Raw genomic sequence first — 144,179 nt, 5'->3', positions numbered from 1 at the left:
ATGCAGATTCGGCAGGAATCTGATGAGCCACCCAGAGAGTTCTGGTCGAGGCTATTGGAGGGGGCCCAAATGTTCACTCAGATGGATCCTGAGAGAGAAGCAGATCACCCTACTCTTATTTCGTTTTTTGTGAATCAGTCAGTGCCCCCTGTAAGGGATTATTTCTTAAAGTTTCGCCCTGGTTGGGGAGGTGAGTCAGTCACTTCAGTGTTGGACATAGCTGATTTTGCATGGGAGAAAGAAAGGGAAAGTAGTAAAAAGAAAGAGAAAAAGGAAGAATATAAGTTGATGGCTTTAGCTTTTTGCAGCGGTGTTCGAGGCAGAGGCCGTGGCCGTGGCAGGGGATTTCAGGGTGCTCGGGGAAGAGGGTCCTGGCAACCCCAGCCACCAGGAAATTGTTTTCAGTGCGGACAGCCAGGTCACTTTAAACGTGAATGCCCCTGGGGACGCCCAGAGGGTCCGGTCGCATCCGCAGATACTTACACCAGGGACGAATACACCCCTGCACCACCAGCTCAGCCCGTTCCCCAGGCCTGGATCAACTACGGGCAACAGCAGCAGCTGCAGCAAACTCAGCCTCCTCAATGACGGTACCCCGGGGGCGAAGGCAAACAATGTGATGGTCTTATTTCCTTAATGTCTTTAGCCGGCTCCTTCCTCACTTTCTCCCCTCCCAGCAAAGAGCCTCGTCTAACCCTTTCAGTCCTAGGACTGCCTGTCTCCTTCCTCATTGATACTGGAGCTACTTTCTCTCTTTTAAATCATGCCCCCTCTCCCTGGCTATCCTCTGAGGTTAAAACTGCAACTGGGGTGGAGGGCAACCCACAGTGTCTGGGACTCACTTTGCCTTTAAATGTTATTTATGCTGATAAATGTTTTTCTCGCCGTTTTCTTTTTTCCCCAGCTTGTCCGATCCCTTTGATGGGCCGGGATTTACTCTGTAAGCTTGAGGCTACTTTAACCTGCACTCCTGAAGGGGTAGGATTATTGATGACAGTGTTAGGAGATTCGGCCCCAACTCAGGGTAATTGGGAACCCCCCCCCCCTCTCTCTCCCCTGACCTCACTGACTTGCCTTTAACCCTCTGGGGAATTTCTGACACTGATGTTGGCCTGCTCCTTTCGGCAGAGCCAGTAAGGATTCAAGTGAAGCCCTCCTTAACCCCCCCGTCAGTCCCTCAATACCCCTGTCGCTGGAAGCCCGGGAGGGCATCCGCCCCATTATCGAGGGATTCATTGCACAAAAGCTAGTCCGCCCTCAGCGCACTCCCTGTAATACCCCTATACTGCCTGTCAAAAAGCCTCCTAAAAAGGACGGAGACCCTATTCGTTGGCGCTTTGTACAGGATCTACGGGTTGTTAATCAGTATGTGGTCCCTCTTCATGCAGTAGTTCCTGATCCAGCTACTATCATCAGCCAAATCCCCTGGGATGCTGAGTGGTTCACTGTTATTGACTTAAAATCAGCCTTTTTCGGCATTCGTGTGCACCCAGACTCTCAGTATCTCTTTGGTTTCACCTGGGAGGGACAAAGTTATGTCTGGCAACGACTTCCTCAAGGCTACAGAGACAGCCCCACGATTTTCAGCCAATGCCTCCGCCACGACTTGGAAGGCTTCACCAGTCCGCAGGGATCCATGTTAGTCCTATACATAGATGACATCCTATTAGGTAGCCGCGAAGAAGCTGCCCTCCGCATCGATGGTAAGGCACTTTTATTATACTTACACAACAGAGGCCACGAGGTAGACCTTAACAAGATTCAGTGGGTCTCACAGAAGGTCCGATATCTGGGCTTCCTGTTAACCCCAGAGGGGAGACAAATGGACCCAGTCTGCATAAAGACTATCCAAAACTGCCCTCTGCCAAACACCAAGAAACAACTTTGAGGTTTCTTAGGATTAATTGGCTTCTGTCGCCCCTGGTTGCCGTCCTGCGGGGAGTTAAGCAAACCGCTCCACCGACTCACTGCTAACCTTGCTCCTGACCCTTTGCAGTGGTCCCCGGACACAATCCAAGCCTTTCAGTTACTCAAGGACAGTGTGGCCTCCTCCATGTCTCTCTGCCCCCCCCCCCAATTACAGCAAACCCTTTCACCTTTTTGTCCATGAGAGGGGCGGAATTGCTAGTGGCGTCCTTACCCAGCTGAGCGGGCCCCACCATTTCCCGCTTGCTTTTTACTCTCAGCAGATCGACCCTGTCGCTCAGGGAACCCCATCCTGCACCCGGACTCTGGCAGCAGCTGTCCTGCTGATCACAAAGGCAAAGAGCCTGACCCTAGGTCATTTTACCACGGTTTGGACCTCTCATGCCTTGTCAGCCCTTCTGCGTAGGGGCACAACCCAAGTCTTTTCGGCTCATCGTCAGCAACAGCTAGAGGCCGAACTCTTAGAAGACACTAACCTAATTTTTGAAAGGTGTGGGCCCCTTAATCCAGCTACCTTGCTTCCTGACCTGCCAGTCCTCCAGGATCAGCACGACTGTGTGGAAGTAGTTTATAGCATCTTACAGATAAGGGACAACCTGTTTGACGTGCCACTGGACAACCCTGATTGCATCCTCTTCTCGGACGGAAGCTCCTTCTATGTTGATGGCAAGCGTTTCACCGGTTATGCAGTCACCTCTGAATGGGACATTCAAGAGGCCACCTCACTGCCAGGCAACTGGGGAGCCCAAGCTGCCGAACTCTATGCCCTGGCCCGAGCTTGCCAGTTTGCCGCTGGTAAGACCGTTACCATTTTTACTGATAGCAAGTATGCTTTTGGAGTTGTGCATTGTCACATCCACCTGGAAGTTTTGAGGTTTCCAAACAGCTGCCAGTAAACCCATTCAGCACCTCCCCCTCATCCACAAGCTTTTGGATGCCCTCCAAGAACCCTCAGTCCTGGCTGTAGTTCACTGCTGGGCCCATACTAAAGATGATAGCCCCGTCACCCGTGGGAATGCCCTGGCTGACGCCTCCGCCAAGACGGCTGCCGTCTTACCCTTAGCCATGCCCACGTTGGCTATTGCAGCCTCCTCCTTTACTCCACCGCACCCCGTACCAGTACCCGCTGCTGAACTACAGTCGTGGGAGAGCCTCGGAGCCACTCTGGTCAAAGGTACCTGGCTTATGCCGGATGGCCGAGCCTGCCTCCCTCGCCCCACATACCCCGTGGCAGTTTGCTGGCACCATGATAAGGGGGGTCACTACGGCACGCACGCCCTTGTGGACACCATCGCTCGCTTTTGGTATGCTCCAGGCATTCAACCCTACTGCCTGTCAATAGTGAAAGCATGCAGCACATGTCAGCGTAATGGACCTGCTCCGCCTCTTAACAAAATTAAGGGTGGAAGACCTCCGCCTGCTGCTCCATTTCAACATCTTCAAATTGACTTTGCAGATATGCCAAAGGCTTTTGGGAAAAAGCACCTCCTTGTTTTGGTTTGCCCTCTGACTTCCTGGGTCGAAGCTTTTCCTACTGCTAATTGTACTGCTGCCACAGTGGCGAAGATTCTCCTTAGAGACATTGTACCCCGTTTTGGCATCCCTCTCGTGCTTGACTCAGATCGCGGACCTCACTTTACTGGTCATGTCCTTGGCCGTTTAGAACAAGGACTGGGCATTTCACACTCCTTTCATACACCCTACCACCCCCAGTCTAGCGGGAAAGTTGAGCGTATGAATAGGGAGCTTAAGTTTACATTGGCTAAATACTGTCAGGAAACAGGGTTAAAGTGGCCTCAGGTACTTCCCTTGGTCCTGTTTCACCTTCATACTCGCCCAACCCGTGTATTGGGATTATCCCCCTTTGAACTGCTCTATGGACACCCCCCTTTCAAAGGCGGGGCGCTACCACGTGCTGATGTTTCACTATTGGGAGGGGATCATATGACCGTGTGCCAGTTTCTCTCCCTACAGGCTCGCCTCCGTACCCTTTGGAAAGCCTCGCAGTTTTCCCAGACCATGCCGCTGGAAGAACAGATCCACCCATTCCAACCAGGGGACTTCGTCTGGGCCAAAAAGTTCATTCATGGCGACACCCTCCAGCCGAGGTTTACTGGACCCCACCAGGTTCTTTTAACCACCCAGACTGCAGTGTTCCTGGAAGGACGCAAATCCTGGATCCACCACTCCCACGTCAAGCCAGCCGTAGTGGACCACAGTGATGGACCAGCAGCTTTTGCCACCACTGAGGACACTGCCTCCGACCAGTGGACCAGCTTACCTCTTTCAGACATCAGACTTAAATTGACTCGGCAAAAATTAGAGGACCTTTTATTCTGACAACTGTATGTTTTTTATTATGCCTTTTTAGTTTATTTTCTGCCTATGAAGATAATGCTTTTATTAGATATTCCCACGAGGTTAAAACTCGTATTTTAGGAAATAGAAGTAATTGCTGGGTATGTACTCAATTTCCAGTAAATGCAGAACAGGGACTCCCCTTCACACCCATTCCCCTGACCACTGCTAATATGACTTGGATGCCACCGGCTAGAGTAAAAGATCCAGTCCAACACAATCTTACATGGAACAAAACAGGAGTGCCAATTAACAGATATCTCAGGGTAACCAGTCAGACAGGATCACTGTGTTTTGTTAAAGAAAAGGGGTCAACTTTTGTGGGAACAAGTAAATGCAACATGTATTTTAATGGCACCGCCTTTAGTAAAAATCTTGGCTTCAAGCCTTGCGCATCCCACTTATCCCATATGTGGATCCCTCACCCCGATCCAACTTTTTCATGGGTGGGCAAGCCTTCAGAGTCAGCTTTTAAGAAGCCCTGCTCAGATCACGAGGGTGTCCAACTAATTGCTAAGGGACATACGATTGCCTTCTACAACTGCTCAAGCAGTACTACACTGCCCTTTGAAAACACCACTACCAAATTGTGCCTCTGCAGTTCGCACAATGACCCCTCTGCGTTACCAGGGGAACAGTGGTCCAACGGGTGGTGGGTTACCTCCTACTTTGAGAAATGGAATACCCAAAACGCATTGTATGGAACATACTGGGTGTGCGGGCCCAAAGCTTATTACTTTCTCTCCCCTGATTGGGCAGGGTCATGTTATTTAGCGTGGCTAGCACTGCCTTCTCGCATCTCCCTCACTCCCCCTCATTTTCCCCACGTTCGTAACATCCGTGAAACCTTCAGAGATATTAATATCCGTGATGGTTTGTCGTGGCAGCGGTGGGCTGGTCTGATTAGCTTGAGGGGTGGTGTCATCCGTCTACAGGGACTACTAGAATCTTTAACCAATGAAACTGTGACCCTATTTGAGAATCAGGCCGGGGAAATGTCCCAGCTGCGCCAGTTAGCTTTGCAAAACCGAATGGCTTTAGACATAATGTTAGCAGCCCAGGGAGGAACTTGCGCCCTTATAAATGAAGAATGCTGTGTTTTTGTAAATGACACCTACTCTGACACTTTTCAACGTACCAAACATCTAAGGGAAATGGCTAAGAACTACTCCTCTGGCCAGCCATCTTATGATTGGTGGGGAGCCTTATGGAATTAGCTGCCTGGATTTGGGTGGGTTAAAAAACTCTTGGTGGGTATTGTTGGGGCCATAGTAATCCTTATAATACTGTGTTGCTGTATTCAGTGTGTCCCCTCCCTCATAGACTCATGTGGGTCAGTTTATTCTTTTCCTACTTCAGCCAAGGGCCTTACTCTCTTCGAGTTGGCCCAGGCTGAAATTCCCAAGCAGCCCTTGGCTCCTTAAAATGGGGTGCAGCTTTTGGTAAATAGTTATCCCAAAGCTACAAATGGAGGAATGTTGAGTCTGAACTTTTGATGAGCTTAAACTTAACCCAGACTTGATGTCTCTGTCTGAACTTTTAATCAAAGCTCTGACCTGCGAACTACTCATGACACCCCCATCCCCTTAAGTAGCCATCTCCCCTTTTCACTTTTTGAATTTACATTCTAACTTGTTTTATCCTGTAGAATCTTGATTGATTATGCATGACCATTATGATCTGTTAATCACTTTGTTTACTTCTGTGTATAAATATTGATGCTCACCCCTAATAAACTTGCCACACTTACTCTGAAGCCTTTCAAGCTAAAGATAGTGTGAGCCCGTTGATCAACAAATTGGTGTCTGATCTCTGACAGATTGTGAGCCCCATACCAACTCTGCACGAACTCAGGTGCTGGAGAGGTGAGTGAGGGCTTGCTTTTTTACCTAACACTTTGACAAGGTCCCTCACCAAAGGCTCTTACATAAATTAAGTTGTCATGGGATAAAAAGGAAGGCCTTTCATGGGTTGAGAACTGGTTAAAAGACAGGGAACAAAGGGTAGGAATAAATGTTAAATTATCGGAATGGATAGAGGTAACTAGTGGTGTTCCGCAAGGGTCAGTCCTAGGACCAATCTTATTCAACTTATTCATAAATGATCTGGAGAAAGGGGTAAAAAGTGAGGTGGCAAAGTTTCCAGATGATACTAAACTGCTCAAGATAGTTAAGACCAAAGGAGACTGTGAAGAACTTCAAAAGGATCTCACAAAACTAAATGATTGGGCAACAAAATGGCAAATGAAATTGAATGTGGATAAATGTAAAGTAATGCACATTGGAAAAAATAACCCCAACTATACATACAATATGATGGGGGCTAATTTAGCTACAACTAATCAGGAGAAAGATCTTGGAGTCATCATGGATAGTTCTCTGAAGACGTCCACACATTATGCAGCGGCAGTCAAAAAAGCAAACAGGATATTAGGAATCATTAAAAAGGGGATAGAGAATAAGACGGAGAGTATCTTACTGCCCTTATATAAATCGATGGTACGCCCACATCTTGAATACTGCGTACAGATGTGGTCTCCTCATCTCAAAAAAGATATACTGGCATTAGAAAAGGTTCAGAGAAGGGAACCTAAAATGCTTAGGGGTTTGGAAGGGGTCCCATATGAGGAGAGATTAAAGAGACTGGGACTTTTCATCTTGGAAAAGAGTAGACTAAGGGGGGATATGATAGAGGTATATAAAATCATGAGTGATGTGGAGAAAGTAAATAAGGAAAAGTTATTTACTTGTTCCCATAATACAAGAACTAGGGGCCACCAAATGAAATTAATGGGCAACAGGTTTAAAACAAATAAAAGGAAGTTCTTCTTCACACAGCACACTGTCAACTTGTGGAACTCCTTGCCTGAGGAGGTTGTGAAGGCTAGGACTATAACAGCGTTTAAAAGAGAACTGTATAAATTCACAAAAAGAAGAACAGGAGTACTTGTGGCACCTTAGAGACTAACAAATTTATTAGAGCATAAGCTTTCGTGGACTACAGCCCACTTCTTCGGATGCATATATCAGAAGTGGGCTGTAGTCCACGAAAGCTTATGCTCTAATAAATTTGTTAGTCTCTAAGGTGCCACAAGTACTCCTGTTCTTCTTTTTGCGGATACAGACTAACACGGCTGTTACTCTGAAACTTGTATAAATTCATGGAGGTTAAGTCCATTAATGGCTATTAGCCAGGATGGGTAAGGAATGGTGTCCCTAGCCTGTTTGTCAGAGGGTGGAGATGGATGGTAGGAGAGATATCACTTGTTCATTACGTCTTAGGTTCATTCCCTCTGGGGCACCTGGCATTGGCCACTGTCGGTAGACAGGATACTGGGCTAGATGGACCTTTGATCTGACCCAGTACCGCCGTTCTTATGTTCTTATGACCATATAAAGGTTAGTACAATTTAACCACTGAAATCTTGGAGGTAGCTCATTATTGATACATAAGTTGTTTCAAACATCAGCTTTAGCTTTTGCTTTGGTTCCTCCCCTTTGGCTGGTACACCAGCTTAGATCCAGTTGGCATAAAGTCCCAATGTTACTGAGTATGTCTACACTTCAGTGTAAGCCTGGGTTCAGACTCAGGCTTGAGCCAAAACCCTTCTGTCTACACACAAATCTCTCTGACTTTGGCCAGTAAGTCCTCAAGATCTGGGCCCTAGGACTGTATGAGAGGGTGGAGGTCTGAACTAGAGACCGACTGGGACTCTCATCCAAACTCCATCATTTGGTAGTGAGTCTGCAGCTCGATCCCAGATCCCCAGACTTATGTTCTGAGAGTCCACCAGTTTTATGACATAATCCCATGAGCTAGTGTTCCTTGTCCTCTCTATCCCACGGATAGAAATTGACTCCAAGGAAATGGAAGAAATCCTCCTAGTTCAAGTGCAGCTGCTTGGTGTTTAACTCTTCCACTTTATTCTAATAGCTGATCTTTAATCAGAGTGAACTGGCTCCTGTATTATCTAGTCTTTTTTAATTGGGTGAATTGATAATTCTGTGGTAAATTATAGTGAGTCCAGCTCCTATGGCTACACCATAAAGATCAACAGGGTGAGTGGTACCTTGAGCAATTTTCTTAGTTTGGGAGACTCTAGGAGTACACAAAGAATGAGGACAGTGAGCACAAACACAGTTACAAGTAAAAAAAAATCTTGTATATGTTGCACAACCCTACAGAGACCAAACAATAGCCAATGTCACATTCATACTCACCTGAATATATTATAGACTCTGGTGGATCTCTCAACAAGTGGTCAGCGACAGAGGGGTAATTCCTGCTGGTATCTTCCCAATGAGAACTTGCCCTGGGGTCCTCCCACCCCCTCCATACCAAAAAACCTCTTTAATCTTGTTGTTCTGACCACACCTAATACCCTATGCATATGCATGAGAGTTCCAACTTCCTTTTCCTAACTGTACTTCTACACCCAATAAATGTTTTGATACCACTTTTCATAGCTTGTTCTCTTCTTTCCCCTTTTTCTTATTAATATTTTATTAACATTGACCTAAACATGTTCCCATGGTAACCTGCAGTCAGAACAGAACTTTCTGTAATGTTACAATCTGGTGTCTTACTTTCTGGATAGGTACATGTTGACATTTTCTTAGAACATCACCTATTAGCATATCCTTTACAGTATTCTTATGGCTTTATGACATAGGATCAGTCTGAAGTTATCTGCTCATCTCAAGTTCCCTTAAGCCTGAGGCCTAGTGTGGCTAAACTGAAATCTTACAGGCCAGCATTATGGCTTTAGTTTAGTTATATACCTAATATACATTCATCACTCCTAAATACTTGTCAGTTTTGTATTCCTATAATCATAGAATGTCAGGGTTAGAAGGTCATCTAGTCCAACTCCTTGCTCAAAGGAGGACCAATCCCCAGACAGATTTTTGCCTCAGATCCCTAAATGGCCCTCTCAAGAATTGAACTTATAACCCTGGGTTTAGCAGGCCAATACTCAAACCACTGAGCTATCCTGCCCCCACAAAAAATTAAATATATGGAGATATACCTAACTCATAGAGCTGGAAGGGACCCCAAAAGGTCATTGAGTCCATCCCCCTGCCTTCACTAGCAGGATCAAGTACTGATTTTGCTCCAGATCCCTAAGTGGCCCCCTCAAGGATTGAACTCACAATCCTGGGTTTAGCAGGCCAATGCTCAAACGACTGAGTCATCCCTCCTCCCCTGCTGAGTCATCCCTCCTACAACTTATACTATTAATCACACATTGATTATATATGAAACACCATATGAGTTAACAATGACAATAGATGACACAATTAAATGATAAAATGAGTTAATTGGTTACAGTTAGCTATGGCCAGCAACAAGAAAAGGTCCTTTGCCAAACATGCTGCTACTAGGACCTGGCACCACAGTCAGATTCTGGCATAGCCACCCTATTTGAGGAGCCCCTGAATCTTTCCAGATGTACTGTGATTAGATGGAGATCTATGTACTGTATGCTGGCTTTGAAAGACTACCAGGCCCATGATGCAGTGGTGGGCACCCTCTGGGACAGGACTGGATCTCCTGTGTCAGAAACTGCTGCAGGGGGTTGGCTGCCACCAATTGTGGGCAAGGACCTGGAACAGAGAGCTGTTGTTCCCTTTGGGGTCTGGGATGAGAAGAAGCTGTGACACAGTCCTTTTGTTAAGTTGCTGGGGTTGAAGACAAAAAATCAGGGTTAAGACTACACAACAGTTGGTTCTGAGCCCTAGCTCAATAACTCCTTCTCCACGGTTAAGCATTGAGAGTGCAAGCTGGAGACTATCCATTGTGCAGCAGATCTGAATTTAGCTGGTAAACAATTGAGGAAGGAGTGAGTTCTTCTTTGACTGGTTGCATAGGTGCATTCCACTCTTGGTGTCTGCATACCCAGAACACGGCAATTTGAATTTTTTTCCCCTCAGTGGTACAGGTCTGGACAGCTCAAGTGGCTTCTGCTGCTGAGTGCCACTGCGCCCAGGTATACAGGGCAGAGGTGCTCCTATCCCTTTTTAGTTCCTTCTTACCATCTTTGATGCTTGCTAGAACTGCTTTCGATTGCTTTGGCAATATCTCTCAGCCTTTCTGTCTATAGTTCTGTACTTAGCTGTACATAGTGTAAAAGTTTAATGCATCTATCAGCAGCTGTTAGTAAAACAAACAAATCAACCTCTGCCCCCTATATTTCCTGTTTTTCCCACTCAGTGTGTTGCTCCTGGTATCAAAATATGCTTGGCTCACCAGGCTTCAAAGCCTGTGCATCTTATAAGAAGCCCATACCCCTGAGTGACCCACACAATTTGCATCTCAAGTGCTTGGGAGAGACTCATGTAAAGTACAGCGGCAAAATTTCTGGGGACTTTAAGGCTAAGACTCAGAAGGACAGGGAACCTTAAGCAAAGTTCCTGTTAATTGAGGTGTCAATAAGACATTATTGGAGCTGTTCCAGTCTGAATTGGTACCTAGTTCTGCAGCTTCAGCCAGAAGCATGCTGTGACAGAGTGCACGCCGTGCCCCTGAATATTCACCCCCTTGGCCCCGCTCCTTGCAGACTCAGTGGGGCTCCAAGCTGCTGCAACACCCATGCTCTTTATTTGTGTCTGTTTCCCACCACCAGTTTCCTACTATATTCAGGTTATTTATAATGGCTTGGCCTAACACAGGTCTGGTCATCAACAGAGTAGCAGGCTCCTAACTCCCAGAGCCAGCCAGCCTGCCTGCCTGCACGCTTGCTCACCTTCCTGCCCACCCGCCCTTTCCTCCTAGTCGCCACCCCTCTTTCACTCACTTTCCCCCAGCCTTATAGCTTCTATGGCAGGTGCAATCAGTGATTAGGCAAACTTAGGCTATTTACCCAGCCCCAATACATTTCCCCTCATTGGGGCTGGAGTGGCAGGAGCTGACTGGGGCTTCCCCAGCAACACCCTGCTACACATGCCTCCAAGACTGTCTGCATCCTAGTACCAGTCTCCTTCACCAGTGCCTAAGAAGAGACATAAGCCTTCTAACACAGCTTCAGCTCAAGGGAGATCATCACACTCCAGGGCAGCTAAACACAGAGGAAAGGAGTCAAGTAGAGTGCATACCAGATCAAAGCTTTCCTCCTCCATGCCATTGGCTATATTGGCACCATCAAATCTGGTGCTGGTAGAGGCTCCATTGAGTTCAGAGACAAAATGGCACCCTCAACTTTATTGGCACCACAACCACCAGAGACAACCTGGGTGCCAACTACACCAGAGATATTAGTACCAATGAAAGACCTTCTAAGCCTGTCAGTAGCAGTGTCTCCAGCATTATAGGGAACCGCTGTTCTGGTGTTAACAAATCACCTGGCACCAGGTCCTGCAGTCAGCATTTGGTACCTCACTATTCTTTGACTTTGAGGACTGTCTGCCTGTTGATTCAGGGAAGGAGGAAGCCTGCAGTGGTGTCATGACTTCAGCAGTCTCCCGAATCCTGGCTGGCCTCTCCATGGTCAGCAGATGGAGAGCCTTCTTCTGGCTCTGAAGTGGGATCACATATCTCCCACCCTTGGAGCAGGGCTTGACATTTCCCTGCTAAATTCTATCACCCAGCATACACTGGAGTCCAATAATAGGGCAAGCTATGGAACTGTGACTGTCAGGCCTTGGGGTCTGGTCCCTTATCAGTGGTCTTTCTGGAGCCTCTGGGGTTTTCCTCATACTCTACATCTTCCCCATACCCCTTCTTCTGTGTCCTCATACAGGCAACATGGATCATCACACTGGGTCAAACCAGCTACTCTGTCTGGGTAGCAAGTACCTGGAAGAGCCTAAAGACCCTGCAGAGCAGCCTGCATAAAACATTCAGCTGCATGCTGACCTGACTGACTCCTGATTCTCTCTGAATGAGGTGGTCCCTAGTTGGACAACATCAGAGTCAATACAGAGAAATTCCTCTTCTCCAAAGTCTAGAAAATAGAGTTTATAGGAATAATATAGGAGTCATCTCAAGCCACAGCATCCCTCCTAGAGTTATGATTTCTGACAATCCACACCATCATTATAGATTGCAAATTTCACCTCACAGAACAAAACTGTTTGAGGCTCCTGGGGTATATGGCTCTTGCACATATGTGGTTCAATATGCCAGGCTGCATACAGAGTGCTACAAAGTTGGCTGGCTTCATTTTCCTCACTGAGCTGTCACCATCTAAACTTGTATGAAGTGCTGTTGTAGCTACATCAATCCCAGGATATTAGTAAGACAAGGTGGGTGAGGTAATATATTTTATTGGACCAACATTGGTCAGTGAGAAGGACAAGCTCACAAGCTTAGGTAGAGCTCTTCTTCAAGTCACCACCTAAACTTGCTGGTGAGGGTGCACCCTCATGTCCTTGCCTGCCTGGACTGTTGAACAAGTCTGGCCAATGTAGGCACGGATGACTCCTTTGCCCACCCTCAACCAACACCCATGTTAGTGATGGCCTCATCTGCTGTCAGCTGGAGGGCCCATTTGTGTTCTCTAAAGACTCATGGACTATGGTCCTCGAGCATATTTGTATTACAGTAGACAGCTTTCAGTTCCCCAATGTTTATATCAGTCTGGTGCAGAGGTTTTCAAAGTGTGGGGTGCATCCCCCCAGTGGTGTGTGGAGGAATGTTTGGGATGTGTGGGAGCCCCAGCTGCCAGTCACCCAGGGCTCAAAGAGAGAACCCCTGCCACCATGGAGCTGAGAGCAGGAACCTCCAGCACCCCAGGTCTGAGAACAGGAGCTCCACAGTTAGTTGCCTGAGGCTGACAGTGGGAGCACCGTTGCCACACATCTGGGAAGGACAATGGGAGCTCTGCCAACATCCCATCATGTCTTCAGAAACAACTACTTTTCCCACCTTCCAATTTAGTATCATGTGCTGTGTGACGGTGCACCCCATAATGCTTTATGGAAATATGCTTATGAATATATATATGACATAACTGGAATATGTTTTATGCTACATATACCATGTAACATATCTCTGTAAACGTTATGATCTACCGAATCTATTCATCCTATTTGTATGCATGTATCATTTCTGTATTCAAAGTTATGAATATTGGCAGTGTACTTGCTTGATTTTTAAGTAGCCTTAGTAAAGCATTTGGTCAGCTTCTTGAGAAAGGAATTTGCAAATTGAGTGCCCAGTCAAGAAGCACTTAATGGACAATGAATCTTGGAAGGCTCCAATTCACATAAGAAGTCTACATGAGGGTGTTCGCGGTAGCTTGTGAACCATGGCTGCTACCTGTAAGTTCTGAGTCATGCATGGACATATGACTTGCCCATGTGACTCCAAAACTCCATCTTGTGGCTGGAATTCTACACAGGGAGAGGAGGGGTTCTCCACCCACAAGAGAAAGTCTATTTAAGCCCGTGAGAGACACCTCCATTTTGTCTTCAGCTGGCTCAAGAGGTAGCCTGTCCACCACAAAGGATACCTGAAAGAAACTGGGACAAAGGAGAGTAACTACAGGGGGTGTGAGTGATTGCTGGACCCAGACTAGAAGGAGACTAGTCTTTTTAAAGGAAGCTTACTAGAACACCTCTGAGGGTGAGGTTTTATCAATATTCAGTTTTCTTATTGTATTAGGCTTAGACTTGTGGGTTTTATTTTATTTTGCTTGGTAATTCACTTTGTCTGTCTGATACTACTTGGAACTACTTAAATCCTACTTTCTGTATTTAATAAAATCACTTTTTACTTATTAATTAACCCAGAGTATGTATTAATACCTGGGGGGGGGGAGGCAAGCAGCTGTTCCTATCCTCTATCAGTGTTATAGAGGACGAACAATTTGATTTATTTGGGGTTTGGACCCCATTGGGAGTTGGGTAACTGAGTGTTAAAGACAGGAACACTTCTTATGCTGCTTTCAGATTAAGCATACAGCTGTTAGGGGATGTGGTTCAGACCTGGGTCTGGGTTTGCAGCAGGCTAGTGGGTCTGTCTCAAACCAGGCAGGGCACTGAAGTCCCAAGCTGGCGGGGGAAGAAAGCAGGGGCAGAAGCAGTCATGGCACATCAGTTGGTAGCCCCCAGGGGTTTCCTTGATTCAACCCATCACATGCTGTCCTTACAACAAGCAGTTGTGCCGTGCTCATTCTGCTGGTGTGTTTAATATTTTTTCATGCCATTGTGTGGTGAAAAATGGATGAGTACTTATTGCCAAAAGATGGTAGTGTTCCAGAACAAAAGCCAGAAGCTTGCAATGGCTAAAGTTGACACAGAGAAAAAATCTGCTAAAACACGAAAATATGATGAAGCATATTTGGATTTTGGTTTCACTTCCATTGAAGTTAATGAAGAAATTAGGCCTCAATGTTTAGCAAATGATAGCCTGAAGCCAACAAAATTAAGATGCCATTTAGAAACAAAACATGGTGATCTGGTAGGAAAGAAGAGTTTTTTTTCCAAACAAAAGCTACAATAAATTAATAAACAAAAATGAAAAATGTGGTATCCCTCTGCCCTGAAACTGCTTTAAAAGCATCATGTCAAGTTGTATACCATGTTGCCAAGAATCAAAAACTTTACACAACTGGGGAAAAACTGATTCTGCCAGCTGCAATTGACATTTACGTCATGTTTCTTGGTCACAAATCTTTTGATTGAAATGGAGTTTATTTGCAATCCAGTTCAATGAAATAACTGATATATTAAAAGAAGCTCATTTAATTGCTTACATTTGTTACTCTCATGAAACATCAATATTGGAGGATGGAAATTCAATTTAAAAACAGTCTTTGGGGGATTTTTGGTTGAAAGTTGGCTCAGAATATCCAGCTTTGTCAAAGTGCAATCAAAATGCTTTTACCATTAGGTTAATCATATTTGTGTGAGATCAGATTCTTTGTGCTGGCTGTGCTAAAGACAGAGAGCTGTTTGAGATGGGAAGTGAAGAACAACCTCAGAGTGTCGGTTTCAAAAATCTCCCAACAAATTGATAAACTGTCCAAAGAGAAACACACACACCTTTCACATTAATATCTGTTTCAGAGTGGTAGCCCTGTTAGTCTGTATTAGCAAAAAGAACAAGGAGTTCTTTGGTACCTTAGAGACTAACAAATTTATCTGAGCATAAGCTTTCATGGGTTAAAACCCACTTCATCGGATGCATGCAGTGGAAAATACAGTAGGAAGATATATGTACACAGAGAACATGAAAAAATGGGTGTTGCCATACCAACTGTAACAAGAGTGATCAATTAAGGTGAGCAATTATCAGCAGGAGGGAAAAAAAACTTTTGTAGTGATAATCAGGATGGCCCATTTCCAACAGTTGGCAAGAAAGTGTGAGTATTTTAAACTTACGTGGGTAGGCAATTTAATATAAATTGTATTGAGGTCTCTCTTAGATTTCTGAGTAGGCTAACAAGCAGACTTTTTCATGTGTCTATTTTTGTCTGGTTTGGTGTGCGACCACAAATTGTAATTCAAAGGGGGGGAGAGCTCTTCTCAAAAAGTTTGAAAACCACAACCAGGGATCATGACCAAAATTCAAAGCACGATAGAAACAGATATTGAAAGTTCTGTCTCTGTCACAAAGAGTTTTACAATCTTAGGTTGATCACTTGTCATGTTTTACTGCTTTACTAGAAACCCATAAGATTTATTGCATACATTGCACATTGCTTGTGAGATATCTAGATTAGAAAAAATGAAAATGTGACCCCGATGGAACACATTCCTGCAATACATCAATATAGCAATGCACAAAGCAAGCTGTTACAATGCATCATTTGGCAAAATTGAATGGTGTTTCTATTTAAAATACATGATGTAAATATATAATATTTCAAACCCATTATTTCTTTTTTTCCATGTAGATTCTAGTTCCTTTAGCTGAAGAGGTTAAATTTGTTAAATAAGTACTGATAGCAGGCAAGGGTGGTGTCTTTTAAGAAAAAAATCTGTCTTTTTCATCTTTAAAAATGCTTATTAGGACGAGCTGTGAGTGGGTGGTGCAAAGTATTGCTGCTTCATGCTCAAACTTTACATCATTTTACTATTATTAGCAATAATTTTGGGGGGAGGTCTCACCGATGATATTTGAACATTTGAATTTGCTGATTTTGAAGGCAGGACATACTGATGAGGCAACAGCTTCACTCAGCATGGCATCACTACAGGATATTTTCACACTAACCAGGGCAAGGACAATGTTGACACTGATATCCGATAGACCACTGTGACACCAGAGAAAAAGTAGAGAGGAGACAGGTTCCTACTGGGGAATAGAATAATATTGATGCCGTTAGCCAGGGCTGGAAATAATGGATGACATCACATGACTTGGCTGGTTCCTTCTACCTACCCGGAAGAGGACAAGATTCAGTTACTCCATTTCTGTGGCAGGAGAATTATACTGAGGGCCTGCATGAGCCACTGATTTTGCAGCAGCAGAACAAGAGCAAGGTTATACCCTGGAGATGATGTGCATCCAGAGTCTCCTCATCACATCCTCCCCACACAGCACATTCAGTGCTAGAGTAGGGACCATCGGTGGGTACTCAATGCACACAGGCTATGTGACAAATATTTTACTCTGCACATGATGGGGTGATTGAGCATCTGCTGCTTACCACAATGGAACAGACAATTCTTCCTTAAAGGCCCTATCCAATGTCTATTGAAATCAATGGGATTCCTTTCATGGGCTAATGCATGATGGATTGGGCCTTAAATGCAGTACATATGTATAGGCTCACATTTTCAATTCAAAATCAGTTGCAGTGTCTTAGGGAAGAATGAAAGAGTCTCGGGAACTTCTTTACTATATGCATGTAACAGAATCAGAAATGGACCATAATGTGAAATAGATAGCATGACATCAGAGATCTCTGCATGACTGAGGTGAGAGCACACCAATTTTAAATCCAATAATTCTCAAATGCAGTCAAAGCTCTTGTACACAAATGCTCAGCAGAACTACACCCACGGACACTTTCCTCTTTCATTTACCATTCCCCCACCAGCTCTTTGACCCCACCTAACTGCGTCTCAGCAAGTGGAGGAGGGGAAACCCATTATAGTCCACTGCATAAAACCTGATGCCTAACTGCCACTGCTTTTTTAACTTTGGCAACATATCTTCATGTCAAAAAGTTATTGAAACTAGAAATTAACTGCCTCTCTCTCTGTCTCTCATACACACACACACACACGCACTAAACTTTGGGTTTCAGTCTCCAGTTAACAGATAACTTTGAGAAATTGATGTAAACTCATATTGACAGAAAGTGATGCGTGGAAAAATTCAAAGTTTTAAGTACTATAATAATTGTACTCTTGCCAATTAAGCTTGTAATATTCTGGCTTTAGCATATCAAATGATTATTAGAAATAAAATTACTATTTTTTTACTTGTAAATAAATCTGTGTTAGAATTCTTCATTGGCTAAAGAGTTGACTTAATTTTGAAATTTCATTTCCTGAACTAAAATAATAAGAAGGGTATTTTTTCATATCATCTTCAATGTGCCTTGAACATTTCTGCATGGACAAGTGACTAAGGTACCCACCATCTTTCCTGAGGATAGCCTGTTTCATCCCTATTAGAAACAATATTGGGTGGGGATCATCGTTTTGGGACAAAGCCTCATTTCCACTTGCGCAGGTCAAATGGGCATAGTGGCCATATTGTGGGCAACCTGAGGCTTTGGTGTCTTGACAATAAAGAGAGCTAGTGCAGGATTTCCATCTCTCAGGATTTATTACAAGTCCCCTGATATTTCCTGTTCTTCTTGAAGTTCCAGCTCCTGGAATCATGAGAATTTCAACTTCATTATAAAATAAGTTTCTACCATCATGGTTTCAGAGAAAAACTGAAACATGTGGCCCATTGGGACCCTGAAGATTCTGACACCAGGAGGCAAATAAAACGATCTGTCCAGCAACATCCATTATCAATTATTCAAAATTCTTGTTGGTCAGTGCAGTATGACACCCATTACAAAGATATTTCATATTCATAAAATACTTGTATCATGTCAGTACATAAAATACTTGTATCACGCAGTTAGACTTCATTGTGTCCCTTGGCTTTGTCCTTAATGACATGCCAACTTTTGACCACAAAGTGAGCATAAAGCCATAATATCTTGCACCCACCCACTCACAGCTGGTCCTAATGAGTATTTTTAAAGATGAAAATGGTAGATTTCTTTTTAAAGAAACCACCCTTCTTCGCTATCAAGACTAATTTAACAAATTTAACCTATTTAGCTAAAGGAACTAAAATCTACATAGAAAAAAAGAAAGAATGGATTTGAGGTATTATATAATTATATCATGTAAATAAAATAGAAATGCAAGACTTGCCAAATAAGGCATTATAACAGCTTCCTTTGTGCATTGCTATATTGATTTATTGCAAGAATGTGTCACGTCAGGGTCATAGTTTTCAATTTTTTTTTTATCTAGATATCTCACAAGCAATGGGCAATGTACCCAATACAATCTTATGTAATATCCCTTTCAGTCACCTCCCAGCTGTGTATAACTTAGAACACCCTCAGCTGTTCAGAAAAGTCTGTTTTCATTCCATGCTGTTGTGCCAATAAATCAATATCAGAGTTCACTGAATCCAGTTATCTCACTCCTTAGGAGAAGGCTTTGAAACAATGTTCGGGTAGATACCAACAATGGTTCAGAAAGCAGTCACTAGGAACTCAGCAGCCACCCATCACTTGTGTTGGCCCACCTCATTTTGCTCAGTACAATTGAGCAGGTTTCACTGGAAAAGCAATGTGGAATTGATTCAGGGCCAGAACGGGCCTGGCCACTCTGTGGATGCACAATGTCAAAAGCGTTGGGGGCTACAGTGCCATGAGCCTCTCTGCCTTGCCCCACACTCCCTCTTCTGTGAAGCAAACACGGATCACACACTGAAGTGCAAGTGCTCATGTGGCTCTGATCTGTAGGGGACGTGAAGAGACAGGTCCATGACCCTGTTGTTTTTCTTTTACAACATGCCCAATACACCTCAGGTGAGGGAGATGGGAAAAGAAGTGTTCTGTGCCCTCTGATGGGACATAGAAAGGGATCATTCCCACTGTCTAGCAGGGAGCTCTGCACCATCCCCCCCAAGAATGGGAGTGTCCTGGAAGCACAGATCAGCCCTTATCAACAGTAACTTGAATAAAGTCCACAGATAGAGTGCACTGGCTGTACTGTACATGATTTACTGTGGGAAGGTGAAACATACCACTCTGCAGCACAACTAACGCAGAGAGGTGATACCTTACAAGGTAGGATTGTTGGTCTCTGTTTCAGTATTTTCATGTTTTTTTTTCAAGGTTTGTTGCTTTATGAAATATTTGAGTCTGTGTAGGTTTTTAGGGCCATTATTTAAAATAATATATTATCCATGTTCTGAGGCAAAAGCTAATAATGGAACTGTCTTGATTTAGGGGACAATAGGACAATCCTTGCTTTATTTAATCAGTCTATGTGAATTTTATATAAAGGAGATCAGAATATAGTGCAAAAAATCTTGGTCTTGAAAGAATAAATTACAAGCTTATGTTGAGGAATTTTCTCTGATTTCAGGTTTAGCCAGAAGGTGGGTGGGGAACAAAGAGAAACAGCTCACTGAATGCATCTGATACATTTTGTCAGCAATTCCTGCCTAATTAAGACAAAGAAGGAAGTATCAACTCCCAGTTTGACTTTAACCATTTTCTCTATCTTTTTACCAAATAATACATTGGCTACAGCTCATGCAGATGGTTACTTAATTTCCTGTTTTAAGCAGCATTTTCCCATCCATGGGAAAGTTTGGACCTATGTGTCCATTTCAAATGCTGTACATTCTGAGATAAGACTCTATCTGTTTATAAACTTTCATGCACACATACCTGTATCTCCTTTTTTTCTTTCCTCACTTCTCCCCTTCCTTGGTCTGTTATAGCCGAGAGACTAACAGAGGGAGTTTGCCTGGGATCTGTCCAATAGGAGCTAAGCTAAGTGCCTCATTGGGGGGCTGTGTTAGGAGCTGGGGGGAAGGAGTATCTTAGTGTCTATTGTGGAGACAGTTTGTCAGTTTGACCGTGTGCTTGATTGTTTGAAAAATGTGAATTGGGAGTGCTTTGTTCCAGATGGGCCTTGAGTGGGCCTGATTGTTATAAAAAGGCCCACTGGTTGCGAACCAGCAGAGCAGCTAACAAAGGGAGTTTGCTTGGTAGTTTGCCTGGGGAGAGCCCACTGGGTCTTTCATCTTACAGGCTTCTCTGAGTGGTAACTGCAGCAGCTGAGGAAGCTCTTAGAAGGAAGGTTTCAGAGTAGCAGCCATGTTAGTCTGTATCTGCAAAAAGAACAGGAGTACTTGTGGCACCTTAGAGACTAACAAATTTATTAGAGCATACACTTTTGTGGACTACAGCCCACTTCTTCGGATGCATATAGAGTGAAACNAAAATTAATAGTGGTTTCTTGTGTGTTCTCTTTTGTGAACTATTTCTCCAAAACCATTCTCCTCTCCTACCATCATACAACTTCACCGGATTTCATGAATTAAAGAGCCGGGTCTTTAATCAGGTCACCTAAGAGCAATAGCCCCGATCAACAGATAAAATGAGCAGCGGCCCAATGACATTTGAAAGTTGGGTTTTTTTTGTAAATTCTTTTAGATGGGTCTGTGACAGAGTGAGCCATCACATGCAAAGGGGCGGGGGCAAACAAACAAGCACTTGTCTCAAATTAACTGACCCTACCAGGTGCTGATAGATTTGGGTGGGGTCTGACGTCTCTGTAAGTCAAACTCAGTTCATTCTAGAACAAAAGGTAACAGCTAAGGGGACTGGGAAACTGACAAGTGAGCCAGATCCTTCCCAAAAGTAGGGGGGGCTGAGGGCCCCCAACCACACCTCCAAGCCCGCCTCTGCCTTCCTCTTCCCCCAGAGGCCTTCAGCCCCTGTCCGCAGCCAAGCTGGAAGCTGGAGCAGGTCTGGGGAGCCCACCTCCCTCACCCGGCATGGGGCAAAGCAGCCCCCTGCCAGTGTCCCTGCCTCCCAATGGAGGGACCTAGGATCCCCACAACTGTCCTCTTGGCTCTCCCCAACCTGGTTCTGGCTGGGGTGGGAGGCCTCGGAGGCACAGCCACAACTTGTCCATGATAAGAGCCACGTGGACAGCTGTGGGGAACCATGGTGGACCCTTAACCTGCCTGTGGCACTGGGGCCCACCGAGAGCAGACCCTGGCCCATGTCCCCTCCTACGCAGGGCAGGTGGAGGGTCCATGGCAGCTTCCCCCAACTGCCCATGTGGCTCTTATCATGGCCGGGCTGTGCCTCTGATCCCTTCTATCCCCCATCCCCCCAGAGCCAGGTGGGGGGAGCCATGCAGACAGTTGTGGGGAACTGCCGCGGAGTCACAGACCCTCCACCTCAACCTGCCCTGGACTGGGCATGTACACAGGCCAGGGGGTGCTTTCAGCCCCCCCAACCCCACCACACACACCGCGGGCAGGTGGAGGGTCCAACATGGTTCCCAGTCACAACTGCCCGGGCTCCCCGGCTGGGCTCCACAATGGCCTGGTGCGGGGGAGGGTTGAGCGGGGAGTAAGGGAAGGTGTCCGCCCAGGTGAAAAGTGGGCAGGTCAGGCCCGGCCATTTTCAAAAAGTGGGAAGGCTATGGTGCCCCTTCCTCTCCCCCAGTTCTGGCACCACTGGATACTGAAAGATTTACAAGTAGAAACAGCTTCACGAGGAGAAGGAGGAGAGGGAATCACCTGGGGAAAAGGTTGGGTAAAGTTGTTCCCAGGCTGGAGTCTGCCTCCTTAGGAAACACTGGACTTACCTGAGAGGTCAGAGAACTTACAGGAAGGTGATACTACTGGCTTTTGATGTAAAGATGATGGTGATAATCAATCATAGAATCATAGGACTGGAAGGGACCTCAAAAGGCCATCAGGTCCAGCCCCTGCACTCATGGCAGTACCAAGCACCATTTACACCACCCCTAACAGGTGTCTGTCCAACCTGCTCTTAAAAATCTCCAATGATGGAGATTTCACAACCTCCCTAGGCAATTTATTCCAATGCCTAACCACCCTGACAGCTAGGAAGTTTTTTTTTCCTAATGTCCAACCTAAACCTCCCTTGGTGCAATTTAAGCCCATTGCTTCTTGTCCTGTCATCAGAGGTTAAGGAGAATAATGTTTCTCCCTGCTCCTTGTAACAACCTATTAGGTACGTGAAAACTGTTATCATGTCCCCTCTCAGTCTTCTCTTCTCCAGACTAAACAAACCCAGTTCTTTCAATCTTCCCTCCTCATGTTTTCTAGACCTTTAATCATTTTTGTTGCTCTTCTCTGGACTTTCTCCAATTTGTCCACATCTGTCCTGAAAACGGGCACACAGAACTGGACACAGTACTGCAATTAAGGCCTAATCAGCATGGAGTAGAGCGGAAGAATTAAATTGCAGGTCTTGCTTTCAACAATCCTACTAATACTTCCCAGAATGATGTTTGCTTTTTTTTTTTGCAACAGTGTTACACTGTAGACTCATATTTAGCTTGTGGTCCACTATGACCCCTAGATTCCTTTCCACAGTACTCCTTCCTAGGCAGTCATTTCCCATTCTGTACGTTTGCAACTGATTGTTCCTTCCTAAGTGGAGTACTTTTCTTTTGTCTTTATTGAATTTCATCCTATTTACCTCAGACCATTTCTCCAGTTTGTCCAGATCACTTTGAATTATAATCTTTTCCTCCAAAGCACTTGCAACCCTTCCAAACTTGGTATCATGTGACGTTGCCGTCTATATGGTTTTATAAAAATATGATAAGTGAATATAATGCAACTGGGATATGCTTCATGCAAAAGGTCTCTTGTAAGGTATCATTACAAAGCTTATAATCTACTGAGTGTGATCATCCTATTTGTATAAATGTACCACTCTTGTATCTAAAACTAGAAATATAAAATATAACTCTGAGGGCCTATTGTAATTATGCAAAGTGTGGGCCATTAATGGTGGTTTGGAAACTTGATGACTCCCATTAACAAGGACCATTGACTCCAGATGGCTGTGTTTTACCTGTGAGTCTTCCTGTATACCTGTGTACTGGCAAGTGGGTAATGAAGTCTTACAGTGACATGTGATCATGTCATCTGAACTGGAATCCATCTTTAACCTGGTGCTTTTCCAGTAAGGGGGGTGGAAATCCAGAGAGAGACAAAGGATTCCCGACTTATGCAAAAGATATATAAAGGGGTGGAATAGAACAGAGAGGGAGGAGAGCCATCATAAAGAATCCCCTAGCTACCACCTAAACTGGAACAACAGCTGTACCAGGGGAAATAATTGTGCCCAGGCCTGGAAGGTCTTACTGAAGCATCTCTGAGGGTGAGATTATCTGTATTCAGTTTGATTAGACATAGATTTGCACATTTTATTTTATTTCACTTGGTGACTTACTTTGTTCTGTCTGTTACTACTTGGAACCACTTAAATCCTACCTTCTGTATTTAGTAAATTCACTTTTTACTTATTAATTAACTTAGAGTATGTGTTAATACCTGGGGGAGCAAACAACTGTGCATATCTTTCTATCAGTGTTATAGAGGGCGAACAATTTATGAGTTTACCCTGTATAAGCTTTATACAGGGTAAAAAGGATTTATTTGGGTTTAGACCCTATTGGGAGTTGGGCATATGAGTGCTAAAGACAAGCACACTTCTGTGAGCTGTTTTCAGGTAAACCTGCAGCTTTGGGGCAAGTAATTCAGACCCTGGGTGTGTGTTGGAGCAAATGGGAGTGTCTGGCTCAGCAAGACAGGGGCTGGAGTCCTGAGCTGGCAGGGAAGACAGGAATAGAAGTAGTCTTGGCACATTATTTGGCAGCTCCCAAGGGGGTTTCTGTGATCCAACCCATCACAGATGTTTGCTTTTTTTTTTTTTTCAACAGTGTTACACTGTTGACTCATATTTAGCTTGTGGTCCACTATGACCCCTAGATTCCTTTCTGCAGAACTCCTTCCTAGGCAGTCATTTCCCATTCTGTACGTGTGCAACTGATTGTTCCTTCCTAAGTGGATTATTTTTCATTTGCCTTTACTGAATTTCATCCTATTTACCTCAGATCATTTCTCCAGTTTGTCCAGATCACATTGCATTATAATCCTCTCCTCCAAAGCACTTGCAACCCCTCTGAACTTGGTATCATCTGCAAACTTTACAAGTTCACTCTCTATGCCATGATCTAAATCATTGCTGATCCACTCCTTTAAGAATGACTACGTGTCTTCTCCCCTCCCCCTCTTTTCTGTGGTGGTCATGTCAACCTGGCCCATAAGGCAACAGTTTGGTAAGTGCCTCAACCATTTTCACCTGTGCCCTCTGACCTTCCTCCAGTCCATCTGCTGAGTCTCTCCTCCCCAGGGGTGTGGTGCTGGAGTTGTGAGGAGTGGAGAGAATGGGCTAGTAGTGTAATTGTGCTTGATGCAGGAATGGTCTGGCCTAGTTCTCTCTTCCTCTTGAGCTGTAGGTGCTTCAACAGCAGGCAGAACTGAACTGATTTCAGTGGGGGCAGATTTAAGCCTCTTATGACTAAGAACTCCTTCACACTGCACTATATTTTCGTGGAAGCATTTGTCTGACATTACCTTTGTGCTTTTCTACATTAACAGTTAGCTTGTGGCAAGCTGGGGTATAAATCTACCTTGAACTAGTATGCGTTGCACTAACCGTCCATGTAGATGCTATTACCATGCTTTAAAGTTCTTCAGTGTACTTTTATTTATTCCCATTTCAAAGTGATCATTAATTTGTACATACCTTTATCTAACAAAGCACCTAAACCTTAAACATGTGCAAAAGTCCACTTTGAAAAAAGCACTGACGTGCATGCTTATCTTTAAGCATATATTAAAAGTTAAGCAAATTCTTCTATACAAATATAAAATAGGATAGACAGGATTATTATGTGAAAATAAATTGCAAGACCTTAAGGACGAGCCCCACAGACCCACAGGCAGCCCACAGACCCACCAGTTATCTAAATACAGGATAAAGGCTATGTTAAAATATGTAATTATATCGGGGCACAAAGAATATCCATATAATACTGTACATTTATATCAAACATCCAGTAAGATCACTGGTGTACATCAACTGTACTGGTTGTACTGACATCAAACACATCAGCTGGGATGTGGGGAACACATCTGGGACTTTACACAATTCAGCGATATCTGTTACTGCAAGAGCAGCTCCTTCACATCAACCTTCTAGAGTTGAGTGGTCAGAAATGCTGGTCTTCACTTTTTCTCTCTAATCAGAACCTACTGAATCAAATTACTGATAGACAACATAGCCTGTATGTGTCACATCAGTCATCAGGGAGGTACTTCTTCCTCCTCTCTCTGTGCTGAAATGATAAAACTTAGGAATTGGTGAATAGCCAACCAGATAATCATCTCAGCTTCTTACCTCCCCAGGATCCAAAACACCATGACAGACAACCTCATCAGACATTTCTCCCTAAATTACAAATGGGAGCTGGACTCTCAGGTCCTCAGTAGAATAGTCTTAGGTTGAGGATTCCCAGAGGTTGATCTTCTTGCCATACCAGGCAATAAAAAGTGAAACAAGGACTGTTCCAGGAAAGGTCTAGGAGATATGTTTGTCATTTCACAGATGGGGCCTTCTTTATGCATATGCACCAATGTCATTGTTTTTAAGAGTTCTCAACAAGATCAAGCAAGATTTTGCCAGAATCATTTTGATTGCTTCAATTTGCCAAGATAGGTTTTGTATTCTTACACATCCAACTCTCCTCTCATCCACTATGGCGGCTTTCAATGCACTCCAGTCTGTTGTCTCAGGATGTTGATCAAATACTTCGTTTATACTTGTAGGTTCTGCAGCTGTAAGCATGGCTCCTTAATAGTTCTCAAGGTTAGAGACTTCTTATTAATCAGAAGTGCAATAGGTATTATTAAAGAGTAGAAAGAAATCTATAAGCCACACTTACCTCTAGAAATGGAAATAGTATAATCTTTGATGTAATCATTGACAGATTTCACATGTGTGTTCTTCTCTTTCCACTGTCTTGGGTTACCTGTTGGAATGGAAAAGATCAGGACTTTCTATGGGTTCACTTAGCAGCAATATCAGCTTTCCACTTTCCAGTAGAGTGTCTTTCATTCCTTGATCATCCTAAAATGGTGAGATTTCTAAGATAGTAATAAATTTCCATTCCTTTTTAATCTTTGGTTTCCCAATTTTAATACTGTATTAACACTGAATATTCCAAGGAATATATATTTAAATATATACAAAGGACTGTTCTGCAGAAGGTCATGCTGACTGAGGAAATGAAAGGAGAAAATAACTTATACATGAGAAGCAGAAAAAAGTGTGAGATAACAATGGAATGGAAAGAGTGTTAATCATAGGATATGACTACATAATCAGATTTTTCTCCAAATACAGGACAGAAATATTTTTGAACACTTCTCCTTTTTTTGCAGTGTTATTGATAATTTTACCATTTCCATCTAGTAATAGACCAATACCACTGTCCGGATTTTTTGTTGTTATTCCTAATATATATATTTTAAAAATCCTGTTCATTGTTAGTCAGAAGGAAGGACCTGAGCAGCACCTGTTCAATTCGCCTGACATCCTAATAAGCCAGCCTCATGATTAGGGTGCAACCAAATCCACAACCCATTTTAGTCAATTTCATGGTCATAGGATTTAAAAAATCATAAATTTAATTATTTTAGCTATTTAAATCTGAAATGTCATGGTATTGTAATTGCACTGCTGGTGGTGGCAGTTCTCCCTTCAGAGCTGGGCTCCCAGGAAGCAGCTGTTGCTCTCCAGCTGCCCAGCTCTGAAGGCAGCGCAGAAGTAAGGGTGGCAGTACTGCAACACCCCTAAAATAACCTTGTGTCCCCCTCCCCAGCAACTCACTTTTGGGTCAGAACCTCCAGTCTGAGAAACGTTGGCCTCCTCCATGAAATCAGTATAGTACAGGGTAAAAGCACACAAAAGACCAGATTTCATGGAGGGAGATCAGATTTCACAGTCTGTGATGTGTTTTTAATTTTGGTAGGGCCCTACTCATGATGTGCCACTGTGCCTGAGTGGTGGAGGAAGCCAACAGGACAGTTCATAAATGCAGAAGCAGTAACTAGCTGGCTGCTCAGCACATATGCCCACAGACTTTGCCTCCATGTGTTCACCTCTGCAAGCCTGGCTTCCGCTGTGCTCCTCCACAGTGCCAGCCAAGACCCTGACCTGCACCCAGCCATGTTCCCAGGCTGTTCCAGAAATCCTGATAATCTGGTTTTCACCCTTTGGCTCTGACATTCAGATTCTGAAAACTGAACAGTCCTTCTCCCACCACTAGGCCTGACCATATAAGACCCAGTGTGACATTATCCAGGGTACATAAACAGTGGTGTCCCCTGACTCTTCCAACCTGGGGTGTCTTTTACACTGCTTCACTGTGAAAGCTACCACTCCTGGTCTGCTCACACACAGCTGCCAGTGTGTAAATGACTCCCGGCTACACTGCATGAGTGCTATAGCCAGCCACTCATGAATTACACTGCAGAGTAACACCAACAAATTCCTAGTCCCACACTTTACCTCCAACAATGTGCATCTTGTGTTGCTCAGCACTCTCCTGGACAATGCAAGCTCATATAAAATCCATGAAAAAGGCTTTGACAAGAACCCTCACCAAAGGCTCTTAAACAAAGTAAGCAGTCATGGGATAAGAGGGGAAGGTTCTTGCATGGACTGGTAACTGGTTAAAAGATAGGAAACAAAGGTTAAATGGTCAGTTTTCAGAAAGAAGAGAAGTAAATAGGGTGTTCCCCAAGGTTCTGTACTGAGCCCAGTCCTATTTAACATATTCATAAATGATCTGGAAAAAGGGGTAAACAGGTAGGTGGCAAAATTTGTAGATGATACAAAACTACTCAAGATAGTTAAGTCCCAGGCAGACTGCGAAGAGCTGCAAAAGGATCTCTCAAAAACTGGGTGACTGGGCAACAAAATGGCAGATGAAAATCAATGTTGATAAATGCAAAGTAATGCACATTGGAAAACATAATCCCAAGTATACATATAAAATGAAGGGATCTAAACTAGCTGTTACTACTCAAGAAAGAGATCTTGGAGTCATTGTGGATAGTTCTCTGAGAACATCCACTCAATGTTCAGTGGCAGTAAAAAAAAAAACAAAAAAAAACAGAATGTTGTGAATCACTAAGAAAGGAAAGATAAGAAGACAGAAAATATCACATGGCCTCTATATAAATATATGATACACCCATATCTTGAATACTGCATGCAGATGTATACCCCAGCTCAAGAAAGATATACTGGATTTGGAAAAGGTTCAGAAAAGGGCAAGAGAAATCATTAGGGGTATGGAACAGCTGCAGTATAAGGAGAGATTAATAACACTGGGACTTTTCACCTTGGAAAAGAGATGACTAAGGAGGGATATGAGAGAGGTCTATAAAATCATGACTGGTGTGGAGAAAGTAAATAAGGAAGTGTTATTCACTCCTTCTCATAATACAAGAGCTAGGGGCCACCAAATGAAATTAATAGGTAGCAGGTTTAAAACAAACAAAAGGAAGTATTTCAACCTGTGGATCTTTTTGCCAGAAGATGTTGTGAAGGCCAAGACTATAACGGGGTTCAAAAAGGACTAGATAAATTCATGGAGGATAGGCCATTTATGGCTATTAGCCAGGATGGGCAGCGATGGTGTCCCTAGCCTCTGTTTGCCAGAAGCTGGGAATGGGCAGCAAGGGATGGATCACTTGATGATTACCTGTTCTGTTCATTCTCTCTGGGGCACCTGGTTTTGGACATTGTTGGAAGACAGGATACGGGACTAGATTGACCTTTGGTCTGACCCAGTATGGCCGTTTATATGTTCTTATATATGTGATATGCACATGCTTTGTAATCCTCAATTGAGTTTCCCAAACACTTCAACACAAACACACTGGTTTAGATAAAACACTAAAAAAAATTATTAACTACAGAAAGATAGATTTTAAGTGATTACAAGTAATGAGGCAGAAGAGTCAGAACTGGTTACAAGGAAATAAAAATAAAACACAACTACCACCTAATTTAACAAGCTGAGTGTATTCAAAGCAAAGTCTCTCTTACCACATGGTCCAACAATCTTAGTGGCTGAACCTCTCCTAGAAACTGCCATCCCCACTAAACCTCTTTTCCCCTTAGATACCTTTCCCATGAGATCGTACTTGTCAATTCTCTGAATTTATTGAAGACTACTTTCTTATCTTTAGTCAACCTCTCTTGTGCCTTCTCTTCTGCAGAATCATTATCTCTGTGTATTCACAGTCACTTTCACCCATGTTGTCTTCCACCTTCAGATTCACAACCATTTCCTTGCTTATGCCCAAATAAATCTTAGTCTTTAAGGTGTCACTGGACTCCTAATCACTTCCTAGTTATTTTTCAGCATCATAGCTAAAATAGCTGCCCCTCTAGAAAAGTAAAACTCTAAGTGCTAATAAAGAGTTGACAGAGATTTTTTTTTTAATTTTAAGAATAGTCACTCTCTCCTTACCTAAAAAGCAGGAAAACAACAGAGACTCGGACAACCAAGAATGTATCTGTTCAGTATTCTTATACACATTTTTATCTGCTTCTTTTCCCTCTTTACTCATCCCCTAAATTGGTCTGTCATCATATTACATTGTAATCTACCTAATTCACACTGCAAGTTTCTCAGGGATAGTGTTTGTTTTCTTATATATCTATGTATAGGTGTGGAAACCTGCAGTGCTCTATAAAAGATTAGTAACAATACTTAATAATATTTAAGAGTGGCCCTGAAGCTACTATTATTTTATTATGCCTAAAGTCCCTAATCTGGAATTGGGATCACACTGTGCTAGGCACTGTACAAACAGAGAGTATGAGATACTCCCTTACAGTTTAAATAGACAAGACAGAATAACAATAATCCACAGCTAACAAACAAGCAAAACATTAAAAGGTACAAATGTTCTTGTGTGTTTTTGTTTACTATTTTTCTCAACCCTTCTCATATCCCCAACACTTCATACAGGTGCCCCAAACAGCCTGCACCACCATTGTTAGCCCAAAGAACTCTCACTCTACTCAGCCCTTCCCCTTAGAGATAGCTCTCTTCCCCAGACAAAATGAGCAAAGATCAAATGACATTGAGACTGGTTTGTTGGTTTGTTTGTTTGATAAGTTTGCCATGATGGCCCCACGTCTGGGAAGTTGTAAGATGCGTGCTCTCTCTGCCACCTCCTCCACATGTTCATTAACAACAGCCATGTCAAGTCTCTGCTCCTAGAGGTTACCACATCACCTCTTAGGAAGGTGGGTTGGGCCCCATGCTGTACCCCAAGAGAGCAGTGGGCTGCTGAGGTACATGTGCTGGGTGCCAAGGGAACCTGGTCTGACTTCTGCTATTGCTACAGCAGTTTCAACAGCAGTCAGACGGTCATTAATTCACCCACAAAACTCAAATTTAATGGGATCAGGATCCAGCCTCTTGTCACTATCAGCTATTTCACACTGGAACATGTTCTCTTTCAAGCATCGATTTGTCTCTGGCATTATCTTAATTTGGATATTGGCTGATGTGGAACAGGGATTTAAACTCCCATCTCCAACCAGGGTGCCCTAACCACTGGACTATAACCACTGGACTATGGGATATTCTGATGTAGTTCTGTCTCAGTCTCTCCAGTTAAAACTGTTCCACTGTGTAAAAATAATTAAGTATTCATGAGGCCAAAGTCGGGGTAATACTCTATAGCGCAGTGGTTAGGGCATTCACTTGGTATAGCCAAGTCCCTGCTCCAGTGACTATTTAAATATATAGAGGAACAGCATCAACAGAAGAGAGTTAGTGTGCCATAGAATATCTCATAGACCAGTGATTAGTGCTCTCACCTCAGACGTAGGATATGTGTCTTCAAATCCCTATGGGGAGCTGAGCCTGTAACTCCCGCTTCCTGGATGAGTACTTCTAACAGATTGATTGGGTCTGCCCAGTGAGCTGGCCTTTGAACAGTCTCCTGGGAGTAGCCCCTTTTGTGTGCCCAACCCCAAGCGTACATACTTTTCAGAGGGTGAGCCCTGCACCTCTGCACCTCTGAGAGTGTGTCTTCAAGCTCCAGCACCCCTGTTTCTCATCATGATTCTCTCCAGCAAGTCCAAGAAACTTTACCTTCTTAGGGAGTAATGCAATCGAGCAAGTGTCTGAAGAGACACAGCGCAGCCTTTTCACAACAAGGCAGCATTTATTAGTCAAATGGAATACAGCACTGGAGAGTCCTTAGTTCAGCATGGGAAAGCCAAGCTCAGTTACCATCCGTGTTGGTAAAAGCCTTGACCCAAAATACCCTGATCTCTTTACACTCCATCTTGACTCTCAATCTCTCTGTGTCTTTGTCTCTGTGGTCGTGTGTTCTTAGCAGCAATTTTAAAAGACTGTCCATTCACATTTCGTGCCTTTGTTTTCCACTGTAGACACACTGTTTTCACAAGTCCAGCCAGTTCTTGTTAATGTGTCTCGTTCAAATCCAGACAGCTTACATATTTACCCACCCTAGCCCTTATCTACCTTGTCACATGTATGAAACTTTTCCCATTAAATGTGTAATAATGCAAAGTGGATAGGTACACTGAGTCATACATATAGTTCACAAAAAAATTACAAAAAAATTCTCAGACATCATATCCCTCTAACCACTGGGTTAAAGGTTATACTGGATTCACCACTGCCTCCATCTCTGTTGTTTTGTATGGGGTCTGATCTGTTAGGCTCCACAGACTAAACGTGAGGAGCAATGCCTAGTTTGAAGATTGTACTGGGACTTAAGCCCCTGGTGCCTAGATGGAGGAGGCTGCAGACATGCTCAGTGGCAGATTTTTAGATGCCTGAGAGGTTTTGTCATGGCAACTTGGGCACCATAGAGTTAGGTTGAAGCTAAATGTGCATTTGTTGGATCTAAATTTTGCATTTGGATACTTAAATCGCAGCTATAGACTCAAATCCCTGTGTGCAGCTGGCACTGGACAATATTGTGTTCAGGTTAGTAAATTGTATAGGTCCTGATCCCAGAAAGCACTTAAAATTTAAACATATTTAAACTTTCCTATAGCGAAGCAAATAAGCACTGGCTTAACTTTATATATATCCATGTGTGCTTTGTTTAATTTGGAATCATAGAGAATAAAAATATTGTAATGAGTAACCAAAATTATTTTTTTTTAATGCAAAGGAATCCCAAACACTACAAGACATCGTGGAGCAACCAGCAGATACATCAGCCATCAGTATATTGAAGAATCATTACCCTAAAATAAGTAAGTATATTGGAATACATAAAATATCACCATGTATTATTGTACGTTTGTAACAAACATGCATCAACTCTTAAACTATTTAAAATACATAGTTTCTACATTTGGTAAGGAGGTCGCTGGTGTGTATCAGTTGTGATCAATAGTAATAATAATATGCAGAATTTCCTAATTTCATGATAAATAAATAATGGAGCTTGAAGAAATAATCATTCAGAGTGCAAAATCCAATGGCTCAGCTAGACATGAGTTTAAATATTAGCTGTGCAGCCTTTAAGATCTATGTATGTTGTGGTGGTGTCACTGTGTCAGTCCCATGATATTAGAGAGACAAGGTGAATGAATCAATATCTGTTATTGGACCACATTCTGTTGGTGAGAGAGACAAGCTTTCAAGCCTCATAGAGCTCTGTGTATTACCTCACCCACCTTGTCTCTCTAATTAAAAGTCTAGGGGTTTTTAAATAGTTAGACATGCAATTGTTCACATAAAATTAGCCATCAACACTTAATTTGCCTATGCAGTTACCCTACTTCACACTATGAACTGTACAATTTCTAAACATATTTGAGTCTCAGTAATAAAAAGAAGCCTCACAACAATTTTGCAGATACGTGAATATATATATAATACAGCATCTTTCCCCCCCCCGGACTTTTAATGCGAGTTTTGTAATTCACAGCATGTGCTTTCAAACACATTTAGTTCAGATCAGATATTTGAATGCTTATTGATGTTTCATAGCATGAAATTTGCCCTCTCCCTCAATGTGGAGGAGATATGCAACAATTTTATGTCCCCAGTTATGATTTCCACTACTGGTTTTAGCCAAAGTTTATTAACTATAAACAATAGTTGTAAAGTGTTTATAAGACCCAGAAAACAGATCAAAGCAGATTACCTAACAAATAAACAAAACACAATCTAAATATAATATACTAAAGAGATTGTATATGAGTAGTAAATTCTCAGCCTAACTGTTGTCTTAGAAAGTTTGTAGAGATTCTTGAGGGCAAGCTGCACTTGCCTGCAGCTTAAACCCCCAGGTATTCCTTATACAGGTTAGAAATCCCTCTAGCCTGGGTTCAGCTCATCTTCCCCAGTCAAGTCCTTGTTCCTTAGGTGTTTGCAGCAATCTTCTTGGATGGGGAGTCAGTGAAGAACTCAGATGATGCCACTCACCTGCCTTAAATAGCTTTGGCATATGGCAGGAACTATTTGTCTCCCAGATTGATTCCCAAACCTGGTCAGTGGAAAAACAGCTGTCTTTAGCTGACAACTGCCTGGCTGGGGCAAACAACATTGAATAGTCTGGGGCAGGGGGAGAGGATTTCTGGCCCTCTGGGTGACGCAGAGCCACAAACAATCTTTAGCCCAGAGTATTCTGGCTGGGGCAGACAGTAAATAACAGTCTATAAGGGAACTCAGGCCCTCTTGGCAGGGCAGAAACATGAGTAGTCTTTAGTCCACAACCACCTGATCTCTGGAAAACAGTAATTAACTCTCAATATGGACCTCAGGCCTTTGAGGAGGGGTAGATAACGAACAGGCTATAGCTTCACAGTGAGTGGAGTCAGTGGCAAGGGGGGAGGATAGGGGGAGCCAGGCCCACCACGTAATAGCCCAGTGCCTGAAATGTGGCCGATGTGTCTGCCACCGGGTCAGCGGGGATGCTCTGGAAACACTCTGACTCATTTTCCAGCACCAGAATCAGACTAAAGTCTGGTTCCCTGGGCTATATCCTACCACAATTTGGGTGTAGGGCTCTGTAGACCAAAGCTCATCTATTCTTCCGCCTCCTCTGACTGCAGAGTGTGGCTCCACTCGAGGGCCAGTCCAGGATCCTCCAAAGATCTTCACTCCTTCTAAGAGATGATTGTTCCCTCCAGTGGTCCAGCCCTAATTGAGCTCCAGAGCTCTCCTTTTATGTTTCCAGATTGGAGGGATGCCACTCCACTTCATATATGGGGCAATTACATTATGACACCGGATGAGCACTGGGGGAAGAGCCAGGAGAAATAGAGACAAATGTTATAGAACTGATACAGGGATCAGTGCGTGGCCTCGGTTTGCAGGAGATCAGACTGGATAAATGCAATGGTTTATAGTTTCTCACTTTGAATCTATAATTTTGGTGTTTCCTAATAATTGGAGTTCTTTTCTACTCATACAGATCCTAAAGATGGAAAAAGGTAGCTAATACCACGAGATCAGGAAGGGATGTCAGGGAGTCCTGATAAGTGCTGGGGATCTGAGTGGTTTGTGGCTGATTGAAGGAGTGGGGGGTGGATTCAGATTTTACCTCTTTGCCAATGGGGAACATTAGGGTTTTTTTTTCTTTTTTTTTAATTTGAATTAATGATTAATTATCCCAGATCTACAGCCACTGAAATTAGGGGACAAACTCACCTTAATTAGGGGCAGATAAGAGAGTCACAGTCACACTACTGAGACATATTTCAAATGGCCATGTTTTCCCATGAGCAGAAAATTACCTCTCAAATTCTTGTAGTTTCCGTGCAGGTGACATATTTTCAAGCACAGCACTATTCAGAATTTTAGCATCTTATGTCCTGATGCTGAACATACTGAGAAGCTGCTGCTTCCTTTGGTTTCAATGGAAAACAGATAAAATAAGCCAGTCTGCAAATCAGGCCACTGTTGATGCCGATTTATTTTCCTTTTTTATGTAAAAAAAAAAAATTACTAGATGCAGATGAGCAGAGAGTTCCATCCAAAGAAATGATGAATCTTTGAGAAAATATGTATCCTGGAACATATTACCATCTGTTCTATTTCCCATTTCAATTGCTAGTTCACATGGGTGAGAGTGGGACGTTTCAATGTACTCATTTGTAATACCATTCTTGTTAGAGTTCTAGTCTCCTATTGGCAGCTCCTGTCCCAGTGTTGAGTTAATATTATTCTTTGAACATTTCTTACAGCGATAATCTTAAAAAAAATATTCCCAACATCAGGAGAGAGGAAAAGCCCTGGTAAGTGCCAGCAATCTTCCACCAGGTGTTAGGTGGGAAAGGACATATGGGGGCAGGGATTGGAGTGATTCATTTAAGGTAAGTTGCAAGGGTAGCATTGAGTCCTCCCCATACTTCTTTCCCTGTTGCTCATCACTACAGCATCTCCCCTCTTTCCCCCCCCAAGTTTCAGCAGCAGCATTTCCCCCACCCCATAGGGCTGAGGTGTGCCTTCTTCTCTCTGTCATGCTGTCTGGAGTGGCTCACAACTATGAGTACCTACCTCAGAGTAGACTGTCAGAAAACAAGACCAGCACCATAAGCTGGTTATGTATTCTATTAGATTTTACCAAGCCAGTATCAAATGTGAATTCCTAGATCATTATACGAGTCTTACCAAGGAGTCCTTGGACTCTCCAGTCTACCTTGTGACCCAGTCAAGTTGTACTTTGTGATACACTTATAAAGTTAGTGGATTATACCATGCTTGGAGGGATTGCAAGTGCTTTGGAGGATAGGATGAAAATTCAAAATGATTTGGACAAATTGGAGAAATGGTCTGAGGTAAAGAGGATGAAATTCAGTAAGGACAAATGCAAAGTACTCCACTTAGGAAGGAACAATCTGATGCACACATACAGAATGGGAAATGACTTCCTAGGAAGGAGTAATGCAGAAAGGGATCTAGGGGTCATAGTGGACCACAAGCTAAATATGAGTCAACAGTGTTACATTGTTGCAAAAAAAGCAAACATCAGGAAGTATTAGTAGGATTGTTGAAAGCAAGACCTGCAATTTAATTCTTCCACTTCCATGCTGATTAGGCCTCAATTGGAGTATTGTGTCCAGTTCTGGGTTCCACATTTCAGGAAAGTTGTGGACAAATTGGAGAAAGTCCAGAGAAGATCAACAAAAATGATTAAAGGTCCAGAAAACATGATGTATGAGGGAAGATTTAAAGGACTGGGTTTATTTAGCCTGGAAAAGAGAAGACTGAGAGGGGACGTGTCAGGGTTCCTTCCCCACTCTGAACTCTAGAGTACAGATGTGGGGACCCACAGGAAAGCCCCCTAAGCTTATTTACCAGCTTACATCAATATGCTGCCACCACCCAAATAGTTTGAATCATTTGGGAAACTCTGTCTAACCCCCAAAAAATCTTTCCCTCCAAAGTACTATAATCCTTCCCTGGGTAGCCCTGAGGGACTCCTCCACCAATTCCCTGGTGAACACCGATCCAAACCCTTGGATCTTAAAACAAGGAGAAGTTAACCATCCTCCCTCCTTTCCCCCAACAATTCCTGGTGAGTCCACATCCAATTCCCTTGGATCTTAAAACAAGGAAAAATCAATCAGGTTCTTAAAAGAAGAATTTTAATTAAAGAAAAAAGTAAAAATCATCTCTGTAAAATCACGATGGAAAATAACTTTACAGGGTAATCAGATTCAAAGAGCCCAGAGGAACCCCATCTAGCCTTAGTTTCAAAGTTACAGCAAACAGGGATAAACCTTCCTCTAGCAAAGTAACATTTACAAGTTGAGAAAATAAAGATAAAACTAACACACCTTGCCTGGCTGTTACTTAAAAATCTGAAATATGAGAGACTTGTTCAGAAAGATTTGGAGAGCATGGATTGATGTTCAGTCCCTCTTAGTCCCAAGAGCGAACACCCACCAAAACAAAGAGCACAAACAAAAGCCTTCCCCCTCCCCAAGATTTGAAAGTATCTTGTTCCCTTATTGGTCCTTTGGGTCAGGTGTCAGCCAGGATACCTGAGCTTCTTAACCCTTTACAGGTAAAAGGATTTTGGTGTCTCTGGCCAGGAGGGATTTTATAGTACTGTACACAGGAGGGTTGTTACCCTTCCCTTTATAGTTATGACAGGACATGATAACAGTTTTCAAGTACCTAAAAGGATGTTACAAAGAGGAGGGAGAAAAATTATTCTCTTTAACCTCTGATGATAGGACAAGAAGCAATTGTCTTAAATTACAGCAAGGGAAGTTTACGTTGGACATTAAAAAAATGTTCTAACAGTCAGGGTGGGTAAGCACTGGAATAAATTGCCTAGGGAGGTTGAGGAATCTCCATCTTTGGAGATTTTTAAGAGCAGGTTAGACAAACACCTGTCAGGGATGTTATAGATGATGCTGGTCCTGGCATGAGTGCAGGGGAGTGGACTTGATGACCTTTAAGTCCCTTCCAGTCCTATGATTCTATGAAAGGTGAGTCCCAGTTTGTAATTTCAAATAGTGGCAGTGATGTGCTAAACTGCTAGTTTCCTAAAAGTCTTTTTAAGGTTCCCAAATGGTTTCTTGGGTTTTCAAATGTTTTCTGAGTATCACATTGCATCTGATACTCTTCCATGTAAGGCTCCAAATAGTCAAGATATGGGATCCTTCCTTGAATTCATACTTATAGCTTCTTCTCTCAGAAAACCACCTGAAAGTGTCACTACTTATATGTGCTTTTCCTTTGATCATGGTGAGTGAGGAATCAAGTGCAGTGCACCAGAGGTGTAGAACAGGAGAGATCAAAGTCACACCAATGCCTGAGAATCATTATACAGGGGAAATCTTTAATGAGCCATGCCTAAATGATTCCAGCTGGTGAACCATGATGCTTGCTGCACTGGAAGATACACATACACCAACCCCCTGGCAATATGATCTGGGGGGAAATAATTTACCAACTCCAAATCTGGGAATCAGTAAGACACTTAGCATCTAAACAAAATCTACTATCCAGACTTCTAAGAAAGAGGCTCTGTAGCACCTAACAGCATGAGACACCTCAACTGGTATCCCATCTCTGACTGCTGCAGATCTCCAATGCTAGAGGGGCAAGTGAAACTGCCCCTTTCACTCTCCTCAGAGATTACAACTGTGAATCAGGTGGTAAAATTCTTTCCAATACCCGCATGTGACAGTCTGAAGTCCCAAAGCATGAGATGTTAAAAAAAGTAAATTGCTGATTAAAGAAAGAATAGATTGGGCACTTTTGAATAAAGTTTAATCTGGAAATGTGCTCAAATATAGATAGAGGGCAAATGAATCATTTTATATTTTCTCTGTGAATTCCTTCCTTTTCCAGCCAAAATCAATCTCTCTTCTTGAGTCATTGTTTACAGGATCCAATGGGGCAAATATTTTCACCCATTGAAAAAAAAATTGTAGTACTGGGATATTGATAGAAGTGCGGCGCTACAGTCATCCTTGCACACCCTGCAGGAAATTCACTGACTCTGACCCCATCCATTTGTAGCAGAGGTAGCTGCCTCATTAATAGTATTCTATTTTTTAATACTAGACTGGAAAATGGAAGAACTTTCCAAAAGGGGAAAGACTCTGAAAGCCGACATCAGCCCCAGTCAGGTAAAAAGAAGATCCTTGTTTCATCTGAAGTTAAAAGGAGTCCAAAGCCAGCGACAGGATCCCCTCTCTTGGCTGGCTAAACAGATTGAAGTGGTGAGCATCAGCTTGACTTCCAGAGATGATCAGATTGTCCTAACAATGGGAAGGAATCAGAAAGCTTTAGTCAGCATGGAACTTGCTACCAGAAATGAACCAAAGCAGCTGGAAATCTGCCTAGTGGAGAAAATGCCAGGGCCAATGTCCGTCCTGAGAGGCAACAGCTGGAATGAGAAGCTGGGGCAACTAGAGGCTTTGGGTAAGAGAGGACACTGAAAATGCCTTTCTGATTTGTTTCTACATCCCTGATCTCCCGAAAAGCAAGACCACATTATACTAGCTGCAGTAATACAAAGCCTGCAACAAAACTGTGAGGGACCACCTTCTTTGGAGGCTTCTTTGGCTCAATTGATAGATCACCTGAACAGGGAGAAGGGTGTGGAGTTGTGCCATTTCATTGCCTTCTACTTTATATTTTATTTGTGTTTGTTTTTATATCCGAAGGAGGCTTGAAAGGTCCCTCCACCCTTTGTAGCTATATGTTTGAAATTCAGATCCTGTCTGCTTGAAAAGTTTCTCTGGTGACTAGAAAACCAGACTAATGAAATGGTGATATCACAAAACCTAGAGGGAAAATTTTCAAGTGGGAAGAGAAGAGATGTTCATTCAAATCCACGTGTCATTGTCCTGCTTCACTTTCTGTTGTTTCCTTCTCCAAAGCTTCAAGAGCAAAATTAATACCACTGTGGAGATGACATTCTTCCTAACAATTCTTCACATCCAACCATTGTGGGAAAGAGAGACACCTAAGAATGAACAGTCTCAGAGATTCCCAACATATCCTGCAGTAATTCCACTCCTGACATATATAAGTTGGAATCAGTCAGGGAGGTATATAACTTTCCACCCTTCCTTAGGCATCATAAAGACACTGAGAAGGGAACACCTGTTCATATTTGCAGGGTGAAAGGCCAGAAAGAATTGCACAATGAAGCTTGACCTCCTGCACAGCACAGCCCATATATTTCACCCAAATGTTGTGACCAATGGCTTCAGTTAAACTAAAGTACTTTAGTCTGCAGGATAGTAAACTGCTGTGTGCCAGAGGCAGATAACAGGAGACACCAAAGGGCCAAAATGTTGTGTGCAGTGGCGGATTACTGCACAGGCCCACAAGGCCTATGCCTAGAGGCCTTGGCTAATTTGGGGGCCCCTGAAGGAGCGCCTGCTGCTCCTCCTCTTCCCCCTGAGGCCCCACTCCCTGGTCAGGCTGGAAGCCAGGGCCTGGTGAGCACATTCCCAGTGGCCCCCCTACTCAGAGCTCGCCCGAGCCCCTCTTCCCCCTTCCACGTAAACTGGCCCCTTGCCCCTCTCCTCCGCTCTTTGCGAAGCTAGCATGAGACATTCCACTGATCCCCCTCTTCCTCTGCAGGGGACTTATCCAAGTCCTGCTGCTCTCCCATCCCAAGACCCACTGGTCACCCCCCCCCAAGTGCATTTTTGGCAAAACTGATCGTCAGTTGGCAAGAGCAAATGGGACAAATTCCCAGTTTTGCCAAAAAAGTCAGCACATCTTGTGCAGGTCTTAAAAAGGGTACTGTCCCAGCCAAATGGAAAGAGCCACCCAGAGAGCCCAAGCAGCTGTGAGTAGCTCTGTACCCTCCACTTGCTCTGGGTTGGGTAACGGAGTGCATGAGAGAAGCCCTCAGCCCATGTCCCTGTCCCCCAACAGTGCATGCCACCTAGGGCAGGTGGAGGATACAAGGTTCTCCAGAGCTGTCCAGGATGGAAGTAGGGTCTTGGGAGGAGGGGAAGGGGAGGACCAGGGGCAGGATCTCACAGGGGCAAATATTTGTTTCTTTGTGCCTAGTACCCCAAAAAATCTTAATCCTCCTCTGACTGTGTGCCAGAGGCAGTTAGCAGGAGACATCAAAGGCTCACAAACACTTGAGTCCCCTGCTAAAGGAGAGAACAATTGGAAAGGACACACTGACATGATCCCAGCAGGCAAACAAGGCCACATGCAAAGGAACGCAACCTCCTCCCCCTGCCAATAATGCCTGTCAATATGATCTAGCAGAAGACTGCTTTCTCACCCTGAATCTCGGAATCAGTGGGAGCCTCAGCATGTAATCAAAATATACCTTCCATATTTTTAAAATACAGCCTCAATAGCACCTCACTACACCAGCCACTCAACCACTAGCCTATCTCTAGCAGCATCTTATTTCTGATACTTCAGAGGAATCCAAAACTGTTCCCACCCCTTCCCCAGTTTACTATGGTGAATCAGGTGAAAAATTCCCTTCTGACCCCTGTAGGTGACTGACTGAAGCACAAAAAGTTTTTGAACATCGTTGATTAAATAGAGACTAAATTATTTTCTTGTAAACTGAGTTTTGAACAGAATTAGTCTCAAATCCTGGCTGATTGCAAATTAATGGTTTAAAGTTACTGTGTGAATTCCTTTCTTTGCCAGCCATAATTAATCTCTCTTTTTTGACTCACTTGTATCCAAGATCCAATGGGGAACATGTTTTTTTATCCATTAAAAATATTTTAATACTGGGATATTGGTAGAAGTGTGCTACTGCAGTTCTCCTTCCACACTCTAGAGGAAATGCAGTGATTCCCACCCCATCCATTTATAGTAGAGATAGCTGCCTTATTAATAGTATTGTCCTTTTAAATACTAGACCAGAAGCTGGAAGAAATTTCCTCATAGAGAGAGAATCTGAAGGCAAATATCAGGTCGAGTCAGCTAGAAGTAATCTCTTTATTGGGACAGAATTTAGAAGGAGTCCAAAGGGGAATCCAAAGGAGTCCAGAGAGGACGTGATCATTCCCCTCTATTCGGCATTGGTGAGGCCTCATCTGGAATATTGTGTCCAGTTTTTGGTCCCACACTAGAAGAAGGATATGGAAAAACTGGAAAGAATCCAGCAGAGAGAAACAAAAATGATTAGGGGGCTGGAGCACATGACTTATGAGGAGAGACTGAGGGAACTGGGATTATTTAGTCTGCAGAAGAGAAGAAAGAGGGGGGATTTGATAGCTTCTTTCAACTATCTGAAAGTGGGTTCCAAATAGGATGGCTCTAGACTGTTCTCAGTGGTACCAGATGACAGAACAAGGAGTAATGGTCTCAAGTTGCAGTGTGGGAGGTTTTGGTTGGATATTAGGAAAAAAAATTTCACTAGGAGGGTGGTGAAGCACTGGAATGGGTTACCTAGGGAGCCAGAATTTACCAATGTGCATCGCCAAAGAGCCACAGTAATACATCAGCAGTGCTCCGTCAGCTCCCCCCGACCCCCAGTGTCTCTCATCCACCAGCAGCACCACCAATCAGCACCTAATTCTCCATCCCTGTGCCTCCCATCTGCCACGATCAGCTGTTTTGTGGTGTGCAGGAGGCTTGGGGTTGGGGGGAGGAGGAGGAGGAGGAGCAAGGGCACAGCAGACTCAGGGGAAGGTGTGGGGACCTTGGGGGAAGGAGTGGAGTGGGGCTAGGGCCTGGAGTAGAGCCAGAGGTTGAGCAGTGAGCACCCTGTAGCACACTGGAAAGTTGGCACCTGTAGCTCCAGCCCCAGAGTTGGCGCCTATGCAAGGATCTGCATATTAACCTCTGAAGAGCCACATGAGGCTCAAAAACCAGAGGTTGGCCACCCCGATCTAGCCCATCATCCTGTCTTCCAAATGTGGCCAATACCAGGTGCTTAAGAGGGAATGAACAGAACAGGCTATCTAGCATCAAGTGATCCAACCCATCACCAGTTCCCAGTTTATGGGAAAACCGAGGCTAGGGATTCACAGAACATAATGTTTCATCCCTGCCCATACTGGATAATAGCCATTGCTGGACCTATCCTCCATGAACTTATCTAGTTCTTATTGGACCCCTTTACAGTTTGGATTTCACAACATCCCTTGGGAAAGTGTTCCACAGGTTGACTATGAAGTCATACTTTTTTTTGTTTGTTTTAAATCTGCTGCCTCTTAATTTCATTGGGTGACCCCTTATTCTTTTGTTATAAGAATGAGTAAATCACATTTCCTTATTCAATTTTTTCACACCATTCATGATTTTATACACCTGTCGGATCCCTTCTTAGCCATCTCTTTTCTGGCGTTGTCTGGGCAACCACACAGATCTTGGTCTTATACGATGCCAGATGGGGGAAAACAGGAAAGAAACAGAAAGAAGGGAGAGGAACAGAAGCCCCAAGGGCAGAGGTCCACAGGCAAAGGTATAAAAATAGTCCTAGGGAACCCCATAAAAGGGTCAGGAGTGGTCTTACAGGCCCAGCACATCCTGCTCCCGTGCCAGCTGATGTAAAGGCAGATCACAGTCTCTTCCTTAGTGGTGATTCAAACTTCCCTCTGATCTATCAATATAGGTAGGGCCCTACCAATTTCACGGATGTGTAAAACATGTCATGGACCAAGAAAATAACCCTACCCCATGAAATCTGATCTCCCCAAAATCAGCTGGGCTGGGGAGGGACAGGACGTGTCCTTCCCCTGCTCAGCTGTTACTGGAGGGAGATTAGACCCACCTCCACAAGCAGTGCAGAAGTGAGGAAAAAGTGAGGGTATACCACCCTCACTTCTGCAATGCAGCAGCCCCAAAGCTGGGCTCTGAGCTTCTGCCTCCCACAGTTCCTGCCCAGGCACAGGGCACCCGAGCTGTGGGTTGCTACAGATGCCTGCAGCTCCTGCCGCAGACCCACACTGCTGCTTCACCACACTGCGAATGCTGCTGGGGCTGGGGTTCACCCAAGCTCCAGCCATGGGCTTGGGGCTGCCACCCCCTGCAGCTCCTGCCCAACTCAGGATGCCCAAGCTCCAGGGCTGCCGCCACTCTGCCTCCCCCGCCCCCATGCGGTTCCTGCCCTGGCTCTGGGATCTAGAGCTCGGGGGATTCTGTACCCCGTGGCTCCTTCACAGGCTCTGGGCGCCCAGGCTCAGGGCTGCTGCCTCCCCCCAGAGGCTCCTGCGGGGGCTGGGAGCACCCAGGGCTTTGCCCCTCACAGCTCCTGCCTGAGCTCCATGCTTCTGCCCCACCTCCCCATGGCTCATGCTGGGTTCAGGGCTGCCCCCCCCCCATGACTCCAATGGGGGCCCAGGGCTTTCAAATTGTCTAGGGCCCCTTGGCATGGGCCCTATGGGCCTATGTTTTAATCCACCACTGGCCCTGACTAGCAGCTAGGAGCCCCTGTTTGGGGTCCTCCCAGCAGCAATGGGGAGGTCAGAATTCCTCCACCTCTGGGAGCCTCGTCCAGCTGCAGGAAACTTCACAGCTCTTGCCCTCAGAGCTGGGCTATGAAGGAAGTACAGTAGTGAATATGGCAATGCTGAAATCCCCCTACAACATCTTTGGGACCCGCCTCCCCACACACAATTTCCTTTTGGATCAGGATACTCACCATTACACCACCATGAAATTTTAGATGCAAATATCTGAAATCATGAAATTGACCAATTTTAAGAAGGGGCTGTGAGGCTGTGAAATTGACTAGAGTGAACTGTGAAATTGGTAGGGCCCTAAATATAGGTTTTAATTAATAAAGGGGGGCATCCATGATGGAGAATCCACCATGATCCTCAGTAAATTGTTCCAATGGTTAATTAATCTCACTATTACATAATTATGCCTTAATTGAACAGTGGCAACAGTTATACAAAAATATGCCTGTTTGCAAAGGTGTCTTATGCTTTTATTGCCCTACCCTCCCTCATAGATAACACCACATGTGAGGGTGCAGAGTACCTTTCTGTGTTTCAGAAGCATCCATGCCTCAATTTCTCTCCTTTGGAGACAGTCTTTCCTGACCTAGTAAAGTGAGTTTGTCCTCCAGCCAAATTATAAATCCTTCCCTTCCAGGGCAAAACAAGAAGTCAAAGCACTAAAATCCTTTTCCTCACACTCTGGCAGAGCTAAGAGTGTTTCGGCCTCCTCAAGCTGAACAGTCTTTCAACCCTAAGTGCAGGGCTTCCCTTCTCCCTTTGTATCAGGGGCTAATCACAGTTCCTATTGCAGGACGCTATATTCATAAGAACAAAAGAATGACCATACTGGGTCAAACCAAAAGTCCATCTAGCCCAGTATCCTGTCTTCTGACAGTGGCCAGTGCCAGGTGCCCCAGAGGGAGTGAACAGAACAGGTAATCATAAAGTGATCCACCCCCTGTCGCCCATTCCTTTACTCTCACTGCAAAGGTTTCTATGTAACTTCATGAAGTGAAATCATTGGTCGTGCTGTGCCCTTCCTTGTGAACATTTACCAGCTGTGGGATCTAAACTGTGAGGCAGCAGAGTGACTTGAACTCAAGGCTATCCTTATCCACTATTTTCCAGGGCCACTTCCTAGAATGCCTCTCTCAGGTCAGGGCTTCTACCTTTCCCAGTCCTCTGCCAAGCTTTGCCCAGGCATTTTTTCTGGCTCCCTCATTACAGGGAGGACCAACTTCAATCCTGAGTGCCTCCTGTTTCAGAAGACCACTGGCAGGTTGGTGTTCTCCCTGGCTCTGTCCTCATGTTATGCATTTGTCTTGCACAACTCCATAGCTGTACTCAGATTTTTAGCTTGAGTTATGAGGTAGAGCTCTGTATTATCACATGTACATGTCTCCCCTAGACGGGAGGGATGAAGCCCTAAGCAATAAGCTCATTGCCTTTTCAAGAACTCCAGTGGCCATCTTTTTGTTGAGTCATTGGATAAGGTCATGGCTGAAACCAACCATCCAAGAAGTTTCTCACTCTTGTCAAGAGGTACAGGAAGGGCCTATAGGAAGTCCAGGTGCTGCTTTCATGGCTCTATGTAGAGTAAATAGCAGATTTTCCCAGTGTTCCAGGGAAAGGTTGAACAGAGAGTCCCGTGGCGCTCACCACTCCTTCAAAAGTAAGCAGCATGCCTATCCCTTTGACTGGTCCAAGGGGAACACCAAGACTGGGCCATCTGGCACCTTCAGCAGATTAGGGCAACAGAACTCTCTTATTTGTAGAAGGATCTCTAATTGATTCTTGTCTTTTTGGCCAAACCTTACAAATGAATGGGGTGAAATTGGACTTTAAAAAAAACCCACCTCTATAGAAATGGATCCAAAACATGCTATATGGGGTGCAGAAAATTTCCTTTAATCACTGTGATCTCTTTGCATCAGTGACAAGATCAGATGCAATAGAATTTCCACCCAGAGGAGATCTGTGAGCTGATCTCTCCTTTTGGTACTCCCCTGATAAGCATGAATGCTAAGCATCCCCAGTCCTTTTCCAGGAGCAGGGATCTGAAAGCAGCAGCCACAAATACATTCCCTCAGCCTTAGCTATCTGGTTTATTGTACACCTTTCTGTCACTTCTAATTATGTATAAACCTATACAAAAATTGAAGAGGTAGAATGCAGAGGTGCTTCTGAACTTATTGACATAGATTTAAACATTAGGACCAAAATGAATCCTAGCTATATTATTTGCCCATTGCTAGATGCAAAGGGAAGAATTGTCAATAATAATGCAGAAGGGCAGATATGTTCAAACAACATTTCTGTTCTGTTTCTGGGAAAAGACAGGATATGTTCATGATGAAACATTTCCCATTCCATTAGTACATCAGGATGATGTTCAACAGCAGATATGGTAGAAAGAGAGAGCCTACAGTTCAGGCTAACTGGCCAGTCACAGAGCAGCATGCAAAGAGAACACACACACACAGCCAACATCTGGCGACACTCGAACTGCCCAAAAAACACAGACACGTTTCAGTAGCGAAGGCACCCATCCAAGTTTATTATCAACAAAGCATGGTACTAGTATCCTCCAGACTCTACTGGATTACTAATACATGTAACAATGTAACAATGGAGCAGCTCAGTCAGTGGCAGGACTTTCCACTGCCCTGAGGCCAGCCAAAGACAGTCCCTCTGAGACTCCTCTTTATACACCAACTAGTTACCAACTGTGTGGTTTTGCAATACCAGTCTTGTTCTTGCCAGGTTCTGTGAAGTGGAAGCAGGCACATTTTATAACAGGGACTGATTTCTGCTCACAGCCTATCTTTTGCTAACTTTGCTTTATGTTAGCAAGACTTGACCATTACTTTAGTTCAGGCCTCATACCAGGCCTCTAATACAAGGCCACGTTTCTCAGGCTCTCCGTTTCTACAACAGCAAATACTAAAGTTAGACAAATTCAGCAGGTACTGAAAACCTGCATTGTGTCCATAAAAGTGCAGGGCTATTTTCCTTCCCCCATAAAGGGGAACATTAACCTCTAACAGACATCTGAAATTAATTGAAAGAAATTCAAGTTCTTATATTTCTTTTCCTAATTATTGGAAAAGAAGATGGAAGAGCATTTCAAGTTAGAAATCAAAACCAGTCGGAGGGCAATTGAGACATTATTGGATGAAAAATTAGGAAGTGTCCAAACACACCTAGAAACCTGTATACAAAATCCCCTTTTAGATCTGGAAAAACATATTTTAAAACTAAATATTCAGTTGTCCTCCATTTTTTCTGGAAATACAAAAGAAGCACAAAACTTGAAACAGCATGCAGTTTGCCAACAGAGATGAGCTGCAGCTATGGAGAGATATCCTAGAAAAGAAACTTTTAATGTCATATCCCACTCTGGAAATTAGTCATTTGGAGCAGAAATCAGAACAGCAAGAGATGAAAAAAAAAATGAAGAAAAAAAAAGTTTTCACCCGAGAATAGCATAAAGGGGACATATCAGGCTGTACTTGCATCAGTCATACAAAAGCCCTCTCTTGTAATCAGTTTTGACAGCTTTTGAAGTATAAAGACAACCTGAATGCCCCTTTCTTGCATTAAGTTGTATCAAGAGCATAAGAGTGGTGAAATACACAAATAGAGAAGGACTAAACGGGTTAATATGAACTAACAGGTACTAATGCAAATATCCTCCTTCAAGTGGCTCTGCATATTCCCACATGCGGGTACTTTGCTGCCGTGTGGTGCTTTAAGGTAGAACCTTCTCAGTTTTGTGCCTACTACAGTGCATTCATGCCTCTCAATACCAGAAGGTCATAGTCTCTTTGGATTCATGGGGTTGATTGGAGCTACCACTTATGTAACCCCTTCCGCTCTACTGAGAATGCAAACAATGCCGCATTGTATCTTGCCAGTTTACACACCCAATTGAGACAATCTTCATATGTTTATCACCATTCCCCTTGACATTCTGTATTCGTTGAAGTGGTGGATGAACAGATTGAATGTTCTCCAAGGTGTACTATTCATTCCCTATGCCCCATCTGAGACAATTGCATCAGACACATCCAACACAGGATGGGGAGCGCATTTGTCTCCATTTACAATTCAGGGTCACTGGGTTTTCCAAGAAAAGAGCTCACAGCACAGTGTGTTGGAATAAGGAGCAACCTGGCTCTGAGATCATTCCTCCCTCATGTACAAGGGAACATTCTGCAGGTTGTAACGGTCAATATAACCACTACAATTTAGCTGAACATACAAGGTGAAGCTCACTCGTTCCACTTCTGTGCCAAAGGGGTCAGACTATGGGATTGGTGTATTCTTCATTATATCTATCCGGTTTCCGCCACATAACCAGTACATAATTTGGAATGTATTGCATGATTGTCTTCTCCTTCCACCTCCCGTGGTCAAGGGATGTGATGAGCTACCTTTTTTCACAAATGAAAAGACACTGCCTTCAATAGTATGCTGTTCATAAAAGTGCTGGGTTATTCTCTTTCCCAGCTCAATGAAAAAATTAACTTCTAACACACATCTGTAATTATTTGAAAGAAACTCATGTTTTTAATTATTCTCTTCCTTATTATTAGAAAAGAAGATGGAAGCCCAGTTCAATTTATTGAATGAGAAATTAGGAAGTGTCCAAAAGCACTTAGAAGTCCAGCTTCAAAATCCGCTCCTCGTTCTGGAAGCACAGATTATACAACTGAGAAATCAGTTGTCCTCCATTGATGAAAAAGTTTCCCAGGAAGGAGAAAAAAAGCTCAAAACTATAGAGTGCATGCGGTTTGCCAACAGAGATGAGCTGAAGGTGCAGGAATGGAGATATCTCCCGGAGAAGAAGGAAATCAGTCATTTGGAAAAGAAATTAGAACAGCTAATGAATACAGGTAAGAGAGGACAAATCAGGCTGCACTTGCATCAGTCATACACAAGCCCTCTCTGTCTATGAGAAGAAAACCTTCCTGGAATCTTAGTGGAATTCAATTTAATTAGGGGTGGATTGAAAAAAAAAGAAGCTTCTAGCCAGTTTTGACAGTTTTCCAAGTATAAAGACAACCTGAATGTTCCTTCCTTCCTTTGTGTATAACTCAGTGGCACAAACATTGTTAATGCAGAGGTACGGTTACTCAGCGGTATGTCATTCCCTTGCAAAATGTTGAATTGTGCAAAACCCAAATTTCTTCAAACCAGAAATGCACAACTAAGGTAGCCCATGCAAACTTCCTTCTGTCCTCTTTCAGCAATGACCCAATATGCCCATGTGTTTATCGCTAAGTGTTTGAGAATACACCAGGTTCTGGCATCTCCAGCATCTGGTAATGATGACAGTCAGTATAAGTATGTTGAGGTATTTCTGTCCTTTCTGTCCTTTAACAGATTTAAGTGGAATCATATGGGAATGGGTTGAAAAGAGAAGTGAATTGTTTTCTATTTCAGCAACTGTGGGTTTGACAGACGAAAAATATGTTTGTATGTATAATAGAGCATATTGAGGCATTGCTAAAAGAGATCAGCGTCATTGCTGTATGTGAAATTTAAATTGTGTATTTCTGGTTTTCAGAAGTTTGAGTTCATAGCTGAACTAAATTCCAAAACTTCTGTCATTATGCAAACAAAGACACACATCTTTGCCAAGAATATTCTGAAAGACACATATATTCTGATGTCATTTCACTTAATATAAATACTTTCTCAATTTACTTAATTGATTAATGAAGTCATGATTGTTTACAGCTGAGAGCACCAACAATTTTTAATGATAAAATTGTTCAGTGGGTCCTTCTTCCCCCATAAGTCATTCTTCTCTCTTGATTCCCCAATAAGAAACATCTGCCATAACAAATATCCTTCATCAATCTCCTAGTTTACATATGCCTATGTAAGCATTATATACATGCATATTTCTAAAGGGGGGGGGGGCGTTCCATGAATATAGGGAGTTCTATAGATGTGGAGGTGCCAAGGATCATTAAATATAGCCTAATGAACAGAATTCCTGAATGGGGTTACATATAGGCTAAGGGCCAGTGTTCTGGGCCTTAGAATCCACCATACTCTTTGTTAATATCATAAAGAGTCTAAAGAATAGTTAATATATATAAAAGAATTAAATATAGAAAAAGAGAAGGACTAAAAGGGTTAATATGTACTAATAGGAACTAATGCAAAAGTTCTCCTTTACGTTGCTCTGCCTGTAACCACATGTGGGATATGTGCTGTCTTGTGGTGCTTTCTGGTAGAACCTTCTCCAAGAGGTGCCTACTGGAGTGCACGTGCGCCCACTCCTAGAAGTCCCCTTAGATTCTCTGACTGCTTGAAGGCTGGGTCTGCCTGCAGAGGAGGATAGAGGAAGAATTGGGAGGCCTGCTTCATCTTGGGTTATGCCAACCAATGCCTTCACCACTTATGATCCTGGATACCACCTAGTGGAAAGAGTGGCAGCAATTGACTTTTGGGGCCCTACGAGATCCAACCACAACTGTTCTTTTTTTTTTTTTTTGGTGGGGGTTTTTTATTATCCGTCTTATAGATGAAAGGGTAAAGTTTCCTCTGATGCGTACACAGGGGGTAATAAGTCCTCAGATCCATCTCCTCCTGATCTGATGGTGCTGACTGTGGTACAATATACCCTCTTTGAGGAAGACAATGAAGAATTGGCTTCTGCTTTGTAGCAGGGGGACCTGGACACATATGTTGACCTAGACTTGTTAATTGATGAACAAGCGGGAATGGCTTCAGCCTTTTTCTCTGGTCATCTCTACTGGCTTCAGATATGTGCTGGATTAATTTCAATCTCAGCAGAAAGAAGATATCTTTCAGGTCTAGTCCTAGGATGAGGGAACCAGCTTCCTGTTCTTCATCTTCAGCAGAAACCAGGCCAGAGATTTGATGTGATGCTCAAAGGGACCAATCAGTGAGGTTCATTCTCCTTTCTTATTTGCAGACATGCTGGCCCAATTTATCAAGCAGAGGAGGCTAATTACATCAGATACATAGATAGAGGCAATTATAGGCCAGGGTTATGCCACTCAATGTGAAAACTCACCCCCACCCTCTAATTTCTCATACCCTTCCCTTTTCAGGGACCTTTCCAAGAAGGTGATTTTACAAATGTAAGTTCAGAAGCTGATCCTGAGAAGAGCTGTTGAAGAGGTACACAAACAATTTTGGTGTCAGGGGTTCTATTCAACATATTTTCTGATACAGAAAAAAGATTGGGGTTTACATCTGATCTTAGACTTCAGATATTTAAAGAAGGACATCAGAAAATTCCGGCTTCAAAAGTCAACGTTGCCCTCCATATTATCCTCACGTACAATTCTAGATTGGTCATCATTCTCAACTTAAAACACGGGAGTTTTCATATTGCTATCCAGTACAGTCATCAAAAGTACCTGAAGTTCTTGGTGGTGAGATGCCATTTCTGATACAAAGTGTTCCTATTTGAGTTGGGAGAAGCAGTGAGATGGGTTGTGTGTGTCTGTGTGTGTGTGTTTGCCCAAAGTGCCTTTCTGTGGAAATGTAACTTCTCAGAAAGGAAGGTATTTGCAGCAGCTAAATTTCCATTGCATCACATGGAAGTTGCAATCTCCCCCTTCTCAGATCAGGGGCTCCTTTTAAATATGAGAAAGTCCAGTCTCTGCCCAAGTCAGTGGATTCCTTTTACACGTTCCATAGTGGACTCAGTGGAAGGGAGAACCTTTCTTCTGGAAAACAGGATTTTAAGACTACAGGAAGTGATTTCCCAAATTCAAGCCTCTCGACACCAGAAGGTCATCATCACTTTGGGACTCGTGGAGTTGTTCAGAGCTACCACTTATGTAATCGGCTCTGCTCTTCTGAGAATGCGAACAATGCAGCATTGTATGTTGACAGTTTACACACCCAGTCCAGACAGTATTCATATATTTATCACCATATCCCAGGACATTCTGCATTGGAGAGGTAGTGGACGAACGGATTTAATGTTCTCCAAGTTGTGCTATTCATTCCCCCTGACCATCCTTGACAACAACATCAGATGCACTCCACACAGGACTGGGAGGCCATTTGTCTCAATTTACAATTCAGGGTCACCAGGTTTTCAAGAAAAGAGCTCACAGTCCAATGTGTTGGAATTAGGAGCCATCTGGCTCTGAGATCATAGAATCATAGAATATAAGGGTTGGAAGAGACCTCAGGAGGTCATCTAGTCCAATCCCATGCTCAAAGCAGGACCAACACAATTAAATCATCCCAGCCAGGGCTTTGCAAGCTGGGCCTTAAAAACCTCTAAGGATAGAGATTCCACCACCTCCCTAGGTAACCCATTCCAGTGCTTCACCATCTTCCTAGTGTGTCTTAATATCCAACCTAGACCTCCCCAACTGCAACTTGAGACCATTGCTCCTTGTTCTGTCATCTGCCACCACTGAGGACAGCCGAGCACCATCCTCTTTGGAACCCCCATTCAGATAGTTGAAGGCTGCTATCAAATCCCCCCCTCACTCTTCTCTTCTGCAGACTAAATAACCCCAGTTCCCTCAGCCTCTCCTCGTAAATTATGTGCCTAAGACCCCTAATCATTTTTGTTGCTCTCCGCTGGACTCTCTCCAATTTGTCCACATCCCTTCTGTAGTGGGGGGACCAAAACTGGATGCAATACTCCAGATGTGCCCTCACCAGTGAGGGATAGAGGGGAATAATCACTTCCCTTGATCTGCTGGCCATGATCCTACTTATACAGCCCAATATGCCATTGGCCTTTTTGGCAACAAGGGCACATTGCTGACTTATATCCAATTTCTTGTCTACTCTAACCCCCAGGTCCTTTTCTGCCGAACGGCTGCTTAGCGTGTCAGTCCCCAGCCTGTAGCAGTACACAATATTATTCTGTCCTAAGTACAGGACTTTGCACTTGTCCTTGCTAAACCTCATCAGATTTATTTTGGCACAATCCTCCAATTTTTCTAGGTTACTCTGGACCCTATCCCTACCCTCCAATGTATCTACCTCTCCCCACAGCTTAGTGTTATCTGTGAACTTGCTGAGGGTGCAATCCATCCCATCATCTAGATCATTAAGAAAGATGTTGAACAAAACCAGCCCCAGGACTGACTCCTGGAGCACTCTGCTTGATACTGGCTGCCAACTAGACATCAAGTCATTGATTACTACCCATTGAGCCCGATGATCTAGCCAACTTTCTATCCACCTTATAGTCCATTCATCCAATCCATACTTTCTTTAATTTGTTGGCAAGAATACTATGGGAGACAATATCAAAATCTTTGCTAAAGTCAAGATATATCATGTCCACCACTTTCCCCATATCCACAGAGCCAGTTATCTCATCATAGAAGGCAATCAGGTTGGTCCCCTTGATGAATTCATGTTGACTGTTCCTGATCACTTTCCTCCCCTCCAAGTGCTTCAAAATGGATTTCTTGAGGACCTGCTCCATGATTTTGCCAGGGACTAAAGTGAGGCTGACCAGTCTGTAGTTCCCTGGGTTCTCCTTCTTCCCTTTTTCAAAAATGGGCACTATATTTGCCTTTTTCCAATAATCTGGGGCCTCCCCCGATCGCCACAAGTTTTCAAAGATAATGGCCAATGTCTCTGAAATCACATCAGCCAACTCCCTTGGTATCCTCGGATGTATTAGATCTGGACGCATGGACTTGTGCATGTCCAGCTTTTCTAAATGGTCCTTAACCTTTCATTTCACCACTGAGGACTGCTCACCTCCTCCCCATACTGTGTTTCCCATAATAGCAGTCTGGGAGCTGACCTTGTCTGTGAAGACTGAGGCAAAAAAAAGCATTGAGTACTTCAGCTTTCTCCACATCATCTGTCACTTGGTTGCCTCCCCTATTCAGTAAGGGTCCCAGACTTTCCCTGACCTTCTTCTTGTTGCCAACATACCTGTAGAAACCCTTCTTGTTACCCTTCACATCCCTTGCTGGCAGCAACTGCAATTGTGCTTTGGCCTTCCTGATTACACCCCTATATGGTCAAGCAATAATTTTATACTCCTCCTGGTCATCTGTTTGTTCCTGTGCCCTCAATAAGGCTTTTTTTAAAAATACAGTCAGCTCTCCTGGACTCCTTGCCCCCTCATATTACCTTCCCAGGGGATCCTGACCATCAGTTCCCTCAGGGAGTCAAAGTCTGCTTTTCTGAAGTCCAGGGTCTGTATTTTGCTACTCTCCTTTCTTCCTTTTGTCAGGATCCTGAACTCAATCATCTCATGGTCATGCTGACTACTTCCCCTACCAATTCTTCCCTGTTTGTAAGCAGCAGGTCAAGATGAGCATGGCCCCTAGTTGGTTCCTCCAGCACTTGTACCGGGAAGTTATCCCCAACACCCTCCAAAAACTTCCTGGATTGTTCATGGCTGTATTGCTCTCCCAGCAGATGTCAGGGTTATTGAAGTCCCCTATTAGAACCAGGGCCTGTGATCTAGAAACTTCAGTTAGTTGTCCAAAGAAATCCTCATCTACCTCATCCTTCTGAGATGGTCGTCTATAGCACATTCCCACCACGATATCACCCTTGTTGGTCTTGCCTCTAAACTTAACCCAAAAGACTCTCAACAGGCTTTTCTCCAGTTTCATACTGGAATGCTGAGCAATCATACCACTCTCTTACATAATGCAACTCCTCCACCTTTCCTCACGTGCCTGTCCTTTCTGAACAACTTATACCCATCCATGACATTGCTCCAGTCATATGAACATCCCCACCAAATTTCTGTTATTCCAATCATATCATAGTTCCTTGACTGTGCCAGGACTTCCTGCTAGTTTCCCAGGCTTCTTGCGTTCATATAAATACATCTAAGATAACTAGCCCAGTGGCCTACTTTCTCAGTATGTATCAGGAGGCTTCCCCTTTTGCACCTTCCTCCTTGTGTGTCCTCCTGGTATCCCACTTCCTCAGTTATCTCTGAGCTTAGGTCACCGTCCCCCGGTGAACCTAGTTTAAAGCCCACCTCATTAGGTTAGCAAGACTGCCTGCGAAGTTCATAGAATCATAGAATCAAAGGACTGGAAGGGACCTTAAGAGGTCATCAAGTCCAGTTCCCTTCACTCATGGCAGGGCCAGCACCATCTATAATATCCCTGACAGGTTTTTGTCTAACCTGCTCTTAAATATCTCCAATGATGGAGATTCCACAACCTCCCTAGGCAATTTATTCCAGTGCCTAACCTCCCTGACAGTTAGGAAGTTTTTTTTTCCTAATGTCCAAACTAAACCTCCCTTGCTGCAATTTAAGCCCACTGCTTCTTGTCCTATCATCAGAGGTTAAGGAGAACAATTTTTCTCCATCCTCCTTGTAACAACCATTTAGGTATTTCTAAATGGTTATCATGTCCCTTCTCTGTCTTCACTTTTCCAGACTAAATAAACCCATTTTTTTTTCAATCATCCCTCACAGGTCATCTTTTCCAGATGCCTAATCATCCTTGTTGCTCTTCTCTGTATTCTCTCCAATTTGTCCATATCTTTCCCAAAATGTAGTGACCAGAACTGGACACAATACTCCAGTTGAGGCATAATCAATGCAGAGTATAGTGGAAGAATTACTTTTCATGTCTTGCTTACTCGTTCCTCTCTCATGTACAAGGGAACATTGTGCAGATGGTAATGGACAATATAAGTACTACAAATTACATGAACATACTCACTCGTTCCATTTATCTGCCAAAGGGGTCAGACAATGGGATTGGTGTCTTGTTCATTATATCTATCTTGTGGCCCCTAATGATTTCCCCCACATAACTAGTAAATCATTTGGAATGTCTTGCATGAATTGTTTTCTCTTTCCATGTCACATGGGCATTAGATGTGATGAACTTCATCTTTCACAAATGAAAAAATATTGCCTTCAATATTATCCTGTTCATAAAAGCGCTGGGTTATTTTCCTTCCCATCTCAGTGAAAAAAATGACCTCTAACAGACATCTGTAAATATTTGAAAAAAACCATTATTTTTATTATTCTCTTTATTATTATTAGAAAGGAAGATGGAAGAGCAGTTCAGGGTGGAGATGAAAACCAGACTGAGGGAAACTAAGATGTTACTGCATGAGAAATTAGGAAGTGCCCAAACACACTTAGAAGCACAACAACAGAATCCCCTCTTGGGTCTGGAAATACAGATTAAACAGTTGACTAATCGGTTGTCCTCCATTGATCAAAAAGTTTCCCAGGAAATAGAAAAAAAGCTCTAAACTATACATAGCATGCAGTTTACCAACAGAGATGAGATGAAGCAATGGAAATTTCTCCTAGAGAAGAAACTCTCAAGTTCACAGCCCACTCTGGAAATCAGTCATTTGGAAAAGAAATTAGAACAGATAGAGAAATCAGGTAAGAGAAGACAATTTCAAAAATGCATACACACATACATACATATATTCAATGTAATTTGGGGAGGACTAAAAAAAGAGTCTTTTAGCCAGTTTTGACAGTTTTTGATGTAGAAAGACAACCTGAATGTCCCTTCCTCCCTTTGTGTATTACTCAATGGCACAAAAACTGTTAATGCAGAGGTAAGGTTGTTTAATGGTATGTCATTCCCTTGCAGAATGTTGAATTGTGCAAAACTCATTTTTTTTTCAAACCAGAAATGCATAACTCAGGCAGCCCATGCAAATTGCCCTCTGTCCTCTTTCAGTAATGCCCCAATATACCTATGTGTTTATGGCTAAGTATTTGAGAATACACCAGGATCTGGCATCTCCTGCATCTTATAATGCTGAAAGTCAGTGTAAGTATGCTGAGGTATTGTTTGAAGATCCTTGAGAGCGGGTGACATGGGAAACCCTCCCCTTTCCTTTAAAAGATTTAGGTGGAATCATATGGGTAAGAACGGGTGGGTTGAAGAAATAGTTGAAGTGCTTTATGTTTCAGCAACTGTGGGTTTGACAGACTAAAGGTATGTATGTATGTATAACAGAGCATATTGGGGCATTGCTAAAAGAGATCAGCGTCATAGTTGTATATGAAATTTCAATTGTTCATTTCTGGTTTTCAGAAGTTTCAGTTTTGTTCAACTCCAATGTTATGCAAGGGGACAATATTCCTCCAAGGCCTCTTAATTCTGCTTTAACATAGTTTTGTGGTATTCAATCCCCCAGTTCCTTGAACCGGAATAGAGATGTTGGTAGGAATCATGTGTCATTTAGGCAGTTGTACATACAATGTACACCTATTTCCATACTCAGCCATTTAGTCCCTTCCCGGCCCCCACCCACAGAGAATGCCCCAGCCCACACACACACATATTCTGTATTTGACATTTTGGGAGCCATCTCCAGGAATAGGGGGTTGCTTCCTATTTTGGATGGAGTTTTGCAGTCTACAAAGGCTATTTGATCCTCTCCTCCCTCCTATCACCCTGTGTCCAAGAAATCCAACAAACTTTATCAGGTGCCACAGGAAGGAAATTTTGTATTTTCATTCCCAACCTATAAAAAACGTGCTTCTCATAGCTGCAGCTAGTAAGAAGTTTAGATCTGGCCAGTCTCACTCTACCATGATAGATAGAGAGGGAAGGAAGATTTATGCATCAAGGATAAAGTTTTCTGCTGCTGCTGCTGCTGTTGCTTCACTGATTATCAGTCAGTAATGGCCTGTTATCATTTCAACCTGAAGGAAAAGATGACTCTATTTGTCCAGCGCTTGTGAGAGGAGGAATGAAGATTGGCTAATGTCCTTCTCACAAAAGCACAGAAAGTGCCCAAGCATGTACTTGGGGGATCATTCAAAGCCTTAGACTCTTCTGCCAGAGTTTGGTCATCTGCAGTTTGTTTGAGGACACATACTTGTCTCTGGTTAGCTCTACTGGCTTCAGATATGAGATTTAGTGCACAGGCCCAGCCCTCTGAGGTATTATTAGTTCCAAGATAGAAGAGCACTTGGAAAATTTAAAGGAGATTACATAGACGGGTTGTTTTCTGGGACTTTATCCATTACCAAGAAGAGGCCTTCTACTCCATCATTTATCTATCAGAGAGAGCATTCCTCACAGCGGTCATTCATCTTATTTCTCCTCTAGCCAAAGGTGTCTCAACCAGCACCAGCAAAAGAACACTTCATTTCAGTCTCAACGGAAGAACAGATCTTTCAGGTCTAGCCCTAGGATGAGGGAACTAGCTCCTTGTTCTTCATCTTCAGCAGACACAAGGCTGAACATTTGATGTGATGCTTATGAGTCATGGACCAAACAGACAAGTTTAGTCTCCTTTGTTATAAGGAGTAAGGCTGGTCCAATTTATCAACCAGTGGAGGCTAATTACATCAGACACATGGATAAAGGCAATTATAGACCAGGGTTACACCATAGAATATGAAAAACTCCTCCTATCAAATTCCCCCAACTCTTCCCTTATAAGGGACTTTTCCAAGAAAGTGATTCACAAATATAAGTTCAAAAGCTGCTCCTGACAATAGCGGTGGAGGACATACCCAAACAACTTTGGAGTCAGGGGTTCTATTCAAAGTATTTTCCGATACAGAAAAAAGATTGTGCTTTGCATCTGATCTTAGACTTCAAAAAATTCTGGTTTCAAAAGTTAACGTTGCCCTCCATATTTTCTTCACACAAAATTATAGATTAGTCAAAACCCTCAGCTGAAAAGCTGGGAGTTTTCTTATTGCTAAACAGTGCAGTCATTAAAAGAACCTGAAGTACTTGGTGTTGAGATGCCATTCTTGAAACAAGGTGTTCCTATTTGGGTTGGGAGCAACAGTGAGCTGGGTTTTGGGTGCGCGTGAATGTGTGTGTGATTGTGCCGAGAAAGCAAAGTATTTGCATGCAGCCACTTTCAGCATCTAAAGTTCCCTTGCATCACATCGAAGTTGCAATCTCCCCCTTCTCAGATCAGAGGCTGCTTTTCAGGGTTACAAAGTCTAATCTCTGCCCAAGTCAGTGGATTCTTTTGATGTGTTTTATACCTTACTCAGTGAAGGGAGAGCCTTTCTTCTGGAAAAAGGACTTTAAGATTATAAGCAGTGATTTACCAAATTCAAGCCTGTCGATAGCAGAGGCTCATTATCTCTTTGGGACTGATGGGATTGATAGGAGCTATCACGTATGTAACCCCCTCTGCTCTTCTGTGAATGCGAACAATGCAACATTCTATGTTGCCAGTTTATACACCCCATAGAGACCGTCTTCTTAGGTTTATAATGATTCTCCAGAACACTGCATTTGATGAGGTGGCGGATGAAGAGATTAAATATTCACCAAGGTGTGCTGTTCATTCCCCCTTCTCCATCCGAGACAATAACATCAGATGAATACAGCTCAGGGCAGGGAGCTGGTTTCCCAATTCAGAGTCACTGGGTTTTCCAAGAAAAGAGCTCCCAGCACAATGTGTTGGAATTTGGAGCCATCTGGCTCTAAACTCATTACTCCCTCATATAGAAGAGAATATGTGAAGGTGGTAATGGGCAATAGAGTCGCTACAAATTAGCTGAACATATGAGGGGAAGCTCATTCGTTCCAATACTATGCCAAAGGGGTCAAGACTATGGGATGGGTGTATTCTTCATTACATCTATCTGGTGGGCCATAATGATTATCCCCAACATAACCAATAAATAATTGGAATGTATTGCACAATTGTTTCCTCTTTCCAGCTCACATTGGAGGGAGATGCGATGAGCTACATCTTTCACAAATGAAAAGATACTGCCTTCCAAATAATGCTTTTCATAAAAACACTGGATTATTCTCCTTCCCGTCTCAATGAAAAAAAAAATCTTTTAAGAAATATCTGTAATTAACTGAAAGGAACCCTTGTTTATTATTTTTATTATTATTCCCTTCCTTATTATTAGAAAAGAAGATGGGAGAGCAGTTGAAAGCGGAGATAAAAAACAGTCTGGGGGCAACTGAGATGCTATTGGATGAGAAGTTAGGAAGTGTCCAAACACAGTTAGAAGCCTGGCTACAAAATCCCCTCTCAGATCTGGAAACACAGATTAAACAGCTGACTAATCAGTTGTCCGCCACTGATCAAAAAGTTTCCCAGGAAATCGAAAATAAGCTCCAAACTCTGCACAGCATGCTGTTTGCCAGCACAGATGAGTTGAAGCAATGGAAAGATCTCCTAGAGAAGAAACTTTCAACGTCACAGCCCACTGTGGAAATCGGTCATTCGGAAGAGAAATTAGAACAGCTAGAGAAATCAGGTAAGAGAAGACAATTTTTAAAATACATACATACATACATACAAATATTTATATAAAATATCGCTTTTTACCCCAGAGTAGCATGGACGGGTCAGATCAGGCTGTACTTCAATCAGTCATACACAAGCCCACTCTGTCGTTAAGAAGAACATCTTCCGGGACTCTTAGGCTAGGCCTACGCTACCCGCCTGAATCGGCAGGTAGAAATCGACCTCTCGGGGATCGATTTATCGCGTCCCATTGGGACGTGACAATCGATCCCTGAATCGACACTCTTACTCCACCAGCGGAGGTGGGAGTAAGCGCCATCGACAGGAAGAGGCAGAGGTCGATTTTGCCGCCGTCCTCAAAGCGGGGTAAGTCGGATGCGATACGTCGAATTCAGCTACGCTATTCACGTAGCTGAATTTGCGTATCTTAAATCGACTCCCCCTGGGAGTGTAGATGAAGCCTTACTGGAGCCACTTTAATTAGGGAAAGAATAACAAAAGAGGCTTCNTCCCCTCAGCCTCTCCTCATAAGTCATGTGCTCCAGCCCCCTACTCATTTTTGTTACCCTCCGCTGGACTCTTCCTATTTATTAGAAAAGAAGATGGGAGAGCATTTGAAAGCGGAGATCAAACACAGTCTGGGGGCAACTGAGATATTATGGGAAAAGAAGATGGGAGAGCAGTTGAAAGCGGAGATCAAAAACAGTCTGGGGGCAACTGAGATTCTATTGGATGAGAAGTTAGGAAGTGTCCAAACACAGTTAGAAGCCCGGCTACAAAATCCCATCTTGGGTCTGGAAACACAGATTAAACAGCTGACTAATCAGTTGTCCGCCACTGATCAAAAAGTTTCCCAGGAAATCGAAAATAAGCTCAAAACTCTGCACAGCATGCTGTTTGCCAGCTCAGATGAGTCTGAACATAGAATTTGATCCAGACTTGTCACTTGATGAGAAAATGGGTGTGGCTTCATTTTCCTTCTTTTCTGAGGATTCGTTACAGTTCCATGACCTTGAAGATCATTTTATAACCACATTGGATATATTTTCGTTGGCCATTTAGAATTCCCTATCCTGCACACATGTATATTTTGTATTTGACACATTGGGAGCTATATCCAGGATTAGGGGATTTCTTCCCATTTTGGAAGGAATTTTGCAGTCTGCAAAGGCTTTTTGATCATCTCCTGCCTCCTATCTCCCTGTCTCCCAGAAAGCAAACAAACTTTATCAGGTGCCACAGGAAGGATTTTTTGTATTTTTATTCCCATGCTATAACAAATGTGATACTCATGGCTGCAGCTAGTAACAAGGAACAAGTTTAGATCTGGCCAGACTCACTCTTCCCTGATGCATAGAGATGGAAGGAAGATTTATACACCAAGGGGAAAGGTGTTTTTCTGCTCCTGCTGCTGCATCTTCACTGATTATCAGGCAGTAATGGCTCATTATCATTTCCACCTGAGTGAAAAGATTAATGTATTTGTTCAATATTTGCTACAGGAGAAATGAAGATTGTCTAATCCCCTTCTGTACTGATTCAGTGCGGGGGCCCTCACACTGCTGGTCCTCAGCAGGCTGCACCACCTCACTATGTCAACCGTATGCTGGCCGCCGTGAGGAATGAAGAGGAGTCTGCTCGCAGCTGGGGCCCAGGCCTGTGCTTAGTCTGGATGGTAAACAAACTGTCAATTGTTCCAGGCCCTGGATCAGGGCGGGGAAACAATGAGTCTAAATCTCAGTCCTGTATGTAGGTTGAGAGGCAAAGGGTCAATTATTCCAGGCCCCGGGATCAGGGCGGGGCAGCAAAAAGTCTAGGGCTCAGGCCTATGCGGCAAACAAACAGTCAGGAGGTGGTCCGTCATGCGATTAAAGTTAGCCCGAGTCCCATGGAAGCCAAAGGGCATCCGGACAAATTGATACATTCTTTTTGGAGTATTGTGATGAACTGCCCGGGACACTGAACAAAGGCTGGAGAGAGAGTTCAGAGCTGGCTGGGGGAATGGCTGGGAGGCAGACAGGGCTCTGACTTCCCAAGGGGCCTGGGGTGCCCTGGGACCCCAAGATGGACCTAACTGAGGGGGTCCTGTTGTCTGTGCCTGCAAGACCTGTCTTGGACTGTGTTCCTGTTGTCTAATTAAAAAAAAAAAAAAAGCCCAGTGAATATCTAGGGCACCCTGACCCTGGCGGCCAGCAGGGGATCATCCCGGCGGAGCTCCCTGTCCCTGGATTGGAGGCGGCTGGGATGTGAATGGGAGATGAGACGGTAAGAGCTTGAGTTAAGGAAGCAAGAACTGAAGCAGGAGCAGGAAGAGGAGAAACAACGTCAGCATGACGAGAAACAGCGTCACCATGAGAGGGAAGAGAAGGAGAACCAATGTCAGCATGAGCAGGAAGAACGGGAAAAGTAGCGGGAGGAGAAGGAGAAACAGCGTCAGCATGAGCTGGAACTGGCCCGGCTGAGGAGCAGTGGGACCCCTGCTGCAGTGAGTGAGGGGGGACCCAAGATTGCAAAGAGCTGTGATAAGTGCTTCCTGGCCCAGCGTAATGAGGGGGAGGACATGGATACCTTCCTGATGGCCTTTGAGAATATCTGCGAGCTGCACCAGGTTGACCCTGCAGACAGGCTCCAGTTTCTCATCCCCTCACTGGACTCCACAGCCAGGGAGGTGTACAGCCGACTGAAAGGGGCAGAGACAGGGGACTACGAATGGTTCAAAAGGGCCCTGCTCCGCAAGTTGGGGTTGACTCCTGAGATGTACCGGAAAAGGTTCCAGAGTCAGCGTAAAACCCGTGAGGTCACATACCTACAACTGGCCAACTGGGCCCAGGGGTATGCCTGTAAGTGGACAGCTGGGACCCAAACGAAAGAAGACCTGCTTGACCTATTCATACTGGAGCATGTGTATGAGCAGTGCCCATCTGACCTGAGGCGATGGACCAAAAACCAGAGAACCCGCAGCACGCAGGCCAGCTGGCTGACGAGTTTGTGAACAGTCGGGCAGGGGATAATAGGGAGGAATCCCAAAGGAACAGTCCCACCACAACACAGAGAGAGAGTCACCATGGGACCTCCCAGAGGGGAAATACGGAGAACCCCCACAAAAGGGGAACATCCAATGTCAGGTCCCCCCGCTCGAGGGGACCCACGAGACATGGGCTGCTATCACTGTGGCCAAAGAGGCCACATCAGGGCCCAGTGCCTCAGGCTCAGGGACAGACTGAGCGGACCCAACCCACAGAGGATTGACTGGGTAGAGACCCAGCCAGGCGAGAGGCAGCATTCCCAGGGAAGGGGGGCTGGCAGCGTACCACCTACTAAGGAGGGAGGAGAGCTCTAGGCCAGCTCCTCTGGGGGGCTGGATGCTCCAGACTCAGGGTTTTTGGTTTACAGGGTAGGTGCGGGGCGGTCCCTGCGGAGCGAGTACCTTTTTCCCCTGGAGGTGGATGGGAGGAAGGTCAATGGATACTGGGATACGGGCGCAGAGGTAACACTGTCCCGGCCCGAGGTGGTGGCCCCAGATTGGGTGGTGCCCAACACCTACCTGACCCTGACGGGGGTGGGCAGGACCCCAGTTAAAGTGCCCATGGCGAGGGTACACCTGAAGTGGGGGGCCAATGAGGTCCCCAAGGACGTGGGGGTACACCCGTTTTTGACCACTGAGATGTTGATGGGGGAGAACCTGTAGGACTGGCCAAGCAACCCCCAGAGTGCCCTGGTCATGACCCGTAGTCAGAGCCGGCAAGGGGTACTGCGCCCTGACCTTGGGGAGGGTGCCTTGCCCGAGGTGCAGGGCCCTAACCTGGTGGGGAGGGAACACCGGGGGACACGGATCAGGGAGGCTGCGGCTTCAGACCCAGATGGCGAGAGAGAGCAGGTGCCCATCCCTGTTCCAGCTGCTGAGTTCCAGGCTGAATTGCAGAAAGATCCCTCCTTGCAGAAGATAAGGGGCCTGGCTGACCTCAGTGCAGTACAGACCATGGGGAGAGGTGGCTGGAAAAGTTTCCTGTGGGAGAAGGGGTTCCTGTACTGAGAATGGGATCTCCCAGGAAAAATGGAGTCAGGGGGAATCAGGAGGCAGCTGGTGGTACCCCAGAAGTATCACTGCCAGCTGGTGTACCTGGCCCATGACATTCCCCTCTCAGGGCACCAGGGAACCTGGTGTACCCAGCAAAGGCTGCTACAAAACTTTTACTGGCCTGGGGTCTTTATTACTGTCCGACAGTACTGCCGATCCTGTGACCCCTGTCAGAGAGTTAGGAAGGCCTGGGACAAGGGGAAAACGGCTTTAGGACCCTTGCCCAGCATAGAGGGTCCTTTCCAGAGGGCGGCCAGGGTAAAAAGGGGGGCTCTGAACCAAGAGAGCCCGAATCACAGCCCTCTGTACTGGAATGCTGGGAGAAGACCCCAGCCCAGTTGGAACCCCAGGGGTATTGGGGTAGGAAAAAGGCACGGGCTGCATAAACGCTCCCACATGCGAACTATGAGTGTCATCGAGCACACCCAACCTAAGGGGGGGCTTGAAACTGGAAGGGCCTACTGTAATTCTCACCAAGGAATAGGAGGGATGTTGGGGCATCCATGGGAACTTGGGTAGGTTCGAACTTCCCCGGGTCACTGGCTGAAGTGATCCCACTCAGTTTGGCCTCGAAGAAGGGAGAGATGTCATGAACTGGGACTGTTCTTAATGTGGTCTTTGAATGCTGAGAGGGGAGTGTGGCTAGGATGGTCTGCATTTGGGGATGGGAGACTGGCTGTGAGGTAGAATACCTGAGCATATAACATGAGAACCCAGGAAGGGGTTAGAGGCCAGGTGACACCTTTGCCAAGGACACTGAACAAAGGCTGGAGAGAGAGTTCAGAGCTGGCTGGGGGAAGGGCTAGGAGGCAGACGGGGCTCTGATCTCCCAAGGGGTCTGGGGTGCCCTGGGACCCCAAGATGGACCTAACTGAGGGTGACCTGTTGTCTGTGCCTGCAAGACCTGTCTTGGACTGTGTTCCTGTTGTCTAAATAAACCTTCCGCTTTACTGGCTGGCTGAGAGTCATGGTGAATCACAGGGGGTGCAGGGCTTTGTGTCCCCCCACACCCCGTGACAAGTAGCGATCGCCATCTTCTCTATGGAACATGGGTGCAGGGCTATCTGCCAATACCCTTTTGTGAGATCAAGTTTGGTGATATAATTGGCGGTTCCGAGACAGTCAAGGAGCTCATCAATCCGGGGAATCTGATAGGCGTCAAACTTTTAGATTGTATTTACCTTCCAATAGTCAATACAGAAGCGATGGCTCCCATTGGGTTTTGGGACCAATACAATGGGGCTGTTCTATTTTCTTCATGACCGCTCGATGACTACCAATGCTACCATCGTTTGGACCTCCATCTCCACAATCTCCCACATGTGCCACGGGAGTGGGCAGGTCTCTTCACGGACCACCTGTCCAGGGTTTGTTTGGATCATGTGCCATACGACGGTGGTCTGGCCAGGGAGTGTGGTTAAGGTCTTCCAGAAGGTTTCCAACAGGCACCAAGCTTGTTTCTGCTGATCAGCCGACAGCATGTCACCCAATTGGGGCTCCTCCGTCTTGTCCAGCTCAGACACTTGGGTCCATAGGGCTGGTTTGGGAGGGTAGGGGGCAATTATCAATCCTTCCCGGGCATGCCAGTGTTTCAGGAGGTTCACATGGTACACCTGTTTCTTCTTCCTCCAGTCAAGCTGGTGAACCTCATATGTGACAGGCCCAGGCTGAGGGATGATTTTGTAAGGGCCTTGCCACTGGTCCAGGAGCTTCAACTGCTCTGACAAGAGGAGTAGAAGTACTCGATCCCCAGGCACAAAAGTTCTCGTTCGGTCCCCGTGGTTATAGCACCACTCCTGGATCCCTTGGGCCACCTGAAGATTCTCTCGGGCATGGGTCCCGGCACGGTTAAGCCAGTCTCACAATTGTAGCACAAATCGGAGAAGTCCCATGGAAGTTGAGGGGTATGTGCTCCCAGGCCTCTCTCATCAGATCCAGTACCCCGCGGGGCTGGTGTCTATACAAGAGTTCAAAGGGGGACAACCTGGCTGTAATGTCCAAGGCATCCAGGATCAGCTAACAGCCCTGGTGGCCCAGGCCAGTCATCTGTTCCGTTGGCACCCTCCGCCATTTCCAAAGTTGGGAGGCCATGGGAGATGCCTGGCATCTCCAGTGGTTGCCTCCCTACTGAGCTTTCTGGACCACCCTTTATATTTCCTGCCCTCCGACCCACTTCCTGTGAGAGGGGCAACTATGCCCTGGTGCTGCCCACCAGGGCTCAGTGCGGGGGTCCTCCTCACAAAACTTTCTCACAAAAGCACAGAAAGTCCCCAAGCATGCACTTGGGGCATCATTCAAAGCCTTAGACTCTTCTGCCAGAGTTTGGTCATGTTTCCCAGCACTGCTCTGCTTCAGGTACCCTATTCCCAGGCAGCTAGGTCCTTCTCCCTCCAAAACTGGAGAGAGACTGCTCTAGCTCTGCCTCAGCCTGCACTTCTACCAGACCAGCTGTGCCCTGATTGAGCTAGTCACACCTCTGGCCAGCTACCCAGCCAGCCTCTCAATGTTTTAACTCAGGAACGGGGTAACTACAAATGTTGCCTGACTGAAGTTAATGATGATTCTAGATTGCCGAATAACATGCTCAACCATAATTGCTTAATCAAGCATTATCCATCAGAGATTAGTAGAGTATTATACAGAAAGCTACATTATCACTTTTGATGTAAGGTAAAGTGCTGGCTTTGTGTCTCTTCTTCACTGTAACGGGTGGGATGCACACTTTCAGGCCACAACTAAGTTCCAAATCTTCTGTCCTTATATAGAAAAATGCACCCAACTTTGCCAAGAATATTATCTGAGAAGGATATGTTCTGATGCCATTTCTTTTAATATGCATAGCTTCCAAGTTTACCTGATTGATCAATGAAGGCATGATTATTTACAGTTGAGAGCACCAACAATTTTTCTAGATAATACCGTTCAATGGGTCCTTCTTCCATCCATAATCATTCTTCCCTGTTGATTCCCCAATAGGAAATATCTGCCATAACAAACACGCTTTATCAATCTTCCAGTGTTATATATTCCTATGTAAGCATTATATACATATGCGTGTTTGTTAAGGGGATAGTTTCCATGAATATCTGGAGTTCTATAGATGTGGAGTGCCAACAATTAGTAAATACAGCCTAATGCAGAGAATTCCTGAATTGGGATACTTATAGGGTAGGGGCCAGTGTTCTGGGCCTTAGAATCCTTTAAATAAGCAAAACACTATGTTCAACCATGATATGAAGATGTTCTCAGAAGGGCTAGTTCACAGAGGCTAGTTCATAGAGGCTAGTTCATCCTCCCAAGAAGATGGAGCTGGGCTGTCCTCAGTGGTGGCAGATGACAGAACAAGAAGCAGTGGTCTCCAGTTTCAGTGTGGGAGGTCTAGGTTGGATATTAGGAAACACTATTTCACTAGGAGGGCAGTAAAGCACTAGAATGGGTTACCTAGGGAGGTGGTGGAATCTCCATCCTTAGAGGTTTTTAAGGCCTGGCTTGACAATGGCTGGGATGATTTAGTTGGGGTTGGTCCTGCTTTCAGCAGGGGATTGGACTAGATGACCTCCTGAGGTCTCTTCCAACCCAAATATTCTATGATTCTATAATTCTATATGTATCCTCCAATTAGGAGCCATAATCTTATTCACATAAAACATATGCTACCAGATCTAATATATGCTGATATGTCAAAATTTAAAATTTTCATTTTCAACTAAACTTTTGTTGGGAAAGTTTCTCAAGGCTAGGATGGAACTTCTCTTCAAAACCAGAGGAATAAAGAGAAAGAATGCTAGCTTCCCAACTCTAGAATAGCCCATAACTGGGTGATTATGGCACTCACTGGGAATGTGGGAAATCCACATTCAGGTCCCTACTCAAAATGAGGTGGAACAGGAACTCAAATGTGTGTCTCCAACATACAAGGAGAATACTATAACTATAGGGCTATTGGCTATTCTGGAGTGGGCTTGTTAGATGTGAAAAAATTTGAAAGGTCTCACTTCCCATCAGAATGAAAGCAAAGGTGAAAACCTCATTTTTTTCACAGAATTCTTCATTTCCAGCCAACCCTATATGCAACTCCCTTTCAAATTTATGGAAGAATTTTCCCTGTTTTATCTGTAAGTCAAGACAGCCTTTGTCATAGCCACTATATCATCTGGGGGAGTGTGTGAACTACAGGCTCCTCTGGCTGACATCTCAAGTATGATTTTCACAAGGATGAAGTGGTTCTTCATCTTCACACTAATTTCCTTCTCATTTTGTTAAAAAAAATCATCTCAGTCAGCTTCTGAATTTGCCAGTATTCTTCTTTAGACCTCACTCCCACCTAAGAGATGTTGAACTACACACCTTAAATGCAAACTAGGTCTTTAGCTTTTTACCTAAAGAGATCTAAGAAATATAGAATCACCTAGACTGTGTTTTGTCTGATCTTCACTCATTTAAGTGTAAAATACAAATGTATCTGAATGTCTATCTAAATGGATTAGGGTTTTTATTCAGAAGTATTACAAAAAGACCTCATTCCCTCTCCCAGAGGGACTTAGAGCACACTCAGCTAGGACTAAAGTCACTTCCATGGCCTGCCTTAGAGATAATTACAATCTGCAGAGTTGCCATGTGAAGTTCAATTCACATATAATAAAACATCCCTCCTTACACCTGACATCTAAAATGGATGACAAATTTGGATAAGCAGTACTACAATCGCTGTTGAACTAGTCCGCCTCATCTCACCATCCTGCTTCCTAAACTCCTATGAGCGGGAATGTGAAGAGACCACTGGAACAAGGAAAGAAATTTATTAACCTGTAGCTGGAGTTCTTCAGGATGGCCTCTGCATGTTCACACTCCCCTCCCACCCTTCCTCAAAGTCCTCTTAACAGCTGAAGAGCATTCAAAGCTATCAACGCAGAGGACACAAAAACATTCCAATGGGCACTGCTTCTGGAAATGTTCACCAGTCCAGACTGCACCACTTGGGCATTGCATGAGTGTGAACATTCAGAGGCCATTCTAAGGTCTCTAGTTACAGGTGAGTAACCTTCATTTCCAACATGCTTCAAGATATTTTTAACACTTTGATAAAATATCACATACACAGCTTGTAAAACAAAATGATTTGGCACACAAAAGAATCAGTTGAGTGAAATGCTGGTTATGTGAAAAGATTGGTCTCAAAAGGAGGAATTGGAATGTATTTAAGGCAAGCCAAGAGGAGAGCATTACAGAGAGTGGATGTCAGCAATTATGGGGAAATTACTGATATAAGATGAATGGGAAAGATTGAAGCCCTTATAATACATCAGAGATTACAAATTAGTTGTGCATTAGAGTTATGAACCAATGGCTTCAAGGTCCAACAAACAACGTTTTCTCCAAGTCATTGTGGAGAACAATTCAGTTCCTCTTCATCAGAAGCCAGCTAAGCTCAAAACTTCACACCTTCTTCCTAACCAGCACCATCTAAAAAGCCTTCCATTTAAGTGCTGGGTAAAGATAAGTTCTCTTCCCTTCTCCCAGTAAGATATTTCATCCCATCAAAATCAGCCACAACACGAGGAGCTCTAAACACTTTCTAAACATGTAATAAATGAAGCCTCCTAATGTCCCTGTGAGACGGAGTATTATTTTTTTTCATTTTAGAGATAGGAAAACTGGTATTCAGACACTGGTCTAGAGTTACACAAGAACCTGTGACAGAGGTGAGAATAGAACCCATAACTCCTGGTCCGATACAATAGCTACAGCAGTTACACTCACTGTGTTTCTTCCTTTTGGAAAGAGAATGTTGGTTTGAGATTCCCACTTTCTGCCATGGGGAATATGGTAGAAACCAGGAGAATTGCTCAAAATGGTGCTAAGTTTCACTTTAAGGTCTGTGTAAACAACCTCACTAACTGCATCCCTCAGGGATCACATTTCTAATCTGCCTGTTAGGGCATGTCTACCACAGGTTGTGTTTTAATATGTATTAGTAGGTTGTGGTCAATGCTAACACATCTTTAAAGGTGTTAAACTCCGTCTGTGCTAGGTGCAAATGCATGCTTTAAAACCTGTTAACTGAAAGGTGTGAGCTAACCTTTTGAAAACATCACATATATTTCCTAATCTAAACATGGTCTTACTGAGTCATTGCACACTCAGTCCTCCCAATGACATGATTATAAGACTGTGCCTAGTGCGTATCTGCAACTGTTAAAAAGATGCTGAAAAGTATGTCTACTCTAACTTCCCTAGGCATTTATATTGTGATTTCAAGCACGTTTCCATTTCTAAGTCACCATAATATAGTGGTGCCAGAAGGCCTGGAAAAATGTGAGGATCAAGCAACCAAACATCTCTGTGTGGGGGAGGGGTGCTGGGGGAGGCTCCTCTTCTATGCTCTGCTGCCCAACCCTGGCTTCGGCACCCCGGCTGAGCCACAACCAAGCACCGATGTTCTCAAAAAGGGCGCTGGGCATGGCTGCCCTGCTTAAAAAAGGGAGGAGGGGCAATTATCTCTTCTACCCCACTGTCTCCAGCACCTATGCCACAATAACATACACCCTTCCCTAAGGAAACTGTTGATATTTGTGTGTTTGTATTTCGTTAGATTTATTTTTAAGATTCTTATAGCAACAAGATAACATCAGAGAAGCAGGGTGTATACTGTATGTTGAAGACTAATATTCCTGTGGTTATTTGAATCCACAGACAGACCCAATCCTGCTGCCATTGAAGTCAACAGGAGTTTATCAACTTCCATGGGAGCATGATTGGGCTGCATGCATATGTGCATGTGTTTCTGTGAGGATGTAGTACAGAAAAAGAAAGAAACATGCATTTAATCACTGAGAAATGTTATCTGTTTTCTTCCCTATATTTAGACACTGAAAAGCGTTTTGAAGCAGGTAAGTTTTCCTATATTTCTTCCAAAGTGTCAATCAGGGTCAAGTCTCACTTTGACAAATGGACAGAAAACAGATGAGACATCACATGAATATTTTATGCCCCAAATGCAGAGAGCTGCCACTGTAGGGGAAGAAGAAACTTTAAATGTGCATTGTTGTGTGGTGGTGGTGTTTTTTATACAATGTCAATCCTAAGAGACAGAAATTTTGTCTGTGTTGCCAGTTTTCAAATGTGAGTATACTGCTTTAGTAGTAATTGTTGAAAAAGTGATCAGTGTATGCATGTGCGCACACACACACACACACACACAAACACACTTGTATTAGTTCGGTAGCTTTGTTGGAATTACTAATCATGTTGCTCACATGGTGTGCTAAAGGACAGCATCCAACTTGTAGTATCATTAAAGCCTCTGGGGAAAATCCAGTTTGTGTTGGAAGTCTCCAGTGTGGGAAAAGGTTCTCTTTGTGATCTAAGATCTTACAGTTTCTTTGGCCTCAATGCCTTGTTCCATTTAAAAGAGATAAAACAATGGCTCTGAGGGCTTTTCTATGTTGGGTATTGTCCTACCTAGCTATAGCAGAATAACTATTCAACTATAGCTATTCCACAATAACTCCCTCTGTGGACATTATTCTGAAACAAAAGTGACTTTATTGCAGAATAATTACTCTACTGTGGAAGTGCAGTAATTATTCTAGAATGAAATCACTTTTATTTTGGAATAGAGAGACCACATGTGGGATATAGTTATGTTGCGATTTTCCCTCTGTGTAAACAAGGCCTTACTGGAACCAGAAAGCTCATGTATAAACTATTTTTTTTTTATCGTTTTACTGTCTTCTTTTCAGAACTGAAAAAACTAAGAACTGAAATAGGTAAGAAAAATGCATTTGCAGTTAATGAAAGAAACCATTCTCTAGTAATCATGTACTAGATCATAGTCAATATAGCAGTGTTCTGTACAGGGAAGGATGGAAAATGTACCTTTCTTTGAAGCAGGTGGCACTAGCCACTATTGGGGACAGGATAGTAGACTAGATAGACCCCAGTTCTGATCCAGTCTGGCAATTCCTGTGCTCATGAAGTACATGCATATTGGTTATGCCATTTGTGAGTGAACACTGAAGTGCCATTTCTGTGCATTTTAATTTCTGCAATTTGCATGTTGCACAAGTAAATTGTCCCATGTGTTGTCTGACATCTTCACTTACCCTCAGACTGAAAGAGTCCTTCAGCCAGAAGAAGAAAAATCAGCAGTAGGTGCATCATCTCAATCAATGTTTGTTTCTTATTTTGATTTCAGATTGGAGAAGGGCTCGCAACAATGCAGGTAAAAGAATACACAAAGTGGTACCCAGTTACTGCACTGATGAGTGCAGTGTGAGATCCTGAACAAAATAAGGAATGAAATTATTAATACTGTAAATACACTACGAACATGGGTCCATATCCTCTAGGACAATCAGGCTTCTTTGAATTGTGTCAATGGCTCAAAGCAGCCCTAAAGCCAGCTCAGTCCCTGCAAGATTCCCCCAGTACATGGTAATCCACACCAATTCTTCGCCACCTCCCTCCTGTACTTTGCCTGTGGCTGGTACAGTTGAAAAAATGGGATATGGGTCCCTCCTATGTTCTAGTTATCCCCAGCTGCAGGGCAGCCACTTGGATCCTGGACAGCTGCTGTAGTTTCGACTAGCCTAGAGACTGTTCTAACAATAACACATATTCCAAGGATTGGGGGAGGCCAGACACACAAGTGGAGCCTCACCTGCAGCTCAGCATCTGGGTCACAAACTTGTCATCTTAGAGCCAAATCCTGAGGCGATCACTTGATTTGTCCCTCACTTCAGAAAATCTCCCGTTTATTTTAGGGCCTGATTCTGATCTCTCAGCAGCTTCACACTGGTGTAATTCCAGTGAATTCTGTGGAGTTACTCTGGAGTCAGTGAGATCAGGATCAGGTCTTCCGTAATTTTTGACTGAGGAAAGACCTCAGGGTTTGGGCAACAATGAAGGTACAGAAGATGTGGTGGGAGGAATGGTGGTTGCAACAATGCTGGCGATTTGGTGGTGGTGATGGTGGAAGGGATAATGGTGGGGATGTTGTCAGTAGGAGTTGAAGAGAAGGTGACAGCAGTGGTAAGATATTGCTATGGTGATGATGGTGACTGATGCTCACAATTCTGATGGAGCCAATAGTGGTGATGGTGGCTCTGAATAAACTCATGATAGAGGTGATGGTGACTGTGGGCATGATCAGGGACACAGCGGTATTAACAGAGATATGAAAACAGTAAATTGGAGCAGCACCAGGTCAAGGGTAACAGGCTGCCCAGACCTGCTGAGTCCCCTTGCACTCTAAACATTCAGTCCGAGGCACTCTGTGATCTCCATGCTCCTTAAGTACACGTAAGCGCAGCCCTTCAGCCTCCTTCATTGGGGAGGACCCAACCAGTCCCCACTCTCCTGAAAGAGGCAGCCACACCTGGAACAGCACTGGGATGGGGCAGAGCCGGCTCCAGGCACCAGCTTACCAAGCAGGTGCTTGGGGCGGCACTTCAGAGAGGGGTGGCAGGTCCAGCTGTTTGGCGGCAATTCGGCGGACGGTCCCTCACTCCTGCTCGGAGTGAAGAACCTCCCGCCAAATTGCCGCCACAGATTGCGATCGCAGCTTTTTTTGTTTGTTTGTTTGTTTGGCTGCTTGGGGCGGCCAAAACCCTGGAGCCGGCCCTGGGATGGGAACTGGGGTCAGGGCTTGAGAGGCTCAGGATGATTTAGAACCAGGCAACACCAGCAGAAGTGCAAACAGAAATGACTAGTGAAAGTGTGATGGGCAGTGGGATTGGGATTGGGACTGGGAGCTGTTTAGGATTAAAATGACCTTGGGCATGAAATGCAGGGGACAGTGAGGATTACCAGCTATAATGGGAAGAGTTAAACAATTAAAATACTGTTGGGTTATTGGAGCAGGAAAGGGCACAGTTGGTCAGTAAGGGTGTGATCCTTTGGTGAAGACTTTAACCAATGAGGGGAGGACTACGTGCCACAAGAACTGAAGGTCTCACCTTTCCTTAAGGTTATCTGTCCTTTTCATTTCATGACTTCCTTGTCTGCTCAGGTTGTAAGCTCTTTAATCAAGGACTGTGTCCATCTCTTCTTCTGCAGCACTCAGCACAATATGTTTTCAGGCCTCTAGGCACTAGTAACACAGGGATCATGACAGTTGTACAGAAGTAACAATACTACATTTTTGAGAGCGTTTTCAACAACTTATCCTTTGAGTTCATTTGAATAATCAGTGCCTGTGTTTTGAAATGAACTTTTCATCTAGTTCTGAGCTATGAACTAAATACTGAGCCAAATACTCTACATAAATTTCAAACACATTTCTGAAATGTTTCACCTCTACAGTGAATGTACAAGATGAAAGGGCTAAGTCATGCAAGACTAACTTAGGGAAAACTGCTATTGAAACTGCAGAATTAGGCCCAATGCTTCCCCTTCTCCCAGCTCAAGCTGTCATTATACCAGTGGTTCTCAGAATTAAAAATCTCTCTTTGCAGGTGACATCATTCTTGATGCAGGCACAGCCCACCCCAACCTCTCCATTTCTGGGGATAAGAAGAATTTGAAACATGAAGCCCAACCTCAGAAAGTTCATCAAAAGCCAGAGAGGTTCAATTCGACTGTCTGTGTGTTGGGCTCTGAAGGATTCTCCTCTGGAAAGCACTACTGGGAGGTGGATGTTGGGAGCAGCACTGATTGGGACCTGGGAGTGGCCAGAAAATCCATAAAGAGAAAAGGAAAACTTTCCTTGTTCCCTAAAGAGGGATTCTGGGCTCTGGGTGTGAGTGGGAAAGATTGTTGGGCAAAAACAGACCCATGGACCTGGGTCCTAGTGCAGAGAAAGGTCAAGAAAATTGGAGTTTACCTTAATTACCAAGATGGGCAGGTGACTTTTTTCAATGTAACTGACATGTCTGTGTTGTTCACATTTAATGATTGTTCATTCTCAGGTGCTGTTTATCCATTCTTTAAAAATTCCCACAAAGAAACAATAATGAGAATTTGTTCTATAAAAGAAGACTAATCATTTTAAAATGTTGTGAGAACTACAGATAAAGTCCATGAACCACTAGGTAACCACCACAAGGAAATCTCATTGATAGCTTTATTCTTTGTCCCCCAGGACCTTGATGTCTGGGAAGGAAATACTTGAACCACTCCGTTTTCCAGTTGTACATAATTTATTATCAAAACTAAGTAATGGAGTAAAGGGAAGACAAAATAATAATAAAAAAATATAAATAAAACAAAAAAATAAAATAAGTAAATGTAAATATAAAATTGTCATATCAATTCAATTATCAGCGTAACTAAATAAAAACAATATCAAGTTACTCCTCTATATACAAGCTGAGGTAATGGCAGTCCATTTACCTATCAGCCAAAACTACTTGAACTTTGTCTCAGTTAGGTCTAATCTTGTATTCCAGGCTGGTACAAAAGGGAGAAAAACAAACCAAAAGCTAAAGCTGATGTTTGAAACACAGTTTAAATGCCAACAATGAGCTGCCTCCAAGATTTCAGTGGTTAAATTATAGTAATCCTTATATGGTCACATGAAATCTTCCTAATAATTCAGGATAATGGAACGTTTTATATTTAACAAGGCCACAATTATAACTAATGACAATTTCTTAGATTTTAAGTTAATTTCCAGCTTGAAAACAATCACTCAGAATGATTTAGCCATACACAGAAATGAAAATTCCTCAATATTTTTTTTTAAGTTTCTATATTTTGCAAGCAGATGTTTCACTTTATTGATTGGTGATGTAACGACTAAATTCGAACAGGTGCTTTAACATCAAAATCTGAGTGAAAGCTTAGACTTTAACCCTAAAAGGTGGTTGACCTTAAAAATCATAATTTTAGGTTCACATTTCAGGGTATCACTACTCATGTTATCGTGGTGTATCTTTAAAATCCTCTCAACAATAAAAATATCATAAAGAGAGAAATATAATGTTTTTATTTATTTATTTATTTATTTTACTGTGTATTGATTGCAGTCATATCTTAATTATACTTAAAGTTATTTTAAGGAGAGTGGATTAAAGCCCATTTGCATCCTTGTATGGAACAAAGGGGCTGCAGGAGCTGGTGAAATCTCTGTGTGGTGTAGACAGGACTGGCTCTAGGCACCAGCAAACCAAGCATGTGCTTGGGAAGGCACAATTCCAGGGGCAGCACACTTGCGCTCTCGGAGGTGGGTTTTTTTTTTTTTTTTTGCTTAAACAATTGCGCTCTCAGCCCTGATGAAGTGGGTTCCAGCCCACAAAAGCTTATGACCAAATAAATTTGTTAGTCTTTATGGTCCTACAGGACTACTCATTGCTTTTTTATTGAAAAAGACTATCATGGCTACCCCTCTGAAACTTGTCACCTTTATTTCTGTTCCCATTTTCATATTGTAATGTCATAGGCATCCAAAGGAATGAGGTGAGCCCACATTATAGAAAAATCCAACTACATTTAATAAAATGGAATACTATAAACATATGTATGGCAGGGTTGAAAACTGTTGTCAGAATGACTCCTCAGTCTTGTCTTGACTAAACATGTCCAATTGTTTTAAGCTGTTCTCAAAGGTCAGATTGTCTAAACCTCTTATAATATTTGTGTTGTGTTCTACTGGACTCTTTCTAATTTCTCCATTCCTTCCTAAAGTGTGACATGCACAACTGTACACAGTATCCAATCTGAGAACTCACCAGTGCTGAGTATAGCAGGACAATTACCTTTCATGTCTTACATACGACACTCCTGTTTTTACATACCAGAATGACATTGGTCTGTTTCACAACAGCATCACACAGTTGATTCTCATTCAATTTGTGACCCACTATAACCCCAGATCCTTTGATGCAGTACAACTGCTTAGCCAATTATTTCTCCATTTTGTAGTTGTGCATTTTATTTTTTCCTTTCTGATATCTCCTTTAAGCATCACTGAGATTCACAAACCCCCACTCAGCTGCCCCCTTTCCATGCAGATGCCTGAAATATCTAGACATGTAATTTTTGCTGTAAATTACCTCTAGGTGCTTAAGTTTCTGCCTGTGAACATGCATGCTGCACCTTAAGCAGTCTTCTGGACTTTTATGCCCCAGCAAGATCCTCAAAACAGCTTGTCACCATGCCTCAGTGGGTCACAGCTGAGAATGCCAAATTCAGGACAAACTGCTGAGAAATAGGGCAGACTCACCCAAAATGGGGGTTATTCTATCTTTAGATTATACCAAGCCAGTAACAAAAGCGACCTTCTGTCTCACCACCCTGGTTAACAAGAAATCAAAAATGGAGTCTCCTTTGGCATCCGAACCGTTGGCTCACCGCCCAGACACTGGACTATAAAATGAGAACCAATTTAATCAAATTTAGGGTCCTTCTAATCCCAAGATATCAGGCACTTAGCCAGCTCAATGTATAACTCACATCATACCCAATAATCATGCTGATGCCAATCCTTTAATTAATAAGAACTAAAGGTTTAATAATAAAAGAAAAGAAGAAGAGAGTTATTAATGGTTAATAGATCATATACATATATGTGATTTTTCAGTGTTCATTGATCAGGATCATAGCAGTGATGGGATAAACTGCTAGCTTGCAAAAGTTCCTCTGGAAATTACCCAAACAGGTTGTGGGGTCTTCAATCTGTGTTCAAAGCTGCTTTGTTAGAAAGCCAGTCCAGAGAAATGAAGCAGGAAAGGAAGACAAGATGGAGATGTTTCAGGGGTCTTTTATATCCGCTGCCATGTGCATGGAATTTTATTTTCTCAAACAAAGCTCACAGCCTCTGTTTTTGGAAACTTTCTGGCCTAAGATGGAGTCCAGGGTCACATGAGCACATCACATTTCCTTAAATGCTTTAATGATTCACACTGGCAGCCATTACCCATATTCTTGATGAAGCATCCACAGGAAGAGCTATCTGAGTGGAATGAGCTTCTTCTATGACCCATTGTGAGATCTAGGTGTCATTGATGGACCATCAATACATAGCTGTCTGGCCTTAATGTAAGTTTTACCTGGAGGATATTACCCAGGAAAACAAGTCCATGGGCAATATTCATAAGTTAAGATACGGAAATTATCCATGTATATAAATAGGATAGTAATACATAGCAAATCATAACTTTTCCATTGACACCTGACGTGACATATTTGGTACAATATTTCTTGCAAATGTATAGCAGTGGTAGCAACTATGACTAAATGGTCACATTCAATCATACAGCATCACACAGCTGAAATTCGAAGTTGCTCCACTATATTGCCTGTGGGGCCAATTCCAGTACAGGTATTCACTTAAAATGTTTAGCCCGGTAGTGAGGGCACTTGCTTGGGGTGAAAGAGTCCCTAGTTCAGTTCTATTCTCTATCTGATATGAAAAGGGGTTTCAAACCTCTCAGGTGTTACCAGCTTTGCCCTTTACTTTGGGGTATGTTCATTTATTGGGGTTACTCTTCGGGGAAGGGGGGTTTCTGAACTTCTATCAATGTACTGGTAGAAATACAAAAATGCAAGAAGCCTGGGAAACAAGCAGAGAGAACTGGAAGTCCTGGCACAGTCAAGGAACTATGATGTCATTGGAATAACAGAGACTTGGTGGGATAACTCACATGACTGGAGTATTGTCATGGATGGATATAAACTGTTCAGGAAGGACAGGCAGGGCAGAAAAAGTGGGGGAGTTGCATTGTATGTAAGAGAGGAGTATGACTGCTCAGAGCTCTGGTATGAAACTGCAGAAAAACCTGAGAGTCTCTGGATTAAGTTTAGAAGTGTGAGCAACAAGGATGATGTTGTGGTGGGAGTCTCCTATAGACCACCAGACCAGGGGGATGAGGTGGACGAGGCTTTCTTCCAGCAACTAGCAGAAGTTGCTAGATCGCAGGCCCTGGTTCCCATGGGAGACTTTAATCACCCTGATATCTGCTGGGAGACCAATACAGCAGTGCACAGACAATCCAGGAAGTTTTTGGAAAGTGTAGAGGACAATTTCCTGGTGCAAGTGCTGGAGGAACCAACTAGGGGCAGAGCTCTTCTAGACCTGCTGCTCACAAACCAGGAAGAATTAGTAGGGGAAGCAAAAGTGGATGGGAACCTGGGAGGCAGTGACCATGAGATGGTTGAGTTCAGGATCCTTACACAAGGAAGAAAGGAGAGCAGCAGAATACGGACCCTGGACTTCAGAAAAGCAGACTTTGACTCCCTGAGGGAACTGATGGGCAGGATCTCTTGGGAGAATAACATGAGGGGGAAAGGAGTCCAGGAGAGCTGGCTGTATTTTAAAGAATCCTTATTGAGGTTGCAGGAAAAAACCATCCCAATGTGTAGAAAGAACAGTAAATATGGAAGGCGAACAGCTTGGCTTAACAGTGAAATCCTTGCTCACCTTAAACGAAAAAAAGAAGCTTACAAAAAGTGGATGATTGGACAGGGAGGAGTATAAAAACATTGCTCAGGCATGCAGGAGTGAAATCAGGAAGGCCAAATCACACTTGGAGTGCAGCTAGCAAGAGATGTTAAGTGTAACAAGAAGGGTTTCTTCAGGTATGTTAGCAACAAGAAGAAAGTCAAGGGAAGTGTGGGCCCCTTACTGAACGAGGGAGGCAACCTAGTGACAGAGGATGTGGAAAAAGCTAATGTACTCAATGATTTTTTTGCCTCTGTCTTCACGAACAAGGTCAGCTCCAAGACTGCTGCACTGGGCAGCACAGTATGGAGAGAATGTGACCAGCCCTTTGTGGAGAAAGAAGTGGTTCAGAACTATTTAGAAAAACTGGACGAGCACAAGTCCATGGGGCCAGATGGGCTGAATCCGAGGGTGCTAAAGGAGTTGGCGGATATGATTGCAGAGCCATTGGCCATTATCTTTTAAAACTCATGGCGATTGGGGGAGGTCCCGGATGACTGGAAAAAAGCTAATGTAGTGCTTTAAAAAGGGAAGAAGGAGGATCCAGGGAACTACAGGCCAGGCAGCCTCACCTCAGTCCCTGAAAAATCATGGAGCAGGTCCTCAAGGAATCAATTCTGAAGCACTTAGAGGAGAAGAAAGTGATCAGGAACAGTCAGCATGGATTCACCAAGGGCAAGTCATGCCTGACTAACCTAATTGCCTTCTATAAGGAGATAACTGACTCTGTGGATGAGGGGAAAGCAGTGGATGTGTTATTCCTTGACCTTAGCAAAGCTTTTGATACAGTCTCCCATAGTATTCTTGGCACCAAGTTAAAGAAGAATGGGCTGGATGAATGGACTATAAGGTGGATAGAAAGCTGGCTAGATCGTCGGGCTCAACGGGTAGTGATCAATGGCTCCTTGTCTAGTTGGCAGCCGGTTTCAAGTGGAGTGCCCCAGGGGTCGGTCCTGGGGCCGGTTTTGTTCAATATCTTCATTAATGATCTGGAGGATGGCGTGGACTGCACTCTCAGCAAGTTTGCAGATGACACTAAACTGGGAGGAGTGGTAGATACACTGGAGGGTAGGGATAGGATACAGAGGGATCTAGACAAATTAGAGGATTGGGCTAAAAGAAACCTGATGAGGTTCAACAAGGACAAGTGCAGAGTCCTGCACTTAGGACGGAAGAATTCCATGCACTGTTACAGACTAGGGAACAAATGGCTAGGAAGCAGTTCTGCAGAAAAGGACCTAGGGGTTACAGTGGATGAGAAGCTGGATAGGAGTCAACAGTGTGCCCTTGTTGCCAAGAAGGCTAACGGCATTTTGGGCTGTATAAGTAGGGGCATTGCCAGCAGATCGAGGGACGTGATCCTTCCCCTCTATTCGACATTGGTGAGGCCTCACCTGGAGTACTGTGTCCAGTTTTGGGCCCCACTCTACAAGAAGGGTGTGGAAAAATTGGAAAGAGTCCAGCAGAGGGCAACAAAAATGATTAAGGGGCTGGAGCACATGAGTTATGAGGAGAGGCTGAGGGAACTGGGATTGTTTAGTCTGCAGAAGAGAAGAATGAGGGGGGATTTGATAGCAGCTTTCAACTACCTGAAAGGGGGTTCCAAAGAGGATGGATCTAGACTGTTCTTAGTGGTACCTGATGACAGAACAAGGAGTAATGGTCTCAAGTTGCAGTTGGGGCGGTTTAAGTAGGATATTAGGACAAACTTTTTCACTAGGAGGGTGGTGAAGCACTGGAATGGGTTACCTAGGGAGGTGGTGGAATCTCCTTCCTTAGAGATTTTTAAGGTCAGGCTTGACAAAGCCCCGGCTGGGATGATTTAGTTGGGAATTGGTCCTGCTTTGAGCAGGGGGTCGGACTAAATGACCTCCTGAGGTCCCTTCCAACCCTGATATTCTATGATTCTATGATTCTATGATACTGCTTGTGTCACTTGCATTCTCATACGGAGCTCTAGTTCTCCCTGCTGCAAGTTCCCTCCCAATAGAGCTATCCTGCAGGATCTAGGTTCCCCATGGCTGGCTTCTTCCAGCCCCAGAATGAGACGAACATACACACACATTAACAAAGCACGTCTGAGAGGACTGGTCTAATTAGCATTCCCAAAAGGCCCCTTATATGTCCCTGGATTCAGTAGGCTTGGTCGAACAGCACCTCCAAGCTGTCACCCTCATACACCCAGGAGGCTGTCACTGGTTATGTTTGGTGGTGTACGTCCCTTTTGAGATGTACACGGCTTACAGAAGAATGGGACGGAGTCTGGTGTGGTCTTAGTTTCATAACAAAACTTGAGTGACTCCCTGGTGGCACTCTGCATGCGATTGGCAACGCTTTCCCACGGGCAACCCGAGGAGTTGCCAATAGCATAGAACTAGTAGCGACGCTGCAGGGCCAGGGGGTTGCTCCCATTCCCATAGAATCCGTGCATGTGGCACAGCAATTGTACTTCCTAGGCTCCAGCTGGCAAGCACCTCCAGAGACTCAGAGGGATCACAGGTACAGCATCAGACTTCAGACACTTATGAACAGCAGGGTGCTGCTGCAACAGTGGGATGTCATGGCTCGTGTTCGGGGCCTGTGAGGGGGCAGAGAAGAGAGTCAAACTCCCACACTCCCCCATATATACTGGGAGAATCTGGGACCAATATTGCAGGGTGAACATGAAGCAGTGACCTACATAAGGGTGGCCATAATAAGTCAAGGACTTCTCTGGACTTTTCCTGCCTCAACATCGGGGTAGGCACTGACAAGCCCACCCGACGCGTATTTTCCAATGGTGCCAAGCCGTTCCTTCTTGTTAGGCAAGAAGAGTGCCTGGCAGAATGGAAAAGGCAGTTATACTATTCCTTGTGGGTTAGGTGGTTTATCCTTCCACTCTTTGAGCTGTGAAGAATGAAACCATTTCCATCAGGGTTTCCCATTTTTTCCATTCAGGATTTCTACCTGATAAACACTGGGGCTGGCCCAATTCACAATAAAGCAGGGGCCATCCCAGGTGTGTGTCAAAGAGTGCTCCTTTGCTGAAAACTGTCTGTACATTACTGGTTGGCCTAATTCCCATATTAAAGGAAGTTTTCCCCAGCCTAGTTTTTTGTATATGTTTTGCTGTATTATACCTGGCTGAGCTGCCACTCACTTGTGTAAAGCAGCTATTCATCTGTTACCACCTTCCCTTCCCAGGCACTAGGCAGCTCCACTCCCAACTACCAACTTTCGTGCATGCGCATTTGCCTTCCAGTCATAACTTTAAAGGGAGTGAATGGGGTTTTGGGGTCAGCATCAGGGAGTATCTCTATTTTCCCAGGGGGCTCCAAATTGCAATCCTCTCTCAACTTTACCGCTCTACCACCCCCTTATGGGCATTATGTTGAGCACACAATTTATTAATCTCTGCCTCACACTCCTGATGGCCTGCTGCTGCCTTGTCTGCCTTATTCTCATCTACAAGGAAGTAAGTTGCTGCTCTCACTTCTTCTAACAACTTTTTTGTGTGTGTTAACTCTTTCCTATACTGTTCTGCATTCCTGCTGGCCTTGTCTTTCTCCTCTTGCATATTTCTAAGTACAGTCACCATTTTAAGCTTTTCTGCTATAAATTCACAGCCGTCTGTCTCACATTTGTTCAAATGCTGTTGTAACTGCTTTTTCTACAGCTCCAGTTTCTGCCTTCCCTTTACCATTTCAACCATGTCCAGACATGCATAAAATAATGCCCATGCAGCAACCGCATCCTTTGCACTACCCTGTGGCTTAAAGGTTCAGCAATATTGTCAAAGCTCAGACTCATTTCAATCAGGCGATTCTCATCCATAGAGCATCCCATTTCCCACAGGCATTTCCCCTTCTTCATTACCCATCTCTCTAAACTGTTGGTTTTCTGCTGTCTCAAGCGAGCAACCAAGGGTTTTTTTTATCAGCCATCTCTACTTCCCTTATCTCACTAATGATCCCTACCAAAAGCCCTTTCACGCAGTCACAGTATTGCTCTAAAATCTTTACTTTTAAGGCACAACTCTTTAACTCCTTATTCCATGGTCCTACAGTTATTCTAAGCATGATTCTTAACTTAAAAGTTACGAGACGTTACCAAATATTAAATGAGAGAGAGACCTCACTAAAGAAGATGAGTCTGAAGAAGGAAGAGACAGTTTGCTCCGGTCTGTGCTTCAGCTTCCCCTACTCTGCAGCAACTATTCAACAAGTACCACGTGATTAGGGTCACGTGCTGCCCGCGTTTCTCTACCGATTTGTTACCAGCTTTGCCCATTACCTTGGGGGATGCTCATTTATTAGCATTACTCTACCAAGACATCACCCTCATAGGCTCTTGCACCTGGGTGGGTCGAAGGCTGGGTCAAATAGCACTTCCAAGCTGTCACCGTCATATGCCATGGGTACCATCCCAGAATAGAGCACGCCTGAGCAGGCTGGGTCAAGCAGCACTTTCAATCTGCCACCATCATATACCACTGGACTCAGCAGGCTGGGTCGAGTGACACTTCCAAGCTGCCACCCTCATATGTCCCAGGTTCAGCACATCTCTATCCCCATTTTCACATTACAATTGTTCTGGTAGTAACCCACTTGATGAGCAAATCCCACAGGATTTTTGGGCGCGGCAGGGATCTTTTAGTTTAGGTACGAGGAACGTTGATGCAGATTGAATGAGGAACCCAAAATAAAAACCACGAGGGCAGGGGAGAGAGAGAGAGAGAGAGAGAGAACTAACTAGCTTAATCATGGAAGTTATTTATGGCCAAGTAATAACCATATGGGAGCCAAACAAACAAAACAGTTTTATAATCAAATTTAAGTCAAATTTAATATTATAAGTCAGGTTTACAAAACTATAACTGATCACACAAGTCAGGGTCAGAAGGCTATACCAAGAGAGAGAGCAAGAGAGCTGGGTTCTCTCCACTCCATAAAGTTTGAATCGATCAGGGGCCCCAGGTGGTGGTGGTAGCTGAGGGTCCGGAGTACTGGAGTCAGGCAGAGCCCCCAGCACGATCAGTCAGGAGAAGATGAAGTCCGAATAGAAATGATGCAGATTTTGGATCCAGGCACCAGAACACTTACTTGAGCATGGGTAGGGGGTTTTGTAGAGAAACAACAATGGTTCAAAGGAGAACACTAGATTTGTTTATGTGTAAACAAGGGTGCATACCAAAGTTGATTTGTTCAAGCTAGACAATTATTTTTTGAACCCAATTATAATTTTGGCCTTCACAACATCCCATGGCAATGAGTTCCACAGGTTGACTGTGAGTTGTGTGAAGAAATATTTCCTTTTGTTTGTTTTAAACATGCTGCCTATTAATTTCATTGGGTGACCCTATTTCTTGTGTTGTGTACAGGAGTAAATAACACTTCCTTATTCACTCTCTCCACACCATTCAGAAACCACCACTGTCACACCCAAGTTTTGTCTAAAAGCTAATATTCCCTTTTGATCTCTGAATCAATAGCATATTGTAACAGACAGGAACCATCTGGTTACATTGTTAACATCTAACAAGATATAAGTAAACACAGACAAATGCAATCAATATCTTCTTCTAATTCTCTAACAATACAACTCTACATTTCAGAGCTCTAGTATATCTAACATAACTTTGTTATTTATTTATAAGGAATGGTCCTAATGATCATTTATATACTTTTCTAATAAAGATTGAATTTGGGTCATTTAGCCTGATAGTTGCTTAATCCTTTCTGGCTCAGTGTCACACCTCCTCTGTGTGATGTGAATGGAGGTCTCCCATTTCCTGTGTGAGTACTCTAACCACAGAGGAAAAGCTTATGGGGGGGCCTCCTCAGGTTTTTGTGAAAGCCTAGGTAAAGCCTTCATGGCTGTGAGTCCCACACAGAGTTAGGCCCCTCCCTCCACCCCAGATTTAGGTGCTTATATACCTTTGAGGGGTGGTGCTTATGAACCATCCATTTCCTCAGCATTCCCTATTGGCTTGTTTAGGTGGCCCCCTGCACAAAGTGCCAGTTTTGTCGATCCATTTCTTAGGTGCTTAATTGTCCCCATGCATTGCACAGGGATCCTGGGCATCTAACTTGGGGCTGTGGATGCCACTAGGTGGCAGAGGCCCTAAAAGTTAAGTGCTGCAATACTGATCTAAGGGTTTGTCTACTCTTGAAATGCTACAGCAGCATAGCTGCACCATGTAAGCACTTCAGTACAGAGGCTACCTACACCAACAGGAGGGGTTTTCCAGTCACTGTAATTAATCCACTTCCCCAAGAGACAGTAGCTAGGTTGACAGAAGAATTCTTCTGTCAACCTAGCACTGTCTACACAGGGATTTCGGTTGGTTTAACTATGCCACTCAAGGGTGTGGATTTCTCACACTCCTGTGGGATGTAGTTAAACCAGCAATTTTCTAGCATAAACTAGGCCTAAGTCCCCTTTGTGTATCTAGCCCTTACAGTCAGCAAAGGAATATATTTCTGTTAACTGTAGGTCAACTGCTCAGTGTGAGCGTATGTTACTTATGGATTTCTATTCAAGAAGAAAAGCAAATCCAAAAATTTGTCAAGGGTAAAAATCCAGTGCCAGTCTTTTCTCAGAACATGAATCAAAGGCCAGAACCTACCCAGAGTGGGAGAGAGAACCATATAAGTGAACATTCACAGTAATCAAAATGCATATTCAGAAATTCATCTACTCAGAAGAACTTTGTTAAAACCTAGACGTGGTTGGAAAATGAAATTTCTATTCTCCTGGAAATTCAGTTGTTTTTGTCCCAAATATTGACACTTTTTGTAATGTAAAAATGAATTATTTTAAACTTTTTTATCAAAATGAAATATTTCATTTTGAAATGTCAATTCAAAATGAAAAATTTTAAATGTCATCTAAATGTCATTTTATGTCTAAATGTTTATTTGAAATACAATTTTTTTCATTTTGAATTGACATTTTCACTTAAAATGACACTTTACATTAAAATGTCAATTTGAAATTAATGTTTTGTATTGAATCAACATTTCTAAATTTATAAAGGAAAAATCATTTCCATTTTCCTGATCAAGAATAAAAAAAGTAATAAAAGACAACATTTTTCTCATGAACAATTTTGATTTTGACAAAACCACATTTTGTAACTGAAAATGTTTCATGCATTTTTTTTATCAGCTCTATCAAAAAAAGTATCTTCACAGCAGATTTGTTGCAACAATCTATGCCCTCAGATATTTAATTTTAATGATAATTACATGAATATGAAGGATGAATTTTGCTCCAAAAATGTAAGTGACCTTTCGCAGGCACTTGTTTTTTAAACATTAGTGTATTAATCACCTACACAATGAATGGTAGGGAAAACAGGCACCAAAGAATTGGGTTCACATAAACCAGGATGCTAGGCAGGAAGCTGCCTAAACTAAACCCCCAAATATTTAGTTTTCAAAAGCTGTTTTATTTAAAAAAAAAAATTAAACCCGTCAGTCTTCAATTTCCAGTTTCTCACTGAATTGTTTCCCTCTATATAAAATCTGATGAGAAAATTTCAACCATCTCTAATCAGACCTATCTCCATAATGGCCATGGCAGTGAGAACTAAATTCCCCATACTTTGTGAGTAGTTCAGATTAAAATTTGGCCCCCGTTCCAAATTTGGGCCTATGACTAGCCTACAGAACATATGCTGGCACACAAGGCTTTAGGCACCTAATTGCCTCCTTAGGCACCAACATCCCAGAATCAGGTCCCTTTAGGTTTTGCAAAACCCCTGCTCAACTGCTGCCAAACCCTGTAGTTGCCTAAATTCACTCGGCACCTAAATTTTTGCAGTAACAGTTCCCAAGGTGCCTCTGTTTCTGCCTCTGAACAGGCGCACTGCAGCCCCATGCCAGGCACCGGATGCTCAAACCCCAGAGATTTTCATGGACCTGGGGAAGATAAGTATTCCTCCCCCAACCCACGTACAGGGCCTGATGCAGTTGGCATATTCAACGACCACTTACCAGATATAGCCATGCAAGAGAGCTCATTCCAAACAGGTGTTGGTGTGTGGGGAGAAAGAAGCCCTCCCCCCTAACTTTTAGCATAGTGGTTAGGGCACTCACCTGAGATGTGGAAGACCCTTCCCTCTCTTCCCCCCCAACTCATAGGAGAAGATATTTGAACAGGAGTCTCCCACCCCTCAGGAGAGTGCCCAAAGCACCAGAATGTGGAGCACTCTCACTGGGGGGCCTCCCTCAGTGTCTCCTGTTGAAGCTGTTCCACTCTGCCGAAATAAGCATCATCAGAGCAGGTGGACTGAATCCTGGGCTGCCCACGTCTTGTGTGAGTGATCTGACCACCAAGCTACAGTCATTCTCGCGTGTGGGTGCGCTCTCATTCTCGCTCACCCAGTAACTCATTAGCTATCCATAGTGGAACAGCTTCATCAGGTGAGAATGAGAGCCCCACACTGGAATATCTCATAGGTGTTGTAGGAGCACCAGTGACCTGTATGCTCTGTGTAACCTGTATGCTCAGAAGGTCTGTTACACTCCCCCGCCCTTTTTGTCTCCTCTCCCTCTCTGAATACCTATGAAGTGGTTCCCCCCCCCTCCTGGAATGCTTGTGGGATGAATGGGCTGGTTGAACAGCTGGAAGATCAGAAGAGCTTCCAGGTAGAGGAGGTATCTGGGACTCTAATTAGGCAGTGATCACACACCCAGTGCATGGACGCTGCATGGACACTACCCAAGGTGGAGTGTGACCAACCAGACGCGGCCAAGTCATCTCTAGTTGCAGGCCATGAGGAGCAGGTCCTTAAAAGGGGAAGGGGCCATGTGCTCAGGAGTGCACTCTCAAGCTTGTACCGCCTGTGAAGGCTCTTTGCTCAGACCGCCTGGCCAGTGGTTCGCTGCATTGCATTCTATTGTGCCTCAGGAAGACTTACCTTCATTGCACCATCCATCGCTGTGGTCTTTCAATTCTAATGCCCTGGGTCATATTTCCCAATCCAGAAAATCCCCCCTTAAACCTCAACTGCCCACTTTATCCCCTAGCCATGAGAGTTAGCTCACTTTGGGCCCCCAAAGATCCTCAGCAGCCCCAACCCCACTCCACTGAAGCTGCTCACTCCTCCAGACACCTGCTCTCTGCTCCAACCCCACTGGAAGGCCCTGGACTCTGTCAAAGAGGCACACATCAGGAGATGAGGACCCCAGAGTCCTCAAACTCGCCCTGTCCCCTACAAGGGGACTGGTCATGAGAAACCCCTAATATCCTCCACGTGCCTCTGACCCCCATCAGTGCCTGCAGATGCTTCTATCCTCTGAGACCCACCAGTGTACCTCTATTGCACCTCATACACCTCTCACCCCTCAATCCCTGTTATGTATTTCTGGTCCTGTTCGGCTGTACCACATATGGACTGGTCACAGAGCTTGCTTATTATCCACATCAAGTTTCTTCAGCATTAGATCCTTTAATGCTCTGTCTGGTATGTCTGAGGTTGCATTAAATTGGGTATTTTACATGCAATGCCACCTGGTGGCGCATGGCCCCACAGTATGCCAACATATTTATGGCTGACTTAGAACAACGCTTCCTTAGCTCTCGTCACCTAATTCCCCTACTCTACTTGCACTACATTGATGACATCTTCATCATCCAGACCCATGGAAAAGAAGCCCTTGAGGAATTCCACCATGATTTTAACAATTTCCATCCCACCATCAACCTCAGCCTAGATCAATCCACACAAGCGGTCCACTTCCTGGACACTAGTGTGCTAGTAAGCGATGGTCACTTAAACACCACCCTATACTGGAAACCTACTGACCACTACACTCACCTACATGCCTCCAGCTTCCATCCAGGACACAGCACACAATCCATTGTCTACAGCCAAGCTCTAAGATACAACCATATTTGTTTCAATCCCTCAGACAGAGACAAACACAAACAAGATCTCTATCAAGCATTCTTAAAACTACAACACCCACCTGCTGAAGTGAAAAAACAGATTGACAGAGCCAGAAGAGTACCCAGAAGTCACAGAATGCCACTATCCATCACCTTCAGCCCCCAACTAAAACCTCTCCAGTGCATCATCAAAGATCTATAACCTATCCTGAAAGATGATTCCTTACTCTCACAGATCTTAGGAGACAGACGAGTCCTCGCTTACAGACAGCCCCCCAACTTGAAGCAAATACTCACAAGCAACCACACACCACAGAACAAAAACACTGACCCAGGAACCTGTCCTTGCAACAAAGCCCAATGCCAACTCTGTCCACATATCTATTCAAGTGACACCATCATAGGACCTAATCACATCAGCCACGCCATCAGGGCTCGTTCACCTGCACATCTACCAATGTGATATATGCCATCATGTGCCAGCAATGCCCCCTGCCATGTACATTGGACAAACCGGACTGTCTCTACACAAAAGAATAAATGGACACAAATCTAACATCTATTTCCCCATGCTAACTATCCTCAGACCTTCTTGTCAAACTGTCTGAAATGGGCCATCTTGATTATCACTACAAATTTTTTTTTCTCTCCTGCTGATAATAGCTCATCTTAATTAATTAGCCTCTTAGAGTTGGTAGGGCAACTCCCACCTTTTCATGTTCTCTGTATGTATATATATCTTCTTACTATATGTTCCATTCTATGCATCTGAAGAAGTGGGCTGTAGCCCATGAAAGCTTATGCTCAAATAAATTTGTTAATCTCTAAGGTGTCACAAGTACTCCTGTTCGTTTTGCAGATAAAGACTTGTCATAAACAGATAGTTAAGGGTTAATGCCTCTTTTACCTGTAAAGTGTTAAGAAGTTCACCTAGCCTAGCTGACACCTGACCAGAGGAACCAATGGGAGGACAAGATGGTTCAAAAGGAAGGAGGGAAGTTCCCTTTGTCTGAGTCAGAGTTTCACTTTGGACCGGAGTGGGAAAGCTCCAGAATTCAGCTTCTTATTAAGTAGTGGGTATTAGTGAAGGAAATAAATAGGCTTATGTTTATTTCTTTGTAACCTGTCTTGTGCAATTAGAGGAATCATCAAATTGTGTATTTGGATATTCTTTGTGGAACTAAGTTTTTGCCCAGGGGAACATCCCCTGTGTTTGGAATCTGTTATCTGTGAAAGTAGCTGGTATGCTAATCTCTCCCAGAGGGTTTTCTTTTACTTTTCTTTTCTTTAATTAAAAGCCTTTTTGTAATAACCTGATTGATTTTTCCTTGTTTTTAGATCCAAGGGGGTTGGATCTGGATCCACCAGGAGTTGGTGGGATAAAGGAAGGGGGATGGTTAATTTCTCCTTGTTTTAAGATCCAAGGGGTTTTGGATCAGTTTTCACCAGGTATTTGGTGGAAGAGTCTCTCAAGGCTACCCAGGGAAGGGAATTAGTGCTTGGGAGTGGTGAAAGCCAGACCAGATCTAAGCTGTTAATTTAGCTTAGAGCTTCTCACGCAGGTCCCCACATCTGTACCCTAAAGTTCAGAGTGGGGAAGGAACCTTGACAAGATTAACATGGCTGCTACTTTGAAAATTATACAGTTTAGTCTTCCATTATGTCTCCCCCTTTAAGTACTATTTACAATGTTTTCACTACCACTTTATCATTGAAGTTCAGTACAGGTCAGTCAGTTAAGTGTCTCTGAATCATATAGGTTTTCTAATTCCATGACCCACACACATAATAACTTGGCCATCTGGCCATTAGCTGCCACAGCTGGCTGTGGTCAGTTTGGAATCCTTGAGCCTTCTTCTTCTGCATTTGCCATCTGTACAATTTGATCTAAGGAACAAACTGTAGATGTTGACCTCTTCTGTTGAATTTCCACTGTTGGTTTTGATCACATACGGTCTGCTCTCTGAATTCTTTTTCTTTATGTGAACTGAAGTTATCCATCCTTTTTTTTCCATCCAATTTGACATGAACATGATCAGTAGGTTCTAGACCCATCAGTTCTCTAACTGTAGAACATCTGTTGTAAAAGTGTTTGTAATCTTTTTTTTTTTTTATCTTTTTATCTGATTTGGCCACTCTCTTTACATCTGTCCACTTTAGAGAGAGAACTTTTTTTACAAAATTGGAACAGTAGTTCTGAGTTATTTTGCCATCAGGAGTTGTGCTGGATTATGCCCAATAGCTGCTATTAGTGTTGATCTGTGATTCAGAAGAGCAAGGAATGGATCTTCCTGCCTTATGATTTCCTGAACTGTCTGTACCAGCTATCTCAGCCTCTCTGTTCACTTGTGGGTAATGCAAGCTTCTATGAATATGAAAAAAACATATTATTTTTAGAAATACTCAAATTCTTCTGCAGTGAATTGTGGTCCATTCTCTATCACTAATTGCTCTGGAATACCAAAGTTAGTAAAAGTGAATGTCAGTTTCTCAATTACACTGCAATATGTTATGTCTTTCAAGTACATTATTTATATCAATCTAGAAAAATAGTCCACAATGACCATGTAATGATGCCTGTTAAAATATAGATATTCAGACCTGCCTGTAAAGGCCTATACTTTAAGAACTTAGGTGTATTTTTATCACTTAGCTAGTTACAGAGGCATAAAATAAAGAATCAAAATCACAGTCTGCCTGTGTATGGGCCTTCTCTCACTAGGATAGTCTGAGGCCTTATTCTTAGGTTAAGGCCTTTGTCATATGCTGGGAAGCGTACAGTCACATCCTCACATCCCAAACCAGTCACATTGAAATAAGGTGGTATTGGTCTGTTAGGAAGAGATCCTGTCCTGATGGTGCCCATCACCAATACATAAAGAAACAGATCTTAAGAAGGTTAAAGAAAACTTAGTTTGATAGCATCCTGTTGTGATGCTCTGTACCTTGGGAGAAGACCCTGCGCCCCCATGTTCATCTCTATAAAATGATTGTGTGGTATCCAATGCAAAGTTTGTCATGTTGGGTGTCTTCAGAAGGCTCATGATGCACTGACCATGGTTGGTATAGTGATGTTATAGTAATTGTTACAGTAATCTTATAGTAATGTTATAGGTTATAATTTCATGTATATAGTTATGAGGCTGAAAATGTATCCTCATGGCTTACAGAAAGCCCAGGAAAAAAATCTCCAAGAACAGACAGACAATTCACACGCCATCAGGGCATGTATGGGATAAAACCCAGCCCCACAGGAACAAAGGATGCTGGCCTAGGCACCAACAAAAGGATCTGTTAGACTCTTAGTGAGTTCCCACCCCCTTCTTTACTCAGTTTGGGCCTGCAATGAGGTAATGCATGAACAAGGACTTCACGAACAGGGTCAGCTCCAAAACTACTGCACTGGACAGCACAGTATGGGGAGGAGGTGACCAGCCCTCTGTGAAGAAAGTAGTGGTTCAGGACTATTTAGAAAAGCTGGATGAGCACAAGGCCATGGGGCTGGATGCGCTGCATCCAAGGGTGCTAAAGGAGTTGGCGGATGAGATTGCAGAGCCATTAGCCATTATTTTTGAAAACTCATGGTGATCGGGGGAGGTCCCGGATGACTGGAAAAAGGATAATGTAGTGCCCATCTTTAAAAAAGGGAAGAAGGAGGATCTGGGGAACTACAGGCCTGTTAGCCTCAACTCAGTCCCTGGAAAAAATCATGGAGCAGGTCCTCAAAGAATCAATTCTGAAGCACTTAGAGGAGAGGAAAGCGATCAGGAACAGTCAGCATGGATTCACCAAGGCAAGTCATGCCTGACTAAGCTAATTGCCCTCTATGATGAGATAACTGGCTCCGTGGAAGAGGGGAAAGCAGTGGACATGTTATTCCTTGACTTTAGCAAAGCTTTTTATAGGTCTCCCACATATTCTTGCCAGCAAGTTAAAGAAGTATGGGCTGGATGACTGTATTATAAGGTGGATAGAAAGCTGGCTAGATCACTGGGCTCAATGGGTAGTGATCAATGGCTCCATGCCTAGTTCGCAGCCGGTATCAAGTGGAGTGTCCCAAGGGTCGGTTTTGTTCAATATCTTCATTAATGATCTGGAGGATGGTGTGGACTGCACCCTCAGCAAGTTTGCAGATGACACTAAACTGGGAGGAGTGGTAGATACACTGGAGGGTAGGGATAGGATACAGAGGACCCTAGACAAATTAGAGGATTGGGCCAAAATAAATCTGATGAGGTTCAACAAGGACAAGTGCAGAGTCCTGTACTTAGGACGGAAGAATCCCATGCACTGCTACAGACTTGGGCCCGAGTGACTAGGCAGCAGTTCTGCAGAAAAGTACCTAGGGGTTACAGTGGATGAGAAGCTGGATATGAGTCAACAGTTTGTCCTTGTTGCCAAGAAGGCTAACGGCATTTGGGGGTGTATAAGTAGGAGCATTGCCAGCATATCGAGGGACGTGATCATTCCCCTCTATCAGCATTGGTGAGGCCTCATATGGAGTACAATGTCCAGTTTTGATCCCCACACTACAGAAGGGATGTGGACAATTTGGAGAAAGTCCAGCGGAGGGCAACAAAAATGATTAGGGGTCTGGAGCACATGACTTTTGAGGAGACACTGAGGGAACTGGGATTATTTAGACTGCAGAAGAGAAGAATGAGGGGGGATTTGATAACTGCTTTCAACTACCTGAAAGGGGGTTCCAAGAAGATGGATCTAGACTGTTCTCAGTGGTAGCAAATGGCAAAACAAGGAGTAATGGTCTCAAGTTGCAGTGGGGGGAGGTTTAGGTTGTATATTAGGAAAAAACTTTTTCACTAGGAGGGTGGTGAAGCACTGGAATGGGTTACATAGGGAGGTGGTGAAATCTCCTTCCTTAGAGGTTTTTAAGGTCTGTCTCAGATGATTTAGGTGGGGATTGGTCCTGCTTTGAGCAGGGGGTTGGAGTAGATGACCTCCTGAGGTCCCTTCCAATCCTGATATTCTATTATTCTATTATTCTAATTCTCACCTGACTCTAAAGGGGGGGAACAAAGCCAAGAGGGAAGAAAGGACATGATAAAAGGGAGAGACTTTTGCTATGCTCTTTCTCTTCCACCTACATCTACAGACACCACACCAAGTGACTGAAGAGCTGATCAAAGGGGAGAGCCTGGCTGAAGAGCAACCAGCCAGCCTGTGGTGAGAAACATCTAAGTTTGTAAGGGCATTGAAAGTGTTAAGATTAGCTTAAAATTTGTTTTGCTTTTATTTCATTTGACCAAATCTGACTTGTTAAATTTTGACTTATAATCACTTAAAATCTATCTTTATAGTTAATAAATTTGTTTGTTTATTCTACCTGACAGAGGCTCCCCTTGTGATAACAAACCTTGTACATATCAATTTCTTTGTTAAATTGACGAACTCATATAAGCTTGCAGCGTTCAGCGGGCAGAACTGGACACTGCAAGATGGAGGTTCCTAGGGTTGTGTCTGGGGCCGGAGATATTGGCTAGTGTCATTCAGTTACACAATCCAAGGAGCAGCTTACATGCCAGAGGCTGTGCGTGGACAGCCCAGGAGTGGGGCTTCTCACAGCAAAGCGGGTTAATGCTGGGGAATGGAGTGACCTAGCAGATCACCAGTCAGGACAACAGCAGAGGGGAGCATCACACCATCTCACCCCCCTCTCTCACACTTTTGGTTTTTCTAAAGTTTTAATGGTGGGTACTTTAAATATTCATGTGAAATGTTTGGGGTGTTTTTTTGGAAAAATCATGATGGAAGTCTCCTGGATTCCGTTGAAATTTTTAGAATAAAAGATACAGGGGTGACCAGGGAGATAAACGTTTTTTACCGCCTTTTTGAACAATCCTGAGGTAAAGACAGCACAGGGTAAAAGGCAGTTATTTGCAGACATTAACTACAGAGTTTGGGGGGAATTTGTGAGGAAGTAAATGGTCGGGAGCTATGGAATTGTTAAAAGGTAACGGTTGTGAAGATGTTAAGGAGTAACAGTTGTGGTGTTATAAGAAGAAAGTTTTTAGTTTAATGATAAAACCCAGTTATGTACATGTAATTATTTGTGCAACTTAGTACAGTCACATTGTGTGGGACCCTGGTAGTTAAACGAATTATACAAGGGGGTCAGGTGGCTACTACCACCATTATGTTTTTGTCCCCAGGAATCTTTATAGCTATTCTAAGGGGAAAAGGGGCCCTTTTCCCACAGAAATGGTCTGTAAGGGACTGCTACAGGCAGCAGGCAGAGAGATACTGTGATGAAAATTATTTGATTATTGGGTGATGTAATCAAAATCACTAAAGGAACATAAGGGGTTTCTTTTGGAACTTGACTGTCTCTGATTGTACAAGATGGGAGTGTAATTGGGGTACAGTTGTGTAAAAAGTAACAGCAGTGCAAGGAATGTTAAGAGAAAGAATATGTATGTATCTCTCTCTCTCTCTCTGTGTAAATATATATTGTGTTAATATGTGAGGTTTTAAGGATCTAAATCAACACTCCTGGTTTAAGAATTAATTTTGTTTTGTTTTTAAATAATACCGCTAAAAATCCATTTGAATCGTTCATTCAAAGTTGCAAAACTGACAGACACATTTTGTCAGACACAGGTAACTAATGTTGTTTGGCTTTGGTATTTAGCATTTAACCCTTAAGGTACCTCAATGCTTTATAAAGTTTAATATATTTTTAAATAAAGATCAAAGTCATGGCTGTGGTGGCAGGCAACTGGGGCCAGGGGATGGGGGAGACATTCTGGATCTTTTTTTATGTGTGCACAGGAAAAAAGAGATGGAAAAGGGGAGCAATGATGGGAACACTGAGCCTTGGGGTGGCTCTGGGTGATTGGACTGTCGCTTTGGTGGGGGTGCATGAGAACTCTGTGGGCACGGGGGAGGCAATTACACCTTGTGTGAAAGTTGATGTGGCTAATATAATGTTGTAGAGTTGAACTGTGGAGGGGGTGTGCATTTTCCCAGAATGCAAACAAAACATGCTACTTAATTCAAATCCTATTAGGGCTCCAAAAGGAGCCACATTAGGTTGTGTTTTCTTTTTCAGATGGCTGTATGTTTTAGAAGCAGGAATTAAAAGTGAAAAGTAATCAAAACTCTGGTGGAAATTAATTGTGTCCCTTTTAAATTAATGGAGATGGAGATATCCTATCTCCTAGAACTGGAAGGGACCTTGAAAAGTCATTGAGTCCAGCCCCCTGCCTTCACTAGCAGGACCAAGTACTGATTTTGCCCCAGATTCCTAAGTGGCCCCCTCAAGGATTGAACTTATAACTCTGAGTTTAGCAGGCCAATGCTCAAACCACTGAGCTATCCCTCTAAGACAGACTCGCTGAGCTGATAGTATCTTTGGATGGAAAAGCAAGCCAGAAAGCATCTGTGTGGATGCAAATTACCTACCTGATAGGGGAAGGAGAGAACTGTCCATAAATGGCAGTACAAAGGAACTGCAATTAATAAATATACCTGGTCAGCAAACAAGCTACTTGTAAGCAAGAAGACTCAGATTATGGCCCTCCAGGAAAGGTAAGTGGGAAAACAAGTCAAGCCTGAAAATAAGAGGGAAGAGCTTAATCTTAAGTATTCCTTTTGTGTGTGTGTGTGCGCAGTGCTAAAATCTGAAGACAGATACAAATGGACTCTGCTTACATGCACAAAACCCTGTGACACTCTGTACCTTGGGGGAACACCCTACACCCCCATGTCCATCTTTATAAAATGATTGTGTGGTTTCCAATACAAAGTTTGTCATGTTGGGTGTTTTCAGAAGGCTCATGATGCACTGAGCATGGGCCCCTCACCTCTGCTGCAGATACTCCAGATGGAAAGGATAGGTAAAAGGAGGCATCCCAGCTCAGAGCAGGTCTACACTACCATTTATGTCAATCTAACTTACATCGCTCAGGGGTGTGAAAAATACACTGCCTTGAACGACACAAATTATGGCAAGCTAAGCTCTGTCCACACCAGTGCTATGTTGGTGGGAGAAACTGACCATATCTTTAAATCCTTAGAATTTTCTGAAGACAGTCACAAAGACTATGAAAGGGTTCTGCTTATGTTTGATGCATACTTTATACCTCAGAGACATGTGGTTTATGAAAGACCATGTTTCCACCAGGGAAGTAAAAAACCAGGCCAAAAAGTTGAATGTTTTCTAAGAGATGTGTATAAATTGGCTGAAAACTGTGATTTTGGGAATGCATAGCATGAAAATATCAGAGGCAGGCTGGTTATTGAGTACATCTGCACATCCTTATACTGACACCATCTCCTTTAGAACAACCTGAAATGCTAGCCATCATCTTCCTATCACCATTACTTTCCCTATCATCACCAGTGGCCATCCTTCTGCCTCCTCCCAAGGACTACATCTTCTTCTCCTACTGCCCCTAGGATGCCACTTTTATAATATGTTAGGCTGACACCGCTATCTTTAATGCATATTCAGTAGGGAACTTTCCCCCTTTTCCTTATTTGTATTTACTCACCTTACTAACGCTGGAGTGTCTTTTTCCTATAGATTAGTATATCAATGATTTCAACTTATTATCATATACGTCAATTCGTTACCATGGCCTGTTGTGATTAGGTATCACATTTGTTATTTCTGTCCTAGCTGGTTATTTTGGTCCTTCCCAAGTTCCAAGTTGTGGGTACCTATTAAGTTTAAAAGGGTATTAACTTAGGAAAGCCCCTATGCCAACCTGCTTTTAACGCATCCTCTTTTACAGTAATAGGAAAGGGGAAATGAAGAGGAAAATTCAGAACAGGTGGCCAAGGTCACAGGAAAACCTCACCAAAGAGAATAAAGAAGAGTAAAATGAAGAAGAATAAAGAGTAATAGAGGAGCAGAATGGCCAGAAACTATTTCAGGATATTAACACTAAGGAGGACATTGACACTTTGTAATTAACATCATGTTGCTTGTAGCTTTCTTAACCACTGATCCAATAATGGAATAAATTTAGTCTGTACCACTTCAAAACTCTCAGAAGTCTATTATTTTGTCATTGCTAAAGCTCAGCAGCTAAAGCTCTGTGGCACACCTCCCCCCTTTTCAGAACAAAATCTTATTTTTGCTCTTTTGACTTGTGAGATGCTTCACATTCCACACAGCCATTTCACAAAATATTCCTAATAATTCTCCAGGTTCCCCCTCAAAGTAAACCCATACATTTCCCCCCAAAATATTCTCTGCACTCATTTAACATAATAAAAAATTGTATAAAACATTTCATATAACACACCAATTCAGATATGGCACAGAGCATTTCCCAAATCCCACAACCCCCAATGCATTCCTACAGGAATAATCCCATTACCCTGTCCTTCTGAGTCCTTTCCAATAGGGTCAGGGTCACGTACTCAGCCTCATTGGGTACAGTCAATATACAGTGTAATCTTCTTTGACTTGACTTAGAGGTCCCTGCACATATAGATTTTTCAGTCTGCACACATGAGAAGATATTTGATGTGTAAACTGCATGAAAACGAACAAAATGTTACTTGCATTGATTTAACTTATCTATCCCTTTTATAACGTAATGGAAGGCAATTGCATTATGCATATCTCCATAATTGAATTGTCCATGAAATGGGATTTGAGCTTTGGAACTGTAAATGAAGAAGCATGCTGTCTTCAAAGCATGGGTCATTGTGTTCGACAATGGAAATCCTTGGTGTCAGTCTGCATTTAGTCAACAAAGGAAAAGCCCATGCTGTGATGAAAACACTTGCTAGATTGCTTTCCACTGAAAGCAGCTATAAGAATGGATCCAGGGAAGGATTATGTATCTCTGGCCTGTTGGATTCTAGCAGGGTGGAATGCTGAATGAACAGACAGAGATCCCCAAAGTTATTTTTGGGTAACCCTTAGAGACTTATGGAAATGTCATCATCTTGGACTTGCAAACTTAGATTCACCTGTTAATGTATTTTACGAGCTTTAGCTTCCCAACAATTCTCATTTCTTTTGCTTAGCTTTATTTAGTTTAATAGAGAAATTGGCTGCCAGTGTTGTCTTTGGTAAAAGCCAGAGTACCAGTTGACCTGGGGGTGAGTGACTGACCCTTTGGGGTTGGGAGTAACCTAACGTGATGTGATATTTGGTAGAAGGGACCATTATCACAAAGTCTAGGTTGTCTGGGTGGTAAGAGGGACTGGAAAGCTAGCTGTCACCATGACAGAGATCACTATGAAGATGTAAATAATGAGGGAAAGAGCAATGTCACCTGCAACATCTGAACAGACCACACCTTGGGGCAGCACTAAGGATTTCCCTGTGAAGCCTGGAATAATGAAGGTGCTTGTTAACCAGGGCTGGAAACTATGATACTATTAAGTCATTTACTGGTTGCTCCCTGGACAAAATCAGGTTTCATTTTGAGGCTCCAGTTAATGGGTAACTTTGGAAAAAGAAAGTAAAAACATCATACGTAAGAAGTGAAAAGGTACAAAAGTGCAAAGTTCATTGCACACTGGGTAATGTGTCAAATTATGCATTCAGATATCAAAGCAGCTTTAAAAAACAGTTTTATTTATAGTGGTAACTAGGGCAGTTTTAGATCTCATTAGTCCAAACAGGCAGAGTCCTCAGAATGACAACACTGGTACAAGCTCAGCGAACAGGACACCAACAGGCATTTACTCCTGGAACAGGATACAAAGGCAGCTCTGTTCCTGCTGCTGGTACAAACCAGTTTTTTTCTTCCCCCCCCCCCCCCCCAGCAGGGATTACACTCCTACCCTGAGCTTCCTCTCAGAGTTACTTCTTGAGAGATGGATCATTCCCTCTTGGAGAAGCCATACCCTTTTAGGGACTGTCTGTGGATGTGCCACCTCCACAAACCCAACTAGCAAGTAACTCTATCATAACTGAGTTATAAGGGGAACAGAGGAATGACTAAGTTACAAAAGTATAATGTACAAATACATTATTCTATTGTTATTTTGAGGTAAATTTAATCTTGAACAATTTTATATGTACATTCCACACACTTTAAAAGCCTCTTTTAAAAAGCAAACTGTTTTCTGCATTATGAAGGAGGGCAAAAATTAGGTGGATTCTAGGTTGCAGAAGTTTTTAACGGAACCTTGTAAAAAGCAGCCTGCATACACTATTCTCTCTGTACTGGAACTTATTTGCTGTTTTTATTACATAAGAACATAAGAAGGCCATAGTGGGTCAGACCAAAGGTCCACTAGCCCAGTATCCTGCCTTCCGACAGTGGCCAATGCCAGGCGCCCCAGAGAGAATGAACAGAACAGGAAATCATCAAGTGATCCATCCTCTGTCACCCATTCCCAGCTTCTGGCAAACAGAGGATAGGAACCCTTTCTAATAGCCATTTATGAACCTATCCTCCATGAACTTATCTAGTTCATTTTTGAACCCTGCTATAGTCTTTGTCTTCACAACATCCTCTGGCAAGGAGTTCCACGAGTTGACTTTGTATTGTGTGAAAAAATACTTCCTTTTGTTTGTTTTAAACCTGCTGCCTATTAATTTCATTTGGTGACCCCTAGTTCTTGAGTTATGAAAAGGAGTAAATAACATTTCCTCATTTCCTTTCTCCACACCAGTCATGATTTTATAGACCTCTGTCATATCCCCCCTTATTCGTCTGTTTTCCAAGCTGAAAAGTCCCAGTCTTATTAATCTCTCCTCATATGGCAGGATTCCTCTAATCATTTTTTCATGATTTCCTCTAATCATTTTTGTTGCCCTTTTCTGAACCTTTTCCAATTTCAATATATCTTTTTTGAGATGGGGCGACCACACCTGCATGCAGTATTCAAGATGTGGACATACCATTGATTTATATAGAGGCAATATGATATTTTCTATCTTATTATCTATCCCTTTCTTAATGATTCACAACATTCTGTTTGCTTCTGCCGCTGCACATTGAGTGGATGTTTTCAGAGAACTATTCACAATGACTCCAAGATCTCTTTCTTGAGTGGTAACAGCTAATTTAGACCCCATCATTTTCTATGTATAGTTGGGATTATGTTTCCAATGTGCATTACTTTACATTTATTAACATTGAATTTCATCTGCCATTTTGTTGCCCACTCACCCAGTTTTGTGAGACTCCTTTGTAGCTCTTTGCAGTCTCCTTGGGACTTAACTTTCTTGAGTTAGGGGAGTTAACTATCTTTTATGGAAGTTGGGGGGGGGGCTTCTTCTTTTTGAGCAGGTGGGCTGTATTTTTTCTGTTTTGATTTCCAGTCCTTCAAAATATAAGAATACTCTTCTGGTCTTTTTCTTTAAATATGTAGACATGTGGGCCCAGATGGGGACAAGTGTGGATTTTAAGTGCAAAAATTAATTGATGTCATCCTTTCATTGACTTTCTTCACATTCCAGGAATGCATGAACAGCTGTTTGTGAGCCTGGATCTGTGAAGGGAATTAGGAAATGATCTGATTGGAATGGGAAGCAGGAAGGCAGGCTGGGAGCTACACTATTCCCCACTCCTAGTATTGCTGAAATTGCCCAGGAAAGGAAACACAGCCCAGGCCCAGCCTGACTGTTTCATGGAACACTTTTTTTGTACTGCTAGGTGTCACAATGGGGTGCTAGGGAGGGTGGTGTTAAAGTGATGGTAATGTATCCAAACTGTGCCAAGTGGATCCCAAGATCCACTAGCCACCCCAGTGTACTGGAAACTTGGGCTAAAATATCTAGCAGGACAAATGCTTACATGTCAATAGTCATAATTAGTCTTCAGAATCAACTTCAACTGATGAGATATAATCTCTTTTAGGACCAAATGCTGTTGCCGTCACCCAGTCTACACACACACTTCCTGGATAACTGGACTTTGCAGAGAGAACTTTAGGCTTTGTCTGCAAAAGTTTTGTTTGTTTTTCAAAAATTTTCAAACCATATACTATCATTGGTGCAGCTCCACTGCTGTTAGCACTCCCCTCATTACTAGAATAGGAAAGGCACTGGATATATGATTACTGTCAGCAAATGCTGCTCAAAGATTTATAGTAATAACAGCTTTACAATTATTTCCTTACACGAGGCCATATAAAGGACAAAATCATGGTGGCCCTAAGGGCTAAATAAAAAAAAGGAAATCTAGACTATGAAAAAACTGATGGGCCCAAGCCCTTACCTGGCTCTAATGTGCATGATAGGGCATTTGAATGGGAGAAATCTGATTTAAAAAACTTCAGATGACTTTTTGGTGGCCTCTGATTGATACATCAAATTTCTAACCTGGGAGCACTTTCTGTAGTTAGAAGACTCAGGAGAGAGACAGGCCTGGTTCTCTGTGCTCTTGGCTTCTTGAAGCAGCAGAGACACACTTATTAGTAACATGACTAGAGATATAGCTCTTCAAAGTAGTGTGCCAACATTCCCAAGAAATCTTCACAGTTTCCCAGGAGGAAGGTAGATAATCATTATTCATTGGAGATTTTATACACACAAGAATCTCAACAGGCCTGTTAATCAGCTGAACCAAGAAGACCACAAGCTAATTTTTTTAATTGCAGCGTGACCCTAAGAGCCACTTTGTGCTAGCTGGCAAAGGGCACACTGTTCTGTAAAAGTAAATCCCAGCTGCTCTGACAAACTCAGTACACCTAACACACTGTTGTCAGAATATGTACCCAAACAGTGTCTTGTAAGGTATCTATGAAATGGTGATACATTGGCCATGAATATCATTGAATGATGTATCTATGGGGTATGTATACAGAGTTATGAACGTGTTCTGGAAATGTGTTCTTAAAATATGTTTTGGAGGCAGTTGATAAACAAGCCTGTCCTAGACTAAGGGATGTGCATTTACCTCCCTACATGGACCAAGCTAACAGGCAGGTGAGAAAACAGGAGGGCTTCATTAAAAGTTAAAGACAGTGAAAGTGCATTTGCATCTAAGATAAACAAAGTGATCAAGCCAATTAAAAAAGCACATTGACCAGAGGATGAGGAAGGTGCTGGCGACTACACCCTGAGGAACAAGCAACTGGGAAGTGTAACTTTGGGTTCACTTTACAAAGAATCCATTTCCAAGGTTCTACAATAACAGAGAAGACATGGGACTCATTTGTGGTCCAACATTTTGGGGACAAAGAGGCCAGTGCTCTTGCAACCTGTGAAAGGGTTTCTCCCAGCCATGCAGGTTGAATAGTCTCAGAACTGACTCTAGGTGAGAAATTGTCTGAGACATGGGTTGTACTCTATTAAATTTTAGACAACAAAAAGTGTGTTTTACTTTGGTTTTACATGTAACCATTGGGTCTCTTTTACTATTGCTTGGTATTACAAATCTCTGTCCTTTAGTAATAAACTTACTCATGGTTTTATTATAAATCATAACAGTTCTGCGTATTTAATTGTCTCTTTGGTGGCATCAAACTTGATATTGTCTGAGGATGCCCAGTGCCAGGGACTGGACATCACAGAGACACATCCCTGGGAAGCTCAGAACTTCTTGTTTTTATTTTCCTCAGCAAAGGGGTGCATCTACTTGCTCAGCATTCTTATCCTTGTTATTTCTAACACCTCTGGTCTTTACTGGTAGTGAGTGAGCGCATGCGGGTATGTAGAAGTGCAGGATACAATATGCAGAGTTTATTTAAGAATGACACCTCAGGAATAGGTTTTCAAACATCTAAATCAGCCCTAAGTTCACTTCTTCCGTGTCTAAAAGATCACACATGTATATGTTATGTCTTGGGGACTTTTTTTTTTTATGGATTGCAAGGCAAGGCTGTGATCATCTAGTGTGACCTCCTGTATAACACAGGCCAGAGAACTTCCCCAAAAGAATTCCCTTAGAACTGGAGTATGTATCAAAAAAAATCCAGTCTAAAAATTGTTAGTGATGGAGAATTTACCATGACTGATGGTAAATTGTTCCAACGTTAATTACCCTCACTGTTGAAAATATTCACCTTATTTTCATCCTGAATTCATCTAGCTTCAACTTCGAGTCACTTGTCTGCTAGAAATTAGTTTAAATTATAAGAAATTGTCATTTTATTTACAATTGGTTGCTAGTTAAATATAACAAGCTGTATTATTATGAATTTTATTGGAAGATTCTATGTGATCGTATAAAGATGACTATAATTTAACCACTGAAATCCTGGAGGTAGTTCATTATTGATATGTGAATTGTGTTTCAAACATCAGCTTTAGATTTTGCTTTGGTTTCCTCCCATATGTAATATGCCTTTGGCTGTTATCCCAACTTAGACCCAGTTGACATGAAGTCCCAGTGTTACTGGGTATGTCTATACTTCAGTGTAAGCCCGGGCTTAGGCTTATATCTTATATCTACACACAAATCTGTCTGACTTGGGCCAGTAAGCCCTCAAGATCTGGGCCCTAGGACTGTGTGAGAGGGTGGGGGTCTGAACTAGAGACCGACTGGGACTCTCATCCAAACTCCATCATTTGGTAGTGTGGCTTCAGCTCGATCCGAGATCCCCAGACTTATGTCCTGAGACTCCACCAGTTTTATGACATAATCCCATGAGCCAGTGTTCCTTGTCCTCTCTATCCCATGGCTAGACAATTGACTCCAAGGAAATGGAAGAAATCCTCCTAGTTCAAGTACAGCTGCTTGGTGTTTAACTCTTCCACTTTATTCTAATAGCCGATCTTTAAACAGAGTGAACTGTCTCCTGTATTATCTAATCTTTATTTAATTGGGTGAATTGATAATTCTGTGGTAAATTATAGTGAGTCCAACTTCTATGGCTACAGTTTAAAGATCAACAGGGTGAGTGGTACCCTGAGCAATTTTCTTAGTTTGGGAGACTCTAGGAGTACACAAAGAATGAGGACAGTGACCACAAACACAGTTACAAGTAAAACATGTTGTTTGTGTTATAAGTTACCACTCACACGCACACATCTACACAACCTGAGAGAACCAAACAATAGCCAATGGCATATTCATATTCACCCAAATATATTCTAGAGTCTGGTAGATCTGTCAACAAGTGGTCAGCGACAGAGGGGTGGTTCCTGCTGGTATCTTCCCAATGAGAACTTCCCTTGGGGTCTTCCAACCCTCTCCATACTAGAAAACCTCTTTAATCTTGTTGTTCTGACCACGCCTAATACCCTATGCATATGCATGAGGATTCCAACTTCCTTTTCCTTAACTGTACTTCCACACTCAGTAAATGTTGTGGTACCACTTTTTATAGCTTGTTCTCTTAGTTCCCCTTTTTCTTATTAATAAGTTATTAACATTGACATAAACATGTTCCCAAGGTAACCTGCAATCAGAACAGAACTTTCTGTAATGTTACAATCAGGTGTCTTGCTGTCTGGACAGGTACATGGTGACATATTTTCTTAGAATATCACCTATTAGCACATCTTTTACAGTAATCTTATGCTTTATGGCATAGGGTCAGTCTTAAGTTACCCACTCATATCAAGTCTCCTTAAGCCTGAGGCTTAGTGTGGCTAAACTGAAATCTTACAGGCCTTAACCTGTAGGGGTGAATTATGGCTTTAGTTTAGTTATATACCTAATACACACTCATCACTCCTAAAGACTTGTTAGTTTTCTACTCTTATAATCCTACAATTTAAACTATTCGTCACACATTGATTACATATGAAATTACATATGAGTTAACAATGACAATAGATAACACAATTAAATGATAAAATGAGCTAATTGGTTACAGTTAGCTTTGGCCAGCAACAAGAAAAGGTCCTTTGCCAAGCACGCTGCTACCTGGTCCTGGCACTACAGTCAGATTCTGGCGTAGCCACCCTATTTGAGGAGCCCCTGAATCTTTTCAGATGTATTGTCATTAGACAGACTTCTATGCACAGTATGCTGACTTTGAAGGACTACCAGCACCATGATGCAGTGGTGGGCACCCTCTGGGACTGGACTGAGTGTCCTGTGTCAGAAACTGCTGGAGGGGGTTGGCTGGTTCCAATTGTGGGCAAGGATATGCAACAGAAAGCTGCTGTTCCTTTTGGGGTCTGGGATGAGAAGAAGCTGTGACAGAGCCCTTTTTTTGAGTTGCTGGGGTTGAAGACACAAAATGAGGGTTAAAACTACACAACTGTGGACCCCGTGTTGGTGCTGAGTCCTGGCTCATGAACTCCTTCTTCACAGCTAAGCATTAAGAGTGCAAGCTGGAGACTGTCCTTTGTGCAGCAGATCTGAATTTGACTTGCAAACAATTGAGGAAAGAGCGAGTTCTTCTTTGACTTGTTGCATAGGTGCATTCCACTCTTGGTGTCTGCGTACCCAGAACATGGCAATTTGAATCTTTTCCCCTCAGTAGTACAGGACAGCTCGAATGCCTGATGAGTGCCACTGTGCCCAGGCATAAAGGGCAGAGGTGCCCCCATCTCCTTTTAGTTCTTTCTGACCATCCGTGATGGTTGTTAGAACTGCTTTCTATTGCTCTGGCAATATCTTTCAGACTTTGTGTGGATAGTTCTGTACTTAGCTATAAATAGATAGTATAGAAGTTTACTGAGTTTATTAGTAGTTGTTAGTAAAACAAAGAAAACAATCTCCACCCCCTATATTCCCTGTTTTTCCCACTGAGGATGCTGTTCGCAGTATCACGATATGCCCAGGTCACCAGGCTTCAAAGCCTGTGCTTCTTGTAAGAACCCTATGCCCATGAGTGACCCACACAATTTGCTCCTCAAGTGCATGGGTGAGACTCATGTAAAGTACAGCTGCAAAATTTCAGGGGACTTTAAGGTTAAGACTCAGAAGGACAGGAAACATTAATCCTGTTAATGGAGGTGTCAATAAAATGCTATTGGAGCTGTTCCAATCTGAATCGGTACCAAGTGCTGCTGCTTCAGCCAGTAGCATGCTAGGCTGGGGTGCATGCCACGTCCCTGTGTATTCAGCCCCTTGGCCCGCTCCTCGCAGTCTCAGGGAGGCTCCAAGCTGGTGCAACACCCATGTTCTTTATTTGTGTCCGTTTCCTACTATATAGAAGCTATTTACAGTATCTTGGCCTAACACAGGCCTGGTCAGCAACAGAATAGCAGTCTCCTACCTCTCCCAGAGCCCCCCTTCCCTCCTGGTCTCCACCCCCACCCTCTTTCACTCACTTCCTCCCCGCCTTATAGCTCCTGCCTGATGAGGCTGGCAGGTGCAGTCAGTGATTAGGCAAACCTAAGCTATTTACGCAGCCCCAATCCATTTCCCCTGATTGGGGCTGGAGTGGCAGAAGCTGACTGGGGCTTTCCCAGCAGCGCCCTGCCACACATGCCTCCAAGACGGTCTGCATCCTGGCACCAGTCTCCTTCACCGGTGCTTAGAAGAGGCATAAGCCTTCTAATGCAGCTTCAGCTCAAGGAAGATCATCACACTCCCAGGCAGCTAAGCGCAGAGGAAAGGAGTCGAATAGAATGCCTGCCAGTTCAAAGCACTGCTCCTCCATGACGGTGGCTATACTGGCACCATTGACTCTGGTACCGGAAGAGGCTGCATTGAGTCCAGAGACAGAAATGGCACCCTCAACTTTATTGGCACCGCAACCACCAGAGATGATTTAGGTGCCAAATACACCAGAAGCATTTGCCATGACGAGAGACCTTCTAAGCCTGTCAGTATCAGTGTGTCCAAAACTATAGGGAACAGCTTTTCTGGTGCTAACAGATCACCTGGCACCAGCTTCCGCAGTCAGCATTTGGTACCTTGCTACTCTTTCATTTTGAGGACTGTCTGCCTGTTGATTCAGGGAAGGAGGAAGCCTGCTGTGGTGGCATCACTTCAGCAGTCTCCTGGATCCTGGCACCGGTCTTAAGTGCCAACAGGGCTGGTCCCTTCATGGTCAGCAGATGGAGAGCCTTCTTCTGACTCTAAAGAGGGATCACATATCTCCCACCCTCAGAGCAGGGCTTGACATTTTCCCCCCTAAATTCTATCACCCAGCATACACTTGGGGTCTTATAATAGGGCATTCTGTGGGACTGTGGTCAGTGGGCCTTGGGGTCTGGTCCCTTACCAGTGGTCTTTCTGGAGCCTCTGGGTTTTCCCCCTGACTCTACATCACCCCCATGCCCCTTCTTCTGTGTCCTCATCCAGGTAATGTGGATCATCACACAGGGTCAAGCCAGCTACTGTGTCTGGGTACCAAGCACCTGGAAGTCTCTGTGGAAGAGCCTAAACACCCTGCAGAGCAGCTTGCAAAAGATGTTCAGTTGCATCCTGACCTGACTGACTCCTCATTCTCTCCGAATGAGGTGGTCCTGGGTTGGACAACATCAGAGTCAATACTGACTCTGAGAAATTTCTCCTCTACAAGATCCAGAAAATAGAGTTTATAGGAATAATATTGGACTCATCTCAAGCCACAGCATTCCTTCTAGATTCGAGGTTTCTGACAATCAACACCATCATTATAGATCTCAAATTTCCCCTGCTTATGACGGAACAAAACTGTTTGAGGCTCCTGAGGTATACCATTGAAACTCCACAGAAAACAAGAAACCCCCCCACTTCGTCACATCTGGCTCTTGCACATATGTGGTCCAATATGCCAGACTGCATCTTAGAGTGCTACGAAGTTGGCTGGCTTCATTTTCCTCACTGAGCTGTCACCATCTAAACGTGTACGCACTATTGTTGTAGCCACTTCAATCCCAGGATATTAGCAAGACAATGTGGGTGAGGTAATATCTTTTATTGGACCAACATTGGTCGGTGATAGGGACAAGCTTTCAAGCTTAGGCAGAGCTCTTCTTCAGGTCACCACCTAAACTTGCTGGTGAGGGTGTACTCTCATGTCCTTGCCTGCCTGGACTGTTGAACAAGTCTGGCCACTGTAGGCATTGATGACTCCTTTGCCCACCCTCAACCGACGCTCATGTTAGTGATGACCTCATCTGCCCTCAGTTGGAGGGCCCATTTGGGTTCTCTACAGACTCATGGACTATGGTCCGCAGCAGATTTGCCTTTACACTGCTTTCAGTTCCCTTATGTTTATATCAATCTAGCGCAGAGGTTTACAAAGTGTGGGGCGCATCCCCCCAAGGGGGTGTAGAGGAATGTTTGGGGGGTGTGGGAGTCCCGCTGCTAGTCACCCAGGGCTCACAGTGAGAACCCCTGCAACCATGGAGCTGACAGCAGGAACGCCCAGTGCCCTAGGGCTGAGAATGGGAGCTCCCGGTACTCTGGGGCTGAGAGCAGATGCCCCTGCCACTCTGGAGCTAACAGATGCAGCCACTGCCACCCCGGATCTGACAGTGGGAGCTCCACACTTAGCCACCTGGGAAGGACAATGGGAGCTCCGCCACCATTCCATCATGTCTATAGCAACAACTACCTTTCCTGCCTCCCAGTTTAGTATCATGTGCTGTCCTTACAACAAGCAGTTGTGCAGCGCATTCACTGGTGAGTTTTGTTGTGTATTTGGTTGTCATGGTAATAGAACCTTGTGTTGCTATGGCAACTGAGTTAGATTATTAGGGGATAGCCCAGCCAGCTTTGGCTGGCTGTTGGTTAGTCCTGAGTGTGGAAATAAATGGCTGCTACAAGGTTTACAGCTCTCTGTGTCTCCAGTGATTTTTTCCTAAAACTGTTGCCCCCAAGGATATAACAATGTGGGGATGAGGGTGGGATATCTGTGCTGCCCCAGCAACAGAAGGAAGTAGAAGTTAAGGTACAAAACAAACAAACCTTGTTTGCTGCTGGAAGATGGTGAGAACTGGCTTGTTTGCTCTGACTGTGCAAACTGAAACTAAAATCATGGCTACACTTACAGGGACTCTGGAACCTTTTGAGGAGACTATAGTGCAATGGCACGTATATACTGAGCATTTTGAGCTTTTTGTTATTGCAATGACATTACAGAAGAGAAGAAGGCGCCAATATTCTGTAGGGGCTAAGACTTACTCCCTGCTACGCAGCTTACTGCACCCCGGTAAGCCAGAGACTAAATCTTACAGTGACATTGTGGAAATTCTGGGGTCCCATTTTTCTCCAAAACCACTGGTAATTGCTGAAAGATATAGGTTCCACAAAAGAGACCAGAAAGATGACAAAACAGTTGTACAATTTGTAGCAACTTTGAGAAAGCTTGCAGAACACTGTGAATTTAAGGAGACGTTAAATGATGCCCTACGTGACAGGTTAGTGTGTGGCCTGCACAGTGAAGCTATACGGAAGCGCCTATTGACAGAGGCTCAGCTTACCTTACAGAAGGTCGTTGATATTGCTGTCTCCATGGAACTGGCTACAAAGGAGGCACAATCCATCAGTGCATCCCCTAGGGTGCATAAGGTGTCATAAGAACCTACCCACAAAACTGTGGGGAGTCAGGAATGTTACCGCGGTGGTAAGCTGGGTCACCCTGCATCAGAATGCTGGTGTAAGGACCTGGTGTGTCAACACTGTGGTAAAAAGGGACATATTGTGTGTGCCTGTAAACAAAAGAAAAAGAGGCCTGTGGTCTGGCCGACCAAAAAGGGAAATCTTCATACCCTAGAGCAGATCCAGGGTGGCCAAGGAGACACCTCCTCACAAGAAGAAGAGCCACTCCCCGTTTTGTCTTTGGCAGTGGGCTCACATGAATACTGGGTAACGCCGTTGTTGGACGGCAAACCTATACGCATGGAACTGGACACCGGTGAAGCCATTTCGCTGGTCTCAGAGACTGTGTATAAAGAAAAGCTACAGCATCTTCCGCTTAAAGCAACAAAAACAGTGCTGAAGACATATACGGGGGAAGCTGTGCCCATATTGGGCACTACTGATGTTAAGGTGGAGCTCAATGGACAGGCTGCTAAATTGCCACTGCTTGTGGTGAGAGGTAATTACCCAGCCTTAATGGGTAGGTCTTGGCTTAGGAGGATCCAGCTGAATTGGGCAGAAGTGCACCGAGTGACTAAAGAAGAAACCAGTCTGACCACTATACTAAGGAAACATGCTGCTGTTTTTGGAGAAGATCTGGGAAGTATGAAGGGAATCACTGTGACATTGGACATTAAACCTGACAGTCAACCAAAATATCTGAAAGCCAGAACTGTGCCATATGCCATCAAGCCGAAGGTTGAAGAAGACCTGGAGCGCCTGGTCACAAATGGAGTCCTATGACCAGTTACCCATAGCCCATAGGCAACTCCTATTGTTCCAATAGTGAAGAAAGATGTCTCCCTCCGGATTTGCGGTGATTTTAAGGTCACTGTCAACCCAGTGTTGTGTGCAGAGCAATACCCACTTCCCAGCATCGATGACCTCTTCGCAGGCCTGGCTGAGGGACAGAAGTTCAGTAAGATTGATTTGAGTCAAGCGTATTTACAGATGCATTTTGATGAAAAGTCCCAAGAGCTGTTGACTATTGTGACGCATAAGGGGCTTTATCAATACTGTCACCTACCCTTCGGAATAACATCTGCTCCCGCCCTGTTCCAGAGGGCTATGGACCAGATCTTGTGTGGCTTGCCAGGAGTCCAGTGCTATCTGGATGACATCCTGGTCACTGGAAGGAATGAGGAGGATCACCTAAAGAATTTAGAGGCTACCCTACAAAGAATGGAAGAGTATGGACTGTGAGTCCGCAAAGACAAGTGTGAATTCTTCCAGCCCTCTGTTGAATATTTGGGACACATCATTGATGCTACAGGTCTTCGTAAGGCCCCTGCCAAAGTTAAGGCTATTGTGGAGGCTCCCCCTCCTCGAAATGTTAGCCAGCTTAGCTCGTTTCTAGGACTATTGAACTATTATGGAAAGTTCATCTCACAGTTAGCCACACTGCTAAAACCACTTCACGAACTCCTTGGGCAGAACAAGGCCTGGAAGTGGACTGAAGCCTGTGATGTTGCATTTAACAAAGCTAAGGAGGCATTGCTAAATTCTGAAGTTCTGACGCACTTTGATCCATCCTTACCCCTACAGTTGGCCTGTGATGCGTCACCTTATGGAGTGGGAGCAGTCATGTCACACATTATGCCTTTGGGAGAAAAGAGACCTATTGCTTTTGCTTCACGCACTCTAAGCAAAGCAGAAACTAACTATGCCCAAATCGAACGTGAGGCATTGGGAATCGTTTTTAGAATTCAGAAGTTTCATCAGTATCTGTTCGGACGGAAGTTTACTCTTCTCACAGACCATCGATCCCTGACTTCAATTTTTGGACCCCACACCGGCATTCCTCCATTAGCCGCTAGTCATATGCAATGGTAGGAACTGTTGCTTTCAGAGCACACATATGAAATCAAATATCGGAAAGCCACTCTGCACGGCAATGCGGATGGTCTCTCAAGGCTGCCTTTGCCAGTCAACCATCGAGATATTGCCCAGAAGGAAATCTTTTACTTTGAACAGGTAGAGAATACACCTATCACCGCTACTCAGGTAAAGAAGGCAACTTGAGTTGACCCAGTATTGTCCCAAGTTATGGACCTGGTGATGCATGGAACATCTCGACGAACCTCTCTGGTCTCACCCGACCTTGTTACCTACATGTCCAGGAGAACGGAGTTATCAATCAAATCTGGTTGTTTGTTGAGGGGGAGACGTGTCATTATCCCACCACCGCTGAGATCACAGATGTTAGAACAGCTCCATTCCAGTCACTGTGGAATAGTGTGCATGAGGGAAATTGCACGAAGCTATTTTTGGTGGCCTGGATTGGACAGTGCTATTGACGAGAAGGCAAGAGCTTGTATGTCATGTCAGGGTGTGAGGAATGCACCCCAGTGGGCACCCCTACATCCATGAGACTGGCCTGAAAACCCGTGGCAACGTATTCACGTTGACTTCGCTGACCCCCTTGAAGGAAGCATGTTCTTGGTGGTGGTAGATGCCCATTCTAAATGGCCACAAGTGTTTATAATGCAGTCCACTACTGCAGACAGTTCTCTTTAGTCGTTTCGGTCTGCCACAACAACTTGTGAGTCACAACGGACTGCAGTTCATCTCTCAGGAGTTTCAAAAGTTTATGAAGGCAAATGGGATACACCACATCACTTCAGCATCATATCATCCATCCACTAATGGATTAGCTGAAAGATTTGTGCAGACAATGAAACAAGCTTTGAAATCGGCAAGGTGACAATTATCCATTCAAAAGCGTCTGGACACCTTCATACTATCCTACAGAAACACACCTCATACTACGACCAAGGCATCCCCGGCCTTTCTAATGAGGGGACGACAGCTGCGCACTTGCTTTGATCTGCTGAAACCTTCTGCACCCCGACAAATTGTGCAACATCAGCAGCAAGATCAAGTCATCAGGTGTGCACCCAGAGCAAAAGACCGAACCTTTAGCCCAGGACAGCCGGTTTTGGCTCAGAATTATACTTCTGGAGCTAAATGGGTCCCTGCCACTGTCATAGCTCAAATGGGACCTGTTTCCTACACAGTCCAGACTGCAGAGGATCTTACCTGGCGGCAACATGTAGATCAGTTGCTGCCAGGTCATACCAGTCCTCAGGACACATCTTCAGTTGAGTTGCCTGACTTCACCACCTCCAGCGAGACACCGAATCGAGAGTCACCTGTTCCTGACTTTTCCCCTCCATTACTGCTAGCGGCAGAGATACCCCTCTGCCTGGCACAAGCTGATACCCCATCATCACCCATTCACCCTACAAACCCAGAGCCCATTGTCAGGCCCGCGCCCAAGACACTTTCGGCTGCAACAACACCAGAAGTCCACCGTAATCCACCTAGAGACAGGAGACTTCCTTGTCAGCTGGATCTTTAGCTAGGGCAAACCCACGGTTATGGGGCAAAATAATCCCCGGGGTTTAGCCGGGAATGGAAGCAGTCTACCATACTTCTCTAGTTTAGTGTTCATTTTATTTAGGGGACATTCTTATTGTAAGCAGAGTCAGGATGAGCTCTACCTGACATCTGGTGGTGAATTATGGCGAGTGTGGAAAAGAACTTAAGGGGCTGATCTTGTTTGCATAGGCACACCCACTCGCCTGGCATGAAACAACAGCAACTCAAAGTGGTTACTTTGGCTGGTGTGGGATCCCCAGTTTTCTCTGTTATTGGGGCAGAAGAATAAAGTTTTGTTACCCTGATTCTGTGAATCAAGGCCAGTGAAACTGTTGTATGACAGAAGGACCGAGTGAGTCCTTCACCATTACCTAAGTAGCACTTGCTTGACAAGGGGCATGGGTTACAAAACCCAGTGAATAGAGAGAGGGTGGGGACAGGTATTTGTACCTGATGGTATGGGCCCCTCTCTGAGGGGTTGAAACACCAATTGCACTACCTTCTCCTCTCTCCACTGTTGAATATCAGAGCTAACTTTGATTCCATTAGAAGTCTAGTTGCAGACTGCTGAGCTGAATTCACTTTGGGCCAATGGTGCACTAGCACTGGGGCTCCCCTACTATGCGCTGAAATTGCTAAGAGCTGAAATCAGAAAAGAACTGAGATCACTGAGGCTGTGTTAACTAGTGGGGGAGCCTGAAGCTATATTTCTAAGTGGCTGGTGGAGCAGCTAGCAGAGTGGAGCCTTGTGAGACGGTTGGAGTGGAGCTGAGTGACTCACAGGTCGGACAGCAGAGTGGAGTCGCTGCCAGAGCAGTTCGTGGGATGGCGGGAGCAGCTCACGGGACAGCTGGTGGAGTGGAGCGGCTTGTGGTGAAGGCTGCGGCGGAACCCCGTCGGCCTCGGATCACGTAATGTGCCCCTTAACACCCTGCGTGCCCCTCCCCCCCCGAACTCTGGGTCTGCACTGACCAGGGACAGAGACTTTGGGGGGTTCTTGGACTTTTGGGACTTTGGTGATCCTTGGGTTGCTGGTTTCAAGAACCCAAGGGAAAGGACACAGCCCAACTTGCTGGGGTGGGTTTTTTGCTCATGGTTTGGGTTATGAATCCTGTTTGTGGTGTTTTCCCAATTTAATGCTGATGTCGTTTACCTCATGTTATTAAACATTTTCTGTTACACTCAGACTCCGTGCTTGCGAGAGGGGAAGTATTGCCTCTTAGAGGCACCCAGGGGGTGGTATGTAATTGTCCCAGGTCACTGGGTGGGGGCTCGAGCCGGTTTTGCATTGCGTTATTGAAACGGAACCCCTAGATACAGAACCCGGCCCTTGTTGCTGCCAACTTAGATGGGCAGAAGGGTTACATTATTAAGGGGGGAGGGATATGTTGTGTATTTGGTTGTTGTGGCAATAGAACCTTGTGTTGCTATGGCAACTGAGTTAGATTATTAGGGGATAGCCCAGCCAGCTTTGGCTGGCTGTTGGTTAGTCCTGAGTGTGGAAATAAATGGTTGCTACAAGGTTTGCAGCTCTCTGTGTCTCCAGTGATTTCTTCCTAAAACTTTTGCCTCCAAGGATATAACAAGTTTGATATTTTTCATATCATTGTGTGGTGAAAAATGGATGAGTACTTATTGCCAAATGATGGTAGTGTTCAAAAACTAAAGCCAGAAGCTTGAAATGGCTAAAGTTGACACAGTGAAAAAATCTGATAAAACATGAAACTATGATGAAGCATATTTGGATTTTGGTTTCACTTCAACTGCAGTTAATGAAGAAATTAGGCCTCAATGTGTAGTGTGTGCAGTAACTTTAGCAAACGATAGCCTGAAGCCAACAAAATTAAGATGCCGTTTAGAAACAAAACATTGAGAAAGAAGGGAATTTTTTTTTCCGAAGAAAAGCTACAATAAGAACATAAGAACATAAGAACAGCCGTACCAGGTCAGACCAAAGGTCCATCTAGCCCAGTATCCTGTCTACCAACAGTGGCCAATGCCAGCTGCCCCAGAGGGGGTGAACCTAACAGGCAATGATGATCAAGTGATCTCTCTCCTGCCATCCATTTCCACCCTCTGACAAACAGAGGCTAGGGACACCATTCCTTACCCATTCTGGCTAATAGCCATTAATGGACTTAACCATCATGAATTTATCCAGTTCTCTTTTAAACTCTGTTATAGTTCTAGCCTTCACAACCTCCTCAGGTAAGGAGTTCCACAAGTTGACTGTGTGCTGCATGAAGAAGAACTTCCTTTTATTTGTTTTAAACCTGCTGCCTATTAATTTCATTTGGTGACCCCTAGTTCTTGTATTATGGGAATAAGTAAATAACTTTTCCTTATCCACTTTCTCCACTATAAGCACAATAAATTAATAAACAAAAAAACACAATGAAATATGTGATATCCCTCTCCCCCACAACTGCTTTAAAAGCATCATGTCAAGTTGCATACCACATAGCCAAGAATAAAGAGGCTTACACAACTGGGAGAAAACAGATTCTCCCAGCTGCAACTGACATTTACAGGATGATACTTGGTAACAGTGCGGCAGAGAAATTAAAAATGATCTGACTGTCAGACAACACAGTCAGCTGCCGAATCTCTGACATGTCAGTGTGACGTTCCCCTCTGGTGTTATCTGGACCGGTGATCTGCTAGGTCACTCCAATCCTTGACTCTGGGAGCCAGCCTTACCCTGCTCTTCTGTGAGAACTCCCACTCCTGGGCTGTTCACACACAGCCTCTGGCATGTAAGTTGCTCCTTGGATTTTGCAACCGAATGACACTAGCCAATATCTCTGGTCTCAGAAACAGCCCTAGGGACTTCTGTCTTCCAGTGTCCAGTTATGTCCACTGGATGCGGGAAGCTTATATGAGTTTGTCAATTTAACAAAGAAATTGATATGCACCAGGTGAGTCTCTAACATGCTTCAAACCAAACGCACTGCTTCAGGTAGAAGAAACAAACAGATTTATTAAATACAAAGATAGATTTTAAGTGATTAGAAGTCAAAGCACAACAAGTCAGATTTGGTCAAATGAAATAAAAACAAAACGCATTCTAAGCTGATCTCAACACTTTCAGTGCCCTTACAAATTTAGATTCTTCTCACCACAGGCTGGCTGGTTGCCCTTCAGCCAGGCTCTCCCATTTGATCAGTGCTTCAGTCACTTGGTGGTGATGTCTGTAGATGGAGGTCGTAGAGAGAGGAAGAGCATGGCAAACGTCTCTCCCTTTTATCATGTTATTTCTTCCCTCTTGGATTTGCCCACCCCCTTCAGAGTCAGGTGAGCATTTCCCCATTGTAGTCCCAAACTGACCAAAAGAAGGGGGTGACTCACTCGAGAGTCCAACAGATCCTTTTGTTGCTGCCTAGGCCAGCATCCTTTGTTCCTGTGAGGCTGGGCTGAGTTTGTCCCATACATGCCTTGATGAGGTGTGAACTGCCCTTCTGCTCTTAGAGAGTTTTTGCCTGGGCTTATTTTTAAACCATGAGGATACATTTTCAGCCTCATAACTATATACATGAAATTATAACCTGTAACATTACTATAACATTACTGCAACAACAATTACACCTCTACCTCGATATAACGCTGTCCTTGGGAGCCAAAAAAATCTTACCACATTATAGGTGAAACCGTGTTATATCGAACTTGCTTTGATCTACCAGAGTGCGCAGCCCCGGCCCCCTGGAGCACTGCCTTACCGCGTTATATCCAAATTTGTGTTATATCAGGTCGTGTTATATCGAGGTAGAGGTGTACTATAACATCACTATAACAACAATGCTCAGTGCATCATGAGCCTTCTGAAGACACCCGACATGAGAAACTTTGCATTGGATACCACACAATCATATTATAAAGATGAACATGGGGGTGTAGGGTGTTCCCGAGGTACAGAGTGTCACATTAGGGCAGGATTGGAAGCCAAAGTATTTGAAATTGCTCCACATATATCGTGGACTCACCGCAAAGCCCCTGCAACTCGAAACATTGACCTGGAACTTACAGATTTTCTAAATTCTGTTATTAAAATTGAAAACTTTATCAAGACACAGCCCACAAAGGCATGCATCTTTGTGCAGAAATGGGAGAGCACAAAGCTTTGTTGTTTCACATGGAAGTCAGGTGGCTATCCAGGGGGAATTGTTGCAAGGTGTTTATGATTGAGAAATGAAGTTCAACTTTATTTTTTTAATTTGAATTTCAGAATGATCTTGAATTTCAGAACTATGTGATCCCTTCTGGCTTGTGCTTTTGGCTTACTTGCTGATATTTTTGACAAATTGAATTTTCTAAATGTGTCATTTCAAGGAGCGGAAAGTGTTATTTTTGACCTGCACAACAAGATATCAGCACTCAAAAGAAAGCTAGATCTCTTGAAAACAAAGATCTATGGTTTAAGCATTCCATTCCCATTGTTAACTGATGCTCTTGCTGAAACAGAATCTGAACTATTGAGTGTTGTGGAGCCAATCAAGAATCACTTGACTTCTCAGAGCCAGTTTGGATAAATATTTTCCCAAAGGAAATGTACCCCTGAATGACTGGATTATCCAAACTTTTGCAGCTGAGGAATGTCCCACTCTCAAATGACATTCAGGAGAAGCTGATTGAACTTCAGTGTGATAGGACGATGGAAATTCCATTTAAAAAACAGTGTTTGGGGGATTTTTGGTTGAATGTTGGCTCAGAATATCCAGCTTTGTCAAAGTGTGTGATCAAAGCTCTTTTACCATTTGGTTCATCTTATTTGAGTGAGATCAGATTCTCTGTGCTGGCTGTGCTAAAGACAAAGTGTCATTTGAGATGGGAAGTGAAGGACAACCTCAGAGTGTCGGTTTAAAAAATCTCCCCACAAATTGATAAAATATCCACAGCGAAACACGCACACCTTTCACATTAAGTATCTGTGTATTTGAAACTTACATGGGTAGAAAATTTAATGTAAGTTGTATTAAGGTCTCACTTAGGTTTCTGAGTAGGCTATCAAGCAGACTTTTGCACATGTCTGTTTTTGTCTGGGTTGGCAGGGTGTGTGACCATAAATTGTAACTCAAATTGGGGGCTCTGCTCAAAAAGTTTGAAAACCACTGACCTAGAGGCCCCAACAAGGGATCATGAGCAAAATTCAAGGCATGATAGAAACAGATATTGAAAATTCTGTCTCTATCACAAAGAGTTTACAATCTTAGGTTTATCACGTCATGTTTTATTACTTTACTAAAAACCCACATGTTTTTATTGCGTACATTGCACATTGCTTGTGAGATATATAGATTTGAAAAAATGAAAACTATGATCCTGATGACACATTCTTGCAATAAATCAGTATAGCAATGCACAAAGCATGCTGTTATAATGCATTATTTGGCAAGTTCGAATGGTGTTTCTATTTAATTTACATGATGTAAATATATAGTATCTCAAACCCATTATTTATTTTTTCCATGTAGATTCTAGTTCCTTTAGCTGAAGAGGTTAAATAAGTCATGATAGCAGGCAAGTGTGGTTTCTTTTAAGAAATAAATTTGTCTTTTTCATCTTTAAAAATGTTCATTAGCTGTGAATGGGTGGTGCAATGTATTGCTGCTTCATGCTGAAACCTTACATCATTTTACTATTATTAGCAGTAGTATTTTTCATTACTCTTAAAGCAGCTGCTGGATTTTTGGGGGGCCATTTCGATGATATTTGAACATTTGAAATTGCAGATTTTGTAGGCAGGACACACTGAGGAGGCGACAGCTTCACTCAGCATGGCATCACTACAGGATATTTTCACACGAACAAGGGCAAGGACAATGTTGCCACTGATACCAGATAGACCACTGTGACACCAGAGAAAAAGTAGAGAGGAGACAGGTTCCTACTGGGGAATAGAATAATATTGATGCTGTGAACCAAGGCTGGAAATAATAGATGCCATAAGATGACTTGGCTGGTTTCCCCTATGTACCTGAAAGAGGAGATGATTCAGTTGAAATGAATGGGAGTTACTCTATTTCTGTGGCAGGAGAATTACACTGGTGCCTGCATGAGCCACTGATTTTGCAGCAGCAGGTGGAACAAGAGCAAGGTTATACCCTGGAGATGATGTGCATCCACAGTCTCCTCATCACATCCTCCCCACACAGCACATTCAGTGATAGAGTAGGGACCATCAGTGGGTACTCAATGCACACAGGCTATGTGACAAATATTTTACTCTGCACATGATGGGGTGACTGAGCATCTGCTGCTTACCACAATGTAACAGATAATTCTTCATTGAAGACCCTATCCAATGCCTATTGAAATCAATGGGACTCCTTTCACTGGCTAATGCATATTGGATTGGGTCCTAAAAGCAGTTCAGATGTACAGGCTCCCATTTTCAATTCAAAGTCAGTTGCAGTGTCTTAGGGATGAATGCAAGAGTCTCGGGAACTTCTTTACTATATGCAGGTAAGAGAATCAGAAATGGACCGTAATGTAAAATAGATAGTGTGGCATCAGAGATCTTTGCATGACTGAGGTGAGAGCATGCTGACTTTAGATCTAATAATTCTGAAATGCAGTCAGAGCTCTCGTACACAAGTGCTCAGCAGCACCCACCCACAGACACTTTCTCTTTCATTTACCATTCCCCCACCAGCTCTTTGACCCCACCCAACTGCGTCTCAGCAAGTGGAGGAGGGGAAACCCATTACAGTGCACTGTATAAAATCTGGTGCCTAACTGCCATTGCTTTTTTAACTTTGGCAACATATCATTTTCATCTCAAAAAGTTATTGAAATTGGAAATTAATTCTCTCTCTCTCTCTCTCTTTCTCTCTCTCTCTCACACACACACACACATACAAATTTTGGGTTTTCAGTCTCCAGATAACTTTGGGAAATTGATATAAAAATCACATCAACAAAAAGTGATGAGTGGAAAAATTCAAAGTTCCAAGTGCTATAATAATTGTACTCTTGCCAACTGAGTTTGTAATATTCTGGCTTTAGTGTATCAAATGATTGTTAGAAATAAAATTAGTATTTTTTTACTTGTAAATTAATCTGTGTTAGACTTGTTCATTGACATAAGAAGAGTTGATTTAATTTGGAAAATTAATTTCCTGCACTAAAATAATAATAAGGTGTTTTTTTTCAAATCATCTTTAATGTGCTTTGAACACTTCTGCATGGAAATTCCATACCAAGTGACTAACGGACCCACCATCTTTCCTGAGGGTAGCCTGTTTCATCTCTATTAGAAACAATAGTGGATGGGGATCATCATTTTGGGACAAAGCCTCATTTCCCCTTGCAGAGATTGAATGGGCATAGTGGCCATATTGCAGACAACCTGAGGCTTTGGTCCCTTGATAATAAAGGGAGCTAGTGAAGTATTGCCAGCTCTCAGGATTCATTACAAGTCCCCTGATATTTCCTGTTCTTCTTGAAGTTCCAGCTCCTGGAATCATGAGAATTTCAACTTCATTTTTAAAAAAAGTTTCTACCCTCATGGTTTCAGAGAGAAGCTGAAACATGTGGCCCCTTGGGACTCTGAAGATTCAGACACTAGGAGGCAAATAAAAAGATCTGTCCAGCAACATCCATTATCAATTATTCAAACTTCATGTTGGTCAGTGCAGTATAACACCCATTACAAAGACATTTCACACTTTTAAAATACTTGTATCATGTCAGTAAGTCTAATTATAACAGACTTCATTGTGTCCCCTGGCTTTGTCCTGAATGACATGCCAATTGTTAACCACAAACTGAGCATAAGCAGCAATACCTTGCACCCACCCATTCACAGCTGGTCCTAATGAGAATTTTTAAAGATGAAAATGGCAGATTTCTTTTGAAAGAAACCACCCATGTTCACTATCAATACTTATTTAACAAATTAAACCTCTTTAGCTAAAAGAACTAGAATCTACATGGGAAAAAAATGGGTTTGAGGTATTATATATTTATATCATGTAAATAAAATGGAAACACCAAACTTGCCAAATAATGCATTATAATAGCTTCCTTTGTGCATTGCTATATTGATTTATTCCAAGAATGTGTCATGTCAGGGTCATAGTTTTCATTTTTTTGAATCTAGGTATCTCACAAGCAATGGGTGATATATACAATAAAATCTTATGTAATGCGCCTTGCAGCGACCCCTCACCCCAGCTGTGTGTAACTTAGAACACACTCAGCTGTTCAGAAGTTTTGGTTTTCATTCCATGCTGCTGTGACAATAAATCAATATCAGAGTTCCCTCAATCCACTTATCTCACTTCTAAGGAGAAGTTTAAGACAATGTCCCAAATGGTTCAGAAAGCGGTCACTGGGAAGCTCAGCAGCCACCCATCATAGAATCATAGAATATCAGGGTTGGAAGGGACCTCAGGAGGCCATCACTTGTATCAGGCCATCTCATTTTGCTCAGTAAAGCAGCAGGGTACAATTGAGCAGCTTTCACTGGAAAAACATTGTGCAATTGATTTAGAGCCAGAAAGGCCTGGCCGCTCTGCTGATGCACAATGACAGAAGTGTAGAGGGGCTAAGGTGCCATGAGCCCTACCCCCCACTCCCTCTTCTGTGGAGCAAGCAAGGATCAGACACTGAAGTGCAAGTGTCCTTGTGGCTCTGAGGTGTAGGGGACATGAATAGACAGGTCCATGACCCTGTTGTTTTCCCTTTACATCGGCCTACAGAACAAGCCCAATACACAGCAGGTGAGGGAGCGGGGAAACAGAGTGTTCTGTGCCCTCTGATGGAACATGGAAAGGGCTCATTCCCTCTGTCTAGCAGGAAGCTCTGCACCATCCCCCCATGAATGGGAGTGCCCTGGAAGTACAGATCAGCCCTTATCAGTACTATTAGCAGTAACTTGAGTAAAGTCCACAGATACTGCGTACTGTATATGATATGTATATGTAGGCTGTATATGATTTACTGCAGGAAGGTGAAACATACCACTCTCCAGCAGAACTAATGCAGAGCGATGGCATCTATTCTGGTAGGATTGTTGGCCTCTGTTTCAGTATTTTCATGGTTAATTTTTTTCAAGATTTGTTTCTTTATGAAATACTTGAGTCTGTGTAGCTTTTTGGGACAGTTATTTAAAATAATCTATTATCCATGTTCTGAGGCAAGAGCTAATAATGGACCTGTCCTCCAGCATGGACTTAGATACTAAACACTGTAATATGGGCAGGTAAATTTTACACTGAAATTCCTGGTTTTCAGATTATGTTTAAATACAAGGTTATGTTAAATATTGTCTTCCTGCCCACTCAGTTATTGATACATGTTTATAATCTTAACTTTAGTTTAATAAAATTTTGTTTTGTCAGTTCATCCTTAACATTTGGAATTCTCTGACTTTTGAATATATAGTTTCTCATTCCTAATGCTGCATTAGCACTAGGTTTTTCCAAGAAATATATGCTTACATGTATTTGCAATGTATTGACTCCAGGAGATCCAGGTGTCAGCTGAGACAACAGTGGGGGAAACTAACTCAGACGTGAGAAGCAGAAGAAATGGTAAGTGCTGTAATTATCCCATAAAAAAATAAAATCATAATTACTAAGAAACAGTTGACATAAAGATCATTTTTCTTTTTAAACTCCAAGAATGGTAGCTTTGGCTCTACATAAAGAACAGGAAAAAAAACAGTCAGGCATATAAGACTATATCTGTTCATTTTGTGCACATTTTGTGTATCTTCTTTTCTTCTTTCCTCACTCATCTCCTACCTCAGTCTGTCACCGTTCCACACTAAGCCCTGGTCTACACTATGGGGTTAGGTCGAATTTAGCCACATTAGGTCAATTTAAAAATGACTTCGTCCACACAGCCAATCTCGTCCTGTCAACCTAAAGGGTTCTTAAAATTGACTTCTGTACTCCTCCCCGATGAGGGGAGTAGGGGTAAAATTGACCTTGCTGGGTTGAATTTGGAGTAGGGTGGACGCAAATCGATGGTATTGGTCTCCGGGAGCTATCCCAGAGTGCTCCATTGTGACTGCTCTGGACAACACTTTGAACTCCGATGCACTAGCCACGTACACAGGAAAAGCCCTGGGAACTTTTGAATTTCATTTCCTCTTTGGTCAGCGTGGCAAACTCAGCAGCACTCAGCAGCAGTGGTGACCATGCAGTCCCCCCAGAATTGTATATCGTAGAATGTTTCTACGCTTCCCCTATCATCTCCATCCCTGAGGTTATCGCAGATTAGAAGGTGAAAAAAACATACTCGTGATTACATGTTTTCTGAGCTCATGCAGTCCTCCTGCACTGATAGGGCACATCTTAATGCATGGAGGCATTCAGTGGCAGAGGCCAGGAAAGAATTCAGTGAGCACAAAGAGCGGAAGCAGGATGCGATGCTGAGGCTAATGGGGGAGCAAATGGACATGATGAAGCATCTGTTGGAGCTGCAGTAAAGCCAACAAGAGCACAGACCCTCGCTGCATGAACTGTATAACTGCCTCCCCTCCTCCCGATGTTCCATAGCCTCCTCACCCAGATGCCCAAGAACACGGGGGAGAAGCTCCGGGCACCCAGCCATTCCATTCCAGAGGATGGCCCAAGCAACAGAAGGCTGTCATTCAATCAGTTTGATTTTTAGTGTGTCTACAATAAGCAATGTGGCCTTGTCCTTCCCTCCTCCCCCACCCCACCTGGGCTACCTTGTCCGTTATCTCTTTTTTTTTTTAATTAATAAAGAAAGAATGCATGGTTTCAAAACAATAGCTACTTTATTTCGAAGGGGGGAGGGTGCTTGGCCTACAGGGAATTAAAATCAACAAAGAGGGTGGGTTTACATCAAGAAGAAACATACACAACTGTCACACCGAAGCCTGGCCAGTCATGAAACTGGTTTTCAAAGCCTCTCTGATGCATAGCACACTTTGCTGTGCTCTTCTAATCACGCTGGTGTCTGGCTGCTCAAAATTGGACACCAGGTGATTTGCCTTAACCTCTCATCCCACCATAAATGTGGAGCACATAGCAAGCAGCAATAACAATAGGAATGTTGGTTGCGCTGACCAATAGCACCAGCAAGCTTTTAAACATCCAAAAGCACATTCTACCACCATTCTGCACTTGCTCAGCCTATAGTTGAACTGCTCCTTAGTACTGTCCAGATTTCATGAACGGATCCCCCGAGCTCGTTGCTGGGAAGCACGAGAGCAGAGTTGCAATGGAATTGGTGGATAATGATGGTTTGCAGTCCAGAGATGCTGATGCCACGAGAATAGATATTTATACAGAACGATAAGAGGACCTGAGAGGTGGAGTCATGCTATGTTTTTTTGGATGATGGAGAAGGAATGGATTCACGTGATGCTGCAAGTGTGATTCAGTTTGATAAATTGGCCAAATGATCACCAGAGTCAACTCAAATTAGGCAGTATGGGAACGGCTTGAAATCAGGTTCCATGCGGATTGGGAAGGATTTTATCCTGGTCACTAAGAAAGACACCACCATGACCTGCCTCTTCCTGCCGCGCACATTTCACGAGGAAGAAGGCATCAATGAGGTGACTGTCCCACTGCCCACCTGGAACACATGTACCCGGGAGCCCATGACAGACAACATGGAGAAATTTGCTATTGAGACTGAGTTCATTTACAAGTATTCCTCCTTCAAGTCAGAGCAAGAGGTGATGGAGCAGTTTAAGAAAATCCCTGGGGAGAAGGGGACCTTAGTGATTATCTTTAATCTCAAACTGATGGATAATGGGGAGCCAGAGCTGGATGTGACGTCCGATCCCCGAGATATCCAGATGGCAGAAACCCCCCCTGAAGGAATGAAGCCAGAGCTTCACTCCTTCCGTGCCTATGCTACTGTCCTTTATATTGATCCCAGAATGAGGATCTTCATCCACGGACACAAAGTGCAAACCAAGCAACTTTCCTGCTGCCTCTACAAGCCCAGGATGTATAAATACACTTCAAACCGCTTCAGTCTGCTGACAGCAGCACCCAGGAGAACCAGAACGGATCCCCCGAGCTCATCACTGGGGAGCAGGAGAGCAGAGTTGCAGCGGAAGCGGTGGATGATGATGGTTTGCAGTCCTACTGCAAAGTCTGCTGCAAAGGCAAGGAGCTGCTGCTGTGTAGCAATGCCAGCTGCTGCAGGTACTTCTGTGTCAAATGCTGTGTCGAATCACAGCAGCCCCCACAGTACACTTGCTCACAACAGCAGGGGTGACGGTGAGCTGAGTTGAGTGGGCTCCATGCTTGCCACGGTATGGCATCTGCAAGGAAAAAAGGCTCGAAATGATTGTGTGCCGTTGCTTTCATGGAGGGAGGGGCAACTGATGACATGTACCCAAAACCACCCGCAACAATGTTTTTGCCCCATCAGGCATTGGGAGCTTAACCCAGAATTCCAATGGGCGGCGGAGACTGCAGGAAATCTGGGATAGCTACTCACAGTGCACCGCTCCGTGAGTCAATGCTAGCCACAGTAGTGAGCACGCACTCCACTAAATTAATGCGCTTAGTGTGGTCATACGCAATCAACTGTATAAAATCAATTTCTAAAAATCAACTTCTATAAAATCGACCTAATTTCATAGTGTAGACATACCCTAAGTTAACTACCTAATTCACATTGTAAGTTTCTCAAAATGAGAACTTTGTTCACTTTAATGTAAGTGATTTTTTGTGATTCCAAATGAACACAAATGTACACTGCAAATACATGTGTCCAGCAAGGGTGTGTTATTTCAGTGGATGTTTGTTTCAGTGCTGCTGAAGTGGCCCACTTTTTCCAAATCTATATATTTATGTTGTCTCTCTTTGTCACTACAGTGTGAGAATAGGAGAACTGAGAACTAATAATTCAGTCCCTGTTACGGTGGTGTCTGAACACCTCCCCATCTTTACTGTATTATCCTCCCAACACCTCTGGCAGGCAGAGAAGCACTAGTCCTCCAATTTTAGAACAACTCACCTGGAATGATGTGTTCAAGATCTCACAGGAAGTCTGGGGCAGAATAAGGACTTGAATCTGATTCTTCTAAGTTTTAGGCTAATACCTTAACCATTGGACTATCCCGTATCTCCCCAGTGTGCTTTAGGAGAGAGCAAACACCACTGTTAAAGAGGGATTTTGTGTGCCTATGAAACTATAGCAAATCCTCCAGCTCTTTCAAGGAAGACCAGAATTGACATTCATGATATTTCTAACTTTAAAAAAGCAGATAAACACCTTAAATCTCTAACCTTTTATAGGTCTTCTTCAAACATACTAAGGATATAAGGAAGGGTTTGCGGTGTTCAGGAGGCAGGGGAGGGAGCCTGCCTGTCGAGTCCTCGCTCCTCCGTCCTGCCTCCTAAATGCCGCAAGCCAGCTGATTGCCGCGAGCAGGAGGCGGGGGGAGGAGGAGGAAGGCACTGATCTGCTGGGTCTGCCGGTGGGTGGGAGGCGCTGGGAACGGGGGGGGGGGGGGGGAGTGTAGGGAGGCTGCCAGCTGTGCAGAAAGCAGGCAGCCAAACAACGTAATAGTGGAGCATTGCACAACTTTAAATAAGCATGTTCCCTAATTGATCAGCAATATAACAACGAAACAACGTTAACCAGGACGACTTTAAGTGAGGAGTTACTGTAAAGTGTTAAATATCCCTTGTTCCCTTTCCCTTTAGCCGAACAGATTTTTAGAAGGAAATGTCCTCTTGTTTGATTATTTCTTACATGGTAGCAAATATAGCAATAACTGTCCTTTTGGGGGGGAAAAATTAGTAGAGATGGGCTGGACCTGTTGTTGTGAAACAGGTTCAGACTGAACCCCAGATAGTGGCTGGGACTCAGGTGGAGTCAGTAGAGGTGTTCATGTCATCTGGGTCCCTCTGTCTGGTCCAGGCTAGTCAGGACATCTCTCAGGATCAGGATGAAGGTTCGGGGGTCCCAGGATATGGTGGAAGTGGCTGCCATGAAGCTCGCTGTAGTAGCAACTTTCTCCCACACTCTTTCTTTAAGGACCTACAACGAGAATGGTGGGTGTAATAGCCCATCCCTTCATTTTCTTTTATCTCCACAAGTTAGGCCTAGTTTCTGACATACCAATTGTGGTTCACTGACTTCTGGTTCCACACTTTTCTTGTTTACCAGGCATGATCTTCACACTGTCCTTGACTTATATCAGTAGGCCAGTGTTTCTCAAACTTTTTGTACTGGTGACCACATTTGGACATAAAAAAAATGGTGACTTACCTACTAAAAAAAATTGCAACCCCCGACCTTCAGCCCCACTCAGGGCAGGAAGTGTCAGCCATGCTGTTCGGGGGCTCGGAGCTCTGGGCTTCAGCCCTGGTGACCCCATTAAAATGGAGTTGCAACCATAGTTCCCTCTAAGGTGTGCGCCTGGGTGACTGTGCACAAGGGAATGAAGGGCCATGCACCTAATTAATGGAGCTGAACAGTCACGGCTCCCTTAATTAGGTGCCTCCTGGACCCTGGAGAAAGGACGTGGAAGGTGAGGTGATGGGGGAAATAGGGGGTGGGTGGAGGTAGGTGGGGGGAAATATGGGGTGCATGGGGGTCAGGTGGGGGTGGGGAAACTAAGTTTGGGACATCCCAGAACTCCCAGCCTGAGCTGGGCTGTGTGTGGCAGCCAGGGAGAGATTCTGTGGGGGGTGTGGGAACATGCACAACTGGCCCCTGCCCTGCTGAAAGTGGATAGCAGCTGAGCTCAGTTAGTAACTCGTGGCTGCTAGATCACTCAGGAGCACTTTGTTAGCCTGAGCAGTACTGCCAGCCATTCAGGCGCCAGTTGCTGCAGCTGGAAGGGGGCTGGGAAAGCAAATCCAATTCCTGCAGTGCAGAATGTAGCTGTGAGATGGTGGCTGGGCTCCCTGAGACTTCATTCTTTTAGCTAGAAATGGAGCTGCCCACTGAGTACCACTTGCACAATGCTTGCTGAGGAATGAGCTGACTTGGGAGTAACTGGGGACAGGAGCCCAGTCATCGGGGCTGGCAGTCATAGGCTGGTTGCAGCCTCTTCCCTGTGCCTGTGGTGTGGGCCTTACTTTGGGTCTAAGTGTTTGTATTTTCATTTCTATTTTGGGATGCTGGGAAGGAGGGAAAAGAATAAAATGTGACAGTGTCTGTCTCCCTCTGAGCTGTAATGAGGCAGTGCATTCAGTTCTGGGCACCAAGGTACTGACAGACGAGAGGGCGCTTGTAAAACTGACAGAAATTATCTCGGGGCTGTGTTACGAGTGAATGACTGGAAAAGCTAAAAATCTTTTAGCTGAATGATGCCTAGGGAAAGCATATGACAGTCCAGGTTACACCACTTTGTGGGATTGTTGACTATGGCAAAGCATTGGGGGAGAGTAATTAGAAGTAACTAGATGAATTTAAGGAAGGGAGGGAAACAGTGGAAACATTTAGACAGATCAGGAAAAGGTTTGTGAGCATGCAAAAGAGTGAGTTAAAAATTATTCCACTGACTGATCTCCCTGTGGGTGGTGGCCTCAGAGAGAAGAGAGTCTGACTCTCAGTCTCTCCCAGCCCTAGCTGGGCTGTGCGGGGTTGGGAGAGACTTCTGCTGGTGAAAAACCACAATTACTGCTTACTGGAGTTAGTTTTTTTTTTTAAAGAATCCAAGTAAATCATCTCTTCTCCTCCCCAAAACTGTCATTAAAAGTCAGTTTTAATAACTTTTTTAATAATCACAAAAATGACAATGTATTATTTATGCCTAGCTTTTGCATTGGATGGTATTTCAGACTTGCTTAACTGGTACATAGGTTAATTAATCTAGTTCCTAAAATGAATGCTACCCCAACTAGTTGCTTAAAATGTTTGGATTTAGCTTTGTCTGGGAACATGTATTCATGGGCGGCGTGTATTGTAGGCATGAGAAGGTAGTGCCTTCCCACACAGGTGCCACAGACGTGCCGCCAAATGCTGGGGCTGTCATGGCCCCGCCTCTTCCCCTCCCTGCCTTCCAGGACAGCGCAAGATTTTATTATGGTTCAAGCGGGTTCCAGGGCGGCTGGGAAGGCTTTATCTGCTATTCAGCTTCCTGTGTCCATTGGACTTCCCATAGAGATACTAATGAACCTGGGAAGCTGAGTAGCAGATAGCCTCCTCAGCTGCCCCAGAACCTGCATGGAACATAAAAGCTCAAGTTCATTCAGTCACTTCTAGCTGCTGCAGTTTCCTCCAGCAGGAGACCTGCAAGCCCCCTCTCCGGAGAGCCCAGCTTTCTGTGCTGCTTGCTTTGCCAGTTCCTTCCCCTCCTCCCTGTTTGGCAGCTGGGCACCACCCCTGCTCTTTGGGTAGGTTAAGTTGGCTTCCTCTTTGCCTCCCCCACCCACTGCTCATCCTCCTCCACTGCACTCTCCCTGCTCGGTTGGCACCAGCCAGTGAGTCCTCTTCTCTGCACAACCTTCCCCCTGCTTGTGTAACACTGACAGACCCCGGTCATCGGCAGGCAGGATTGAACCTGGGACCTCTGGAACTTAGTGCACGAGCCTTTACCGCATAAACTAGAAGCCAACTTGCTGTTAACTAAGGCTGTAGAGCAGACTCATATTATTTCTCTCTCTCCAAATGGTCTCAGTGCCACTAGATGGGACAGAATATCACACCCAGAAGGTGTGTGGGTTACACTTGCTCTGTGTGGGGTTTCCTCCTCCCCCCGTCGTGCTGCTTGCTAGGTCTTAGTCCTCCCATTGCCCTCTCCCAGCACGCTCGCCACAGTCCCTGCCCCTTTCTACTCAGCCTCCCCCCCGACTTGCTCGTGCGTGGTGGGTTTCCTTCTGCCCCTCCCCCTCTTGTGCCCTCCAGGCCAGACATTGCTCGCTGCTGGGTCCATCTTCACTTGCCCTCACACTACTCACTCAGCCTCCCTTCCTCCCTTGCTAGTGCATGGTGAGTTTCCGAGTCCTGCCCCAACCCCCCAGCCCAGCTGCTGTTCGCTGCTGGGTCCTTCTGTCCTCCCCTTGATCTCTCCTCGCATGCTCGCCACAGTTCCTCTCCCGGCTCAGCTTCTCTCTCCCCCTGCCTTGCTTGCTAGTGCATGGTGGGTTTCCCCCTGCACCTCCTACTTGTTCCCCCCATCCCAGCTACTGCTCACCACTGCTGGTCCTCAGGGATCAGCTGAGGACGGGAGAGCTTGAGTGGCAGGACCCTGTGGGGAGAGAGGTATTGAGGGAAGGAAGGGGGTGCAGCGGGAAGAGGAAAGTGGTGGCAGGGAGAAGAGGAGGCACTGTTAGGAGAAGACTCAATTCTTTTCAGTGAGATTACATTTGCCTGGTGGACAGTTTCTCATGAGAATGGGGCTACTGGGGATTTGGTTCCTTCACCCCTGGGGATATAGGGTCTTCCAGTTGGGGTACATAAAACTGGCACCACTATGCTGCCTCAGTGGAACTTTTTGCCTTCTTGGTTCTGTTGTTAAAGTAGCAGCCAGCCAGCCTTTATTTTACTGCCAGGAGTCATAGAATCATAGAATATTAGGGTTGGAAGAGACCTCAGGAGGTCATCTAGTCCAACCCCCTGCTCAAAGCAGGACCAATTCCCAACCAAATCATCCCAGACAGGGTTTTGTCAAGAAGAGCCTTAAAAACCTCTAAGGATGGAGATTCCACCACCTTCTTAGATAACCCATTCCAGTGCTTCACCACCCTCCTAGTGAAATAGTCTTTCCTAATATCCAACCTAGACCTTGGAGCTTGCTGTTGGCTCCTGTCAGTTTCCATGCTGGGTTCTGGGGCCATCAAGTCACCACATTGGCTGACCAAGTTATGCATGGCTGGTGGTTCAACACAGTCCCAAGCACCTGGACAAACTTCTCATAAATGGGCACAGTGTCAGCAAGTTGCCAGAATTGCAGTTGTGGTCCCTGGTTTTCCAGTGTTCAGTCTTGAGCTTCTAAATCTACTCCCTGGACTGGTTGCCAGTCCATAAACTTTCCAGTACTACCATTTTCTTCACTATTTGCTGGAATTCATGGTCATTCCGGCTACTCTAACTAAAACCAAAAGTTTTGCTGGCCTCATGTCAGAGGTAAACCAAAATTTGCCTGTGCTCCCATGACCACGATGCAGTGCAGTTTTTAAAGTACTTCTTCTGGTCAGTATCCATTACAAATGCAGAAAGTCCTGCAAAGGTGTGTTTGCAGCTTGGTGGTCAGAATAAAATGGAAGAGTAAATGCTGAGCTGTTGTGCTAAAACAAGAAGGTTACTTCCATTTCCCTGGGAGTCAATTGGCAATTCTTGGGAGTGAGGAGAACGGAAGTGGGCCCATAGGTTTGTAGGGTAGTTTTGACAAACTTCTAGAACATGAGTATGTGGGGGTAGCATCTATGCTGCAAAACAATGGGGTCCTGACTTAACTTCGGCTTAGACCCTTCACACTCACAAGGTCATAGGACCATGGTTCTGAGCCAGAGTTATTTGTTTGTAGACACATTTTACTGTCCTTTGATGGTTTCTTTATGAAATATGAGAAAGGACTGAAAATTTCCACTCCTTGTATTTTTTTTATTTTATTTTTTTTTGAGAAATTCAGATCCTGTGTCGTTAAAATATACTAGGAGTATGGGAAAACTTAAACTAGTGCACTGGGGACACTGCCAGAGTCAAGGGAGTGCAAGGGCATCTTTTGAGAGGCAGAGAGAATTCTCTACCCTTCTTCTTTGCCCTCCAACCCTCTGTTACTCCCTGCTGTGCTCCTTCTTCATTCTCTAACTCAGCAAACCTGTTCCTCTGTTCTATTTCTCTTTCATGCTTCCACTGCCCACTTTCCTCACCCAGCGGTTAGCCCTCAGAGTTCTCCAGTCCACCTTGCTTCTGCAAGTCTTGACTTTTTTCCTTCAGCATCCCCTTGCTTTCCCTCCATCTGCTCAAATCATCTTCAAAAGGCAGCCATAGTTTCCACCTGCATCTCCAAACCTTGGATCTTCTCTTTCATCACCTTGATTAGGCAGCATTTCATACTTTCAGGTATCATCTCCAACATATTGTACATGCCGCAGCTTTCACATCCAGTCATCTTCATTGTCTCTTCCCTTCCTTGGGTCACTATCCCTGCTCATTCTGTAGCTGTCGTAGCCTTCCAACCTAAGCTCCTGTCACTAAAGAAAAAGGAAAATTGCTTCCTTTCTCCTTTTTACCATACAATTATGAAATAAATCAAATGGAATATAAATATTTTACTTACATTTCAGTGTATAGTATATCAAGCAATACAAGCAAGTCATTGTCTGTATGAGATTTCAGTTTGTACTTACTTTGCCAGTGCTTTTTATGTTGCCTGTTGTAAAACTAGGCAAATATCTAGATGAGTTGATACACACCCTAGAAGACCTCTGCATACCACCACAGGTACGTGTACCCTGGTTGAGAAACACTGCTCCAGAAGTTGAGACACCTGCAATTGGAGAAGTCAACAAGGGTTACTATCTTGAGTAGCTCTGTGCATGGCACAGAAAAAATAATTTTCTAGATTCAAGGACAGAAAATGGTATTTTTGTAACTGACCTTGAAGATGTAAGAGAGATGCTTCAGACCACAAAAGCTCCCTTCATACAGCCAGGTTAATTACAGTGAAAGAAGTGCTGGGAGAATGGTAAGTTAAAAATTTCAGCTTGTTTTTCCAAATAAATGGATTTGTTGGGAGATCAGTGGCTGGGCCATGCTACATCAGACTTCATTCATTCCACCTTTTGGAGAACATAGCAGGTCTTGTGGTGCCTAACTGGCAAAAAGAGGTTTTATTCAAGCTGCTGGTGGGAAACCAACCACTTATGCCACCAAAGTCTTCAAACATAGTAATTGAGCAGCACATCTACGAGTGGAGTGGGTTACTGAGGTCGACCTGAGAAATATGCCCTTCCCTGAAAAGTGACTATCTCTCTGGAGTTCCTGCTACAAAAAAATTGCATCTATCAGCACCCAGGATTGGGTCAGAATTCAGGAGTGAATCAACAGGGTGCTGCATTAGTGACTGCAGGGCTTAATGTCTCCCCAAAGCTGCAGATATAGCCTGTGGGGGGCACATGCAAATACATAACTCCAGTGACACCACTTTGCTTCTGGACTGAGTTAAAACCCCCTTTCATATTTGGGAGTAAATATTTCAGCATCCATGGAGTATGTGAACTACATTTATCAGAACTGGACTACATTTGGAATTTTCCCCTCCCCCACTGCACATTTCACTCTTCTCAGGAGTCTTGTTAACACCACTGGGTTGGAAAGGCAATGGAAGGGGCTAAAAATCAGTTTTTTATGCTAGTTTTATTATTTGTTTCTAGTCTCCATTTTGAAATCTACATGGTGGAGATGGCAGAGGGATAGGGGGGCACCAAGGTTCTGGCCTACAATCTCCCATTAACAGATATGTGATGTTACATGGGTCTTGTAATATCTTATTGTAGCTGGGCAGTGACCCCTCTCCGGCTCTGTAAGGGTTAAAACAGCCCTGTGAAAGGGCTGCCCTGGGGAGCCAATAGGCCAGGCAGATTGGGGAGGGCAGCCACAGCTGGGGCCAGGCCCCAATCAGGCCACAGCTGGCCCTATAAAAGGCTGTGAGCCAGGAAATTAGAGATTCTCTCTCTAGCTGTGGACAGAGATGGGCCTGGCTGCTTGGGAGCTCAGCAGGGTACCTAAACTGGAGCAGGACTGGGGGAAGGCCAGAGGAGCTGGGGAGCTCCAGCCTGGAAAACACCCAGGCTGCAAGCCTTGCTAAAGGCCAGAGATGGTACTGGGGTTGCAGAGGGGCAGCCCAAGGGTAAGCAAAGGCAGCAGGTCCAAACCCTCCTTGCCGATGATGAATGGCAATTATCCTGCAGTCTGCCCCAGTGAGCGGGGGATAGATGATGACTGGCAGTAGCCAAAGACTGAAGTGAGGTGGGTTGGGGGTTAGGGGGTTGGGGATTCCCTGGGGAGGGGAGACGCAGAGAGACTGTGGGGTACTGCAGGGGCAGAACCCTGAGAGAAGGGGCACCGGGGCCCTGGAGGGACACCGGGCCAGCGGCAAGCGAGACACTGGGCGGCAGAGGGCGCTCCGGAGGCTGGAGTGCTAATTCCCAGGACAACCAGCAGGAGGCACCACGCTGGTGAGTCATCGCCATGCTACACTTATGCATTGCTTCACAAATCAGAAATCTCTCAGGTTCCTATATTAATAAACACATAAGCAGTGTCAGAAACTTACCAGACTCCAGAGCAGTTTCTCCCTCTTCTGTTTCTGTTGCTGGTTCATAGAATCATAGAATATCAGAGTTGGAAGGGACCTCAAGAGGTCATCTAGTCCAACCCCTTGATCAAAGCAGGACCAATTCCCAGCTAAATCATCCCAGCCAGGGCTTTGTCAAGCCGGGCCTTAAAAACCTCCAAGGAAGGAGACTCCACCACTTCCCTAGGTAACGCATTCCAGTGTTTCACCACCCTCCTAGTGAAATAGTTTTTTCCTGATATCCAACCTGGACCTCCCCCACTGCAACTTGAGACCATTGCTCCTTGTTCTGTCATCTGCCACCACGGAGAACAGCCGAGCTCCATCCTCTTTGGAACCCCCCTTCAGGTAGTTGAAGGCTGCTATCAAATCCCACCTCATTCTTCTCTTCTGGAGACTAAACAATCCCAGTTCCCTCAGCCTCTCCTCATAAGTCATGTGCTCCAGACCCCTAATCATTTTTGTTGCCCTCCGCTGGACTCTTTCCAATTTTTCCACATCCTTCTTGTAGTGTGGGGCCCAAAACTGGACACAGTATTCCAGATGAGGCCTCACCAATGTCGAATAAAGGGGAATGATCACGTTCCTTGATCTGCTGGCAATGCCCCTACTTATACAGCCCAAAATGCCGTTAGCCTTCTTGGCAACAAGAGCACACTGTTGACTCATATCCAGCTTCTCATCCACTGTGACCCCTAGATCCTTTTCTGCAGAACTACTACCTAGCCATTCGGTCCCTAGTCTGTAGCAGTGCATGGGATTCTTCCGTCCTAAGTGCAGGACTCAGCACTTGTCCTTGTTGAACCTCATCAGGTTTTTTTCGGCCCAATCCTCTAATTTGTCTAGATCCCTCTGTATCCGATTCCTACCCTCTAGTGTATCTACCACGCCTCCTAGTTTAGTGTCATCTGCAAACTTGCTGAGAGTGCAGTCCACACCATCCTCCAGATCATTAATAAAGATATTAAACAAAACTGGCCCCAGGACCAACCCTTGGGGCACTCCGCTTGAAACCGGCTGCCAACTAGACATGGAGCCATTGATCAGTACCCATTGAGCCCGACGATCTAGCCAGCTTTCTATCCACCTTACAGTCCATTCATCCAGCCCAACTTCTTTAACTTGGCGGCAAGAATACTGTGGGAGACCGTATCAAAAGCTTTGATAAAGTCAAGGAATAACACATCCACTGCTTTTCCCTCATCCACAGAGCCAGTTATCTCATCATAGAAGGCAATTAGGTTAGTCAGGCACGACTTCCCCTTCGTGAATCCATGCTTACTGTTCCTGATCACTTTCCTCTCCTCTAAATGTTTCATAATTGATTCCTTGAGGACCTGCTCATGATTTTTCCAGGGACTGAGGTGAGGCTGACTGGCCTGTAGTTCCCCGGATCCTCCTTCTTCCCTTTTTTAAAGATGGGCACTACATTAGCCTTTTTCCAGTCATCTGGGACCTCCCCCAATCGCCATGAGTTTTCAAAAATAATGGCCAATGGCTCTGCAATCTCACCCGCCAACTCCTTTAGCACCCTTGGATGCAGCGCATCCGGCCCCATGGACTTGTGCACGTCCAGTTTTTCTAAATAGTCCTGAACCACTTCTTTCTCCACAGAGGGCTGGTCACCTTCTCCCCATGCTGTACTGCCCAGTGCAGCAATCTGGGAGCTGACCTTGTGCGTGAAGACAGAGGCAAAAAAATCATTGAGTACATTAGCTTTTTCCACATCCTCNGATGGAAGAGCAGTTGAAGGCAGAGATCCTTACCACTCGGGGGACAATTGAGAACACATTGGATGAGAAATTAGAAAGTGTCCAAACACGGTTAGAAGCCCAGGTACAAATTCCCCTCTCCAGTCTGGAAGCACAGATTAAACAGCTGACTAATCAGCTGTCCTCCGTTGATCCAAAAGTTTCCCAGGAAATAGAAAAGAAGCTAAAAACTATAGACAGCAAGCAGTTTGCCACCAGAGATGAGCTGCAGGAATGGAAAGATCTCCTAGAGAAGAAACTCTCAGCTTCACAGCCCACTCTGGAAAGCACTCATTTGGAGAAGGCATTGGAAAAGGTAGAGAACTTAGGTAAGAGAAGATAAGTATCTATCTCTATATATTGATTAGTTCATGTTAGTTTCTGTAAATAAACTCCTAACTTTTTTTTAATTTTACATTTTAAATTCTGTGTACAAACATATATATATATTTGCATCAGTCATACACAAGCCCTCTGTGTCGAAGAGGAGAAAACCTTCCAGGACTCTTCCTGGATTCAGTTTAATTAGGAGAAGATTAAAACACTAGGCTTCTAGCCAGTTTTGACAGTTGTTGAAGTATAAAGACAACCTGAATATCACATCCTCCCTTTGTGTATTACGCAATGGCAGAAAAATGCAGAGGTATGGTTGCTTTGTGGTATGTCATTCCCTTGCAGAATGTTGAAACTTTGATCAATTCTCAAACGTCTTCAAACCCGAAATGCACAACTAACGTAGCCCATGCAAACTTCCCTCTGTCCTCTTTCAGGAATGACCCAATATGCCTATGTGCTTATGGCTAAGTGTTTGAGAATACATCAGGATCTGGCATCTCCTGCCTATTCTAATGCTGGCAGTCGCTATAGGTATGCTGAGGTATTGTTTGAAGACGGTAGAGGGCAGGTGGCATGGAAAACCCTTACCCCTTTTCTGTCCCTTAAGATGGAATCATATGGGTGAGAGGGAACGGGTTGTAAAAAGAGGTGAAGAGCTTTTACGTTTCAGCAACTGTGGGGATTGGCAGAGTAAAGGTATGCAATTATGTAGAACAGAGCATACTGGGTATTGCTAAAAGAGATCAGCGTCACAGTTGTACGTGTAACTTCAATTGTGCATTCCTGGTTTTCAGACGTTTTAGTTTTCCTCAACTCAAATGTTCTGCAAAGGGACACCAGGTCACCACGCAACCTTAGTACTGCAGTAACCTAGTTTGGGGCCATTCAATCCCCCAGTTTTTGGAACCAGAATAGAGATGTTGGTTCGAATTGTTAGTCATTTAGGCAGTTGTACAGACGATGTACAGCTATTTCCACACTCAGCCAAACAGTCCCTTCTTCCTGCACCCACCCACAGAGGTGAAGCCCACAAGCCCTGCTTGGGCACACCTTCCCAGTCATGCCCCCGACCTATTCCCTCCCTCTTCCCATCCTAGACCACTAGTGTACCAAGCCCCCCTCCTCCTCCCCTTCCCACCCCGCAAGCAAGGAACCAGGGCCGGCTTTAGGCCGATTCCATCGATTCCCCTGAATTGGGCCCCGCCCCTAAGAGGGCCCCGCGCAGATTGGGCAGTGTCCCTGCCTGAAGGAAAGCTCCCTGGCTCTCTTGGAAGCAGCAGCTGTTGCTGCTAGGCAAGGTGAAATGCTGGCTGGCAGGGGGCTGAGGCAGAGGCAGCAGCAGCTGTTTTAGGTCAGGAGGGGGGAGGGGGGAAGAAGGCACATGTGCTTTGCCGCCTTCCCCTCCCCTCCCCCCGGCACTCACCTGGAGGAGACGCGGATGGGGCTTCCGGTCCGGTGGGAGACAGGAATCTCTGCAGTGGACCTCACTCACCTTAGCAGCTGCTGGGTCTTTGGTGGTGAGTGTTTGACCCCGTGATTTCCCCATAGGTTTGTCATATTGGGTTGGTTTTGTGGTTTTTGGTGGTGTTGCTGTTGGAGGGTGAGTTTGTGCCTGCCTGTGTCTGTTTCAAAACTAAACTCGGGATCATGTAACCCAGGAAGAAAGCCTCGAGCCGGTACTTAGTGCTGTGAATTCCAGGTGAGAGAGAGAGAGAGAGGGAGGGAGGTTTGGAGGAGGAAATCAAATACATCAAGAGGGGAGAATGCGAAAGGTCTGCAACACAGCAGGCTGAGACTTTTATCTCTCCCTTCTCCCCCGTGAGAGAGGGGAAACTGAGGCAATGAGTGATCTGATTCCCCTCCCCAAATTATTTTGCAAAGGAGGGGGACGGGGGCTCCTATCCAAACCAGTTCCCTTTCCATCAACTCTGCTTCCCCTGCTGCAAGACCACTGAAGGGGCTGAATATTTCCATTAAACTCTGGCTCCTTCATTTGGCCTGCAACAATAAAATAGACCGGCTTTGGGGGGGGAGGAAGCTGTGTGGACATTAAGGTTTTTTTTGGCGGGGCGTGATAATATTCCGGATCGATCAAACACCTAGCTCAGCCTTCTAGCCATCCAGCAGCTCTAGGTCAGGGAAGGAAGGTGCTCTTGGTGCAGAGTGGTCACAAAACAGGGGTGAATTTAGCGGGGGGGGGGGGGGCCGGTTGAAATCCCACCCGATGCAGCCACACAGAATCGCTGGCGGCGCTGGGAGAGGCCAGGAGTGGAAGCAGGTGGCCGGGGGTGGGGGGAAAATTTGCCCTCAGTCCTGGGCTCTGGGATGGACTAGACTGGGTGGGTGGTGGGTTCAGTCTAGTCTTCCAGCCTGTTGCTCTCGCTGGGGTGTGTGGTTTTCATCTGGCGCCACCGAAAAGATCAAACAAACCCAGTAGAAAAGGGGGGTGAGAGAGGCGGGAAGGAGTTTGTAAGGGGTTAAAGTGACCCATCAATGAAAGAGTAAAACCAGAGTTTGACTGGGTTTCCCCCCAGCCACCACTCCTGCAAACACTGGGCAAGGGGCAGCCCCAACCCCCACCGAGGCTATGGTGAGGGGCAGCAGGGGAGGAAGGAAGCCACATGTGATGGCAGTCCCCTGCCCCCCAGCACCCACCACCCCCTCTCCGGCCCCCAAACTCTGTCCCAGAGCCTGCACCCACCCCTCCGCACTCCCTCCCAGAGCCTGCACCCCTCCACCCATCCTGCACCCCACACCGTGCCCCAGCCCGCAGCCTGCACCCAAACTCTGTCCCACTCAGCCCTGGGCAAAGCTCTCCTTGGCTGGCTCCCAGCCCCTCTCCAAGGGTTGCAGCTGTCTGGAAGTGCCTGCCTTCCACACCTTCCTCATTCACACCTCATTCATTCAACAGGTCAATTGATTACAAAGTGGGGGGAAGAACTTATTCTACTTCTAGCAATAAGACATTTTTCTTTTACTTTAATTATACTACCTTAGGGGCCAGCTATAACATTACCAAGGTTCAATACAAAGTCATATAAAGGTTATACAAAAATGCATAATGCAGAGACTTATCTTCAACTGCACTGATTGACTGCTGTGTGCAGTAACATAGTGACCCCTGGGTCTTTGAATGAGGCTTTATACTTGGTGGGGGGGGCGAGCGGGGAGCGGGTGGGCAAGCGGTGGGTGGGCAAAGAGGCAAGCAGTGAGCCAGCAAGGGTTCTAGGGGCGGGCATGGGAGTTTCTGGCAGGGGAGGGAGAAGGTGAAAGGAGGCAAGTGGTGGGTGGGGGACTGACTAGGAGGGACACAGTAAGCCAGCGGGGGGCTAGGGGGTGAAGAGGGGTGTGATGGTGGGGCCGAGCGGGGAGGGGTCAGGTCCTATTTTACTGCTGTGATCTGGTCACCCTTTGTCACCCCCCTCCACAAACCTTCCTTTTCGGCCCACAGCTGTTTCGGCGGGGTGGCGCTGGGGAAATAGGATTTGTTTCCGTGGGCCGGGAGGCGCTGGGGGGGGGGAGGGCACAATTTTATATTAATAAGGAAATATTTTATAATTTTAATAAAATAAACATTATTGAAGAAAATCAGTTGTACAACTATCAAAACATGAATTATTTTCCTAATATGAAAGTGAAAATCAGCTAATTAATATATAATATTGTTATTATGTATATAGTCATGAAAAGTAAATAATACATGGAAGAAATGAAAGGGTTCTTTTTAAGTGGCTTTTTTTGGTGTCATCCCTGCTGGGGCCCCGTCGAAACTGTTCGAATTGGGCCCTGCACTTCCTAAAGCCGGCCCTGCAGGGAACACATTTGCTTGAAGTCCTCACTCCTTGGTATGCAAAGCTTGCCGGACTGAAGTTAATGAGGATTCTAGATTGCTGAATAACAGGTGCAATTGGAATTGTTTAACGAAAGATTATCAATCAGAGATTAGCACAGTGCTATACTGAATAGGGAAAGAAGAGCTACGTTACCACTTTTGAGGTAAGGTAAGGTAAAGAGCTAGTTCTGTCTCTCTTCACTATAACTGGTGGGATGCACACTTTCATGCCCCAACTAAGTTCCCAAACTTCTGTCATTATATAGACAAAGACATGCATCCTTGCCAAGAATATTATCAGAGAAGCATATGTGCTGATGTCATCTCTTTTAATATACATACATTCTCATTTTACCTGACTGATGGATGAAGGCATGATTGTTTACAGCTGAGAGCACCTATGATTTTTCAAGATAATATCGTTCAGTGGGTCCTTCTTCCCTCCATAATCATTCTTCCTGGTTGATTCCCCCATAGGAAACACCTGCCATAACAAACTTCCTTCATCAATCTCCCAGTTTTATATATGCCTGTGTAAGCATTATATATATATGCATGTTTGTTAAGGGGGTGGTTTCCATGAATATCTGGAGTTCTATAGAGGTGGAGGTGCCAAGGATTAGTAGATATAGCCTAATCCACAGAATTCCTGAATGGGGTTACTTATAGGCTAAGGACCAGTATTCTGGGCCTTCTTAATAGCATAAAGATTCTGAAGAATAGCTAATACATGTCAATCAATCAAATCTACAAGAAGAGAAGGACTACAAGGATTAATACATATTAACATGTCCTAAGGCAAATGTTCTCCTTTGAGTTGCTCTGCATATTCCCACACGTGGGTACTGTGCTGCCCTGTGGTGCTTTGTGGTAGAACCTTCTCCAAGCTGTGCCTGCTGGAGGGCATGTGCGTCCTCTCCTACACGTCCCCTTAGTGTCTCTGAATATTCAAAGGCCAGATCCACCTGCACAGGAGGATAGAGGAAGAATCAGGAGACCTGCTTCATCTTGGGTTATGCCAACCAATGCCTTCACTGCTTATGATCCTGGTTGCCACCTAGTGGAAAGACTGGCAGCCATTGATTTTTGGGGTCCAACTAGGTCGAACCACAACAGTTTTTTGATTGCCCTTCTTATAGATAAGGGGTGTAGATTCCTCTGATGTGGATCCAGTGGTTGGTTAATAAGTCATCCAATCTGTCTCCTTCTGATTGGATGGTGCTCACGCTGGTACGGGATAGCCTCTGTGAGGAAGAAGATGAAGAACTGGCTCCTGCTTTTGAACAGGAGCAACTGGACACAGGTGTCGATCCAGACGTGTCACTTAATGAGCAAGTGGTGTGGCTTCAGCCTCCTTCTCTTCCAAGGATGCCTTACAGTTCCATTTAGTAGTCACACTGAATTTACTTTTGGTGGCTATGGAGATTCTCTCTCTTCCCCCCCCTCCTCCCAAACCCACACATTCTGCATTTGACATTTTGGGAGCTCCCTCCAGAAATAGGGGGTTGCTTCCTATTTTGGATGGAGTTTTGCAGTCTGCAAAGGCTACTTGATCATCGCCTGCCTCCTATCACCCTGTCTCAAAGAAAGTGAAGAAACGTTATCAGGTGCCACAGGAAGGACTTTTTTCCATTTTCATACCCACCCTATAATGAATTTGCTACTCGTGGCTCCTGCTAGTAACAAGTTTAGATCTGGCTAGGCTCATTCTACCCTGATGCATAGAGAGGGAAGAAAGGAAAAAGGTGTTCTGCGGCTGCTGCTGCTGCTGCTTCAGTAATTATCAGGCAGTAATGGGCCGTTAACATTTCCACCTGAGGAGAAAGATGACTGTATTTCTCTAACACTTGCCAGGGGACAAATGAAGATTGGCTAATGCTCTTCTCACAAAAGGACAGAAAGAGGCCAAGCATGTACTTTGGGCATCATTCTAAGCCTCAGACTGTTCTGCCAGAGACTTGTCATCTGCAGACTCCTTGGCTCTGGTCATCTCCACTGGCTTCAGGTATGAGACTTAATGTGGAGGACCTCCCCTGTGAGGTATTTTTAATTCCAAGATGGATGAGCTCTTGGAAAACTTAAAGGAGACTAGATCTACGGCTTGCTTTCTGGGTCTTTGTCCCTCAACCGGGAGGAGGCCTTCTACTCCATCCTTTATCTCTCAGACAGCATTACCCACAGGTGTCGTCATCTTATTTTTCCTCTAGCCAATGGTGTCCACAACAGCACCAGCAACCGCAGGATTCATTTCAGTCTCATCAGAAGACGAGATCTTTCTGGTCTAATCCTAGGATGAAGCAACCAGCTCCCTGTACTTCATCTTCAACAGAAACCAGGCCGCAGATTTGATGTGATGCTCAAGAGTCATGGACCAATCAGTGAGGTTCAGTCTCCTTTGTTATTTGGAGACAGGCTAGCCCAACGTATCAACCAGTGGAGGTTAGTTACTTCAGACACATGGATGGAGAAAATTATAGACCAGGGTTATGCCATTCAGTGTGAAAAACTGCCCTCCCCCCATTGAA

At 44.2% G+C, this 144,179-nt stretch overlaps 1 protein-coding gene across 2 annotated transcripts; it reads left to right on the top strand.

Moving 5' to 3' along the window:
- Positions 1-38,952: 38,952 nt before the first annotated feature.
- LOC117870364 (zinc finger protein RFP-like) lies at positions 38,953-76,449 on the top strand. 2 transcript variants are annotated; one of them, XM_034757502.1, is made up of 7 exons: positions 38,953-39,305; positions 48,874-49,173; positions 60,120-60,473; positions 71,408-71,431; positions 72,284-72,310; positions 72,739-72,765; positions 74,999-76,449. In XM_034757502.1, the coding sequence occupies exons 1-7, from the start codon at positions 38,954-38,956 to the stop codon at positions 75,523-75,525; spliced, it is 1,611 nt and encodes a 536-aa protein (XP_034613393.1). In that variant the 5' UTR covers position 38,953; the 3' UTR covers positions 75,526-76,449. The 2 variants fall into 2 exon arrangements, with proteins under 2 accessions (XP_034613393.1, XP_034613394.1); XM_034757503.1 differs by lacking the exon at positions 71,408-71,431.
- The last annotated feature ends 67,730 nt before the right edge of the window (positions 76,450-144,179 follow it).

This window comes from Trachemys scripta, unplaced genomic scaffold (genome assembly GCF_013100865.1).
Source record: "Trachemys scripta elegans isolate TJP31775 unplaced genomic scaffold, CAS_Tse_1.0 scaffold_26, whole genome shotgun sequence".
Lineage (NCBI taxonomy): Eukaryota > Metazoa > Chordata > Testudines > Emydidae > Trachemys > Trachemys scripta.
The sequence above is the reverse complement of the archived record's forward strand: the minus strand, read 5'-3'. Positions and strand labels throughout refer to the sequence as shown.

Excerpts from the sequence above, each read along its gene's own strand:
- LOC117870364 (XM_034757502.1), top strand. The coding sequence starts at position 38,954 with ATGGAAGAACTTTCCAAAAGGGGAAAGACTCTGAAAGCCGACATCAGC. Across the intron at positions 49,174-60,119 it reads AGAACAGCTAATGAATACAG|AAAAGAAGATGGGAGAGCAG; the intron begins GTAAGAGAGGAC and ends CCTTATTATTAG. Across the intron at positions 72,311-72,738 it reads AAAACTAAGAACTGAAATAG|ATTGGAGAAGGGCTCGCAAC; the intron begins GTAAGAAAAATG and ends TTTTGATTTCAG.